At 43.6% G+C, this 144179-nt stretch overlaps 2 protein-coding genes and 1 pseudogene across 8 annotated transcripts in view; 2 read left to right on the forward strand and 1 right to left on the reverse strand.

The window, feature by feature from the left end:
- Positions 1 to 16643: 16643 nt before the first annotated feature.
- Gm10044 (predicted gene 10044) lies at positions 16644 to 58906 on the reverse strand. Of its 5 annotated transcripts, XR_003951007.1 has the most exons (10): positions 56669 to 57013; positions 55279 to 55393; positions 53742 to 53915; positions 51268 to 51374; positions 41772 to 42073; positions 39119 to 39657; positions 36402 to 36563; positions 31476 to 31509; positions 30043 to 30115; positions 26330 to 26548 (listed from the first exon to the last, which is right to left on the reverse strand). XR_003951007.1 is itself a non-coding variant. In XM_017316349.2 (9 exons), the coding sequence occupies exons 1-9, from the start codon at positions 56911 to 56913 to the stop codon at positions 22012 to 22014; spliced, it is 1434 nt and encodes a 477-aa protein (XP_017171838.1). In that variant the 5' UTR covers positions 56914 to 58906; the 3' UTR covers positions 20586 to 22011. The 5 variants fall into 5 exon arrangements, 3 of the variants coding, with proteins under 3 accessions (XP_017171838.1, XP_017171839.1, XP_017171837.1); XR_003951008.1 differs by lacking the exons at positions 26330 to 26548; positions 39119 to 39657; positions 41772 to 42073; positions 51268 to 51374 and adding exons at positions 16644 to 16844; positions 21930 to 22023; positions 22287 to 22366 and having other exon boundaries at positions 56669 to 56807; XM_017316349.2 differs by lacking the exons at positions 26330 to 26548; positions 41772 to 42073; positions 51268 to 51374 and adding exons at positions 20586 to 22023; positions 22287 to 22366 and having other exon boundaries at positions 56669 to 58906.
- A 7545-nt stretch (positions 58907 to 66451) lies between these two features.
- Gm8396 lies at positions 66452 to 67288 on the forward strand (annotated as a pseudogene).
- Positions 67289 to 83181: 15893 nt separating this feature from the next.
- Flnb (filamin, beta) overlaps positions 83182 to 144179 on the forward strand; it is a 133668-nt gene continuing 72670 nt past the window's right edge. For 2 of the 3 annotated variants that reach the window (NM_001081427.1, NM_134080.1), the window contains exons 1-4: positions 83218 to 83704; positions 132798 to 133046; positions 135041 to 135138; positions 138606 to 138753. In NM_001081427.1, coding sequence (NP_001074896.1) covers positions 83413 to 83704; positions 132798 to 133046; positions 135041 to 135138; positions 138606 to 138753 — 787 coding nt within the window. In that variant the 5' untranslated portion in view covers positions 83218 to 83412. Of the gene's footprint in view, positions 83705 to 132797; positions 133047 to 135040; positions 135139 to 138605; positions 138754 to 144179 lie in introns of all 3 variants that reach the window. The other variant, XM_006518050.2, reaches the window with a different exon arrangement.

Raw genomic sequence — 144179 nt, forward strand, 5'->3', positions numbered from 1 at the left:
TGGCACAACTGGTGGTTAGCATGTAGAAGAATGCAAATTGATCTATTCTTATCTCTTTGTACAAAGCTCAAGTCCAAATGGATCAAGGACCTCCACATAAAACCAGAGACACTGAAACTTATAGAGGAGAAATTGGGGGAAAGCCTTGAAGATATGGGAACAGGGGGAAATTCCTGAACAGAACACCAATGGCGTGTGCTGTAAGATCAAGAATCAACAAATGTGACCTCATAAAATTGCAAAGCTTCTGTAAAGCAAAGGACACTGCCAATAAGACAAAAAGGCCACCAACAAATTGGGAAAACTCTACATCTGATAGAGGGCTAATATCTAATATATACAAAGAACTCAAGAAGTTAGACTTCAGACAATCAAATAACCTTATTAAAAATAACCTTATTTTTAAAATGGGACACAGAATTCTGTAGTAGGATCTGATGATTTTCTGGATTTCCTCAGATTCTGTTGTTATGTATCCCTTTTTTCATATCTTATTTTGTTAATTAGGATACTGTCAAGGAAGACCAAAGTGTGGATACTTTGGTCCTTCTTAGAAGAGGGAAAAAAACACCCACGGAAGAAGATACAGAGACAAAGTGTGAAGCAAAGACTGAAGGAATGACCATCCAGAGACAGCCCCACCTGGGGATCCATCCCATAAACAACCACAAAAACCAGACACTTTTGTGAATGCCAACAAGATCTTGCTGACCGGAGCCTGCTGTCTCCTGAGAGGTTCTGCCATTGCCTGACAAATACAGAAGGGGCTGCTCACAGCCATCCATTGGACAGAGCACAGGGTCCCAATAAAGGAGCTAGAGAAAGGACCCAAGGAGCTGAAGGGGCTTGCAGCCCCGTAGGAGGAACAACAATATGAACTAACCAGTAACCCCAGAGCTCCCTGGAACTAAATCACCAATCAAAGAAAACACATGGTGGGACTCATGCCTCCAGCTGCATATGTAGCAGAGGATGGCCTAGTTGGTCATGAATGGGAGGAGAGGCCCTTGGTCCTGTGAAGGCTCTATGCCCCAGTATAGGGAAGTCCCAGGGCTGGGAAGCAGGAGTGGGTAGGTTGGTGAGCAGGGGAAATGGGAGGGGATAGGGGATTTTCGGACAGGAAACTGGGAAAGGGGAGTAACATATGAAATGTAAATAAAGAAAATATCTAATAAAAAAAGATAACAAAAAAATGTGGTACAGAGCTAAAGAAAGAATTCTCAACTGAGGAAACTCGAATGGACAAGAAGCACCTAAAGAAATGTTCAACATCCTTAGTCATAAGGGAAATGCAAATCAAAACAACCCTGTGATTCCACCTCACACCAGTCAGAATGGCTAAGATCAAGAACTCAGGTGACAGCAGACGCTGGGGAGGATGTGGAGAAAGAGGAACACTCCTCTATGGATGGTTGGGATTGCAAGCTTGTACAACCACTATGGACATCAGTTTGGTGGTTCCTCAGAAAACTGGACATAGTATTACCTGAGGACCCAGCTATACCACTCCTGGGCATATACCCAGAAGATGCTCCAACATATAACAAGAACATATGCTCTACTATGTTCATAACAGCCTTATTTTTAATAGCCAGAAGCTGGAAAGAACCTAGATGCCCCTCAATAGAGGAATGGATACAGAAAATGTGGTACATTTACACAATGGAATACTACCCAGCTATTAAAAACAATAAATTCATGAAATTCTTAGACAAATGGATAGAACTAGAAAATATCATGCTGCGTGAGGTAACTCAGACACAAAAGAACACACTTGGTATGTACTCACTGATAAGTGTATGTTAGCCCAAAACCTCTGAATACTCAAGACACAATTCACAGACCACATGAAGCTCAAGAAGAAGGAAAACCAAAGTGTGGGTGCTTCAGGTCTTCTTAGAAGGGATAACAAAATATTCACTGGAGCAAATATGGAGATAAAGTGTGGAGCAGAGACTGAAAGAAAGGCCATCCAGAGACTGCCCCACCTAGGGATTCATCCCATGTACAGCCACCAAATGCAGACACTATTTTGGATGCCAAGAAGTGCATGCTGATAGAAACCTGACAAAGCTGTCTCCTGAGAGGATCTGCCAGAGCCTGAGATAGAGAGGCAGATGTTTGCAGCCAACTACTGAACTGATGACAGGGTTTCCAATTGAAGAGATAGAGAAAGGACTGAAGGAGCTGAAGGGGTTTGCAACCCCATAGGAAGAACAACAATATCAACCAGCCATTGCACCTTTTTTAGGCTTCCTAGAAGCCTAGAAGCCTAGAAGCCTTTCTAGATAAAGCATAAAAACGTCAGAAGCCACAAGAATACTCTAAAGAGTTCTTCCCCAGACTTGGGCTCCTTATTTCTCTCCGAACCATCCATTATTTGACCCCCAAGTAACTCAACAGCTGTCAGGCCATCACTCTCATCCATCTGAAAATACTTCCCCTAAGATGTCCCTTGAGCTTCAACAAGGCTGTCCCCAACTTGTGCCTTTTGCTTTTTCAAGCTTTAGATCTATGCCACAGCACTGTAGACTTAAGCCATTTCCAGATAATGTCCTTCTTGGTATCCCTACCAAACCCCCTCTTTGAGGAAACTCTCTTCCTCTTTAGATCTTGCCAGGAACCTGCTCATGGTACATACCCATTGGCACCGTCCTGCTCCCTCCCTACCCCTACCCCAGCTTGCTTAATCACCTAACATTTCCTAGGAACTTGTCTACAGATGAAGCTGATAAGATTAGCAGAGCTTTAGTCTACTGAAATATTTCTAAGTTCAAACACTTGAAACCTTGCCGTATATTTGGAAACTGCTTGTTGTCACTGACTATGATGTTTTAGAACATTCCCTGTTTCAGCTTCTCTTACTCGTCACCATAAGTGTCACCATCTTACATAGTGGACAGAAGCCTGTATGTTTCAAGCTGGGGGGGATGATTTCTTTGCCACAAAGCTCTGACCATGTCACCTCTACTTTGTCCTTTTCCTTTTTACACACGTCTGTATTTCCCTCATTGTTACTCTAACTACTCTAACTACTCTAACTATTCTAACTATTCTAACTATCCCGAGTGAGAAACCTCTTAAAAGATCATGCAAGCATTAAATAAACAAAGGAATTCTAGTCACTTGTGTTACATTTTGTCCCCACATTTCCCAGTACATCCTTTAGATTGGACTGTCACCATAGTGTCACCAAGAGTCACTGCAAGTCTCTCACTCTACCCTGCCAAGTCTATTTCCTCCATGAAGCTGAGACCTATGCCATGATGGCTCCTCCAGCTTACTTAGTACCTGACTGAAACTTTCCAAATGCCTCTGTCAAATGCATCCGTTCTCAAGAAGTTGAGAGGAAGCTAATCCTTTACCTTGTCTCTAGAACTTCCCCTTTGAGGTTTTTCTTTTTCCTCAGATGACACTCAGCTTTGAATGTGTGGTCCATACATCCATATCAGAAAATCCCTCCTTATCTGTAAGCCAGAGAGCTAGAGACAGCACTTTTTGCATATATATACAAAGAAAACTAAATGGTCTGCTGGAAATGGTTCTTCAATGGCAGTACCTATGCAATGCTACAAGAAGAATGTTGTTTCTATGGCAACTAACCAAGTTCATAAAGTATCAAAAAGCTTTAGTAAAAGAATAAGGCTAAACAATCTACAAAACTATTAAAAAAAAAAAAAACTGGTACTCAGACTGGTCCAAACAGAACTCAGACACTTGGACTTGCTTTTTCTTGGCTATCTCCTTCCATAGATTCTGTTGTTTTGTTCCCTATCCCACCTCTGAGTCCTTCCTCCTCCACTACCTTTTACCCTTGGAAAGTCAAAGCATTCAAAATCACCTAAGAGTCCCTAACAGTAGACAGTAGACAGCCAACTCCAGCACTTGGGTACAACACCAACACCTCCTTCACCCAGACATTCTGGGACAGCTTTGTGCTGCTTGTCATAGGGTTGGGGACCTATAGAGAAAACTGGTTGTGCTTTTTTTCCTTTATTTTACAGCTAAAATGGGTTTTCAAGTAAACAGGAAGAGTTAAAAAGACAAAGTTTATATGGCCTTGTGATGACTATGTTAGAGAAGCTCAGGGCAAGTTCTGTAGAAAAGGGGTCACTCGTCAACTGTGTGCTATTGTGTTGCTGACAGTGCTTCAGAGAGTTAGATTTGCGGTATATAGCTTATAAGGACTAAACTAATGTGAGGTCACTTTCATTGTTCATTTGAGGCATGTGTCAGTTTAAAGCTATAAAAGCTGTATTTTTCTCCATTAAAGGAGCTTATCACATTTAAAAAAAAAAAAGGAAAGAAAAGAAAAGAATATCAAACAAAAACTCACTGTTACCTCAAAAAGACCCTGTCTTTCTCTGAGTCTCAGAAAAGTAGAAATATCCTGTGTTCATCCTCTGATAGGAGCCTCTGAGCCAGGTAAGGAACAAACAATGGAAATGCAATCTCTCTATGGATGACCCGAAACGGGCCCAGCAATTATCCTGCAGATCGCTCCTAGAACCCATCCAACAAAACCCAACAACTAAGTAATTTTGAAAAGACAAGTTCTAGTGACTCATTAAATCTGCAAAATACATTTTAAAAAAAGATTATTATAATTTTTACTTAACATGCATCAGCCTATAAAACAATTCAACATTTCATCAAATTAAAAACAAGTATTATTTTAGAAACTGAAAATTCCCAAAGGAACAAGAAAACTTTACTAACCCTGGACAGGTCCTTCCCCATGCTCTCAAAAACAGGCTGAGGCTCAGAGGCAGGAAGAAATGAGGCATCTCTTGGAGGAAACCTTGGGTTGTGCCCCACAGCAGGATTGAACTTGGCAGTATGAGGGCACTGTTGAACAGGCAGGGAACTCAGAATAGTTTCCAAGGTCGTCTTCTGCTGATTCAGCCTCATAAGCTTTGTTTTAGACACCGCTAGCTTTTCCATTGTCCTATGAAGATTGCAACAAGGTCAAATTTAGCATCTCATTTTTCTCCTTAATAACTCTTACAGGACTTGGTTTGTTTAAAAAAAAACAAAAAAGGCAATAGGAATAATCAGAATGCTCCATTACGTACTCTCTGAGCTGAAAAAGTATCAGAGCACACCTATCGCACACAATTACAGGTTTAAAATTGTTGTGAACGAAGACCATCTACTCCCAAAGGAACTCCTCACTACTAATATAAAAGAATCCTGAGAGTAAGAACGGGTCATCAGGGAGTGGCGACTTCACAGGTAGCAATGCTACCTGCTTCCTGAAGATGATCTTACAAGATCCCTGAAGATAACAGCAGAAATATTTGCAACCTAAGAGTAAACTATGTGAAACTGTTGGTATGTTAATTTGCTTAGCAATAACAGTGAGTTCCCTATATGTGAATGTGTGTCAATATATCATGTTGTGCTCCTTAAACGTATACAATTAATGAGAACTAAACAAGAGTCAGAAGTCCTTGTGGTTAGTAAACCAGTGTGTGTGTGTGTCCCTTGAAATCATTTGTCTTCTATGTTCACCATCTGTGAACTCTGTCCATAACCTATTTGGTAGTTTAAAAATACTTGGTCCATAGGAAGTGGCACTATTAGAAGCTGAGGCCTTCTTGAAGGAAGTATGTCACTGTAGGGGTGGGCTTTGAGATCTCGTTGCTCAAGTACTACCAAGTGTGGAAGACAGCCTCCTCCTGAATGCATTCAGAAACCAGGCTCTTCTACATCTTCACGATCCTCCAACACCATGTCTGCCTGACACTGCCATGATCCCTGTCATGATGATAATGGATTGAACCTCTGAAACTGTAAGCCAAATGTTTGCCATCTTAAGAGTTGCCTTGGTCATGGTGTCTCTGCACAGCAGTGGAAACCCTAAGACAATCAATGCATAAATTAAGATAGACTTATCCCAAAGAGATAACTCAAAGCCAAATCTTTAGGGGAAGTAGAAATAGCCCTGTTGTGATAAAAAAAATTAAAAAAGAAAAAAGAAAAATGAATGCTCTTGCAATAGTCACAGACTAGCCAATAAAACCCCCAGTGCCAAGCCTGGGAAACCCCCCTTTAAGTTTCACTAGAGGATCCAAGAGGTTTCCAAAACAGTATAGGCTATTGCCATTACTCTCCCTTACCTCAAAAAACATGACAAAAGATCACACACATTGTCTTAGTCAGGGTTTCTCTTCCTGCACAGACATCATGACCAAGAGGGAAATTGGGGAGGAAAGGGTTTATTCAGCTTACACTTCCATACAGCTGTTCATCACCAAGGATGTCAGGACTGGAACTCAAGCAGGTCAGGAAGCTGGAGCTGATGCAGAGGCCATGGAGGGATGTTCTTTACTGACTTACTTCCCCTGGCTTGCTCAGCCTGCTCTCTTATAGAACCCAAGACTACCAGCCCAGGGATGGCCCCACGCACAAGGGACCTTTCCCCCTTGATGACTAATTGAGAAAATGCCCCACAGCTGTATCTCATGGAGGCACTTCCCCAACGGAAGCTCCTTTCTCAGTGATAATTCCAGCCTGTGTCAAGTTGACACACAAAACTAGCCAGTACACACATTTAATTTTTCCCCTTTTTTCTTAGATATTTTCTTCATTTACATTTCAAATGTTGTCCCAAAAGTCCCCTATACACTTCGCCCACCCTGCTCCCCAACCCACACACTCCTGCCTCCTGGCCCTAGCATTCCCTTGTACTGTGGCATATAATCTTCACAAGACCAGGGGCCTCTCCTCCCAATGATGGCCGACTGGGCCATCTTCTGCTACATATACCACTAGAGACAAGAGTTCTGTGGGGTACTGGTTAATTCATATTGTTGCTCCTCCTATAGGGTTGCAGACCCCTTCAGATCCTTGGGTACTTTCTCTAGCTCCTCCATTGGGGGCTCTTTGTTCCATTCAATAGATGACTGTGAGCATCCACTTCTGTATTTGCCAGGCACTGGCATAGCCTCACAAGAGATAGCTATATCAGGTCCTGTCAGCAAAATCTTGCTGGCATATGCAATAGTGTCTGAGTTTGGTGGCTGATTATGGGATGGATCCCTGGATGGGGCAGTCTATGGATGGTCCTTCCTTCCATCTCAGCTCCAAATTTTGTCTCTGTAACACCTTCCATGGGAATTTTGTTCCCAATTCTAAGAAGGGGCAAAGTGTCCACACTTTGGTCTTCCTTCTTCTTGAGTTTCATGTGTTTTGCAAATTGTATCTTGGGGATTCTAAGTTTGGGCTAATATCCACTTGTCAGTGAGTGTATATCATGTGTGTTCTTTTGTGATTGGGTTACCTCACCCAGGATGATATCCCCCAGATCCATCCATTTGCCTAAGAATTTCATGAATTCATTGTTTTAATAGCTGAGTAGTACTCCATTGTGTAAATGTACCACGTTTTCTGAATCCATTCCTCTGTTGAGGGACATCTGGGTTCTTTCCAGCTTCTGGCTGTTATAAATAAGGCTGCTATGAACATAGTGGAGCATGTGTCCTTATTACAAGTTGGAACATCTTCTGGGTATATGCCCAGGAGAGGTATTGCAGGATCCTCCGGTAGTACTATGTCCAATTTTCTGAGGAACCACCAGAGTGTTTGTACCAGCTTGCAATCCCACCAACAATGAAGGAGTGTTCCTCTTTCACCACATCCTCACCAGCATCTGCTGTCACCTGAATTTTTGATCTTAGCCATTCTGACTGGTATGAGGTGGAATCCCAGGGTTGTTTTGATTTGCATTTCCCTGATGACAAAGGATGTTGAACATTTCTTTAGGTGCTTCTCAACCATTCAAGTTTCCGCAATTGAGAATTCTTTGTTTAGCTCTGTATCCCATTTTTAATAGGGTTATTTAATTCTCTGCAGTCTAACTTCTTGAGTTCTTTGCATATATTGAATATTAGGCCCCTAGCTGGTACAACCACTCTGGAAATCAGTCTAGTGCTTCCTCAGAAAATTGGACATAGTACTACCTGAGGACCCAGCTATACCACTCCTGGGCATTCACCCAAAAGATTCTCCAACATATAACAAGAACACATGTTCCACTATGTCCATAATATTCCTATTTATAATAGCCAGAAGCTGGAAAGAACCCAGATGTCCTTCAACAGAGGAATGGATACAGAAAATGTGGTACATTTACACAATGAAATTCTACCCAGCTGTTAAAAACAATGAATTAATGAAATTCAAAAGCAAACTGATGGAACTAGAAAATATCATCCTGAGTGAGGTAACCCGAATACAAAAGAACACACCTGGTATGCACTCACTGTTAAGTGAATATTAGCCCAAAAGTTAGGAATACCCAAGATACAATTCACAGACCACATGAAGCTCAAGAAAAAGGAAGACCCAAGTGTGAGTGCTTTGGTCCTTCTTAGAAAGGGGAACAAAATACTCATGGGAGCAAATACGAAGACAAATGTGGAGCAGAGATTGAAGGAAAGGCCATCCAGAGACTGCCCTACCCATATAAATGATTCATCCCATATACAGTCACCAAATACAGACACTATTGTGAATGCCAACAAGTGCTTGCTGACAGGAGCCTGATATAGCTGTCTCCGGAGAGGCTCTGCCAGAGCCTGACAAATACAGAGGAGGATGCTCACAGTCAACCATTGGACTGAGAATAGGATCCCCAATGAAGGAGTTAGAGAAGGGACTGAAGGAGCTGAAAGGGTTTGCAACCCACAGGAAGAACAATATTAACCAACCAGACACCCCCCCCCCAGAGCTCCCAGAGACTAACGGAGGGACCCATGGCTTCATCCACATATGTAGCAGAGGATGACCTTGTTGGGCATCAATAGGAGGAGAGGTCCTTGATCCTGTGAAGGCTTGATACCCCAGTGTAGGAGAATCTGAGGTTGAGGAGGCGGGACTTGGGGGGGGGGGGAACCCTCATAGAAGCAGGGGGAGAGGGGATGGGATAAGGGAGTTTCCGAGGGAAAACTGGGAAAGGGGGTTAACATTTGAAATGTAAATCAAGAAAAAATCCAACAAAAATGTACATATATTTTATGGTTAAGATAATAAGCACACTTAAATAAACATTTTAACTTTAAAAAAATTGTTTTACTAGACCAATAAGTGAGCTGAAATATTTTCCACTATTGTTCCAACTTACTTGTTTAGTGTATGAGAAAGTGATTTTCTGCCTTTATTTTCTTCTACATAGAGTTGTTTATGTTTTTCCACTTCTCTTCTGGTAGAATCCACTTGACTTTTTATCTCAGGGAGTCTTGATTCTAAACCTTTGACTCTGAGAAACACTTGACTCATCCTTGACTCATTTCTCTCTCTTACTTTCTCTAATTTTTTTCCCTCTTCTGCTTGTGTCTAAAACAAATTAAAAGTAAATATTTTTAAAATAACTATACCCAAAGTGAGTATGGCGTATGTATTTCCATAACTCATGAATCACACATTGATTTTATAGCTACGATATAACATACTGGACTTGATAATATTTATCTTCAGTTCTACAGAAATACATTACATCTGAGTCAGGAAATACAACTGACTCTTCATTTTGTTTTCTTTGGTGCTGATGGAAATCTAATTGGGAGCCTTGCGTACCCTGCCACTGGGTTATGGCCTCAGCTGAGAGCCACTCTCGTCTTAGTACTCCTGTTTCCAGATAACTCTAATTGATGGAATCATTCAAAAATTGGAAATTCTTTGATTCTCTGGATTTTAACTTAAAACTTGAACAAATCCACGAGACAATGCATCTTCTCCCAATAGCCTTTTTATATACAAAGTAGCTTTAAAAGGCAAATGATTCAAAACAATGAATCATTACAATATAATGATGGAAACTGGATTTTTTTAAAGGGAGGAACTTAGATCATGTGCCTTTCAGAAAAATATGAATCAAATTGCTATAAGAAAAGTGGAGGAAACACACAACAGAATTATCCAAAAGGTAATTCTCAGTGAACTGAAGCTAAGCATGTTACAAGCAATCTGACTAACGTTCCATGCCTCCACCAAAATGCCTTCCTCCTGCCTGGGTCTCCTTTAGCACTGTCGATCTGAGCCTGACTTACCACACTCTCCTGAGCCAGCCCTTTGAGGGTTTGCACCTCCTTTTCCACATTTCCTTGAGTCTTGTGAAGGTGTTCATAATTCTCATGTTCTGTTTTTATTTTTAACAATTCTTGCTCAGTCAACTGGATGTTTATATCTTGATGTAGATACTTGCAATGCATAGATTCCCATGAATCTTTAAGGTAATTTATCTACATGAAGAAAAAACAGTTGTAATGATGGGTTTAGGCTGTGAATAGTCTAATACAAAAACCAATCTATAATTCTGACAAATGCATTTGTAACTTATTAACATCTATAGTAGAACCTTATGGAGTAGCCTCTTGAAATTCTCGGAAGCCACCAGGAATCACAGAACTATATACTCTTTACATCGATCATCTTTGTCATGAAAATGGCACTCGATCTTAGAATCTGATTTGCAAGTCTAAGTTCGACACTTTATTGGCATCTGAACTACTTGAAGAACTTGTTAGAAAGGCAGACTCCCAAGGCTTCTGGATTTTCTGTCCCTTGGTGGTGAAAACACAGTCCAGTTGGGAAGGTGGGGAATGAATTCCACCGAAGACAAAAAAGATGGGGGAAAGGAACCTGAAGGCAGTCTAGAAAACATGGATAAAGCGTGCAGAAAGAGGAAAGAAAAAAAAAAAAGAAAATAGCAAGTATCGCTGTAGTGGGGCCTGCTGACTGTCTCAGCAAGACAGTAGTATGTGGGCAAAGGATTCATAAGCCCTGTTTCTCTAATGATCACCAAGATAGCCAAACAGCACTTTACTCAGTTCCAGGATGTTAAGCTAGGCAAATGGAGCAATATAAAAGAAAGTGTGTCAGGAGGTAGGCTAAATGTGGCTAAGCAGCACCCTATGGGTATAGCAGCTCTGAGATTAATTTCCCTTATGATGACATAGACTGGTCCTGGCACATCTACACTAGAGGTGAGCTTATTGGGCAGTATTGTTGTTGTGGTGGTGGTGGTGGTGGTGGTGGTGGTGGTGGTGATGGTGGTGATGGCGGTGGTGGTGGTGGTGGTAGTGATGGCAGTGGTGGTGGTGGTGGTAGCGGTGGTGGTGGTGGTGGTGGTGGTGATGGCAGTGGTGGTGGTGGTGGTGGTGGTGGTGGTGGTGGTGGTGGTGATGGCAGTGGTGGTGGTGATGGCGGTGGCGGTGGTAATGATGATGATTAAACCCTGCCTTTAACTTAGTCAGTGCACGATCTGTCTCTTCTCAGTCTCCTCCTGGATAGGCTATCTGAGGGCCTCTTGCATAAGTAGACACAGAACTGTGCATTACACCCTCTCACCAGCCCATGGCCATCCTGATATACAACAGCTGGTGTCACCTATAAAGGCATCTACTTGCAAGCCTGACAACATCAGGGCAATCCCAGGACCCACACAGATGTGGAAGGAGAGAACTGACTCAACAGAGTTGTCTTCTGAGCTCCACAGAGCATGCGCACACACACACACAACACCATCTACACACACAATAATATTTTTATAGTCACAAATTTAATAGACAAAGAACTTGGAGTTTTATGTTTCCCCAAATTAAAATAGTTTCGGTCTTCAAACTGATTTAAAACTACCTCATGTTGTAGCATTTCAAATGTTCTCGTTTTCATATCTTCATAGAAATACAATTCTCTATTTTCACATTCATCTAACTTCTTTCCTGTCATTTTTAAGACTTCCATAAATCTATAAGAACAAAGAATTAGCATATAAAATTTTAAATGTAAGCACTCAAATAATATTTAAACAGTAAAGAAATTAGTTTATAAAGTATAAAGCTGTCTCACTTGTACCAATCTAAAATTACTTGAAAGTTTTATAATGACAATTCATGGGCTGAAAAGATGGCTAAGAGCACTGACTGCTGTTAAGAAGGTCCTGAGTTCAATTCCCAGCAACCACATGGTGGCTCACAACCATCTGTAATGGGATCCAATGCCCTCTTATGCTACATCTGAAGACATTGACAGTGTATTCACATATATAAAATAAAAATAAAAAATAAGGCCTTCCTGTTTCCCTCTGCGTCTGGAACTGATCCTGTGTCATAGTACTCCATACCCAAATACAGCCAGGAGAGAGCTGGTCTCCCAGGAACACTGACACACCTGTGAGCACAGCTAAGACCACCACTTCTGTTCTAACTCCTGGCATAAGAGAGACCCTCTCAGAGCCATCGAGGAACCAAGGAAGAGCTGGGGACAGGACCCTTATGGTTTCTATCTGCACCCCAGAGCTAAACCAGTGCCACAGCCCTGCATACCCAAATTCCTCCCACAGAGAAGGGGTCACCCAAGAGTGACTGATACACAGGCTTACAGGAGGGACAAGCCACAGTCAGAGACAGCAAGACCAGCTAACACCAGAGATAACTGGATGGCAAGAGGCAAAAGTAACAACATAAAAAACAGAAACCAAGGCTACTGCACATCATCAGAACCTACTTCTCACACCACAGGGAGCCCCTGGATACCCCAACACATCAGAAAACCAAGACTCTGAGCTAAAAGCATATCTCATGATGATAATAGAGAACTTTAAGAAGGACATAAATAACTGCCAAAGAAATACAGGAGAACACAGGTAAACAGGTAGAAGACCTTAAAGAGGAAACACAAACATCTCTTAAAGAATTACAAGAAAACACAACCAAACAGGTGAAGGAGCTGAACAAAACCATCCAGTATCTAAAAAGGAACTAGAAACAATAAAGAAATCACAAATGGAGACAACCCTGGAGATAGAAAATCCAGGAAAGAGATAAGGAGTCACAGATGCAAGCATCACCAACAGAAATACAAGAAATAGAAGAGAGAATCTCAGAGGCAGAAGATACCATAGAAAACATTGACACAACAGTCAAAGAAAATGAAAAATAAAAAAAAAAAAGCTCCTAACCCAAAACATCCAGGAAATTCAGGACACAATGAGAAGACCAAACCTAAGGAGAATAGGTATAGAAGAGAGTGAAGATTTCCAACTTAAAAGGCCAGTAAATATCTTCAACAAAATTATGGTTTTGCTTGCATGTATGTATGTATACCACATGTGTGCCTAGTGCCTACAGAGACCAAAAAAGGGTATTGGGGGCTGGTGAGATGGCTCAGCGGGTAAGAGCACTGACTGCTCTTCCAAAGGTCCTGAGTTCAAAAAGTTCAAATCCCAGCAACCACATGGTGGCTCACAACCATCCGTAATGAGATCTGACTCCCTCTTCTGGGGTGTCTGAAGACAGCTACAGTGTACTTACATATAATAAAAATAATTTTTTAAAAAAATCTTTTAAAAAAAGGGCATTGGATCTCCTGAGCCTGGAATTTAAGATAGTTGTGAGCTGCCACGTGGCTTCTAGAAATCAAACCCTGGTCTTCTGGAAGCTTAGCAAGTGCCCTTAGCATTAAGCCATCTCTCCAACCACATAATTGTGTCCCCAAACACTCCACCCCACAACTCCCCCCAGAGCCATCCCTCCCTGCACTTTATTTATTTATTTATTTATTTATTTATTTATTTAGGAAGAAACTGCCTTGCAGCAGATGTCCTGGTCCCTGGTCTTTACAACCTTTCCTCTCCTCTTCCACAATGCTCCCTGAGTCTGAAGTGCAGAGATTAGGTTTAAATGCAATAGCTGAGGACAGGTACCCCAAGATCACTTTATCTCTGCACTTTGACTAGCTATGGCTTATAAGGAGAATTTTTAAGATTAATTTGGCAGATACGTCTGTAACCACATGCAGAACGCTTTGAGAAACCCACGTCCCTTTTCAGCTCTGTAATGGTGGCTGTTGTGCTATGACAAAGTATCTGACCAAAGCAACATGAGGGAGGTTTACTTGGGTTCGTGGACTGAAGGTGTGGTCTACCATAATGGGGAAACCATGGTGGTCACATCTGCTCTCATACTATGGACTGTTTGAAGGTGTGGCTCACCATAATGGGCAAGGCAGGATCACAGCTGCTCTCACTGTGAGAAACCAAATCTTTTGGGTTCAGACTCCATCTTAGAGAACCTGACCTAAGGTTGAATTGAAGTGAATCAGCAGGCCAGAACCTAGCACCGGTTTCCAGGTTACCCCCAACAAGACCTGTGTCTAGCACCGGTTTCCAGGTTATTCCCCACAAATCTGCACCTCCAGGTTTCAAGTCTGCCCTAACACTTCACTTCCTAATAACCATCGATCAGGAGGAAAACAGGTTTGGCTCCCAGAACCAACCAACAATGTTAAAAGCCATAATGGGCCCCCAATCACATGTGTATCAGGCTAGATACCCCTTTCTTGCCTCTATAAATGCTTGCCTAAAACTAGGCTCAAGGCTCCACCTTCCTGCTATGTCAGAGTTGGCAGGGAGCCCAAGCTTGAGCTTGAATAAAGAGACACTAATGTGATTGCATCGGAATCGGCTCCTTGGTGGTCTTTCGGAGTTCACAAATGTTTCCTAAAACAACACTTTAGTGCACTGGCCAGGACTCCAAAGCCTCCAGGACCTGACCTGAAAGATCTCAATACCAGGAATGTCCGTCTGAGTGTGTGAGTCTGTCCATGTGTTTATATATGGTTCCTTCCTGTCTGTCTGTCCTGTCTGTCTGTGTCAGTTTCTAAACCCTTGAGTGGTGCTACATTCGTAATTCTGTTCTGAAAAAAAAAAAAAAAAAAAAAAGGCCTTAAATCTGTATCTGTGTCCGTACACAGTTATAGGAGATTTGCACCAGAAGTCATTCTGAGTCCAGGTCTGGGGTGGGAGTGGGCTCAGGAAGCCAAGGGCACCCACAACCCCCAATCTGGTTACTTTTGTTCCGTTTCTTTTCTTGTGTATGAGCGCCACCTTCTGGTTGTCTCTCGTTCCTGCCTAATAGAGAGGAAAAGACAAATTCTTCTGTTTTGTCTTTGTTGTCTATGCTATGGGGTGACCTTCTATCATACATTTAACAATGGGACAGACGCCTTCAGCTCCACTATGTTGAAACTAGGAAACAGAATCTTTCAATCACCACTAGGAAAACTTTTTCTCCCCAAACAACAGGCAGCCCCACCTTATTCAACTCCTTGGGAGAAAAGACAGCTCTGCCCCGGGCAGCCCCATTGCAGGTGGGGGAGGGGAGACCTGCTGCAGGAACACAAAGGCTTTCCCTTAAACCCACCCAGATTGGGACTTCAACGCTGCTAAAGGTAAGGAGAGAATCTAAGTCTTACCGACAGTCTCTGTTGGCAGATCTCAAAGCAGCTGTGAGACAGCGCACCCAAAGATAAATATTAGTCAGAGAAGGAGTTCCACAGCTTTCTTTTAAAACATGTCATGGAGACATTCCAAAGTGAAAGCTGCAGTAGCTCTAGCATTTATCAATTAGGCAGCAGCAGATATTAAGAAAAAGCTCAGGGCCTGGAGAGATGGCTCAGCGATTAAGAGCACTGACTGCTCCTCTGAAAGTCCAGAGTTCAAATCCCAGCAACTACATGGTGGCTCACGACCACCCTTAATGAGATCTGACGCCCTCTTCTGGTGTGTCTGAAGACAGACAGCTATAGTGTACTTACATATAATAATAAATAAATTTTTAAAAAAGAAAGAAAAAGAAAAAGTTCCAGAGGGTTGAGAGGTTAAGAAAAAGAAGTCTGAGAGAGTTAATGTTAATGGCAGAGAAAATGTTTAAAAAAAATAAAAAAGTGCAGGAGATATGTGAGAGAGTGAAGGCAACAGGGGCATCCTGGGAATCATCCTGTTGACAGCCACAGCCAACCAGAGAACTGGAAGAGAAGTCTGAAACAAATGGCTTCTAGAAGCCAATGTGCTTCCTCAGGCCCTGACACAGGGCCAGTGGCCTACCTGTGCAGGAGACATCTAAAACAAGTCGCTTTTAGAAAAGGAGGCAAGGAGGTCCTAAAGATCATAAATGCCCCCACTTGAAAAAGAAAAGGATGTTCAGGGCAACTCTAAAAATAGAAGGGAAACCCATAGCTTCCTTATAATTAATGGAGCTCAACATTGTCTCTTACTAAAACCTGAAGATGAAGCCTCTTTACCAGTTTATAAATAACCTCCTGGCGACGGCAGAAACCACACACGAATGCCTAGAGGAGGCCCAGGACTTGGTGGAAACCCTGGGAAAATTGGACTATCAAGACTCCACTAAGAAGGCTCTACTCTGCCAACTACAGGTGACCTCTCTAGAGTCAGGGGACACATATTAAGAGGTCAGAGGTGGCTCAAAGGCCAGAAAGAAATGTCTACACCAGCTTTGGGGTTCCCAGAAGTGACTAAACCTTTCCATCTCTTTATAGACAAGCTGTGGAACTTAAAAAAAAAAGGCATACATACGCACACATGCATACATGTACACAGACACACACACGCACACACGTGCACACCCACAATGTTTCAGAAATACACAGTGCAAGATAGAAGACAAAGGGTACAATGACAGTTACACCAAAGGCATTGGTATTACTGCCACCAAAGCTGAAAGAGTGATTTCTTTTTTTTTTTTTTTTTTTTTTTTTGGTACTCAAAAAATGTTCCACATTGTCCTTAGTTTCTGAAGTACATTTAAAACATACTAACTTTGGGTTATGAAATGGCAGATACGTGATTTTCATTCGGGTAGTCATTAAGTTAAAGTTCAGTCAATAGCTGCATAGCTGGGAAGATCTCAAACGTCCGAGTCTTACCCACAGAGTTCCTTTTTTAATTCTTCACTTTTCTCCATCTCCTGCTCCAAAGCACGTGCCAGAGATTGTGTTGACTGGGTCACTTCGCTTCGTTCTCTCTTTTTGTCTCCAGTCTTTGACAAAATATTTATAAGTAGACTTTTTTAAATACACAGAGACTTATCCTTATGTCTTAAAATAGCATTTCTCATGAATTTATGACCAAAATGCATTAGAAATGGTTTATAAAATGCCAACTAGGAAAATTCAAATAATGACTTTTGTTAAAACACAATACATTGAGTTACACCTTTATCATAGAAGTTAAACTACTGGATATATTTGCTAAAACACAGGTTTTTAATACTTGGAAGCTGAAAGGTGGACAAGCAGGAGAGAACAGAATTATTTTTTATTATATATTTTCTACATTTACATTTCAAATGTTATCCCGAAAGTCCCCTATACCCTCCCTCCACCCTGCTCCCCAACCCACCCACTCCCACTTCCTGGCCCTGGCATTCCCCTGTATTGGGGTATATGTTCTTCCCAAGACCAAGGACCTCTCCTCCCACTGATGGCCACTAGGCCATCCTCTGCTACTTATGCAACTAGAGACACAGTTCTGGGGGTACTGGTTAGTTCAAATTGTTGATCCCCCTATAGGGTTGCCAATCCTTTTAGCTCCTTGGGTACTTTCTCTAGCTCCTTCTTTAGGGGCCCTGTGGAGAACAGAATTATTTACTCATAAAACTCAGAAGGCCCTGTGCCGGGCGTGGTGGCGCACGCCATTAATCCCAGCACTCAAGAGGCAGAGGCAGGTGGATTTCTGAGTCCAAGGCCAACCTGGTCTACAAAGTGAATTCCAGGACAGCCAGGGCTACACAGAGAAACCCTGTCTTGAAAAAAAACAAAAGCAAAAGCTCAGAAGGCCCAAGAGTATCATTTACAGATACTTGACCTGACAGTCATAACGTCCTCTGCTAGGGCTGGGTGTTCACTTATCTTCCACACACAGACATTAGATGGGGTAATAACCAATGCAGACCTGCAGGCTACAAAAAAGACTGCAGGTTTCTAGTTTGGGGTTTGGCTGTAGACAGGCTGTCAGCCCAAGCTGGCTTATAGTAAGTATCCAGTATAGCCAAGGGTGACCTGCTGTCTCCACCTTGAAGGAGCTGAGGTTATAGGTGTGCCACTTATGGTTTGATGAGATTGACCCCTCTAGCCATGCTTGGTCAGAAGCTGATAAGCTGTTGGAAGGATTAGGAGGTGTGGCCTTGTTGGAGATGTGTCACCAAAGGTAGACTCTGAGGTTTCAAAAGCTCACTCCAAGCCAGGTGTGTCTCTCGCCTGCTGCCTGCTGCCTGCTGCCTGCTGCCTGCTGCCTGCTGCCTGCTGCCTGCTGCCTGCTGCCTGCTGCCTGCTGCCTGCTGCCTGCTGCCTGCTGCTGCCTTTTGTTTTGTCTTTGTTTTGTTTTGTTTTAATCAATCTGTTTCCCTCCTTCCACTGGACTCGAATATTCTTGGATAAAGGCTCTCATCTGCAAGTCTATTTTTAAATTATTCAGCATCCCACACTAAAGTCTCCTCTCTCTCTCTCTCTCTCTCTCTCTCTCTCTCTCTCTCTCTCTCTCTCTCTCTCTCTCTCTCTCTCTCTCTCGCTAGCCTTCGCTGTCCTGGAACCTACTCTATAGACCAGGCTGGCCTTGAACTAACAGAAATCCACACAGCTCTGCCTCTTGAGTGCTAAGATTAAAGGTATACATCAGCACCACCTGACCTAAAATCTGATTTTCAATCCAACAACTCCAATAAAATGTTGACAGTCATCAAAACCTCTTTTTTTTTTTTGGAATGAAAACCTTTTAATAAGACCTTTTATTTATCAGCCAGCCAGTTGTAACACGTGCCTTTAATCTCAGTACTCAGGCAACAAAGGCAGGCAGATCTCTGTAAGTTCTTGTACTCTACAGAACAAGTTCCAGGACAGCCAGTTACACAGAGAAACCCTGTCTCAAAAAAACAAAAACAAAAACAAAAACAAAAAAACAAAAAAATCAAATCAAATCAAACAAACAAACAAAAACTACAAACGTACATAAAATAGTAAAAATAAAAGCCTTTACCCTGGGCCTGAACAAATGGCTCCATAAGAGCACTTGATGCTCTTGCAGAAGACCTGGGTTGAATTCCCAAGCAACTACATCATGTGGATCACCACCTCCTGAAACTCAGTATCAATGCTATCTTCTGACCTTTGCTGGGATAGCACACATGTGGTACATACACAAATAATCACACACACACGTGAGTACACACATACACATGAAAAAAGTGTACAAAATATATCTGCAAGGGAGAAAATGAGCATTTCATGTTCAATAACTCCAGGAAACAATCAGGAGGCCAAAACTATGAATCTACATATAGAAGGCTAATCTAAGATAAACACAGAGAAGGCAAAAGGAATCTATTCAGTGAAATTATGGAAGAATTACCCCAAATGTAGGGATATGGACATTCAAACTCTAGAAATATGTAGAAGCCCAAGTAAATATAATAACACAAGAAACTTCCCACAATATATTATAGTCAAGATGCAAAAATGGAAGTGAAGAAACAATATTAAATAGTATCAATTAAGTTAATAATTATTAAAGGTAAAAGAAATGTCACCTTCCCTAGAAAGGCAGAAATACCAGAAAAACACTACACCTCGCACCAGGGACCATCAAACCAAGGAAAGTGTGGGATGGTGTATTTCAATCCCCAAAGTTATCTTTTTAAGTTAATGGAAAAATAAGGGCATTTCAAGAACAGCACAAGCTAAGGAAGTTCATGATGACCAAGCCAGCACTTCAGAAATTACCTACAGGAATTCCATAGAGAGAACAAAGATAGTCTGAATCATGAGAACACAGGAAAGACTAAGTTCCAAGAGAGGGATGTCAGAACCCGGATCAGTAGGAAGAAATCTGTCTCTATACCAACTGTATGTCAGGCACTACCCTTCGCTCCTGCTTCACAGTTTCCTCTGTGATCCACAATCCATTGCCACAGTCCTTGTTTTAGAAACTGATTCTAGAGAGAGTTTGTGCTTCTAAGCTATCAGCCACCACAAGTTAGAGCCTTAGAATGTGAGAACACGCACAGCCCTCATCTACCTCGTGGAATCAAGTGCACAAAACAGCTCTAATTTTCACCCACCCTTTACTAAATAAGCTAAAACGCCCTGTCACCCAGGGGCAAGGCTTCTCTCCTAGGATGTAGTAGCAGCCTGATTTTAATTTAAGATAACTCTTGTCAGAGTTTGTCAAGTCGCTTTCAATGAATTCATTCAGTTTAATATTTCAAAAAACACTAGCCCTGTTTGCAGTGTGGCGTCTATTACTTGAGATTGCATGGCTCAAGCACTGGCCGAAGGCTAAGACAGCTGCACCATCTGAAATGCTCAGGAGGACTACCCAGCTGCAGGGCAAGGACCAGATGCCCACACAAACCAGAACGTAACTGCACTCAGGTAATAAACTTTGCCACCAATATATTTCTAAGTAGGGGAAGTTTAACCCTCCACCCCACCCGGCAGTCCCTCACTTCCACTGGAGAAGAAGTGGCTATGGTTACTCTCTCCTCTGTTTGGGATTCCAGGACCTCTTAATCTGCCAGTCTTTGGTGTAACCTATCCTCTTAACTCATGCTCTTTTCATCAAAATGTCAAAAGTTTGTTCTGCCCTATTCCAGCTTGTCTGGCTTCATTTTATTCTTCTTCTTAGATACCAGGGTTTTTTTTTCCCCCTAAGGAAAAAAGAAAGAGTGTGGATTCAAATGAGGTGGGGGGGGGGGCAGTTCAGGAAGGAAAACACATATTCAGAATATGTTGCTTGAAAAAAGTCTATTTTCAAAAGAAGAAAACAATTCCCAAAGCAAGACCTTCAAGTAACACAACTCCAGTGAATGCCAGCCACCAATTAGGGGATGGGAAAGAAGTGCCATGCCTTGACCTTTGCTAATAACAGAGCAACTACCATTTTATCTGCTTCATGTACTGTGATATCTTGTGTGAGTCCATGAAAAAAAATCTGCCTGAGCCCACCAGCCTCCTGCCCCATATTAGACATCTTTATGGCCCGGAAAGACCCCATAACCAACTGAGCCTTTTTGTGCGGTACTGTATGTTAGACCCAGGACCTTCTGCATGTGAGGTTCGTGTTCTACAACTGTGGTATAGCCCCAGCTGCAGTTACTCTTTTAGAGTGCTAGAGTTTTCTATGAGCACCAGAGTATCAACCACCTCGTTTCTTTTCTTTTGAATAATCTATTTTTTTCTAAACAGACATGATGATAAGGGGAGCCTTCTCACATGGCATTCAACCATATTGGATGGAAGCCTGTGTGAGATAGAGATCTCATCTTCCCTGTCTAGACTCTTCACCTCAGAATGTATATATTATCTACTCTCTACTGAAGGAACCTATGATCTCAGAACATTCTATAAGAGTTGAGTAGACTAGAAATGGCTAATAATTCATTTAATTGCATATTTCTAATTCATTCCTTTGGACATCTATAGAAAATCCCTCATTACAGTTGAATAAGTTTAAGAGGCTTGGGGTACTAAAATAAAAGTTTCAATTTTTGATATCCTAATATATTTCTCTATGATACTATGTGAAGAATGTCTATTAGAACTCTATTGACAGAATTTTCCTTATTGATGTGTTGTCATATTCTAGATGCAGGAAAAGCATAGTAATGAGTAGACTGATTAATAAGAATAATAAAAACCTTTTTCAATGCCCCTTCAGTTATGAGAATATCAGTCATACAAAGAGACAAGTCAATAGAAACGAATACATCCCTGCACCAGCTTAGTACTCACAGTACAATCTTATGATCCCAACTTCTTTGTCTAAAATATTTTTAATTATGTGTTTACAACTGTCTGTGTTTGGTAACGTGCACATGTAAAGGTCTTTCTAGACAAGATTTTGACAGTTGAAACCCAACATTCATGAAATGCTGCACAAATCATTAATTCTATGATTTCAATCAAATTCTTCTGTTAAGAGGACTTGCACTCTTACACAAATTATCACTATGAACACCGAAATTTTTGTCAATTAACTCTTTCCTGTTTCCTAACTTTCCCATAAAGTAGCACTGAGGACGGGAACTTTTCTCTTTATGGTGGCAGGAGTGAATAGGAGAGTAATTTACCAAATCTTCTCGTAACAGTTGATTCTCAATCTCTTCAATTTCTTCTGCTTGGTTCTTTACTGAGTCTTCTAACTTGAGACACTCAACTTCCAGCCTATAAGGCATTTTACAGAATAACTAATTATTCTCAATTCTTAATGATTCCATTCTTAAGAAACTAAAGAGAAAGATGGTGGCATACAGGGTTGTGACCATGGAAATTACGTAACATAGCACTGTTAGGCATTGCACATAACATAAAGTCTCTAGGGCTTAACCAGGGTGTGCTTATTGCCACAGCCAACATAATCACCACACTATATTGCTGATCAGATTTACAAATATTTAAGGTCTTTTGCATTTGGCTTTAAGCCATACTTCCATAGCAGATGTTCCATTCTTGCAGAACTCAGGACACCTTCCCTCTGTGGATCTTCTTGCAACTGTGCTTCCTGCAACTAAAACAAAGAAAACAAAGAGGCCTATGGTTGTCATCTAGAACATGTCTGCCCATCGCCTACTTTCATTCTAGAATCTACTCAGAACAGCTGCATCCAGTCGCCTCTCAGCTTTGGTGAGCTTCTGTGCTGCACAGGCTGAGAGCAAGTTGATAAACAAGCACTGTATCCCCGTGAAGCCTACAACCATACGGTCCACTCCTATATAAAAGTCACTGACCTCTGCTCTAGTATGGAAGCACATGATTCTTGTTTTCAAACTTTATTTTATCAGCTACTCAAGCGGAGAAAACTGATAAAGTGAGGAAAACCCAGAAATTCCCTGTGTGAAGAATTTGCTTATATTTCAAAACTATCTCCAAGAATGGTTGAAAGTATCATGTCAATGAGTGTTCAAAGGATAGCAATGATAATAAAAACCAAGATGATACTCTGGGTGGCAAGTGGATGTTTCATGAAATTGAGTGGTGGTGGAAGTACAGATAGGTCTATATCCTGGCTCCACTGAACCGGAATGAATTAGCTTTCTCTACCTCAGGGACTCTGCCTCTAAAAATGAAGAGATTCATTTGTCTACAACAGTGACCTCTTAGAATAAGAGTAATTGATTAGCTGTGTATGGTATTTGCATTCAGCACTAGTACTTTGTGGTTTAAGCCATGGCAAAAGCTGGTATCATAGGTACTTGGCATGCCAGTAGAGGTTTTCTATGCAAGGGGCACTATATCATCCCTGCACTGCTGAAAGCAGCAGCCAATAGAGAGCACAAAGCCCATAATTTGTCCCCAATAATTCATAAAGGTCAAACTGCACTAGCAACCAGTACTTCTTGTTCCAGGATATTGGATCAGACTGTGAACTCTAAGGTTGTATTAATTATTGGGAAAACCTGAGTTTTGAGTTATGGTGTGGCTCAGCCTTAGCACATACCTGTAATCCAAGAGCTTTCTGCTCGAATATCATAAACAGGATTATGATATTAATTTAACCTTATGTCAAGAGGCAGAACAAGCAATCAGTTGACAGGAAGAGAATATAAGATTATTAAGGAAAACAGAGAGTAAGGAGGAGTCAGGGGGACAGATAGAGAGGAGCACAGGAAGTAGAAGAGAGAGACATTCGTTTTGAAGGAGGTTTTTTGAGATGGTGTGAGAGAGGGGATGGCTCTGGAACAGTGGCTGAGGAGGAAAGTCAGCCAGACGCTTTCTCTGACCCTCAGAGCTAACAGGCTTGCACCCTAGCATCCGGCTCCCAAGTCTTCATTAGTAAAATCAAACAATTGGGACTTTATTTTTTAAAAAACAGCAACTAATATCCACTTATATTAATTCATATTTAACTTTTTCTCAGTACTTAATTTTCAGTATAATGATCATACAGTAAAATGCAAACATAGCCTTCTACACTAAGCAGCGTGTAACTGATAAAGACCAGCATATTACTGGGCTCTGTTTTGAGATCAAAGATCTTGAATCAATGTGTTTCTAGTGAGTATTCATGCTGAGCTGCCTCATCCAGAACCCTGAATAGTAGATGAAGGGTATGTGGAATGCATACCAGGAAAGCAGTAGCCAGAGTAAAACACTGCAAATCTTCCTTCTCATTTGGCTGCATAACAAGGAACCCAAATCTCATTTGTCTCCATAGTTAGAAAAACATATTTTGGTCTTTGAAAAAATAATTATCTTCTATTAGAATAAGTGCTTTCAATTTTCATACTTAATGGCTTACCCACATTTAATGAAGGACTTGATTTTATCCTAACAGATTGTTAAGCAAAAATGTGTTCAGTTTAAATAAAAGTTACATGTTTATCAAATATCATTTCTCCTTCAATAAATTTATATTTATACAGATTATCTCTTAAACAAATGAACAACAATGCAAAAACTGAAAGAGCAGTGTGAAATTATAGGCTAACAATGATTGACAATAGTAAGATCAATAATTTTAGCTGTATTATAATCTCATCATAGGATGAGAATTTAGTTAACACCTAATTATACAACAATACACTGGTCACACAGCAGCAGCATGGTCAGCAACTGTTGCACACATGTGGTGTCCCACACATGATACTGCCCAGAGTTACAACAGATGTGTTACACTTGTGTAAGTAGAACCTTTGGAGTTTACAAATAATGAAATTGTCAACAAACATGTTTTCAAATAGTATCCCTTTAGTGACACACAAATACATACACACATACACACATACATGAATACATACATACACACGTACGTACATACATACATAGGTAGATAGATAGATAGATAGATAGATAGATAGATAGATAGATAGATAGATAGATAGAAGTAGATATTATATACGCAATATACAAATTGATATAAATAATGTTAATCAGATATGAAATTTGCAGTAATAATTAATTTACCTGTGCCACACTGTTGTGTAAAGCTTTTAAGTTCATATTTAGATTCTCTAGGAACAGTTCATGTTGACTGACTTCAAATTCTTCATTATAGCATTGATGGTATAATGGTGACCATAGCTGCCTTCCAAATTCTTCATAATATTGCCTTTCCCTACCTCTTAACTCAGTTTTCACTATTTCATCAGAACAATCATCATGTATTATTTTCTTATTTTGTTTTAAGGAAGACCTACAATTAAACATGCTCATATTAATATTCATTGTGGTGTTTGAATGAAGATGCCCCCCATAGGCTTTAAATATTTAAATGCTTGATCCCCAGTTAGTAGAACTGTCCGGGAAGGATTATGAAGTGTGGCCTTGTGGGAGGAAGTGTGTCCCTGGGCATGGAATTTGAAATTTAAAAATCCCACACTCCTCCCAGCTAGTTCACTCTCTGGCTCTGCCTCATGCTGCAGCTCAGGATGTAAGCTCTGAACTACTGCTCTAGCACCATGCCTGCCTCCCTGACGCTATGCCCCTTTCTAAAATGGACTCTATCCTTTGGAACCATGAGCCCCAAAACTTAACACCTCCTATATATTGCCTTGGTCGTGGTATTTTGCCCATAGAAAACTGAGACATTCACTCATTAGAAAGAAGATGTTAATATTTGTAACTGAAATTTTCATCACAGTAATAAGTCAATACCTATTGGCATAATAAAACTGCTATGTTCCCATTATATTTCCCATTTAGTTCATGTTTTTGTCTTGTATTTCAGTCTCTTTGAAAGATCATGTATACTCAAAAGATAATAGTGAAAGAATATTTTTTTGATTGGTAAGTTTGCTTAAAATTAACTCTGGTAAAGAATATTTTAAAAAAAAGTCATTTTGAAATTATTCAGCTATGGTGCAAACTGAAAACTATCTTTTCTATACTATCACAGTTATTTGTCAACTAAAACAAATAATCTGAACTTAACCATTTTTTAAAGTTACTGCTTATTAACAAGTTTCTAAAATAACTAGAAATTAAATTTTACCTTTCTAAAATATGCAAGTAGCTGGGCATGGTGATGCATGTGTTTAATCCCAGAACTCAGGAGGCAGGTGGCTCTCTGAGTTCCAGAATAACCTGGTCTACAAAAAAAGTTCCAGGACAGCCAGGGCTACACAGAGGAACTGTTTCAAAAAATAAATAAATAAATAAAATATTACAAGTAACCCCAAAATGATTTTGCAGTGCTGATAGCACCTTGAGATGCCACTACACAGCAGCTGCCTGCACACTGCCATCATCTGACTAGAACTCTTCAACCCCTATTTATAATAATAATAATAATTTTTTTAAAAACCCTTTTAAGTTGGGGTCTCATTTGTATCTCTAGCTACCTTTAGAACTGGCTTCATAGACTGAGCTGGGGTTTAAGGTATGCACTACAGTATTAAACTAGTCCAAGAATTTTATAATCCACAAGACTACGAAATTTTCTTCCATGTAAGACTCCAAAAGACAAGTCAATAATTACAAAATATTCCTTACAATTCTAGAGCATCAAGTCTATTTTCAACTTATCTGTTGTACCCCAGATTGCAGCGTTCTTCCCAGGCTGTTGCTCGTTGCTCTTGCTGCGATAACACTTTTGTAATTTTGGAGAGCTCTTTGTGTATTCCACCATGCTTAGTTTCCATTTTTTTAATTTCTCTTCTAAGTACATCACCACAACTATTTTTAATTTCTAGCAGTCTTTTACATAAATAGAATTCATCCCAGAGTCCCAATAGGCAACCAGAATCTCTATCTAGGAGAAAACAATATAGAAACAAAATATCTGTGCATTTTTTTAATGCAGGGTGGACTACATTTTGACACCCTCTAGTTTGTTTATTGAGCTAACAGCTCCTTGAGTGTGGACAATGGGAAACATTGTATCTGACTTTTTAGATTCTATAGGTGAGACCTGCTCATGTTCACCTGACTCTTACAAAACCAAATAGATGCTGTAAGAAAAGAGGGGACTGCCTTCATTGGGCCCAGGAGAGACATGGCTACTCTAAGAGATCAGTGACCAACAGGATTCAGGCAGGTGAAGACCATCTAGCCAATCTGCAGCATTTTCTTTTTCTTTTTTTTTTTTTTTTTTTTTTTTTTTTTTTTTTTTTTTTGAGACAGGGTTTCTCTGTGTAGCCCTGGCTGTCCTGGAACTCACTTTGTAGACCAGGCTGGCCTCGAACTCAGAGATCCACCTGCCTCTGCCTCCCGAGTGCTGGGATTAAAGGCGTGCGCCACCACGCCCGGCTAATCTGCAGCATTTTCTGCGACTCCACTGCAATCTGCTTTCATCCAGGATGGAGTGAGAGGGATAGACTTAGAATTTTACCTCAGACTACTGAGGCCAAATAGGTAAGATTATTTTGTCAACAATATTTAAGAAAAGGTATTATCAGCAATGATCGTGATCCCAAATCTTGCAAAAGGAAGGGACTGACCTGGAACCAGAGAGGTTGTCTGGTTCCTCTGTAGAGAGGTTTCTACTAAGACCCTCTCTAAAACTAAAAAGTGAGGTTTTACCTCAGTCTCTGGTTAGCATTTATAAGGCCTAAGGCTTAATCCCTGGAACTTAAAGAAACAGAAAAGAAAATGTTTTTCAGATAGTGACAAAAGTGATAAACATCTAACTAGCCTCTGTGAAAATTCCCGTCTTACAGATGTAGAGTGGGTGATAGTGGTTATAAGATCTCAGAGGAAAATGAAAGAGAGTTCTCAGAAAGAGTCCAGTGCAGTAGGAGGAATCACTCCCAATATTCCATAGCATATAGAACAATAAGATCACTGAACAACTGCCTCTGATTTCGGAATAGTGGAGTACACTGATGAGGCTACCATGACAACCGCCCTCATAGCGTCACTCCATCATAATCACCCATGCTGTATATGTGCATGGAGATGTTGGACACATGTACACACAACCACATCATTTAAACAGATGTCAGACATGTGTACATACAACCCATTCACTTAAAAATATCCTTTATCGGAATATCATCAATTCAGAAAATGTGATAAGCAGATAAAGATCTATACACTAAAAACTACAACTATTGCTGAGAAATATAAATGAATCATCTGTCAATAATCATATACTTTGCTAGAGCCAGATTATTATTTAAATGTTAATTCTCTACTAATTCCCTGGAAGCCACAAGGCTTTTAAAAATCTTTCTTGTTTGCATTTATTTATATAATGTGTGTGTGTGTGTGTGTGTGTGTGTGTACGTATGTGTGTGTGTGTGTGTACGTATGTGTGTGTGTGTGTGTGTGTGTGTGTGTACGTATGTGTCATGGGGCATGTGTGAATGTCAGAGAACAAACTGTAGAAATCTGATTTCTCCTTCTCCCTCTGAGTTTTTGGGCTCAAGCTCAGGACACCAGGTTTGGTGTGGCTGCCATTGCCTGATGTCCTAGTTCCTTTTCTATTACTGTAAAGAGACACAGTGACAGAGGCAACTTATAAACGAGACCATGTGATTCACGGCTATGGTTCCATAGCCCTCATCACGGTGAGCACGACAGCAGGCAGGCCAGGCGCTTCTGCAGTAACTGAAAACTTACACTTTGGTTCACAAGCAGGAAGCAGTGAGATCTCACTGAAAATGACATGAGCTTTAGACACCTCAAAGTCCACACCCAAAGACACACCTTGTACAAAAAGGCCAGACCGCCTGCCCTTCCCAAACAGCTACACCAACGAAGGACCAAGGACTGGGATATATGAGACCATGTGGGCCATTCTCATCCAAACCACAATGCTGCAAAGCCTAAGACAAAAGATTGCTTTAATTAAATATATGTTTATAAAACTCCTTGGACAGGAGGTCTAGGAATACAGTTTAGTGGGAGAGCAGTTACCTAACTTGCACAAAGCCTGGGTCTAACCCTCACTGCTGAAAAAAAAAAAAAAAGAAGAAGGAAGGAAGGAAAGGACAGACAGCACATCTACAGTAGCCAAAAGAGTCTCCAGACCCCAAGCACAGCAGTAACAGGGGAGTCAGGACTGTTTCACTACTACAGAACTAGAAAAGTCAGAAGCGACATTAGTATAAAGTCTTACAAGGGCACTACAGTTTAAAAGACAGAATAGGCCAACACAAAAACAGCCAGCTTCTTTTTGATAAAAATACAATCGGGGCTGGCAAGAAGGCTCAGCGGGTAAGAGCACTGACTGCTCTTCCATAGGTCCTGAGTTCAAATCCCAGCAACCACATGGTGGCTCACAACCATCTGTAATGAGATCTGATGCCCTCTTCTGGAGTGTCTGAAGTCAGCTACAGTGTACTTATGTATAATAAATAAATCTTTAAAAAGAAAAAAAAAGATAAAAAAAAAAAATACAATGAAAGTGCAAGAGGACATTTCAGCATCTTACTCACGTGCAGGAAAATGTCCAAAGGAAACCAACGACTCTATGTGAGTACTATGCACTGATGAGTAGGATACGTGGGGAGATTAGGTGTGGCTTAATGGGACTGCAACAGTGCTACCAAGTGAGCAGACACCCTAGGAGGGACCACAAGCCAGATAGGATCAAATTCAAGCCTGAAACAAGGAGAAAGTCATTGTGTGTGTGTGTGTGTGTGTGTGTGTGTGTGTGTGTGTGTGTGTGTGTGTGTGTGATAATGAATGTATCCTGAATATACACTGAAGTTTTGAAAAGCAACAATAAAAACAACTTAATTTCTTTAAAAGTGAAAAGTCTATTTGCTAAAGAAAATAAGCTAATAGGAAAAAATCACATTTAATATTGTAAGTTTGTATGAAGGACATGGTAGAATGAATGGTTATATCCTGTTGTGTTTTGCTTTGTTTGAGGCAGAGTCTCTCTGTGTAGGTATGAATTCTTGAAAAACATTTAATATTTGCAGAGGAGATCGTGGTTCAGGAGGTAGGGATAGCAGGAACAGCTCTATCATCACTACAGTATTCCAGGTTGAGACCATGGCCAACCTGACCTAATCATGGTGAAGGGACAGGATAAATAGTCAAGAAAAGATGTCATACACTATGAGAAAAGTGCAATGGGGTGACCACAGTGACACTCTATTTTAATACCAAGTGCATGTGTAAAATGAGCAGAAACTGTAACAGCTCACTGTTCTGTGTGGCGTGCAGCTCAGTCTGTTCTTGTTAGTACAAGTCACACACAAAGGCCTCCCATTTGCACACTGATATCACACTCCATGCCAGCTCGTGTGTTTAGCAACAAAGCGTGTTCATCATTAGGACGCAGCGACTCACAGTCATCTGAGGCTGCTTCACACGGCAGAGTCCCATCTTCCAGGCCTTCCACACCGTTGATTTGCTTCTTGGCCTGTAAAATAAACACCACCAAGTAGTCCCAAAATGTTTACACCATATATGACTAGTGTGGATGTGATAATATTTTATCTTAAAAGATACTGGGCTGGAGAGATGGCTCAGTAGTTAAGAGCCCTGGCTGCTCTTGCAGAGGAGCCAGGATTGAATCCCATGCACCTACAAACTAGTTCACAACCATCTGTCACTCCAGTGCCAGGGGACCTGATGTCCTCTTCAAACCTCTGCAGGGCCCAACATGCGTGGGGAATATATACATACATCAGGCAAAACACTCACACATTAGATAGATAGATAGATAGATAGATAGATAGATAGATAGATAGATAGATGTGTGTGTGTGTGTGTGTGTGTGTGTGTGTAGAAGTACAGGTACTTCTGAAATGGAATTTTGTCAGAAGGTGCCTTTTAGATAGTTACTGTCCTATCATTCTTTTTCAAAAACAAATCTTTATATAACAAAAGATTCTTTTTTTTCTCTTGACATTTTATCATGTATTTTAATTTATGTTTTTATAGCAGATTACATTATCTTTTAATTTTTTTCTTGTTGTTTGAGACAGGGTCTCTCTATGTAGGAACTCAAACAAGGCAGGAACTTGTTTGCAAGAGCTAAGGCAGAGGCCATGGAAGGGTGCTTCCTCCTGCCTTGCTCTCTATAACTTGTTCAACCTGCTTTCTTATAGGACCCGGGACCACAACTCCTACAGGCATTTTCTCAACTGAGTTTGCCATCTCTCAGATGACTCTTGCTGTGCAAAGCTGTTATGAAAGTAGCCAGCACAACAAGAGTTACTGTGTGTGATTTCTTGAGTTGGAACAGCCTCCACACCCCTTTTCCCTCCACCAACAACAGGCTCCATAGTTGCTCCATCTCCTGAAGGGCAAAGCAAACCTGGTTCCTCTTATCAGCAGTCAGGCATACTAGTGTGCCATTCTTCTTGTGGAAACCTTAAACTTTCCTTACACTGCAACATCTGATTGCACAACTCCCTATATGACCTTCCTGTCTTGCTGGCAAGCAGTAGCTTCGGAAACCATCCAGCCCTCTAGTCCCTCCAGGATCCACATAGTGGCAGGCCTAGAGTGAGCAGCACTTAGCCCATGGGGTGTTACAAGGTTGTTAAGTCTCTGCACCACTGCTCAGAACTAGAGGTGCAGGTAGGAGGCTCAGCAGCTCCCCCGTGTGGTCACAGATAGGAGCCTCAGCAGCTCCCCCACCCCATCCCCACCCCCGTGTGGTCGCAGATGGGAGGCTCAGCAGCTCCCCCGTGTGGTCACATAGCTGCTCAAGGATCTTTGTGGTTTGCTCTGCTCCCGCCACCAAACCGTTTTTTCATGATTCCTTTACGTACCTCGTGCTTTTCTTTAGATGTGCTCTTTGCAGGGCTTAAAAAGTAAAGAAACACAAATTTATTTCAGGTGACTAGGAAATATTTTGAATGCAAATTATATTGTCCTTACATATAACAATCTGAAGTTGTAAACTTACCCTGTTCGTGACTGTTATAGGATACTTAAAATACAATTATTTCTACAAGAGGGCTTGAAAATAAACTTAAGGAACATATGATACCATTATTATCATGACCAACAGTTAACTTTAGTCAAAACTTTCTGATTGCCAAAAGAAAAAGGGAAACACGACATTACTTTTACTATTTGATAGAAATATACCATTTTTTTTTTTGCTCTGTTAATTAAAAATACATCAGGCCTGGGCATACTGGTACATGCCTTTACTCCAAACAATCGGGAGGAAAGGAAAAGGCGGGTCTCTGTGAGTTTGAGGCTAACCTGGTCTATATAGTGAGTTCTGCGCCCACCATAGCTACAAGTAAACCTGTCTCAAAATAAAACAAAACTAAACGAAACAAATCAGGGGCTGGAAAGACAGCTGAGAGGTTAAGAGCATTTGTTGCTCTTGCAGAGGGCAACAATGAGTTCAATTTCAAGTGTCTACATGGTGATTCGCAGCCATTGTAACTATAAATCCAGAGACCGTGATGCCCTCTTCCAGCCCCCACAGTTGACAAACACAGATGTGGTACACATACATACATACATACATACATACATACATACATACAGGCAGAACAAGAATAAGAGTTATAAATCCAATTCTAATTTTTTAAATCAATAATAAAAAACACAACAGCAAATTTTCATGAGCACTAAAACTCATTTAGAAAATATTGTTTAATCCCTTAGGAAACCCTTTTCAAAAACAACACTAGGAGTTAGCTTTCTCTTGACCTTATATGAAATTGCTAAAAGAAGAGGAGGAGAAGGAAGAGAAAGAGGAGGAGGAGGGGGAGGAGGAAGAGGAAGAGGACAACAACAAGAATGATCATAGCTGGGCATGGTGGAGCATACCTTTGTGCTCCTAGCACTTGAGAAACAGGGCAGGTGGATGTCTTGTGAGTTCACAACCAGCCAGGCCTATGTAGTGTGTTCCAAGACAGCCAGAGCTACATGGAAAGATCTTGTCTCAAAAAAAAAAAGCCCTCCATAATTTTGAGGCAGGGAACATAGCAGATGTTTTACAAAGGAAGGACCTGGGCACAGACATATAGACGGTTGGTGGTTGTCTTAGTCAGGGTTTCTATTCCTGCACAAATATCATGACCAAGAAGCAGTTTGGGGAGGAAAGGGTTTATTCGACTTACACTTCCATACTGCTGTTCATCACCAAAGGAAGTCAGGACTGGAACTCAAGCAGGTCAGGAAGCAGGAGCTGATGCAGAGGCCATGGAGGGATGTTCTTTACTGGCTTGCTTAGCCTTCTCTCTTATAGAACCCAAGACTACCAGCCCAGAGATGGTCCCACCCACAAGGGGCCTTTCCCCCTTGATCACTAATTGAGAAAATGCCTTACAGTTGGATCTCATGGAGGCATTTCCTCAACTGAAGCTCCTTTCTCTATGGTAACTCCAGCTGTGTCAAGTTAACACAAAACTAACCAGTACAGTGGTCAACCCAGAATCCAGTCCCATGAACTTTGGCATCACAGAAGTATTAGTAAGTGATATAATAGCAGGTTAATCTAATTATCATTTATTTTCTTTTTTTTTTTTTTTGGCTTTTTTTTTTTTTCGAGACAGGGTTTCTCTGTGTAGCCCTGGCTGTCCTGGAACTCACTCTGTAGACCAGGCTGGCCTCAAACTCAGAAATCCGCCTGCCTCATCATTTATTTTCTATTCATAAATAGTTACTTCTGAATTTTGCACAATTTTTGAAATTTTTCAAAGCTCTATACTTGGGAGATTTGAAACCCAACTTTCAGAAAGCTAAAAATTTTCTTTCTAAAAAAATTCTCAACATGAAGTATTAATCAAGTCGGTGGTTTGTTTAAATTTTCAAGAAGTGTTTGTTCAGCAGCATGCAGCAGATGTCGAGGACACTAATGAACACTCTCTACTTTAGAATATTGTAATCCCAAAATACTCCCTTCTGCTTGCTTGTCAAGTTTACTTTTGAACAGTCATTAAATCCTTGCCTGGACCCAAACCCCACTGAACTATAAAGCTAAGATGACTTGCATTTCAATCAGTTATGAAAAGATCAGAAACGACAGGATGGTTACCCAGTGTGCTCGCTAGCTGAAGGTCTTTTACTGCGTCACTAAAGAACTCCATGCCTAATAGTTTAATGTGAGGCTATCATTTGTATGTCAATCATATGTAAGTATCATTAAAGAAAATGTCTTAGTTGTGTTTTATTGCTGTGAAGAGTCACCATGACCAAGCCAGTGTATAAAAGGAAGCATTTCAGCTGGGGGCTTGCTTACAGTTTCAGACAGTCAGTCCATGACCATCATTTCAGGGAGCATGGCATTAGGCAGGTAGGCATGGGCTAGAGCAGCGGCTAAGGGCTTACATTTGATCTACAGGCACCAGAAAAAGAGACCAGGTCTAATGTGGACTTTGAAACTACAAAGCCAGCCCCAGTGGTCCACTTCCTAATCCTTCCCAAACAGTCCACCAACAAGAAACCAGCCATTCAAATACATGAACCTATGGGAGCTATTCTCATTCAAACCACCAGCTACCAACAACTACCCACCCCCACCTTTCTAAACAGAAGCTCGAAGGACAAGAAACTGACTCTAAATATCCGACATACTTTACCAAGAGCTCTAACACTTGGAAATGTTAACAAGATTGATAGAGTCCTGTGTACTCAAAAGAAAGGTCAGAGCCTGGAGAACTAACACAGGTGACAGATTTCTTGTGTTGTTGTTGTTGTTGTTGTTGTTGTTGTTGTTGTTGTTGTTGTTGTTTCTTCAAGACAGGGTTTCTCTGTGTAGCCCTGGCTGTCCTAGAACTCACTCTGTAGACCAGGCTGGCCTCAAACTCAGAAATCTGCCTGCTTCTGCCTCCCAAGTGCTAGGATTAAAGGCATGCGCCACCACTGCCCAGCTGGGTGACAGATTTCTTTTGTTTGTTTTTTTAGATTTATTTATTATGTGTAAGTACACTGTAGCTGTCTTCAGACACACCAGAAGAGGGTGCCAGCCAACCATTGGACTGAGCACAGGGTCCCCAATGGAGAAGCTAGAGAAAGGACCCAAGAAGCTAAAGAGGTTTGCAGCCCCATAGGAGGAACAACAATATGAACTAACCAGTACCTCCAGAGCTCCCAGGGACTAAACCACCAACCAGAGAGTACACATGGTGGGACTCATGGCTCCAGCTGCATATGTAACAGCAGAGGGTGGCCTTGCTGGTCATCAATGGAAGGAGAAGCCCTTGGTCCTGTGAGGAAGGCTCAATGCCCCAGTGTAGGGGAGTGCCAGCGCCAGGAAGCAGGAGGAGTGGGTTGGTGAGCAGGGGGAGGGGATAAGGAGGTTTTCAGAAGGTAAACCAGTAAAGGGGATAACATTTGAAATGTAAATAAAGAAAATAACATATATATATATATATATATATATATATATATATATATATATATTTATATTTATATTTATATTTATATTTATATGTAAGTACATTGTAGCTGTCTTCAGACACACCAGAAGAAGGCATCAGATCTCATTACGGATAGTTGTGAGCCACCATGTGGTTGCTGGGATTTGAACTTTTTGAACTCAGGACCTTTGGAAGAGCAGCCAGTGCTCTTACCCGCTGAGCCATCTCTCCAGCCCAAAGATTTGTTTTATTTTTTAAGATTTATTTATTTTATTTACATGAGTACACTGTAGCTGTCTTCAGACACACCAGAGGAGGGCATCAGATCCCATCACAGATAGTTGTGAGCCACCATGTGGTTGCTGGAAATTGAACTCAGGACCTTTGGAAGAGCAGTCAGTGCTCTTAACCATTGAGCCATCTCTCCAGCCCCTGGGTGACAGATTTCTACACACACATATCATAGTATCCTTTGTGTGCTGAGCACCTAACTAATATAGTGCGGACAAACATAACAAAATAATTGATTTTCAGTTATATTTTTAAATCGTGTTTAAAATTAACTGGCAGGCCGGGTGTGGTGGCGCATGCCTTTAATCCTAGCACTTGGGAGGCAGAGGCAGGTGGATTTCTGAGTTCGAGGCCAGCCTGGTCTACAGAGTGAGTTCCAGGACAGCCAGGGCTACATAGAGAGACCCTGTCTCAAAAAAAAAAACAAAACAAAAACAAAAACAAAAAAACAAAATAAAAATTAACTGGCAGAATCAGATAAACAATCCTCATCATTTGGTCACACAGTCTATGACTAGATTATTATATGTCTTTTAAATGTGACTTCTGTAAAACAGCCCACAGTGAACTTCTGTAATTACTGTTACCTTGAAAAATTGCGTATCCTTTTCTTTCCAACGGCCACAATGGTCTTGTATCTTGTTGGGCATTCAGACACAGTTTACTGCCCAAAGTGTTTTTTTTTTCTTTATTTAAGATGACTTTTTTTTTTCATTTCTGCTTTCCTGCCTGTGTACTCCAATGTTAAACAAGTAAAGTTTGACATCTCCCCATGCTCATCTCCCTCTCCTTTCCTAGAGCATGCAAATCGCATACTCCACAGCATTCATTTTAATAAGAAAAACCTAAATCTTACATCCTTCCACAGTTACCATCTCCTCTACTACTTCTCTGAGTAAACACTCTCTGAGCTGTTGGGCTTCCATGAAGAGTACTTGTGAGTCAGTCCCAATCTCTCTCAGCCTTCCAGCAGTGTAGGTACAGCTGAGTGTCCCTCTGCTTTGAGTGACTACTCTAGTCAGCTGTTTTATTTCCATAAAAAGTACTCACTGTACAGGGAACAAAGCATCTCCCTGTTACCTTTGTCCGTCCTGATGGAGTTGGCGAGCACAGCTCTGCTTCACTGGTGGCTCAGCACTTGTGTCTGCAGCACACTTCTCAAACGTTGCCATGGAATCTCCCGGAAAATAGCCTTTATTTTCACTTCTGTTCATTTTCATCAAATGTGTGGCAGGTTCTCTCCTTTAAGAGAATCATAAAAGTCAGTGTTGGGGGTTTGGTTTTGGTTTTTGGTTTGTTTTTAGTAATTCTACTAACCAAGGTTAAAAAACAATTGGATGAAGTCCTATTTTCCACATTTTAATTCATTTATTCACTTAAAAAAAGATTAAAATGTCCCAGCTAAAGGCAATCAAAGATGTGTTTTTTAACTATAAGAACAGGTAGCATAGAGAGGAGTTGATGGGCGAACGTGCAGCTAGGCATGAGGAAGGCTTTACAGAAGAGTAAAGTATTTAAAAAGGAGCTCAGCGGGACAAGCAGGACAGCAAACTCTTCTACTTAGACAACAGAATGTAGGCACAAAGCCTACGAGCATAGCATCCTAACATCTTAAGAGGAAAAACGGAAAACCCACAAGTACTCCGAGATGGATGTCATGCTGCCTGTAAACACGATGCAGATGGTTAGAAGTCACGGTCTGCAAGCTGTGAAAGGGTGGAGAGCAGAGGCCAACACTGAGTGTCTTCCTCCATCTTATCTGTTAAGACAACAATGCTCACTGAGCACAAAGCTCTCTGATTGGCAGCACCACTGGCCAGTATTCCCCCTAGACGTGTGGAAGCATCCTACCGCGCCTGGCTTTTCTTGGGTGCTGGGGATCTGAGCTCAGGTCCTCTTGCTTGCACAGCAAGCATTTTACTGCCTTTTACATTTAAAAGAGCACAGGCTATATAATATGACAGCCAATGAAAATGTCTTCAGAGCAAAGCCTTCCTTTTAAAACATGACAGTGTAGTACAGAGCAGCATAGAAAATGTTGATGAGTATAACTCTGAACATGAGCTGCAGGGATCGCTCTGCTCACTTTTAAACTCTATGCCTCCCAAAAATCAACCTGCTTAACTGGTTGGAACTGGTTGGCACGTCTATTAGTATCACTATTCCCAGAACACTTAACAAATTAAGCAGGATTCAATGTTAGACCTGTGGCTTGACCAATACAGCTCCCCCTTATCACAGACACCCATAACTTCAAGTATGTCTTGTGGGAGAAACTGAAGTCTCTTTGATGATGTATCTTGAATTGTTGCCACAGCGTTGCTTAACATAACAACAGGGACCTCCTGGACAGTTTTCCCACTCCCACAATGGCTGTTACTACATTTACTCTTTATAGTTTACATTGTTAATACATAAAGTGACTTTTGTTATCCCTTTGATTATTTGCCACAGATAAAACTATCATAAATACAGGCAGAAAAGTAAGTGAGAATAAGTAACCACAGGGCTGGAACTTTCTGTCTATATGGGAAATTATTACTGTGGTGACTATAAAAGGTCACCAGAAATTTTTTTTTTGTTTTTTTGGGGGGGGGGGTTTTCGAGACAGGGTTTCTCTGTGTAGCCCTGGCTGTCCTGGAACTCACTCTGTAGACCAGGCTGGCCTCGAACTCAGAAATCCGCCTGCCTCTACCTCGAGTGCTGGGATTAAAGGCATGCGCCACCATGCCCAGCTTCAGAAATTTTTTAACAATGATAATAAATGAAAGTCCTGAGAACTGATGCACATCAAACTTTTTAAAAGTGAAATTTACTTTAATGTTTAAAACAACACTCAGGGTAAACTTCATTTGCTCATACAACAAATATACATTGAGTAGCTTCTTACTGTATGCTAGCCCACTATCTAACCAATGAGGTTACAGTGGTAAGCAGAGAAAAGACTACTCTGATACTGAAGTACACATGGAATAACAATAAATGAGACAGAAAGACAGACATATAGTATGTTGGAGGAGGAAAACAAACTTTTATGTACTGTTAAGGATGCCGTGGAAGGAGCACGGTCCCGCAGGACCAAGTGGCTATGTGGAGAGTATGGCTTGTAAGCAAGAACTAAGAAGACAATAGAACATGGCAGGCAACTGTGACATAGAAACCTTGCAAGTTCAGAGAGATGCCTGAGTGTTCAGTGTGGCCGGGATAGAGTGACAAGGACAGAAAAATCCTAGTTCAAGTCAGAGATAAAGCAGGAGGCTAATCTGTGTGTCTCATGAGGTACTGTGGCCGATACTCTGAGTAGAAATGGAGTGAGGCCGGGCGGTGGTGGCACATGCCTTTAATCCCAGCAACTGGGGAGGCAGAGGCAGGCAAATTTCTGAGCTCGAGGCCAGCCTGGTCTACAAAGTGAGTTCCAGGACAAAGCCTGTCTGGAAAAATAAAAAAAAAAAAATAACAAAAAAAAAAAAAAAAAAAGGAAGAAAGAAAGAAATGGAGTGAGTGGGTTTGGGTTCTAGATCAGGAATAACTGTCTGACTTTTGTGTCATTGAATTCATTAACCACAAACAAGGCTTCCCTAGTGTTTGCCAGCTACAATGGTTATGTTTATATAACATTGTTTTCAATATAACTAGAAAATAGGATCAAACTATTAAACGTTTCTGAGAGTGGGTAATGTCTGTCTATTGCTATACAAAGGACAGAGCAATGTGATCATCATGAATGTTAGCCAAAATGAGAGTCTGTTTTGTCAGTCAAAATTGATTATCTATTTATACTAATGTCATGGTCTTACTTATCATGTTCTTCTTTTGCCTTAAGTGCGAAATCCTTGTCATTAGTAGCCCCACTGTGCCTTTGAGGAGTTGGTTCACTGCCTTTGATGTCAGCAGTAGCAGTAACCGCTGCGAAAGCAGCAGTGACAGCAGCAGCCACCACAGCATTAACAGTAGCGTTGGAGGAGGCCACAGCAGAAGCAGCTGCCGCAGCAGCAGCAGCAGCGGAGGCGTCAGAGGCGGAAGCGGAAGCAGCTGCCGCAGCCGCCGAAGCATCAGAAGCAGAAGCAGAAGCAGAGGCGGAAGCAGCGGAAGTGGAAGCTGCAGACGCAGAAGCAAACGCAACAGATGCGGAAGTGGAAGCTGCCGAAGCAGAAGCAAAAGCAGCAGAAGCAATATTGGAAGCAGCAGAAGCAGAAGTGGAAGCAGATTCCGCATAAGTAGAAGCTGAAACCGCAGCAGCAGCAGCAGCAGAGGCAACAGCACAAGCTGTTCTGTCGTCAGAGTTCTCCACTGCTACATTCGGCTCCTGGAGTCCGTACTTCCTCTCTTCTTCAACCTTTAAGAAATTCAGGCTGTGTTATTGTTCATTAAAAGGGAGTTTTATAGATTCGTTTGTTTTATTACTAGTCAGTGCCATGGTCCACAAATATTTGTGTTTTATCAGTACAGACCACTGACATTTTGTAAGCTCTGCTTCACTTCTGTTTGAGTAAGAGACCCAGAATTTTCAGAAATCTTAAGGGGACATGCTCTGTCTGGCTTTTAAAATTTTGCCCTTTGCTGCTAAGCAGTGGTGGACACACCTTTAATTCAAGCACTCGGAAAGCAGAGGTAGACTGATCTGTGTGAGTCCCATAACAGCCAGGGCTACACAGAGAAACCTTGTCTCAAAACTAAACTAAACTAAACTAAACTAAACTAAACTAAACTAAACTAAACTAAACTGCCCTGGTTTTTTTTATTGTTTGTCTGTTTGTTTTGCTACCTAACACATTCACTTCCTTAGTGATGTGAAGAAATAATAAGGACAGAGTATATCCTCTCCAGTCTAGATTTTACATTAATAGTCAGATTTAGAGACTGCGACATTAAAGAGATTGTGGAATAAAAGGAACCTCACCCTTCTGCTCTACATCAGTCTTTCCTCGTGGTCTTTCACAATTGCTCACTGGGATCCTGGGATAGTAAATCAGTGAAGGTGGCCTTTGAAATGCATGAACAACGCGTGCCACTACCCATAGTGGAGGGGAGCGGATGAGCTGCAAGTATGGACTCTGGAGATCCCTTCCAACCTCTCACTCCTTAACCACGACTGTTACACCTGAGGGACAGCAGGTAATGGCTTGCTTCAGCACCATCACCTACATACAGCAGGAGTTATGTGAACAAAGCCTGGAGGAGCATTCTAAGTGATGGGTTGGTGTTATCCACTCAGACAGGTTGCCCAGAAAACCCACTGAACCAGCTAAACTTAAGAACTGTGAGTTTGAGGCTTGGAGAGATGGCTCAGCAGCTAAGAGTACTTGGATTTGGTTCCAAGCACCCACGCAGGGGCTCACATCTGTCTGAAACTCCACTTCCAGGGGATCCAATCCCTTCTGACCTCAGTGGGAGCACCAGGCATACATATGGTGCACAGGCATACATTCATACCCAAGCATACAGAAAAGTAAAAAAAAAAAAAAAAAGTGTGAGTGGCACAGCTAACTTCATGCTGCTTGGCTGATGAGAAGCACTCCCCCACCCCACCACCCTGTCATGAAGACATACAACACTCAGTGCTCTGTTGGAGAGTAGAGAAAGAGAACTGACTGTGTCCGTTAGGACCCTGCTTTCACAAGAGCACTGCCTTTACCATGTAACAGCCTCTACTCCCAGGTTTGTACTAGTTTGGTTTAGATTAGCTGAATTCAAAAATATGCCATCTTTTATTTCAGGCTCATGATACATTATGAAGTGTAACCAGTCTTTTTGGCTTTCTAGGCTTATACTTATATCTAATATCTAATTTTCAGTTAGTGATATTTTGGTTTGTAGATTTATCATTTATATATCAAACATGTCGGTTCCTTTCATTTCAACTAAAAGTACCCTAGAAATCATCATCGTCGCCGTCATCATCATCGTCATCATCATCGTCGTCGTCATCGTCATCACTTTCTGCATTGTTATAGCATTGCCTTCATTTGTGACTGGAGACGTGGCTCAGCAGTTAAGAGCACTGGCTGCTCTTCCAGAGGACCCCTGTTTGAGTCGCAGCACCCACATAGCAGCTCAAAACCACCTGCAACTTTAGTTGCAGGGAATCCAGTGCCCTCATCTGACCTTTGTGGGCACTGCATACACATGGTGCACAGACATATAAGTAGGCAAAACACTCATACACATAAAATAATACCGTTTTTAAATGTTTAAAGTGTGTTCTCATTCTAGGTTGTTGTTCTCATAGTCTAATCTGTTGTTCCTTAAGCCTTAGAAGGCTAAGTGACAAGTGACCTGGGACTGGGGACAAGAAGGAGATGCCAGGGTATTTTCAAGACTGAGGGTTGTTGGTTTTTTTATAATATCTGCAATACAATGGGGACAATCTCTCCAGATGCATCTTTTCCCTGACAGACAGACAGACAGACAGACAGACAGACACATTATTTTTAGATTAGGGGGAACTACCTTCAAGTGGGCATTTGCTTTAGAGATGCTAGGTGGTAGCTCTTTCTCAAAGGGTTCAGGAAATGCCCTTGATTTGTTTCTGAGGACTTTGTTAAGCTGTTCCCCTTGCTGGGCTTCCTCTGCTGTTTTCGTAGGAGCACATCCTGAATGTGCAGGTCTATGTCCTGCATCACATTTCTTTTTCTCCTTTTGATCTTGAGATGTCTTTTGAAGATGGTTGGATGGTAGGTTTGTTTTCCTGGCTTTAGATGCTTTTTGTCTTGGAGTACTGGTTTTTAAAACAACTTCCTCCTTACCAGTCACTGAGGGGAGTGGACACAGAACAAACAGAAATGAATTCATATCACAGTTATTTTCTTCATATTGGCTTAGCCACTCATAACCCACTGGCTCATCATTAAGAAATAAACAGGGCTGCAGATATGGCTCTGAAGTGCAGCCCTTGTGAGGCCCTACGTTCAATTTCTAGCACTAGAAAATAATTTTTAAAAAAAACAAGTAAAAATAATTTACCCCAGCCTAGACTAGAAGGAGACCATGAGGTAACAAAACTTAATTCTGCTAATGTTATTTAAAATAGATATGCCGCTATGTGCTAAACTTAAAGAAGTAAATTATTTCTTTCTTTGTTTTTAACAAGAGTTTCATTATACAGCCTTGGCTAGCCTGGAACTCACAGACATCTGTCTACCTTTGCCTTCCAATGGCTGGGATTAAAACTGTGGTCCATTACACTCAACTAAATTAGATAATCTTTTAATATTACAAAAGAAGCGACTAGTCTCCATGTTGAGTTCCAAGACAGCCAAAGCTAGCTGTGTGTGTGTGTGTGTGTGTGTGTGTGTGTGTGTGTGGCATTGGCTGTCACACAGTCTCCTGGGAACTAGAGAGAGCCACATCACTGCAGTCCCCTTCTCTCAGACATGGCCTTCCCCTTGAGGAAGATGTTACCCAAAGGTGGAAACTGTCATATATATATATATGATGGAGTTCTCATCTAAAAATAGTTGTAGCTCACCTTATGTTGATCATAGTGAGCCCTGACTGTGCATACTAATCCTTTTCCCTAAGATCACTAAATAATCATTAGGCAAGCTTCGGATGAGTAAGAGCCAAAATTAATAAATACAAATCAAAAAAGAAACCAATTCTTAGATTTTACTTTAAGCTACATATTATTAGAGGTGTGATGCATCTTTACTCGCTGTCTGTGTTAAGTTCAACTCTCATACATTCTAATTTCCACTAAAGACAATGCATAAAACCTTTCATGCTGTTTACTGATAGGCTATGCTAAGATAAAGTAAGACAGGAGTTATTTTTGTATGCTCTACCCCACAGGTTCTCTTTCGGTAGGACGAGTCTATTAAGGCGGACCGGGTAGATTTTGTAAAACTCTGTTCTCTGCCTCAGTATTCTGCCCTCAGGACAATTAAAGACCATGAAACAGAACTAATTCTATAAATTGGCATGAGTGAGTGATAATAGAAAAGTACAAATTCAAGCCCCTGGGAATGAGCCCCTTGCCTCCAACCCAGTGGCTGTCACTGTTACATTGCTCACAACTCCAAGCACTTAATAGAAGAACTCAACTTAAGTCATGCCTTAATCACATAAACAAGAGCATGGGAACTGCACAGATGGGCCGGAGAGCTGGCTCAGTGGGGAAGAGTACTGGCTGCTCTCCCAAAGGACCTGAGTTTGATTCCCACCACTCAAATAGTAGCTCACAGCCACCTGAAACTCCAGCTCCAGGGTCATTTAATGCCCTCTCCTCACCTCCAAAGGCACCAGGCACAACCATGATGTACAGCTATACATGTAGGTGAAATATCCATACACATAAAATAAAAATAAATCTTTTTGAAAACTACACAAGAAAAGATACTTTAATTATAAAGATATTTTAAGAATAGTTTATATTTTATTTAATGTTTCTATATTCAAAATGTTTTAGTCAAATATATAAATTGAAAAAAAGAGCACTTTCAGAGGTTCTGAGTTCAGTTCTCAGCAGCCACATGGTGGCTCACAACCATCTATACTGAGATCTGATGTCCTCTTCTGGTATGTCTGAATATATGAAATAAATAAATATATCGGAAGAAGGAAAGAAAGGAAGAAAGAAAGAAAGAAAGAAAGAAAGAAAGAAAGAAAGAAAGAGGAGGGGGAGAGAGAGGAAGGAAGGAAGGAAGGAAGGAAGGAAGGAAGGAAGGAAGGAAGGAAGGAAGACCGAAACCTGAAGTCCTATCACGGTGAGACGGGGACTCGCTGGACCAAGCTGGATAGTCTGGTCACAGACATTTGCCTGCCTTTGCCTCCCAAGTGCTTAAATCGGCTGGCTGAAGGGAATATCTTGATATAGCCATATCCAGGTCCATTTAAATTTGATCAGCCTCCTCAGAACACTGGACTTGCACTCTCAGATTCTCTCAGGGTGCTGACTGTCACACAGTCTCCTGGGATCTAGAGAGAGCCACATCACTGCTGTCTCCTTCTCTCAGACATGGCCTTTCCCTCCTGCTCTTGAGGAAGATGTTACCCAAAGGAAAAAACTATCACTAGCTGACAAGTCCCTGTAACTTTCTTCGGTAGCGACAGCTCTGGGAACAATAACTTCAAAATGCACCTTCATTAAAAATATCTCCCACGTCCCAACATGGCCTTGTAGAACGGAGACCAGATTTTAATCTTTTATGTGAAAGGCCATTACTTCGAGAAAACAATAAAATGTCAATGAGGCATTTGTTCACTGTCACTCACTGTGACCTGGTCACTCCCCAGCTTATTTCCTCAAAAGTCCCATCACATTTTTTTTCTAAGACATTTTACAAATCAGTAAATTTTTTTCCAAACTAAGGGTTTCATGTCCTAAATTGACCAAGTACCTTCTCTATACAAATGAATGAGAAAGCAGGGAGTGGTGGCCTTTGATCCCAACACTGGGGAGCCACAGTCAGGTGGGCCTCTGTGTGTGTCTACATAGTGAGTTCCAAACCAGTCAGAACTACACAGTGAAACCATGACTCAATAAATAAATAAGTTAACTAATAATTTTCAACTATTATGCTGAGTTTTCATCACATCATAAGAAATTTAACTTATTTTGAATGGAAGATGCAGAGCTGGCTCAGTGGTTAAAAGCTCTTGCTACGTTTCCAGAGGACCCAGGTTGGGTTCCCAGCACGATATGGTCAGGCTTACAGCCGTCTGTAATTCCAGTTCCTGCTTCTCATCCGGGCACACCTGCTTCTCATCCGGGCACACCTGCTTCTCATCCAGGCACACTCACTATAAATGTTTAAATTTCCACAAGTTTTTCAGTGTTAGCTTAATACAAAAGAAAGGCTAGAAATAGGGGCACTCTCTTAAAACCTGTATTCTAGTAAGATAAGGGTGTCGAGGAAGACACAACTGTGCTCTTCTGTGAAGCGGAAGGCACTAGAGGGATTCCAAGCCAATAACTGCCTATCCGATTGGAACTTACTTAGTTACATGGGAGTATTAGCAAAAACATATTAGCTACTTTACAGATCATTTTACATAAAGCTCAGTAGATACAGCACTTACCATGAACTACAAAGATTGGGGTTTAGATCCCAGCACCCACAGGAAAGCTAGGCAGAAATAGTGGCCCACCTGTAAACCCTATCCTCTGGAGGATCCAGAGCCGGCTGCCTAGTCAAACCAGCCAAAAACAGTGTGAGCTCCAAGTACAATGAGAGATGATACTGTGTCAAAAACTGAAGTTTAATGGTATGGAGGAAGGCACCCAAGATCAGCCTTGAGCCTCTACATCCATGTGCATGCATGCATACCCACATCACATACACATGTGTGTGCACACACATACACACCACACTCAAACACATAAAAAAAGAAACACTCAACTGTAGATTTACCCAAATAATTCTTGATTAAATATCAAACATGCTTTATGTGGGAAGAACTATTTCTAACGTAAATGTCCAGTCACTGGGTATGTTCCAACCCATTCTGGTTGTTGTTGTTGTTTGTTAGTTTAATTGTTTGTTTGTTTGTTTGTTTGTTTTGAGACAAAGTCTATGTCGCCCTGGCTGTCCTGGAACTCTCTATATAGACAAGACTGGCCTAGAACTCACAGAGATCTGCCTGCCTCTACCTGTGAGTGCTGACATTAGAGACATGTACCACCCATTCTTTTATTTTTTATGTGTATAAGTATTTTTTCCTACATGTAAGTGCTCCATGTATATGCCAGGTGCCCAAAAAGGCCTAAAGAAGTCTTAAGATCTCCAGCAACTGGAGTAGCAGATGGTTGTGAGCCACCATGTGGGTGCTGGAAACAATCCTGGTCTTCTCCAAGAGCAGCCAGTGTTCTTAACCACCGAGCTGTTTAGTCATCTCAATCTATTCTCTTATTTGTCCACCACTCCCTCAAAAGCATTTTACAGGGGCTGGAGAGATGGCCCAGCAGTTAAGAGCACTGACTGCTATTACAGAGGTCCTGAGTTCAATTCCTAGCAACCACGTGGTGGCTCATAACCATCTGCAATGGGATCCAATGCCCTCTTCTGGTGTGTCTGAGGACAGAGATGGTGTACTCACATACATAACATAATTTTTTTTAAAAAGTATCTTACTAGTCATTTGGAATTTATGAAAGTAAATATATGCATGTCACAACTACAAACATTTTCCCCCAAATCAACTCTCCACATGAAACATTGATAGGAAGGCAACTGTGAGTTTTAGAAAACACTACAAAAGCAGAGTGTAGAGCAAGAAAACTAATCTTACAAGAATATTACCTTAGTATCAATATTACTATCATCTGGTTTTCGACTGGGGCCATCAGGTCCAAATCTGCATGAGGACCTCCACAGTAAAGACATACAATAATGAGTAAGTTGAATATTTTAACAAAATCTGGGGAAAGGCTAGTTTACATGTTAAATGTTATTTCCTGATTTATTTAATTGGAAGTTAACCTTTAATTTTTAATGAGCACGTTCTGTATTCAATTACCACAATCTGTAACACATGATTAAATGAAAACTGACTCATAAATCCATGCAAAAGAGCAAAAGCCAATATTGACAAAGCCTGAAATAATTTACCTGCACAAATTACATGACCTGAAGACTAAACTGAAATATCCATTGTCATGGTGTGTATATGCTTGACCCATGGGAAGTGGCACTGCACTCTTAAGAGATGGAGCCTTATTGGAATAGGTGTAGCTTGCTTGAAGGAAGTGTGTCACTGTGTAACAAGCTTTGAGGGCTCCTCCTATGCTCGGGCTCTACACAGGGTGAAAGAGCCTCCTCCTCCTGGTGCCTGTAGAGGACAGTCTCTTCCTGGCTGCCTTCAAATCAAGATATAGAACTCTCAGCTACTCCTCCACCACCACATCTGCCTGCAGGCTGCCATGAATAATTAGTACAAAATACATTATAATGGCATAGATCATCTGTAGATCTGCTGTGATGACTACATGATATAGCAGGCATTACGTATATGATATAGTATCTATACCAGACTACACTACACAAGTATTAATGTCTTATCTGTGCATTCTCCAATTACTTAATATATTTCCAAATATGTGAATTCCTACCTGAGTAAAGAGCTATGTTCAGTACTGTCATCTGTTTCAAAGGAGAAAGGCAAAATATCTTTTGTAACGACAATAGAAAAATATAACATCACACTTACAAGACTGGTACTTGGTTATAATGTGTTCCTTTGAGAAACTGTCTAAAGTGAATATTAACTAGACTGTTGATAGGCAATTAATATAAAAGTTCTTACTTCCAATATTGTACATTTCAAATATTATAAGACAGTTATCAAGACTGAATGACTAATGATAGACTGCTTCATACAATGACTATAATCCTAAATGTACACTATCAAACTAATTGAAAATGATATCATTACCAGAATCAGATTGACAGTGTCAAGAAAACTATCATGTTCTTTTTTCCAGGACTAATGACACTAACAACAATTCTAAGAGAATATACTTAGAACAAAGATTTTCTCCGCAGTTTCAGCTGAAGTTGTTAAGAATTTAAAAGTCCTGGCTGCAGGAAACCAGATCTATGGGAACTGTTCTCTGCAGCATGGCAGGCCTCAGCCCATCCTCATCACCACAAAGAAAGATCCAATCCTATTATGCTGAGGTAGTATGGAAGAAAGCCACTGGTGTTGCTGCCGTAGAACTGACTCGCCTCACCTCAGCTCCGGTAGATTCATCTACACTCTTCACACCCTGAAAGGTGTGCTTCCCGAAAGCAAGGCAAGTAGCAAAGATGCCACTGCAATGACAGTCGCTGAAAGAGCAAACTCTGCAGTGTCCCTCCCACTGTTAGACTCTTAGCCAGACTCAACTCTGAAATACTGAACGCTGTCATTTCCTCAACTCTTCTCTTCAGCTGGCAAACTGCTGTGGACATCTTGCTTCATGGCATGTAAACCATGCATCATCATCTCCTATGCTGATTAAGAATAACATCAAGGAAACCAGTATGGGAGGTAGACCTAATGAGGATTCATGTACAAAGTTCACTGATGCCTGTGTTCGATCCTGAGCATGCCACAAGAGGGAGGGGTTACACTGTTAAAACTGTCCAGTGAGCCGATTATAAGTTATGGCAGAACACAGTCACCTGCATGAGAACTGATTAAGATAAGAGTCAGACAATATGCAGATGCTGCTCCAAACTGGGACGTTTAGAGAGCAAAAAGCAGACAACTCAAATGGCATTGGGAGACACTAATGAAAATGCGTGTATCTGTATCTCATTACACAATGGCACTTGGGTTTTGTTGCTGATGATGTATTTTCTTTTGAGACAGGGTCTTACTGAGTAGCTCTGGATGTACTAGAACTTACTATGTAGATCAGGCTGGTCTTGAACTCACAGAGATCCACTTCATGTGCTGGGATTAAAGGCATTATATTGCATAGTGACATTAGTGTCACTGAACTTCATAGGGGCAAAATATATTACATTATCATAAAAATTAAATGAAAAATTTATTTTTATGACAAGTCCAACTTATGATAATGTAACTATAATGTACTAGGTTAAAAACATTTTTCCTATTTATATAAAGACATTAGGCGTCAAAACTAAAAAAGCCAATATTATCAGGCATATTAATTTCATTTCATTTTTTTAGAAATAATTTCTTATATTCTGAATTCCAGAATGTTAGGAAACAAATAATAAACAATTCAACCAAAATTTCACCTTCACTCTTTTTCAGATCCAAAATTTTTATTCTTTTTTTTTATTTATTTATTTTTTGGTAGGCTAAGACCACCTTGAGTAACTTGGTATCAAAAATCTTACCTGCACTGCTCTGCATGGATTTTTTACATATTTGGTTTTGCTGTTTCTTGGGTATTGCTCCACTGTGGCATACAAAAAAATGATACTTATTTTATTATTTATATGAAAGTATTTACCAAGTACTCTAATTCTTTTTTGAATTCATAATGTACCTTGCATTAGAAATGTATCAACAACTTTTAATGTGTTCTTCAACAGTTAACTGCCATGGTCCTCACTTTTCTTCTCATGTAGAAGTGTGAACAATTCAGCCCTTGGTTAAAATAACAACAAAGCCACCCACACACCACACACACACCACACACACACCACACACACACCACACATACATACACCACACATACACCACACACACACCACACACACACACACACACACACACACACACCACACACACCACACATACACCACACATACATACACCACACACACACCACACACACACCACACACACACCACACACCACACACACACCACACATACACACACCACACACACACCACACATACATACACACCACAAACACACACACCACCAACACACACAAAACACACAGGAGTTCTGTTCTTCCCTATGTTCTGCTCTGGTGGCTATAGTAACTGTTGCCTTTGTATTTGTGTGCCTCTGGAGTTAGTGCTCCTCTTTCACTCATCTGCCCATGTCCATCAGGTACCACAGCTCTATCCCTGACATGACCTTTGGAGGCACTTCATTGAGTGTGATACGGTCTACAAAGAGGCTGGTTCTGTAAATCGTGAACTCACATGCTTGGTGCCTTCAAACAGTATGTTAACTGCAACATCTCTTCATATTCCATTCATGAGTGAGTGGTGAGTCCACTACCTGGCTGTTTCTATGCCTCACAAGCATTTCCGTGTAATGCTGAGTCCTCACAGTGTGTGCCAAAACTCACAGGACAGCACAGTCCTTCCGCGACAGCTAAGAGCTGCACATTTCAGGGTTTGCTGTCGGTCTTGGTTTCCTAGACGCCACACTGGGCTTCACCACTGTTGTTGAGAAGGCTGTGAACGTGTTCTAAGAACCACATCCAAAGGCCACTGCTAAAGGTATCTGCAGCAAAGCCTGAAAAGTCCTTGAAGAGCGCTACATTTTTTTCTTAAAGTCTTCTTGAAATTTAAATCACCCAAAACACATGAGTTCTATGCCTTATAAAATGTTAATATGTGTGTACAGCTGACCTGTCTATTAAAGAGGCGAGGCCTAGCTGTGGAAGTAGGCCCCTGTGGATGCGCCTGTAAAGGGTGTGTTGCCCTTTCTCTGTCCTCCGTCTTTTTCTGCTTTCTTGCTGGTTCCATTTCCAGCACTCATACAGTTGCTCACAGCCACCCATTCCAAAAGTTCCAGAGGATCCAAGGACCTTTTCTGACCTCCCTGGACCCCAAGTACAGTCGTGGTGCCCACACATACATTCAGGGAAAACACTCTTACACATAAAAATAAAATAAATAGATCTTTTAAAAAAATGTTTTTTCAATAAAATCTTGCTAGTGTATGCAATGGTGTCAGCGTTTGGATGCTGATTATGGGGTGGATCCCTGGCTATGGCAGTCTCTACATGGTCCATCCTTTCATCTCAGCTCCAAACTCCGTCTCTGTAACTCCTTCCATGGGTGTTTTGTTCCCAAATCTAAGGTCTCTTGTGAGACTATGCCGGGGCCCAGCAAACACAGAAGTGGATGCTCACAGTCAGCTAATGGATGGATCATAGGGCTCCCAATGGAGGAGCTAGAGAAAGTAGCCAAGGAGCTAAAGGGATCTGCAACCCTATAGGTGGAACAACATTATGAGCTAACCAGTACCCCGGAGCTCTTGACTCTAGCTGCATATATATCAAAAGATGGCCTAGTCGGCCATCACTGGAAAGAGAGGCCCATTGGACTTGCAAACTTTATATGCCCCAGTACAGGGGAATACCAGGGCCAAAAAGGGGGAGTGGGTGGGCAGGGGAGTGGGGGTGGGTGGATATGGGGGACTTTTGGTATAGCATTGGAAATGTAAATGAGTTAAATACCTAATAAAAAATGGAAAAAAAATGTTTTTTAAAATATCACTAAGACTGAAGTCACTTGAGTAGTGTGATTATAAGTAAGGAATTTAAGAAAGTACTAAAAATGTTGAAAAGCAAACCGAACCTGTCTGGGTGGAACACTGTGTGTATATTTGCACCCTTCTGCATTAAAAGTTCCCCAATCAGGTCTTTGTTTTGCCGTAGAGCCAGTGAAAGTGGTGTGAAGCCCTCCTGAGAAACAAACAAAAACAATTTACAGCATGTGAAAGGATGTATTTCTCAACTGAATGAAAAATTATTTTAAAATAGCACAGGCCAACTTCCTCCGCTCCCAGCTGCAGTCCCCACAGGCTGCTCCTCCTTCCAAACTCCAGTCTTCACTAACCCACCAAACCTGCCAACGCCCCGCCACGCCCCGCCACGCCCCCTCCTGCCGGGTTCCTCTCCCTGGGGCCGAGAATCTTCACTTCACTGTGCTTGTGTGGTTTTTCCCAAGTAAATCGAGAGCTTCTTGAGAACAGGGGTGCAATCTTTTATCTTTTATCATCGCCATCGCCCTAATCCTAAAACACGGTAGCAAAGGTTTTACTTCTGTTGGATGGATGAGCTAAACTGTCTTCTCCGGAGCAGACTTTCTTTAGTTTGTATTTCAAAAAATATGAAGCCGGGCGTGGTGGCGCACGCCTTTAATCCCACCACTCGGGAGGCAGAGGCAGGCGGATTTCTGAGTTCGAGGCCAGCCTGGTCTACAGAGTGAGTTCCAGGACAGCCAGGGCTATACAGAGAAACCCTGTCTCGAAAAACCAAAAAAAAAAAAAAAAATATGTAGTTTTCCAGGAGCACCACAGAGACTGAACATTCCCTTAAAACAGAACTATGATTATAGGTCCAATATTAAAGAAATCCCCTTGACTTAAACCCACACTTGACAGCTCTTTAGTGGGGAGTATCGATATTTGAGGACGGGCTCCAGGGATACAGTGCTCAGAGTTTTCCAGTATATTTGCACTAGGTTAGGGAAGAAGGTCATTTGAGCCTCTTCAATTTTAGTTGGCAGGAACCAGATACCATTGTCAGGTGATCTGGCTCCAAATGTGCCTCTCAGGAAATTGCTCTCAATTAAAAGACAGTTTAATTAAGTTTTATTGCTTATTACTGTAAGTGGCAAGGTTGTGTCTTAGCAGTTAAAACCCCAGTATAAAGTCTTATTCTCACATATAACAATAATCCATAAAAATATAAAAATCTACATTTTAGTAACTAAAGTTATTTTATTCTAGGTAAATTATAAGGCAGAAATAAATAAATGCCAGTTAATCAATAAAACTATTAATACTGACCTCTGAGTAGTCAGGTTAGCTGCAAGAGAGCAACAAGCCGCTTAAGAAGGTACTAGGGGCCACTGTTCCCATGTAGGGTTTTCTTTTATGGAGTTCAATGGAAGGAGCAGCTTGGTTACAAAGGATGTAGTAAGAGTGGTTCTCTGTGATCCATCCCATAATCAGCTTCCAAACGCTGACACCATTGCATATACTAACAAGATTTTGCTGAAAGGACCCAGATATAGCTGTCTCTTGTGAGACTATGCCGGGGCCTAGCAAACACAGAAGTGGATGCTCACAGTCAGCTATTGGATGGATCACAGGGCCCCCAATGGAGGAGCTAGAGAAAGTACCCAAGGAACTAAAGAGATCTGCAACCCTATAGGTGGAACAACATTATGAACTAACCAGTACCCCGGAGCTCTTGACTCTAGCTGCATATGTATCAAAAGATGGCCTAGTCGGCCATCACTGGAAAGAGAGGCCCATTGGACTTGCAAACTTTATATGCCCCAGTACAGGGGAATGCCAGGGCCAAAAAGTGGGAGTGGGTGGGTAGGGGAGTGGGGGGGAGGGTATGGGGGACTTTTGGGATAGCATTGGAAATGTAAATGAGGAAAATACATAATTTAAAAAAAAAGAGTGGTTCTCTGTTCTCATTAATAAGCTAGGGCATCTTTAGGCTCTTTTGTAATTCAGTATTGGTTTGGTTTTGTTTTGTTTTGTTTTGTTTTGTTTACCAAACTAAGAGTTCTGTCTCCCCATTAAAGAGCATTTTCATCTGCTCATATAAACTTGGGAAAATTAAACGGTCTCTTTGCATTTCCCTTCCATATCGGGTTTGCACCTTTGCCTGCAGGCCTCTGATTACCATCCTCATTTTCCCTGACTCGGCCTCATCTCTGAGACACAATTTCCATTTACTATAAAGTCCTCTTTTGCAGTCATAAAGCCCAATTATAAGAAACTTTTTCCTTGTGTGGTTTTACACTAATTACCAAAAAAAGAAAAAAATTTAGTGAAGAGATATGCAAAATATTTTTACCTTTAACAAATTTAGTGTTCCTGCAACTATTTGCTATGAATACATTGAAGAAACCTGTAGCCTCTGAAAAGCCTTTGAAAGGATCCATACCTTTGGCGATTAATTCCTTCAGAGCCCTTTCATTCAGTGAATGCCTGAGCTTCTGTGGTAGAAACTGGAGCCATGTGTGCTGATATTTTATGAACGCAATATATCAGGAGAGGGCTGGAAATCACAGTGAGTGGCTTTTACCTTTGTTTTGGCTTCAATGTTGGCGCTGTGTTCAAGGAGCTGGGAAGCTATGAACGTGTTTTCACTGTGTACTGCATAGTGGAGGGCAGTGTTTCCAAGAGCATCCACAGCATTGGGATCTGCACCGTGTTGTAGCAAGGCAGCCACACAGTCCCCATGCTGATGCTGTGAGGCCTGTGGGTTTTACATAAATAAACAGTCATCAACTTAACTGAAAATATGCACTCCACAGGTCTCGTCAATTACTTCTCATTACATGAGATACATTTTTTTTTTCATTCTAAAAATGAAATAGGGTCACCTTGTATTTGAGACAGGGTCACCTATGTGGCTCAGCCTTGCCTGAGTTCAATACCTTTCTGCCTCAGCCTTCCAAGTAGTAGGATTACAGGTGTGTGTAAACATGTCTAAATAGTATAAATGGTTTTAAAATATTTTTTCTTTGAGAATGTCATACAATGTATATGAATCATGTTCACCCTCACCTCCTCTACCTAACTCCTCCCAGATCCACTCCCACCTCCTTGTACTCCCCAACTTCATGTCTTGTTTGTTTGTTTGTTTGTTTGTTTAATAACCCATTGCTTGCCCTCTGTGCCACCCATATACTGCTGGTGTATCATCATCTACCGGGCTGTGGTCGACCCTTAGAGAAAACTGACTCCCCCTCCCCAGAAGCTATCAATTGCCCTTAGCTCCTGAGTTAAAGATGGGGCTCATAAACCCCTTCCCCACTCCATGCTCTCAATGGCTTGATCTTGTTCAGGCCTTGGGCAGGGGATCCCAGCTGCTGTGGGCTCCTGAGTGCATGAGTCCCATCATGGCCAGAAGACACTGCTTTACTCTGGTCCTCCCTGACCTCTGGCTTTCACAACCTTTCAGTGTAAGGAGCCAGACCTACCAAGACTTCCTCAGAGATTCTGATGAAAAGACAAAAGGAAATAAGGGACCTTTTGTTCTGTGTCCTTGTCCAGGCGTGGACTTGGCAGGACAGTCCAGGACTGGAGCCAGTGCGGAGCAGCTGCGGCTTCTGGGGACCCAAGTCTTCCTCCTGGACTTTGGTTATCAGTCCTTAGGCATCTGTGTCTGAAGTATCCCATGTTCTCTTTGCCAACATTGACTTAGTTCTTGCTGACCTGGGCTGTTTAGTGCCACCCCCCCACTCCCACCCCCAAAAATAGCATATGTAAGGCTGTACTTCTCAATAAACTTGCTTGGCATAAGTCATCAACTTATGCAAGATCGCCTGTGGTCCCAGCTATGCTTTTGCCTCCCTAGTTTCTCATCCCTGGTCCTCCCACTCAACACTTCTGCACTAGGGAACCTGTTCCTATTGGTTTGAGACATTTCAGCCTTCTGTCTCATGACGTCCCCTGAGCCTTCTGGGAAGGGGTGTGATGCAGATGTCCCGTTTGTGGCTGAGCCGTTATTCTCTGCATTCTGATGAGTTATGAGTTTCTGTGTTAACCATTATACACTGCAGAAGTTCAAGCATTTGTGTCTTGTACATCTCATACTGAACTCATTGTCTTTCTACCTTAATGAGAGGCGTGCAGTTGTCGTCATCGCAGGCATTAATGTTGCAGTTCCTCTCTATGAGAAGAGTTACCACCCCCAGGTGGCCATGCGCACAAGCATAGTGCAGTGCAGTTCTGTGAAAGAAGAGCAAGGTTTTCAGAAATAATGGAGACCTGTGTCAAAGCACATTTATCCATATAATTTTAAAACTTAGATTCAACATAGCTAATTTTCTTCTAAAGAGAAATTTCTTTTCTCTTTAGATCATTTCTTCTCTTCTTTCTTCCTTTCTCCCAGGACATAAGACAAGGCCTGCCCCATTCAGGACTATCATGGCTACATCCATGCTTGGTGTAGCCTGTCTAAGTAAAAGGAGAAAGCCCAGTAGATTTAATTCAGCTTGGATTTGAATCCTACTCTAATCTGTTACCTATTATTTCTTGGACTGCCTATGAGCTCCATAACTCAATTTCCTCATGCATCTGATGGGAATTAAACACACTATCTCTTTTCCACAGCTAGTGTTGTGGTTCTAATTCAATTCAATTCCAACCTGCACAAAGCATGTGCAAGTGTTTCCAGCACCTGACAGCTCAGTGTGTGACCACTAACAAGTACAGCATTTCAATGAAGTGAAATAGTAAAAGTTTACCTACTCTGCAGACATAAAGATTATGGTATGTGGGGCCTGGAGAGATGGCTCACTGGTTAAGAGTGCTGACTGTTCTTCCAGAGGTCCTGAATTCAATTCCCAGCAACCACATGGTGGCTCACAACCATCTGTAATGGGATCTGATGCCCTCTTCTGGTGTGTCTCAAGAGAGTGACAATGTACTCACATATATGAATAAAAGAAAGAAAGAAAGAAAGAAAGAAAGAAAGAAAGAAAGAAAGAAAGAAAGAAAGGAAGGAAGAAAGGAAGGAAGAAAGAAAGAGGAAAATAGAAGAAAAGAAAAGGAAAGGAAAAGAAAGGAAAAGAAAAGAAAAGAAAAGAAAAGAAAAGAAAAGAAAAGAAAAGAAAAGAAAAGAAAAGAAAAAAGTTGTGGTATGTGGGCGTGGGGAAGCTGTTCCTGGGTGTGCGCGCATGCTCAGGCTACTGGGTGTATGGAAGTCAGAGGACAACTTGTGGAAGTTAATTCTCATCTACCATACGGGTCCCAGGCATGGGGTTTGTGGGCATTGATGAGTTTATGTGGGATTCTGTTTCTTGGCCCTTGGCTTTAGCTTGGGGTCAAGTCAGGGTCAAGGTGTTTTTTCTTTGCCCTTTTATTCTACCCGTTAGACAGTAACTACTACTTCCTGCCTTCCTCTCACAACAAAACTTTGGGAGTTGATCATTTAGAGCGAGCCCCGCCTGTCGCCAAGAGCCCCTTCACTTCCTGCTCTTACCTACTCCTAGATTCTATTACCTGTTCTTCTTGTCTGGGTCGTTGACACCGTTTACCCGGAACGTGAGGAAACGCTCCACTGTAGCTACAGCGCCGACACTCGCAGCCCGGTGGAGCTGTCCCACCGCGCAGTATCCAGCGAGGTATCTGGGCACTGCCTGGCTTTCACCTCCGGCACACCCAAAGCCCAGGCAGGATGCCCACGGGCTGGTGGAGAAGTGGCCCGGCCGAGGGCGCCTCCTCCTGGACCAAAAGATCCTCTTCATAGGGACGCCCAGAGGCCAGCCAGTCCTCCCTGCCCCGCGGCCCCGCCCGCCTCCTTAGAGAGCTTTGAAATAAAGCCAGCCCGTCTCTCCACCCCGCCACAGGGGTCAACGGTTCTGTGTCTGGCCAACCGCCCCCTGTGTCGCCAAGCAACGCGGCTCAGCCCGGCACCTGGGTGCACAAGGAGCTTTCCAACCAGGAAGGGTGGCAGTTCTGCATCTGCCAATTGTGGATTTCATCTCCTACCCGCCGAACTCAAGTGCACTCTCTCAAGTGCGCGTGTGCACACCTCAAGGACAGTTACTGCAAGGAAGGGTTGGCTTCTGCCTACCTCCTTTTTTCCGTCGCCTAGCAACGCCACTAAACTTCGTGAGCACCGACCTTGGACTCTAGTGACGGGAGCTTAGCCAACCCTGCAACCTGAGTAGGTGAAAAGCTTTGTCTACGCGTCTCACCAGCAGACCTGCTTCTCCTCCAAAGGCCAGACACTGAAGAGAGTTGGGTGATGGTTCAGGTCCTTTGCAGCACTGCAGTTGGCTGTCGCCTGCTCCAAACTCCAAGTGATTCCAAGTTCCCGCAGGTGCAGCCCCATGGTTCAAAATGGCATTTGTTATTTACTGTTCCAGAATAAACCAACTCTTGGAAGATCAGGAGTTCAAGCTTCTCCTTCGCTACATAGGAGTTTGAGGCCAGTCTGGGATACATGATATCTTCTCAAAACAAAAGAAACAAAATCTTAGGATAAAATAATGTAGGGAAAAGAAATACTGATTGGCTGGAGTAAAACCCTTCCCCTCGAGACACAAGAAAATAGAGAAGCAAAAAGAGACATTTTAAGTCAATAAATGTATACGTTGTGTACTTGTATTTTACGAATTATGATATTTCAATAGATTCAAACTGATTTTTTTAGCATTCCATTTTTCTGTAGGGCACACATGGGGTGCTTTGCAGAAGTTAAATGACAAACCAATGTGCTTATTTATTCCCCTCTTTAACATAGACATTTAGAAAGATGGAGGACTTTTTTCTGCTTTTTTTTGTTGTTGTTGGGGTTTTGCTTTTGCTTTGGGTTTTGTTTTGGGGTTTTGTTTGTTTCTTTGGTTTTCTGTTTTTGTTTTTTCTTAAAACATTTAATTCAATATAGCCCAAGCTGGCCTGGAATGCCTGGCAGTCCTCCTGCCTCAGCCTCCCACAGCACCATGCCTGCCTTTTTCAGCACCCTAAGTATGCTTATTAAGATTTTGATGGAGGTCAGGGGATGCCACAAACCTTTCAAGCACTAAAGCAGGAAATGTCAACTGCTGATGAGTACATTCAGCAAAGTAGCATGACACAAAATGAAAAATTAAAAATAGCCTTCCTGCCAGACATGTGGTACAGGCCTTTGATTCCAGCACTCAGGAGGCAGAGGCAGGCAGCCTGACCTCCATAGTGAGTTCCAGGACAACCGGGGCTACACTGGGGGAAAAAAAAAATCTTTTTGACGAAGATCTTTTCTTTCTCAGCTAACTTTAAGTAAATTATGCTAAAATCTGTAATCTTAGCACTGAAGAGGCAGAGATAAGACTAATGCAAGTTTGAAGTCAGCCTGGTTTCTGTAGCTTATCCCCAGTGTCTCACAAAAATTAAAACAAAATTCATTCAAAATATTGTTGTGCTTAGGAATTTGTGGTTTGCTTGTTTGGTTTGGTTTGGTTTGGTTTGGTTTGGTTTGGTTTGGTTTGGTTTGGTTTGGTTTGAGACAGCTGGCCTCGAACTTGGAGATCTACCTGCCTCTGCCTCCCAAGTAGGAATCTGTATTAATGGGCTGGTTACTCCTAACTATTGCCTCTTTTTTACCTGTCTTTGAATGTGTCAGTGACAGAGACAGTCAGCGGCCATTCATTTTCATCTCAAATATCCATGTTTTGGGGTTGATGACCAGAAAGACAAATTTGTAGCCCACCTAAAAATAGATTTAGTTTGATATAAAATAAACTTTTTGGCTATGATCTAAATCCATTTTATGTTGCCCGTAAGCTTTGATGTTTTTCATTTCTCACTTCCATCCTGATGTGCCTGTGTGCATGTACGTGGGTATGTATGTGTGGGTAGAAGCCAAAGGAAAACTTTACATGCTGAGTTAGGGTTCCATTGCATATGGAGATATGATGACCAAGGCAACTCTTATAAAGGACAACATTTAACTAGAATTGGCTTACCTGTTCAGAGGTTCAGTCCATTATCATCACCACAAGAAGCACAGCAGTATCCAAGCAGGCATGGTGCAGGAGGAGCTGAGAGTTCTACATCTTCATCCAAAGAACCCAGGAGCAGACTGTCCTCAGGCAGCTAGGAGGAGGGCCTCTCCAGCAGCCACACACACACACACACACACACACACACACACACAGTGACACACTTACTCCAACAAGGCCACAACTACACCAACAAGGGCACACTTCCTAATAGTGCTACTCTCTGGACCAAGCACTCACATATTATCCTCAGAATTGTCACCTCCTTTGAGAAAGGGTCTCTCACTGACCTGGAGTTTAGGAGCAATTAGGCTAGACTGTCAACCAATGAGCCAGGGATTCCTTCTCCCCAGTGCTGGGGTTACAAATGTACATCACCTGCATTTTTATATGGATCCTAGGTGCTGTGCTCAGGTCCCTGTTTGCAAAGCATTGACTGAGCTGCCCCTGCCAGCCCCACACCTATGTTTTTGTTGATGTTAAGGATGTTGACCACTGTGTATTTATTTGACAACAATTTAAGTCGTCTTCTGCATTATAAGTGCCAAAGTAATTCCTCCTTTTTCTGTGGGCAATTTATGAGTAAGTCCTTAAATATTAAAATGTAAGAAATACAAAACATGTTCATCAAACCATCCAACATCCCTTCCAGAATTTTCTCAGTCACGTGACTTTTTAGTTCTTCATGACAACCAGGTAGAAAATAATCTCAAGAAGGAGCTGATTTCTTTTTAATTTCTTGTGGTTTGTAGTGATTTCTAGTCCAGCTAGACGTATAAACCTAGAATCCCCAGGAAATCTGACTAAAACTCTCAAGACTTAGGCTGGGTAAACTCAAGCACCTGATAAGACATGTATCCAAACGTATTCTAGACTCAAGATAATACCCAAGAAAGCAGAGAAAGAAGTGCACTGGGCACCCCTTTCTGTCTCGGAATTCCTATCCAGCCAACAGCTAGGTGTGAGGCTCACTCAAGTATTATCTGAATGGCCACTAACTGCCAGCTGGTCCTGAGATTCAGTTGAGAGTAACAGACAAGGTCACTGCTTACAGGAAGTTTCTATTGTAGTGGTATAATTTGGCTTAACAAACACACAAGTTAGTGATGAGAAAAAGGCCAGAGACAGTGAGTGCAATGAACAGCATACATGAGAGCTCAAATAAAGAAAAGCTAGTAGGGGCAGTTGTAGGCAGCCTGGTCCAGGATGACTTCTGGGAAATATCATGTATTGAAAAGCAAGAAGTAGCTGGGTGTGGTGGTGCATGCCTTTAATCCCAGCACTCGGGAGGCAGAGGCAGGCAGATTTCTGAGTTCGAGGCCAGCCTGGTCTACAGAGTGAGTTCCAAGACAACCAGGTCTACAGAGAGAAGCCCTGTCTTGAAAAACCAAAAGAAGAAGAAGAAGAAGAAGAAGGAGAAGAAGAAGAAGAAGAAGAAGAAGAAGAAGAAGAAGAAGAAGAAGAAGAAGAAGAAGAAGAAGAAGAAGAAGAAGAAGAAGAAGAAGAAGAAGAAGAAGAAGAAGAAAAGCAAGAAGTAGCTCCAAGCAAGGAAAGGCATTCCAAACAAATGCAGCAGGAATGGCCTGAGGGGAAACTGAATTTGGTGCTTGTGCTCTGTTTTGATGACTTTTGTGTTTGTTTTGTTTTAATTTGGTTGTTGTTACTATTTTTCATGAGGCAGGACTCATGTAGCCCAGGACAACCCACCTATGCCTATAAAGGTAACTTTGTTTGCCTTTTAAGGAAGGGGGCATGGGAGTCACAGAGGATAGAGTATAGAACAGGAGGAATCGTGGTACTAGGTTATAGTGCTGGCAGGGAGACAGTGGAAAATATCACAGAATCCTGTAACTGCGATCTACAGCAGTTATTTGATCTCTGACACATTTCACACTGTAACTATGTACACTGTATTTACATGGCAAATATCACATAAAGCACCTACAATAGTTTGTTGGTATTATATACTTAAGGCACATTAAGATATACAGAGTCCAGAGCACAAGCACACAGGAAAGAGAATCTCATGCTATTATTTATAGTCATGGTGATAAAACTGTGTAAAGGAAGATTCTTCAGGGGACTGAAGTGACCTCCTACTTGGAATGTCTCTAGAAGTCAGCAAGACAGGTAGATTTCATATAGAAGGAAGAGGTGAAATTCCAGAAAATGACCCTGGGGTGTGGCTATACCCAGGAATAAGCACAGTACATTTGCCCAGTGTGAAGGCACCTGCCAAACTATGGATTAAGAGGCAGGGAAATGGGCAAGATCAAAGGTTAGGCCCATGAGTCACTGAGATGGCGATCACTGCAGCCACCGAGGAGTGTTCCACAGAGGAGGTAGCTGCTCGGGCTGCAAGGCTCTTGGTAGTTTTAATGTTTTATTTAGTCTTCAAAATTGTAATACAATGTGCATTGATCATATTCATTCCCCTTTCCCAGATCCTCCACCACCCACTGACCCAACGTCATATTCTCTGTCTCTGTCTCTCTATCTCTCTCTGTATTTCTGTCTCTGTGTCTCTGTGTCTGTCTCCATCCATCAAGTCCACCCTACTTCTGGGTGTAGGGCTCTGCTGTACATTGAAACATTCAATATACCCTAAGCAACCAAATGCTAAAAGTTTGTCAACTAACTGTGGGACTTCTGTTCTCTGACTTGGGATTTGTGTCTGGCTCAAACTTGTGTACATCTTATACATGCTGTCTTAATGAGTTCATATGTGTATCTGACCTGTGGTATCTGGAAAACATTAGCATTATTTCCTTGGAGTCATCTACAACCCCCTCTTGCAGCACCTCTTACAACCCCTCTTACAACCCTTCTTGCAAACCCTCTTATAACCCTTCTTGCAGACCCCTCTTACAACCCCTCTTACAACCCCTTTGCAACCCCTCTTACAACCCCTTTTGCAACCCCCCTTACAACCTTTCTTGCAAACCCTCTTATAACCCTTCATATAACCCCTCTTACAACCCCTCTTACAAACCCTCCCACCCCTTTTCATATAGATCCCATCTGTCCTGCACTTGTGACCTCATGCACCCATGCAGGGCATGTTCTTAGGTTGAAGTCCTTGATCCATTTGGACTTGAGTTTTGTGTAGGGTGAGAGATACAAGTCTAGTTTCATTCTACAATTTGACCAGCATTGATATTGAAGATGATGCCATTGGGACTACAAAGATAGCTCAGTGGTTAAAAGCACTACTTGCTTTGCAGAGGACCCAGATTCAACTCTCAGCACTCACATGATGCTTCACAACTACTCATTAACTCCAGTTCCTGGGGATTTGATGACCTCTTCTGATCTCTGCAGGCACCAGGCACACATATGGTATACATACACATGTAAGCAAACACTCATACATTTAAACACATACAATAAATTTTTAAAATATTTCTTTAATTAAACATGTTTTTAATTCCTGTGAAGAATTTTGTTGGAATTTTGATAGGATTGGGTTGAATTTTTTTAATTATTTGAATTTGTTGAATTTGAATTTGTAGACTGCTTTTGGTAGAATGACCATTTTCACCATGTTAATCCTGCCAACCGTTGAGCATAGAAAGTATTTTTGTCCTCTGATGTCTAATTAGTTTCCTTCTTTAAATGTCTTAATGTTTTTATTATACAAGTCTTTCACTGCCTTAGATTATTCCAAAATATTTTGTTTTGAGGCTATTGTGAATGGTATTGTTTTATTATTTGTCTTGTTCCTGTCTCAGTCAGTGTGTTATATTAGATCTGCTGCGTGGCGTGATCTCTTAGTGGCCCCCTTGACCCTGGACCCGCTGAATGTGCCTTTAGCTGCTTTTTCCTAATACTATGTCTACTGTAATCTCTTCCCTATCAACTCTAATTTTACTAATTTAGATCATCTCTCTTTCCTCTCATTAATTTGGATAAAGATTTGTAAATCTTGTTCATCTTTTCAGAGAACCAGCTCTGCTTCACTGATTCTTTGTTTTTTTGTTTTTTTTTCCACTTGAAATTTCACTAATTTCATCCCTGATTTTGATTATGGCTCCTTGTCCACCACTTTTTGGATGTTGATTATTCTATGGCCCTCAGGTGCATCATTCAGTTATTCATTTGAGATCTCTTCTCGCATAGTAAATATAGTATTTATAAGCTGGTGAAACAGAGTGCTAGTGTTAGGTGCTAGACTCAACAGACTCTGACATTGTCCTTTATGCAGAGTTTATTAAAGCTTCTTGTAATTTAATGAACAGTGTCAATCAGTGAGCTATGTATACTCACAAGGAAATCATGTTGATGCTTGATGAAAGATATATCACAAACTTCATTCAGTAGTACAAGAACAAAACACAGGGGCTGGAGAGGTGTTTAAGCAGTTAAGAGCACTGGCAGCTATTCCAAAGGACCTGGGTTCAACTCACAGCACCCACATGGTGGCTTACAACTTACAACCCCATGGGTTTCATGGACACTACATGTTTGTGATATACAGATATATATGCAGACAAAATACCCAAAAATGTGAAAATAATAAGTAAATAAATAAATAGAAATTTTACTTAAAAAGAATAAAAGACATTCACAGGTGCCTTAACACCTTGCTTTTCAAAGACACTACAAAGCTATGTCACATAGTAACCATAGTGTCTATATGGATTAAAGAATATGTACCTATAAAATAGAATGTATTATCAGATGTGGTGGTACATGCACTTGGGTGTCATGAATACAGGTAAATCTCTATGAGCTTGAGACCATCCTGGTCTACATAGTGAGTTCAAGGATAGCTAGGGCTACAAGAGAGATCCTGAGAGAGAAAGAAAGAAAGAAAGAAAGAAAGAAAGAAAGAAAGAAAGAAAGAAAGAGAAAGAAAGAGAGAAAGACGGGAAGGAAGAAAGAGCGAGAGAGAGAGAGAGAGAAAGAGAGGAAGAAAGAAAGAAAGAAAGAAAGAAAGAAAGAAAGAAAGAAAGAAAGAAAGAAAGAGAGAGAGAGAAAGAGAAAGACAGGAAGAAAGAAAGAAAGAAAGAAAGAAAGAAAGAAAGAAAGAAAGAAAGAAAGAAAGAGAGAGAGAGAGAGAGAGAGAGAGAATCAGTTGATGTTGGAAGTCTTCCTTACACAAAGACCAAATCTCAGCTGAGTGGTGGTAGTGCATGTCTTTACTCCCAGCACTTGGGAGGCAGAGGCAGGTGGACCTCTGAGTTTGAGGCCACCTGGTCTACAGAGTGAGTTCCAGGTCAGCCAAGGCTACAAAGAGAAACCCTGTCTCAAAAAACTAAAACAACAACAGCAACAATGACAACAAGACCAAGTCTCTTTTCCCATAGTGAATATCAAATAAAACTGAAAAGTAGTGTCCTTCAATGTAAGATTCATCCAGAACTAAGTTCTCTCAAGGAATGCAAGAAATGCAGCTCTTCAGAATACCTTGGATTTTGTGAATACAGTATGAATACGGTGTTTAAAGCACATGTGATGCTGGAAGTAAGATGGTAAGATGCATCACATATTAACTCCTTTCACTAAGTGCACACAGAGCACACAGCCTCGAAGTCTGTAGCCCTAGCTGTCCTGATTCATTAGGTGTGACTATGTGCTCATAAGTACTAAGAATATATGCTTTTAAAACAGAAGTTGTTGATGTTGAGAGTAAGATCCATTACCCATGAATGACTCTCTTAAGTGCGAGAAGAAAGCAATAGTATTGAGCGTCTGTGAGTATTTCTTGTTGCAAGGCTAAAGCCTCTGTGCACACTGAGGTACTGAGAGGAATGTGTGCATATAAAACAGAAAATGTTAAGTTCAAAGAGTATATAAAGAAAACCCATTGTAAGACCTCTGAACACTCACAGTTGTTGGAGATGTATTCTAATGCTTTGATTCAGTTGGAAATCTGCGTGTCCAGATGCTGAAGGTCCTTATCCCCAATTGGTTTTTGATTGATCAATAAAGATGCCAATGGCCAATGGCTGGGCTTGTGGTGGAACACTTGGAGTTGTGTATGTAGGACGCAGAGAGGAATGGGAGAATCGGCATGATTCAGGGAAGAAGGCTGAGACACGAAGGAGCAGCAGAAGATAAAGCCAACCAGCCATGTGAGATTTCAGGTGAGTGGCCACTGGCGCTTCCCCATTGGGCCTGGAGTTACAGGGGAAGGTTTAGGACTGCCCAGCCTTTCAGTTAGCTAAGGGGTTTTAAAAATAAGCTAGTGTGTGTGTGTGTGTGTGTGTGTGTGTGTGTGTGTGTGTGTGTGTGCCTTTCATTTTTGGATCCAAAGATAGCTCCTAAGCAGGTACACATGTGCAATCCACCAGGAGCACAAAGTGGTGGAGCACGGGGCGTATGCTCAAGTATATGCCTCTATGAATTCTTTTAAAACTGAAAGTACAATAAAATAGAATGAGTCATTAGTACATTTGTGTAGTGCATAGTAGCAAAGATGTGACTTTCTCCCTGCCTGAGTAAATTTACAAACTTCATGTTTGATATTTCTCCTCTTCACCAGCGTGTTTTTTGATCAAAATCCACTCTATTATTTTTTATCAATTCATGACATTTTAAAGTCTTGTAAAAACTAGATTTCAAGGTTTAACTAATGTACTGTTTACTTGTGTTTCTTTTCATTGAAATGCATACCACCAGGACCTTCAAATCTAAATTCAGAAAGGAAAGAAAAGGAAATGTAATGGGTATGCGGTGCTATTTTTTTCCAACTACAGGGAACAGTGTTCTTATTTGAAAGAAAACTGAAACAACTGTAGATAATAATAGTAAGAAATTTTTTTTAAAAAGTTTGTGTTTTCTCTTATTTGTAGTTGCTATTTTTTTAAATCTATGTATTTGTGTGTGAATACATGTCTTGCCTTTGTGTATGTGTGTGCATCTTGTGTGTGCAATGCCTGCAGAGGCCAGAAGAGGGCTTTGGGTCCACTGGACTTAGAATTACAGGTGACTGGGAGCTACAATGCAGAGGCTGGGAGTTAAGCCTGTGTCTTCTGGCTAATCCCTGTTGCTAACCCCTGAGCCATCTCTCCAGCCTGTGGTTCTAGATTTTATAAGATACACAAAGGTCACATATATCTATAGGCATGAAAGCAGAAGAGAAATTGGCCAGGAATGTGGGGCAGGAACTAGCAGGAGAAGGGAAGACTGCAGAAGGGGATTTGCTCGCCAGACAATTATGCCATAGAACGTCTCCTCACGAAGCAAAGCACTGTGCGTAATAAATGTACACAAGGAAGCATAAAATTTAATTTTTAAAACAAGCACCGGACCTTGTCAGTGCTGTTGCTGAGTGAAGTGCTTGCCGCGGAGCTGCCCTTCAGACCTTTGCCGCCATGGCCTGCAGACCTAGAAGCCCACCTGGTTATGGGAGTCGCCGCGACGGTGGTGTGAGCCCGCGGTCCCCTGCGAGATGGAGTCTCGGATGGAAGCGCAGAGCAGACAGAGGGGACCAGAAGCCCGAGGACTCCGAGGAAGGCGAGCTCCAGACTTCGGACCACGGACCTGAAAGCTTTACAACTCCTGAAGGTCATAAGCCCCGTTCTAGATGTTCTGACTGGGCCAGTGCAATTGAAGAAGATGAAATGAGGGCCAGAGTTAACAAAGAGATTGCAAGGTACGAAAGAAAACTACTCATAAATGACTTTGGAAGAGATAGAAAATCATCATCGGGAAGTTCTGATTCAAAGGAGTCTATGTGTTCAGTGCCTGCTGATGTGGAGACGGATGAGAGTGTCTTGATGAGAAAGCAGAAGCAGATCAACTATGGGAAGAACACTATTGCCTATGATCGATACATTAAAGAGGTCCCCAGACACCTGCGACAACCTGGAATCCATCCCAGGTCCCCCAACAAATTTAAGAAGTACAGCCGGCGGTCATGGGACCAACAGATTAAACTCTGGAAGGTGGCTTTGCATTTTGGGGATCCTCCTGCTGAAGAACGATGTGATTTGCAAGAAATACAACCTGTAGATCTTGGGGAAATGGAGACAGAATTCACAGAAAGCAGCTCTGAGTCTCAGACAAGTTCACAGGATAACTTTGGTGGCTGGCACACCCACCAAAGTCAGACACGTGGACTGCCAAGTGGAGGGTGAGTTTGATTTGAAAGCTTGTTTAACTGAACCTTTGAAAGACTTCTCTGCCATGAGTTAACCGCCACCTGGTGGTTACTCGGAGAAATCCGTGGCTCTGCCTGGCCACCTGGAAGGCCTGAGTGGCTGTGCATTTGTATTTGTTGTCTCTGTTAAGAGTTTATTTTCTCATGATAAATTGTTTTTCTTGCCTTATTTTTATGTATGGTAAATGTGTTAGGTATGTTTTAAATTGTAAATGAAGCTAAATGCAGTGGAGACTTAACCCTATTATCTTTCTGCCCCCCAAGTTAGACAACAGGAAACTGGAGCCTTCAGTTGCCACTTTTCAGATGTGTTGGCAGTGGATTTTAACCATGTGTCTATGGGACCAATTTAGAATCAGCTGCCTTTCAGGTAACTGATAAAGAATTCTCAGTCAGGCAGCTGCAATGACTCTGTATAAACTTATTTTCTGGTCTTTTATCAATGTGAATGTAGTTTTCCCTCATACAGAGCTCTGGACAAAGGATGCTAAGCTATTATATTAATGGGCTGCATGTAAGTTATATAGTTTTAATTTGGAACTTGAAATAGCATTAGTGTGAGGTAAGTATCTTAGCACATGCTCTGTGAGAGCTGAGGCAGAAGAGAGGGAGTTAGAAAGAACTTTGTTTTTTTAATGATCAGTTAATTTACCAGGTAATATTGCTGTAAATGATAATGTGTACAGATACTCTGTTCATGTATTCAGTTGTAAACTTGTCAATATTTGCACTTCTATTGCTTTTGTATGGAATGATAATTGCAAAAATAAAGACCCTTTAACTGAAAAACAAACAAACAAACAGAAAAAACAAGCACCAAGACTTTTGTACTTACTGAATTAGAAATGCTCATGCAAGATGTAAGATTCATCACAAACGTCTCCAAAAGAGCGCAAAAAGAAAATACATGCAAGCGGCTGAATGCCGTGCATTTTCAAAGCCTCCTGTGGTGTCATGAACAGTGCACTTGTAAGCACTAGGAAATATGTCCTTATAAAATAAAGTAAGTTAATCTTGGAAGGGAAAGCTCATCAGACGACAGTTTTTCTCATGAAATAGAAGGTATGTAAGCATAAGCTCCTGGCAAGTCCTCCTAGGTCAGAGCCTGAAGCAGCCTCTTTTCATGCCGTGAATATTGAGTCAGACACTAATGAATAGGTGCTTATTTTAATCACTGGGCTAAAGAGTAAACCATGAGCTTAGGCTTCTGAGCTCTTCCTTAGATAACCCCGAAAGCACTACTCTTTTCTCATAGTATGGACAGAGAAGTAAGGGAGAGAACGAAGAGTTTGTGAGGACTGAGGGATGTGTGCACGGAAACCCATGTCTTCATGCTGGAAGTGCGATTACCACCAAGCTTCTCTCTTTGGGTGCAAGCTGAAAACAGTCTTAAGCTGCTGACAGTACTAATTTGTTAAGGCTTAAAACAGTTATCTTTTTACATAGTGAATATTTACACATAGACTTTGGAAACAGAAGGAATACATGTACATACCTGTACATGCATGTACACACATGTGCATGTACACACACACACACACACACACACACACACACACCAGAAAGAGTTGAAGGAAGATGTAAGATTCATCACAAACTAAGCTCTCCCAAGGAATTCAAGGAGGAAACACCTTCCCAGCCTTCTGAAGACTTTTTCAAAGGTTCTAACCTGCTTCCTTTATGTAGTGGCTACAGTGTTTATAAGCACTAAGTTTCACATGCTTGGAAAACATAATGCACTTGTATTCGTGCTCTCAAAGACCACAAGAAGAAAGTCCTCTCAGACTTCTGAACGCCTTTTCTTTCTTTTTTGTTTATTCACTTTACATCCCAATCACTGCCCCGCCCCCCTCTTGTCCTCCCTCCCATTGCCCCTCCCCCATCCTCTTCTCCTCTAAGAGAGTGGAGTTCCCCCCTGGGTGCCCCCCCACCCCCACATCAAGTCTCTGAGGGGCTAGGTCTATCCTCTCCCACTGAGGCCAGACAAGACAGCTAGGGCAATGCATTCCAGACAGGCAACAGCTCTAGGGACAGCCCCTACTCCTTGTTGGGTGACCCACATGAGGGCTAAGCTGCACATCTGCTACATATGTGTGGGGGCCTAGGTATAGCCCATGTATAGTCTTTAGTCACACCTTGTCCTTCTAAAGGCTCCAACACACTTCTCACACACTGAATCCACTGTATGTAAGCACTAAAGAATGTGTAAAACAGAAGGTGTTCAAGCTGTGTGCTTGGAAACAGAACATGTTCCTGCTGGGAGTAATTTTCATAGCATATGATCCTCTCTCAGTAATGCCCAAGATTGGTCTTGATTCACTGTGGGTGAGTTTTGAGATCTCCTAGTGCTCAGGCTCCACCCAGTGTGAGAGGAGTCGGTCTTCTCAGGCTCCACCCAGTGTGAGAGGAGTCGGTCTTCTCAGGCTGCCTTTGCATCAGGATGTAGAACTCTCACTTCCTTCTCCTGGAGTCTTCCTGTGATGATAATGGACGGAACCTCTGAAACAGTAAGCCAACCCCAATTAAATGTCCGTTATGAGAGTTGCTTTGGTCACTATGCCTCTTCACAGCAATCAAGCCCTAACTAAGACAGACAGACCAACAGACAAAAAACAAAAACAAAAACAAAAACAAAAAACCAAGTAGGTGGAGAGATGGTTCAGTGGTTGCAAGCACTTCCTCCTCTTGCAGAGGATCCAAGTTTCTTTTCCAGCACTCTCACCATGTGACTCACAACCACCTGAAACTCCAACTCCAAGGGATCCAGCTGCCTCTCCCAGCACCTACGTATGTGGCACATACATTCACATAAGCACACATACATAACATATAAATAAATAAAAATAGGTCATCTACAGGGCTGGAGAACTGGTTCAATGGTTAGGACCACTGACTGCTCTTACGGAGGTCCTAAGTTCAATTCCCAGCAAACACATGGTGGCTCACAACCATCTGTAATGGGATTTGATGCCCTCTTCTGGTGTGTCTGAAAACAGCTACAGTGTACTCATGTAAATAAAATAAATAAATCTTTTTAAAAAAACTTTTAAAAAGTCATCCCAAAATTATTTTATGTGTATGAGTATTTTGTGTGCATACATATCTGTCCACCACATTCAGAGGCCAGAGAGGGCATAGAGTGCCCAGAAAACTGGGTGTGAACTGTCCTTCAGGTGCTGAGAACAGGGCCTGGGTCTTCTGAAACAGCGAGTACTCTTAAGCACTGAGCCAGCCCTCCAAATGACATCTTATAAGCAACAAACACTGAACTTCAGTGGTGCAAGGCTTCAATCCTGGCAGTCCAAGACACAAGCAAGCAGATCTCTGTAAGTTTGAGATCTGCAAGGGCTGCATAGCAAACGAACAAACAAACAAGCAAAAAGACTAAAGCAAATAAGAATCAAACAAACAAAAAGGAGAAGGAGCTAACTTGAAAGCTGCCACGGCCCTGTTGAGACTCAGGAAGACTCCTAACCTTTCTGGGGCTCACTCCATCTCTGGCATCCGCATACTGTCTGCACGAACGATGGTTGTGTTGGAGCTGTGCTTTGTGTGCCTGCCTTCAAAGGTGTTAGGGTTCCATGGGAGCTCTTCCTTTTCAGTTTAATGCAAGGAATTTTTAGCCTCCTGCCCCAAGGAGCTCACACAGCCGACATAATCTGGAAAATCTGGGCCAGGCTGGCTTCGTTCCTTCCCAGACCTGGCCTTTTCCTTTAATCCACACCAGGAAAGTAGCTAAGAGGCTGCTCTAGAGATAACTCCCACAGCCGAAGGGAGGCATCAAGCACAAACAAGACATTTATACACCTGTGGAGGACTTGTTCTCCCTATAGACTGACAGAAGCAGACACACACACACACACACACACACACACACACACACACACTCGCGCACACAAACACACACAGAGAGACTGAGACAGAGAACATGTCCCAGGCAGCACAGCTGGTACCTGGCAAGCCTCTTAGGAGTTCCTCTAGAAGCTTGTCAGAAGAGGCTTGCCTCCCTTGCTTACTTGGGAGCTCCTTGCTGTCTTTCACTCCATCAGTCTAATCAGAACACACAGGCAACCTCCTCTAGGAAGTCCCCCGTCATAGAATCAAACCTGATGGTCCACACCAGTCATCATAGCACTTGGGAGGTAGAGGCAGAAAGGTGAGTAGCTCAAGGTTTTGGCTACATACTAAGTTCGAGGACAGCCTGGTCTACACAAGATCTTGTCTCAAATAAAAGAAAACAGTCGGGCAGTGGTGGTGCACTCCTTTAATCGCAGCACTTGGGAGGCAGAGGCAGGCAAATTTCTGAGTTTCTAGCCAGCTTGGTCTTCCAGGACAGCCAGGGCTACACAGAGAAACCTTGTCTCGAAAAAACCATAAATAAATAAACAAACAAACAAATAAAAGGGAACCCAGCAGCAGAGATCCTGAGGCATACGCAGCATATGGGAGAAAGGACAGAGGACTTGGGAGTCAGAAGAAACACGGTGCTGCAAGTCTGAATCGTCCTCTCCTGCTCAGATTCATAGTGGAATCCTAATGCTAGAGGTGACAGAAAGGAGGGTGCCATGGTAAGTAGGCCATGATAATGTAGCTCTCACAGTGGGATTTCTGCCTGTTCTGTTTTGTTTCTCCCATTGTATCCCAGGGTTGTCAGAACACTTCACCTTCCTGCCTCAGCCTCCTAGGTGTGGAGATTACAGGTGTGTACTACCACACTGGACCCTGAAGACCCAGTTATCCCTTTCCATGTTGAAACAGAGAGATGAGGCACTGTCTTTAAGGACACAGCACTCTGCCTGTGTCTTGATCTCGACTTTCTCTACCCTCCAGCACTGTGAGACGTAAAATGTAAGTTTGTGAACAACAGTGTTTATAGGTTTTGATACAGCAGCCTGAAAGACACCCCTAAACACACACACACACACACACACACACACACACGCACACACACACGCGCACACACACACACACGCACACACACACACACACACGCACACACACACGCGCACACACACGCACACGCACGCGCACACACACGCGCACACGCACGCGCACACACACGCGCACACGCACGCGCACACACACGCGCACACACACACGCACACGCACGCACACACACGCGCGCACACACACACGCACACACACACACACACACACACACGCACACACACACACGCACACACACACTGGCAATGGAGAGCCATAGCAAGCCTGCACAGAGGTGGGCTAAGAAGATGCCTTTGGTGCCTGCTTGCTTCCTTCCTTCCCTTTTTAAAAGTAAGCATGGAGATGCGGAGGTGGAGCTCAGTTGGTAGAGTCTTGCCAGGAATGCACGGGGGTCTGAAGTCAATTCCCAGAAATCAAAAAGTTGGGCATTATTGAACGAACATGCCTGTGATCCTACCACAAGAGAGGTAAAGGCGAGAGGAAGAGGAATTTAAGTCATCCTCACCTACATACCCCCAGAGTTCAAGGCAGTTCAGGGAACAGGAAACACTGTAGCAAAAGGAAGAAAGGGAGGAAGGGAGGGAGGGAAGAAAGACAAGAGGAAAATAAAAAATAAGAGCAGCAAAATGGCTCATTGGGTAAGGTACCCACCAAGTCTTCCAGTCCCAGGGACTCGCTTGTAATCCCAGCACTCAGGAAGCAGGGGCAGAAAGGTCTGAATTTGAAGCCACCTAGTCTACATAATAAGATGTGCCTTAAAAGGGGGAGAAGGAGGGAGGAGAGAAGATGGCTCCAGGTGCTGGGTGAGTGTAGACAGGAGTTTTGGGTCAGGTTAAAGACACGTTGGGCGTCTGGTGGACCTAGAGGAGGGTGCAGGCCAACCTTCTTCAAGACAGCGCTCCAGTAGGAAGCAAGGCACCAGCCACCTTTCACCCTTTACCCCTGGGCCCTGTTTCCTCACAGACCTCACCTCTGCTCCACTCCCAGGGCAGCTTGGCTGATAAAGTCCAGGGAGAGGCCACTTCACTTCCGGGCTCAATGGGAAAAAAAAGAGAGAGAGAGAGAGAGACATGACTGTGCCTAGGTATGGTGGAGGGGAGAGTGCACTGTAGATAAAAGGGAGAGCACAGCCAGAGGCAGGAACATCTGGGAGAGTCCAGAGTGAACATGACCCTGAGCCATGTGAGGAGAAGGGTGAGGAGAGAGGGGGGAAGAGGTGAAAGGAGGAGAGGTGGAGGGGAGAGGGTGAGAGGTGGAGGAGAGAGGGGGTGAGGGGAGAGGTGGAGGGAAGAGGGGAAGAGGGAGGGGAAGAGGGAGGGGAGAGGGGAAGAGGGGAGAGCCAGACAAGAGAGTAAAGGATAGACCAGAAAGAGCTAGGTAATCAAAATATCTGGAATATATAGGGAAGGGCAGCCCAGCTGAAGAAATTTAGGGAAGGGGGTGGGGTATGCCAGCCACACCCTGTAACTGGGAACTTGGCAACTAGGTCTGCTTTGTTAAAGAACACCTAAGCCATTTTTAGTGACAGTAGTGTAGTGAGACCTGACTCTGGGCTGCTGTAACTCCCAAGGCGTTTGAGCTGATTTCTTCCTTAGGTGGCGCTGAAAGGCTGAGTGGTAAGAATCAGGGCATTTGACCCAGAACAGCTGCAGAAGGGTTAGATCTGGGCTCCTGCTTGTGCTCAGAGCAGTCCCCGGGCAGGGACAAATCCTAGAAAGGCTACTCCCAGCTGACTCAGACCGACCCTACTGCTCTTCTTATCAGACCTGGGCAACAACTAGGTCCTGATCTGGAGATTCTAGACCTTTCTTTGCCAGGAAGTGAACTGTGGGCTTCGGTTTACTTTAGTTTAAGGAATGGGGCTGACTCACAGGAATGAAGGGCTGGGGCATGCGGGGTGGTGGCGAGTTGTGATCATCCAGCACCCCTGGGAGTGTGTCCAGCCTCCACACCCACGGCCTGATGGCGGATCACGCAATTCTGCCTCCTAGTTTAGATGGGAGGGAAAGCCTGAAGAGTTGCTCTTTACGTCTCTAACAGAAAAATATTTTCAGGGGCCTGTAAGAGCTCAGTAGGTAGAAGCGCTTGGTGCCAAGACTGGTGATGTGAGTTAGACCCCGGGACCCACAGGGTAGAAGAAGAGAACTGACTCTAGAGAGTTGTACGCACACACTCCACACACACACACACACACACACACACACACACACACACACACACTCGCGCACATGATGTAATTTTTAAAATTAAAAACAACACATTTTCAGACTAGTCTTACTATTTCCTAAATGTTGGCTGCTTGCCAAGTTCTTCATCCCTGCAGTTTCATTTAATGACTTGGGTGACAATCTCCCTTGGGGATCTAGAGATAACTAGACAATAGAGACAATAGTTTCTAGAAGAAACTGAGGCTTTGAGAAAGCAAATGGCTCAGATTCACCCTGTAGATTCAAGACTTTGATCCAAATTAAAATGCACAGGCCGCTCCCTTGAATATCTAAACCGGACTGACCTCCGGGCAGGGTGGGCTGGAATTCTGGAATTCTGTAAATTGCTCTAGAGCCTTCCAGAGAAAAGCAACTGTCCCACCCCAAGCATTCCTCCAACTTGGGATGGCTCCCTCCCAGCTGCAGTTCTGCAATTGAGAGACGAGTGAGGGGACCAACGTGTCCTCTGCCTGCCAGGTATCCGTGAGCAACATGAGGTCATAGCTGGGCAGTTACAATCTGTCTGTCAGCTCCTACCCAGGATCTGAAGGGGAAGAGGGTGTGGTGCTTAAAGATGAGATAAAAGACCAGGAAATTCCTAGTCCTGTGGGAGAGACCAGGCCCTATTAGTCAAGACTGAGAAACAATTCCAAAAAAGGGAAGGTCCTTACTCATCCCTCTGAGTACTGTTGTCAGGACTCTGCCCTGTTCCCTATATGGCAGCCAAGCTGTCCGCTGGATGCCCCAGGTCCTAGTGTAAAGAGTGTCTGGCTGAGAATTCTCTGAAAAAACACACATACGCACACACAAATTCTGATTGGCTTGAATCACATTCCAACCCAAACCAACCACCATGGATTGCAGAAGGGGTTTTCTTTTCTTCATCTTTAAAATAAAAATTAAATATAAATTTCTAATTTCATATATGTGTAACTGTATTTACATCACCCCTCCCTTCCCTCCCCCATGTCGTTCCCCCTCAAATTCCTATTCTCTTCTTAATTATCAAAGTTATATATATATATATATATATATATATATATATATATATGTATGTATATAGATCTGAATATATGTGTGAATATATACACATATGTACATATGAGCAAACATATGAATACAACTTGCTCGGTGTTGCGCATATATATAGGTATATATACATATATGTGTGTATATGTGTATGTATATATATATATATTTTTTAAAGGAGATCACTTGGTATTGCATAGCCAATTAGGGGCCTCATCTATGGGGGAGATTAATTTTCTCTATCTCACTAGTCATTAACTGCCCACAGCACCTCAGGCCAGGAACTCAAAACAGGACAGGAACCTAAAGGCAAGAACTGATAGAGAGGCTCCTCACTGGCGTGCTCCTTATGCCTCAGCCTGCTTTCTTATAGAATCCAGGACTTAGCAGGGTGCTGTTGTACATCTCTTAAGTCCCAGCACTCTGGAGGCAAAGGCAGGTAGATCTCTGAGTTTAAGGCTAGTCTGGTCTGCATAGTAAGTTCCAGGACAGTCAGAGCTAGGTAGAGAGACTGTCTCAAAACAACAACCCCCAAACCCAGGACCTGCAGCCCAGGCCTGGCACCAACCACAATGGGCTGGACCCTTCCTCATCAATCACTAACTAAGAAGATGTACTACACAGGTGGATCTTACACAGGAATGTTTTCCATTGAGGGTCCCTCTTTTCAGATGACTATAGTTTGTGTCAAGTAGACATAAAACTAGCCAGCGCATTTGGGTTGTTTGTTTATTGTTTTTGCTTTGTTGTTGTTTAGAATTTCATATATGAGTTTTGAGTTACATCACTGCCCTGCTACCCACCCCCTAACTCCTCCTGGTGACCCCACCTCCAACTCCTCCTCTGACACCACCCCACCCCAACTCCTCAAATTATGGCCTTTTTAAGAAGGGGTTTTTCTAATTGGCCAAGCCAGTCTTCATGCTAGTCCTTGTTCTGGATCTCATTGTGAGGTAGAGTTAGCCGCCAAACTACTTGTACTAAGTAGAAGGTAGAAGAGGCAAAGGTAGAAGCTGTCCTCCTCGCTTGGGACCTACCCCATGCTTGTAGTGCTTCTCCATAGCCAGGCTTTGCCGGGACATTCCACCTACATGGTTTATAACCAGCACTCCGATTTTTTTTTTAAAGATTTATTTATTTATTATTATATGTAAGTACACTGTAGCTGTCTTCAGACACCCCAGAAGAGGGCATCAGATCTCATTATGGATGGTTGTGAGCCATCATGTGGTTGCTGGGATTTGAACTCGGGACCTGTGGAAGAGCAGTCAATGCTCTTAACCACTGAGCCATCTCTCCAGCCCCAGCACTCCAATTTTTAACCTTAGTATTCTTGCCACAAGATCGCTCTTGTCGTGAGGGAACTGTTTCATGCTGTGTGTGTTTGGCAGCATTCTGGGCCAGTAATTGGGAGGACTATCTCCTCTCTTCCATGGTTACAATGTCACCAGAGACAAGATTACCCCTGTTTGATGTAGTTCAGGCTGTCCCAGAAACAGATTTCGAGGTGAGGGTTACACAAGACATGAATGGTGGAGAAGAAAGTAAGGCCACCAGTGTTGTTAACTAGCTAGTCAGACATTAGCAGGCTGGAGGTGTGGTTGCTAAGCATAGACGCCCTTCCTCTGTCACCAGCTTTGGACCTCTGTATAACAAATGCCTTTCCTTAAGATTTAAAAGAACGAAGCCAGACTACGGGGGTGCACACATTTGATCCCAGCACTTGGGAGGTGGAGGCAGGCAGAGTTTGAGGCCAGTGTTGTCTATAGAAGGAGTTCCAAGGCAGTCAGGACCACACAGAGAAACCTGTCAAAAATGAAAGCAAACCAAAACAAAAAATTAAAAGATCATATGAGGGGCTGAATCTTATTCTGTAGAGTGATTGTCTGGCATTCATGAAGCCATGGCTTCTATAGCCACCACTATATAGCCTGTACATTTCTATAATCTGCTCAAGGTACAGAGATGGGGGTTGGGAGGTAATCAGAAGTTTGAGGTCATGTTGGGGATGCAACTCTGTAGTCAGAGTGCCAGCCCAGACACCAGAAGACCCAGATTGGGCTCCCCAGCAACTCCTAAACCAGGATGGTGTGACCAAGAAGTTCAATGTCTTCCTGGGGCTTAAACTCTGCTAAGTAGTGGCCTACATCCTCGGGCCTTGCTTTCGAATGTTCCTTAGGAAATAGGCCTTCTCCTACTTTATAGATAGGATAACGGAATGAGATTCACAAACTCTGCACCTGGGCTGCAGCTTGCTCACCAGAAGTAGATGCAGCTCCCAAGCTCTGATTTCAAGACCTACTGACTCTGCCGTCCTTCCCCCTCCCAAAGAAAGGAGCCTGCAGGCATCTTCAGAGAGGGACTCAGAGCACCAGAAAGGTTAGCCTGGGGTCTGATGAGTCAGGGAAGGCTGGGGACATGTCCACAGCAGTTCTGCTGACACAGGTCTGATGTTGGCCTGGCCTTTGTCTGGGTCTGGGTGGGACTGTTTCAATATGAGAAATAAAACAAGTTGGCCCTGCCAGTTTAACAGGAAGCAAGGAGAGAAAACAATATTGGGGGGAGGGTTAGGAAGAGGCAAGAGCTCTGCAGCAAATCTAACAGGCCTCAGTCTAGAAGGATTTAGTCTGAGGCTACAAGAAATCAGGAAGAGCAGACTTTGCTGGTAGCCACATGTGTTGGTAATGAAAGACTCAGAAAGGAGCCCCTCGCTCAGGCCTCAGGACAATAGCGGACACCCAAGAACTCACGATAGACCGAGCTTGTTGCAAACCACATGAGGCTTTATTGGGGAAAGCCAGAGCTCTGGGGACGACTCATATCCCACGCAGGGGTAGAGGAGTCAACCTCGAGGGGAAAGAGGTTCCAGTTTTTATAGGCCCTCAGGGGGGAAAGGAGAAGGGGGAGAGTAGGGGATTTCCAGATCTAAACAATGTCTATTCTCATGAAATGGGTATGGGAGGGGTACAAGGAAAGAGTCTAATGAAGGTGCAGCAATGGGCACACACCTGGTCAGAACATTGGCAGACACACAGGTTCGAGGAGTGGCCAGAGCATTGTGCACCTCTATTTTTCTAAATCAGTGAAGCTAGTTCTGCTAACACTGACATCTATCTTGCCAATTTCAGGGCTTCTGTGTCCTTTTACATTCTGTCAGGATCTTTCAGTAACACCCTCGAAGGGACATGGGAGCAGCTTGCAGGCTTATCAAGGGACTATAAAAAGGAGTCTGCTTAACTCTAACTTCTTGGTTTCCTCTAATGAGGCCACATTGTTATGAAATAAAATATTCATCCACAAGCAAAGCCTGTACCTTAGTAACTGGAATGTTAATAATCGTGCAGTAATAATTGATCAATCCCCATGTACCAGCTATATAGCAGCACAAAGACTGATGTAGAGGCCAAGAGAGATCCCTTGCAAGTGACACCCACTGCCACTACAACCACAGACCAGTGACGAGAAAGGAAGCCAAAAATTCTATTCAAGAGGGCTCATCTGGGTGTGGCATGGTGGCACGCGCCTATAATCCCAGCTCTTGAGAGACAGAGGCAGGAGAACCAGAAGTTTAAGATAATGCCATTGTAGTCTACATAGACTGTTTAAAAAAGCAAACTGAAAGAGAACTGCAGGGGAGGTAGCCCATGTGAAGGGCTAGGTTCAACCCCCAGCACCATATGGTGTATGGTGGTATCTACGACTGCAAGGCTAGCACGTGGGAAGGAGGAGCAGGAGCTCATTTTCATGCTCAGCTATATAGTTAGTTCAGGGTCAGCCTGAAATACCCAAGACCATACCCCATACCGCAAAGCGAAAACAAACAGAGCCTGTGAGTGGTTCAGCAGTTTAAAGCACTTGCCACAAAGCCTGACAATTTGAGTTTGATTCCCCCTGAAATCACATAGTAGAAAGAAAAAGAAAAAAACCAGACTCTCATAAGATGTCCTCTCTCATCTACACACCAACTATGGCACTGCATGCAGACACACACACAGGCACACAAACAAACATCTATAACACTTACCCCAAATCATAGCAAGCTATTTCTTTGATTTACTCCTCACTTAAACATGTGTGTGTGTGTGTGTGTGTGTGTGTGTGTGTCTGTGTGTCTGTCTGTGTCTGTGTTTCTATGTGTGTGTGTCTGTATGTGTTCTCCTTTTCCTAAGCATGGGTACAAGCTTGCATGTTGTACACATAGATCACCAAGAGATCAACTTTGGGTTTTGTTTATAAGAAGCCATCACCTTTTTTGTGTTTTGTTTGTTTGTCTTTGTACTGGCTAGTTTTGTGTCAACTTGACACAGCTGGAGTTATCACAGAGAAAGGAGCTTCAGTTGAGGAAATGCCTTCATGAGATCCAACTGTAAGGCATTTTCTCAATTAGTGATCAAGGGGGAAAGGCCCCTTGTGAGTGAGACCATCTCTGGGCTGGTAGTCTTGGGTTCTATAAGAGAGCAGGCTGAGCAAGTCAGGTGAGGCAAGCCAGTAAAGAACATCCCTCCATGGCCTCTGCATCAGCTCCTGCTTTCTGACCTGCTTGAGTTCCAGTCCTGACTTCCTTTGGTGATGAACAGCAGTATGGAAGTGTAAGCCGAATAAACCCTTTCCTCCCCAACTTGCTTCTTGGTCATGATGTTTGTGCAGGAATAGAAACCCTGACTAAGACAGTCTTGTTTTTGATTAGAGTCTCTCACTGGCTGGAACTCACCAAATAGGTTAGTTAGACTGGCTAGCCAGCAAGCCTCAGGGATCTATCTTCCACTTCCCAAGCCCTGGGGGTACCATACCTTGCCTTTTTCTATGGTTGTAGCAATCTTTATTCTTATGCAGAAAGTACTTTACCAACTTAGCTACCTACCTAGCCCCAGGTGTGAGTGAATGTGTGTGCGTGTGCGTGTTTGTGTGTGTGTGTGTGTGTGTGTGTGTGTGTGTGTGTGTGTGTGTGTAGGATAATATTGTTACTGTTTTAGAGACAGAGTCTTGCTAAGGCTAGCCAATGCTGATCTCAAACTCTCAATCCTCTCCCTCTTTGAAATTCAAGGCAGACAGAGGTCTCTAGTAAGTGTTTTAAAGAACAACCCAAAGATGAAGTGCCCCTGTCACCATATCCTGTGGAGGGGAGGTCTGTGGCATCCCGTTGTTCCCCATTCACAGGTGAGGCTGACTTTGACCACAGAGTAAGGGGGATGCTTGCCAGCTTCTTCCACCAACAAGCAACACTGTGCTTGTTACACAGGACCTCAGTCACTGAGTTCACCTCCAACTTGAAATCTGAATTTTACAAATATTAATTTAATTGACTTTAAAAAATTCTAAGGCCACTGTGATATACATGCTGGCAATCTTAGCACATAGGAGGTGGAAACAGGAGGATCAAAAGTTCAAAGGCCATCTTGGCTACATGAGGAGTTTGAGGCTCACATGAACTATATGAGACCCTGTTTGGGGGAGGGGAGCTGCACACGACTGAGCACACTGCAGAAAAGAAAATACCTCTCCCAGGCTGGCGGGATGGCTCTGCGGGTAAGAGCACTGACTGCTCTTCCAGAGGTCCTGAGTTCAATTCCCAGCAGCCACATGGTGGCTCACAACCATCTCTAATGGGATCTGATGCCCTCTTCTGGTGTGTCTGAAGACAGCTAGTGTACTCATAGACATTAAATAAATAAATATACATACAATAAATAAATCTTGAGAAAAGAAAGAAAATGGGTGTATAAGGACTCTGTCTCGCCAACGTAATGTTGGCTATGAATTTGGTTACTGTTTGCTTATGAATCATCCCAGAGGTATTTTATGCACCGACAGGTAATTATATACACATATACAACCTGTATTTATATAGGACCAGAAGCTTTGCCCTATTGTTCTGTACTCGACTGTACGGTTGCATGGTCTAGTGACACCCTGTAGATAGCTGACGTTTCCCTCCAGGAGGAAGGGGTAAGTGAGCCAAGTTCTGTGTGGCAAAGGTCCCCCCACACCCACTCTCAGGAGTTCAATCTGGAGAGATAATTAGATCTGATGTTATGGACAAGGAAAATGGCAAGCAAACGAAAATGAAGTTAAGGATCCAGGTTCGCTCCCTGGGTGTATAAGGACTCAGAAAGCTAAGTCACTAAGATAAACTGTGAGGTGTTCTCCTAGTATTATTACTGTTTCTTCCATACCAAAGGAAAGTATAAAAGCTGGAATGAGAGCAGACACTGGGAGCCTGAACCAGCAGAGGTCAGTGACAAGAGCTTCCTTATAAGGCAGGAAGGACTGTTGGGCTTTCTAGTATCAATCTCCTTGGATTGATATGTTTGCAGTTAATTGCTTTGTGGAAATGAGTAGAGCAAACACCCCACCCAGGGCAGGGACAGGATGTAGATTCTTCAGGCCTGAAATGTCAGGCTGTAGGTCTCACACGATGGGTGTCCCACACCCCAGTTGATTCTGCATGCAGGATGAAGGCTGCCCCCCTCAGTCTGCAAGCACACATCCATCCATTCACCCACTCACTCATCTGTCGTCTACATCTCATATGGCAATTCTACACCAGGTACTCAGCTGTAGTTGAGATCACTCTAGACCTCTTGCTGGGGTATGCAGACCAGCATGGAACAGATATCATTCATGTCAGACACGTATCTTCAGTTTCTTCGAGACCTTAGATCTCCATCTGCTCCTCGACACTGGGGGGCCAGGGGGGAGACAGCCAAGCTGAGCTGAGGGCTACCAGGCTTGGGATGTGGAGAGAAAGGAACTGAATTCTCAGGCAAAGGGAAGAGAAGAGGGACACCGGTCAGTAGGTGCCATGACCCATTTATCCGGCCCTTTCTTGGCCATCATAGTTAAAAAAAATAAAACATAACAAGATCTTCTGGACTAATCAATTTGCCTAATACAGTCAACAGGGTCTTCAAGAGAGTTCTAGGAAGACCTGACTATGGAGAACTGAGGAGATGACAGGGTGAAAAAGGTATCTGTGCCTTGTTTTACCGGCTTTGAAGACAAGAAAGGCATCGTAAGCCAACACATGCACCTAGCGTCTAGAATCTGGCACGGCAAAGGAGCAGATTATTTCCCAGAAGCTCCAGCAAGAAATGCCTTGGGCCAATGAACCCCAGACGGGACATCTAACTTACTGACATGCAAGACAGGAAATCTGTGTTACACCAGCAAAAAACTTCTAATAGCCATAGAAAACAGTTCGTTTTCACTACTGCTACTCAGATGGACGTGGTATTGGACTTTAAGGCTGAGTTCCTTTTCTTTCTTTCTTTTTTGTTTTGTTTTGTTTTGTTTTTGTTTTTTCGAGACAGGGTTTCTCTGTGTAGCCCTGGCTGTTCTGGAACTCACTCTGGAGACCAGATTGGCCTCGAACTCAGAAATCCGCCTGCCTCGGCCTCCCAAGTGCTGGGATTAAAGGCATGCGCCACCACGCCCAGCTCTGAGTTCCTTTTCATTTAGAAATCAACGTGTCTAATTTACGTGCAGACTCTGAGAAAAACACTTTCCTCTCACTGAACCTATAGATGGGTGGCATATTCCCTCTTGACGCAACCATTCCTTCTAGGCTAGTCCCCCGCCTCCTCGTGTGCCCTTATTCTAGGCCTTTCCCAAGTTACTTTCTCCTTGCTGGGCAGTACATCAGGTTGGGGATACTTAGGAAGCACCACCCCACCCTACCCTCCGGCGTAATGCAGGCTTTGGACCGTAGAGGGCGAGCGCAGCTAAGGAGTTCGCTTCTATAGGGTAGAAACGGGGCGGAGCCTCGGGGGCGGGGCGGCGTAGCGCGCAGGCGCCAGGCCAGGCTACTTCGCGCCCGGGGACGGACGAAGGCAGTCCTGATCCTGTTGCGGCTAGTATAGCAGCGCTTTCTAACCCTCTCCCCACTTGCCTCAGTTCCCCTTCCCCGGGCCCTTGGGGCTTTTCATCTCAGTCCCTGCAGCTCGTTGTTTCCGCGTACTCTCTGCCTCCAGGATGCCGGTGACGGAGAAAGACCTGGCGGAGGACGCGCCGTGGAAGAAGATTCAGCAGAACACGTTCACGCGCTGGTGCAACGAGCACCTCAAGTGTGTGAATAAACGCATCGGGAACCTGCAGACCGACCTGAGCGACGGGCTACGGCTCATCGCGCTGCTCGAGGTGCTCAGCCAGAAGCGCATGCACCACAAGTACCATCAGCGGCCCACCTTCAGACAGATGAAGCTGGAGAATGTGTCTGTGGCTCTGGAGTTCCTAGACCACGAAAGCATTAAGCTCGTGTCCATTGGTGAGTGTTGTGGCCAGGCCCTAAATTTGCAGTAATCGGGGGGTATCCGGCAGCGCGCCCCACTGCGCATCGCTTCCCGGGTGTGAGGGAGGGGGAGATGGTCCTGGGATGAGGACCTAGGAACATAGGCCTTTCCGCGGTGCCATCTGTGGGCTGGGACCTGGCGTGATTGCTCGACACGGTGCTCCTGGCGGTGCCGCTGCAGTGTTGGGGTGGGTTAAGCACTCAGACCTTCCAGTCACACCTGGAATTTAATTTGCGGGAACTCCTGGGATTGCTGGGGAAATCGTCTGCTGACCCTAATGACAACGCCGTGGACTCAAGTACCAAATCCCTACTTTACGCTAGCCAGGTGCGCCTAGAGCTGAGTGACCCGCCCGGCTGAAAGGGCGTTGGCTTCGAGTCTGGGCGTGGAGACCTAGGACGCGACCGCGACCGCTCTCTTGCTTAGGATCTCACCACCTAGGTGGAGACGAGGACCTGAGACCCTCCCCTTCTTAGACCGGAATGGGTGTGGGCTCTGAGGTTGGAAGGGGCGTCACAGGGGAATGTCCTCACTTCCTAGCTCTGGCTCAGCGCTGGCCGGTTCCTTCAGGTTGAGATAATTTAGTGGTTGATAATAATTAATGTGTGTAGAAAAGGGCTTGACTGGCGCTGGCTGTGTGGCTCTCTGAGTTATTGACGTCCGGTGGCCTGAGATGTTCTTAGGCCCATTTTACAGAAGAGGGGACGTTTACCGGGCTAATTGACGTTCCCAGGGCCACCTCCAATGTGGTCCAACTTAGAAGTAAAGCAGTCCCCACCCCCTTTTCCTGGGTCTTCCTGAGAGAGTTTGAGTCCTGCTTTTTTCCTCCCGCCTTGGGTGAGAGAATTAAGACCTCGAGTACTTTAGGCTTCTAAAGAGAAAACAGGGCTCTTGAGAATGTGTTTTGTGATGGACAAGGGAGGTGTGTATTATGCCCGGGCTCACTTGTTTGCCCCCGTAGGCATTCGTGTGTGCACATATAGCATCTATTTATGAAAGTTTTTTTTTTCCGTACACAGTGGGTGTGCAAAGTATTATGTAGAGGATGTGTGCACTTCGTGAAAGGGATTCTTAGGGCTGAGGTTTCTTCCTGAGGAAGCAAGGCCATTCTAGTGACTCCAGTGACAGAAAGGAAGGAAGGTGGGTGTGGCTTCTGGGACTTTCTCTAGTGGAAAGGGGTTCCCTCTGGACTGAGCCTCCTCCTGGCCTCGCCCTGGACTTTCCCCACACCTGTGCTGGCAGGTAGATGCGCTTGCTACTTCCTGGGGCCAGGCCGCTAGCTACCAGCCTGCCTCCCAGCAAGCTCTCCCTCCCAGGGGTGGGTTCTCAGTGGAGGAAGCTGCCAGGGGTGCATCACATGGGGGGTGGGCATCTCTTTTATTGAGGAGGGAGGACCTCAGAATTCTACAGGAACTCTACTTTCCTATGAAGAGTGATTTTCAAAGCCTGCCTGGCTGAGCTGGACTTGCCTTCATCCATTGTTTTAAATGCTATATGTATTTCATTAACTCAACAAAGAAAATTAAATTAAACCAGGAGTTAAACCTGACAGAACTGCTTTTAGAAGAAGAAGAAGGAGAAGGAGGAGGAAGAGGAGGAGGAGGAGGAGGAGGAGGAGGAAGAGGAAGAGGAGGAGGAGAAGGAGAAGGAGAAAAGAAAGAAAAGAAATCACAGCCCCAGAAAATCAAGGACTTCCTAATTGACTAGCTGTTTACTCGTGGGCTGCTGCTCCCAGCCATGCTCCTCCAAGCTTGTGGGTCTCATTCTGGCCTTGCCTGGTGGTCCCTCACAGTTTTCTAATTGGTCCTCATGATTTCCACTCGAACCTGCTGAGGCCTGAGCCCCCCATTGCCTAACATCTCACAGTTATCTTCCATTCATCTGTTACCCATGGCCAGCTGTGTCAGTAGTCCTTCACAAGTTGTACTGTTTGATTTGTCTCTTTAAAATACTTCTTGGATCATATTCCCCAGAGTAGTATTCCTAGGTTAGAGGGTGTGACCACATACAACTCCTCCCTAGCCTCCCTATTGCTTTCCAGAAAGATCTCTCAGCAAACAGGTTTTCCAGCCTCTGGAGACCTATCCATCTTGCCAGGGGCCCAGACTGCTGCAGGAAGAAATGGAGCCTAGGCCTAGGGATAGATGTCATAGGTAATGACCAGCCCAAAAAAAATGTCATCTGGCTTGGACCTTGGTTCGCGTGTGTTGTCTTGTGCTTGCCATGACAGTTTTTACTAGGGCCACCCACTGTATGTTCTGTTGACTGTTCCCATTGAATAGCCAGGATAATCAATCAATTGATATCAATTAATGTCCTTCTGATAATGATCTTCTCTAACAGTCCCCTAGAGGGTCAGGCAGGGGTTGAGTTCTGTCCTAGGCTGCCACATGTTACTTAGAAAGCAGTTGCTGTTGTTAATGATGCTGTTGTTAGTATTAGTGTTTCCTACTTAAAAAGACAGGAAACAGAAATGAACCAAATTCTAGAGGCAACAGGGCTAGGAAGCCCACGGAGCCCAGAATGCATGATTGCCAAGCTATTGAATTTGAACTTCGAGTGGATTTCTTTCTAGTGTCAGAGAGCCAATACAGCCTCCCTTCCTCTTCCCTGCATAGAAGGGTTGGTAGAGCTTACTTACACTTTGCAGTTCCAGGGTGTTGAAGCTGGATATCCACAGTCTGAACCTTAGCCTCAGACGCAGTAGGTAGGGATCATGGGGGTCTTTGATGAGAGAGAGGCAAGATTAATCCTCTGAGCTGTGATGACATCTCCTGGAATTAAATGTTGTAACTGTCAGGAGGTGTTTTGTCTTGCGGTTGGTTGACTGTTGAGGAATAGCTGCTGTCTCCATTGGTGGCGTTTTATTGAGCATTCTTGTTCTCCGGGGGCTCATGTTTACTCCATAACGGGGGATGCTTATTGGATGAATTCAGAGCATCGCTGTACACCGTGGCTAACGCCCAACAGTTTACACTGTGAGAACCTTTAGAATCATGTCCGTAAACCCAGCTGTGAGACATGAGATGGTCAGCAGCTGCCAGAGGCCAGTGACATATCTGCCAATAACTTCTGAAAGACAGCCATGGCTATTTGTTTGCTCACATTTGTGGTTTATCAGAAGTTGGTCCCACCCTAGGCGCTATCCCAACATTGAGAGTTTTGTTTAGTTTCCTATGTCTTGAGCAGTTCGCAGAGAGGCTCAGCCTGCCTGGTTACAGGGTTTTTGTCAGGAGTTGGCAGTATTATTTACTTGTTTTCTCCACAAATCTTTCTGACTTTTGGGCAGCCCAGCTTACTTTGGAAAGAAAAGAAGTCTCCAGGCCCAAGAATGACAATTGAGGCTGCTAGAAATTTGGGTAATCTATTATGGTTTGGTCCTCTGAAAAAGGATTTTCTTCTTCCCCGTTTACAAGATGCAGCTGACGCTGATGCACAGGGTCAACCTAGGCACTGTTAGTGTGAGTTCCTAAGCCTTTGGGTCCCTGGCTGGGTCACCATGCCACTAGCATCTCCTTCTTTTTGTCTCCTCATCACTAATCTGATGCAGTTCCCATTTGTGATTCCTTATGAACGAGCAAGCAAAAGCCACTGTGTTCTTTTGGACCATGAAATCTAAGAGCCACAGAGAGTACTTATGTAGCAAAATCTCAATTTGTTAGAATTGACAAATTCAGGGCCATTTGCAACAAGACAGAAGCACATTACTGTGAGGTATATTAAGGGCAAAGGGGGTCGGTCAATTCTCTCTTGCCACAAAGTAACTATTAAAAATTTTCTACACCTCTATTGTCTAATTGCTGAAAGAGAAATAATAAATAACACCTTAGAAAAGTTGTTGCAAGGATAATTTTACATATCTTTTGCTTGCAATAAAAGTTAATATTCCTAAAAGTGGCTGAAACAGGGACTGGAGAGTTGGCTTAGTAGCTAAGAACTCTTGCTGTTCTTGCAGAGGATCCGAGTTCAATTCTCAGCACACATACGATGTCTCACAACTATCTGTAAATCCAGTCCCAGGGAATAGTGTGCCTCTTTTGAACTCCATAGGCACTAGGCACACACACATGTATGCAAGCAAAGCACTCAAACAATCAACAAACAAAACAAAACTATTGTTTGAAGTGGCTGGAGTAGTGCAGGGTACATAGCGAGTGCTCTGTGAGTGCTTGTTAACTAGACAGGCTACTATGAGATTATCTCGGGTTGGGCTGGAAGGGTGTGCGCATTGGACTGAAGCTGCAAGCCGCGCTCTCGGAGGCCAGTTCAGCTGGCTAATGTTGATCCTACTTGCTAAAATAGAGTGTGGAGCTGCTTAGAGGATGTCTACTCTTGGAAGGGGGTGACCCTGCTGTGCTCTGGCTGCCCCCAGGATCCATTCACACCAGCTTTGTTTCTGAGCTGGACAGGAGCTCCAGGCGCCTGTCATTCCAACCTCCCACCCCGTTCAGGAATCTCTGGGCCAAATCACTTCCAGATGGTGGCTGCTGGGCCTCTGCTAAGCTTTAACAATGGTGGAGCCAGCATGCCAGTGAGTGGCTGCCTTCATTCTTGGAGGGTCTGTGGGAAGAAGGACTTTTATATGGAGCCAAGTATGTCTTTAGGCACTCCCTGACCCACGGGTCCAGGTTCTGCCCTGTGAGCAGGCAACACAAAGTGGGCTGCTGACGGTGTTCAAACCCAAAGCTTTTTGACCATGGCAAGGGATTCTAGACATCTTACTTTTTATATACATAGAATCAGCAGGTTCTAGGCCTGTTGACCAGGCATGGACTCAAGAGCTAGACTGCTTGGATTGTAATGCTCTCACTCTGCTCCATAACAGCTCTAGTGTGTTGCTTTAATTTTTCTAAACCGTGGCTTTTCTATCTGTAAAATGAAGGAAAGTAATAAGTAGTCCCTATAGAGTAGTGGCAGGGAGTGGAAATCCGACCAGCCTGGATCTAGAGCTCAATTGGAAGAATTCTTGCCTAGGATATGCAGAGCCCAGAATTTGAACCCCAGAACTGAGTGAACCTGTCATGGTGGCACTCACCTGTAATTCCAGGACTTGGTAAAGTAGAGGCAAGATGGTCAAAAGTTTGAGATCATCTTCAACTACATGGCAGATCTAAACTTACTCTGGGCTACATGAGACCCTGCCATTCACACACACACACACACACACACAGATGTTAATATGTTCATTGTTAAATTTTTTTGTTTGTTAAGAGTCTCGGGCTGGTGAGATGGCTCAGTGGGTAAGAGCACCTGACTGCTCTTCCGAAGGTCCAGAGTTCAAATCCCAGCAACCACATGGTGGCTCACAACCATCCGTAACAAGATCTGACTCCCTCTTCTGGTGTGTCTGAAGACAGATACAGTGTACTTACATATAATAATAAATAAAAAATCTTTAAAAAAAAAAAAAAGAGTCTCATGTAGCCTAGGCTAGCCTTGGAATTGCAGATAATGTCGCCTCTTCTTTCCAATTTGAAATCTATACAGAGCCTTTTGTATGCCAGACAACCTCTCTACTAACATGTTATACCCTTAGTGTCTTGGCTTTTCTCTCTTACTTCGTCTATTTTATTATCTTATGTTTAACTTTACTCTTTTTTTATTCTAAGAAGCTGGATCTGAATTATAACCCCGCCTTAAGCCTGATGGAATGAGCCATTTCAACCTAAATGGGTACCATTCCTACTTTAATAATGATTACAGTTGCCGTGCATGATATTCTACTAGAAATCAGCTCTTATATCATTCATGTAACTAGTTACTGAGTGTGCCAATGAGCAGAGTAGACTCGGCTTCATCATATAATGAGCAATGGCATTTCTTCAGAGGCCTTGCGGTGGGACTCATGCTTTACACGGGACACTGAGTCCATGACCTAGGGAGAGCATTTCCTGGGAAAGATGATTAACACACCAGGTGGTTCTCTGTAGGCTATGGTGCCGAAATGGCAAGTGAGGGTGGGTATTGGAGGTAAAGACGGGGGTGCTGGTTATTTTAGTTGTGTTGCTTGGCGTGACAATTGGAGCTGGGAAAACCCGAGCTCTATATAAGACTCCACATCTTCAGTATGTTTTGTTAGATTGTTATTGAGACAACAGCTCAGGCTGGCTTTGGCCTTCAAATCACTGAAATTGTAGACACTACCTGCTAGCGTTTGCCTTTAGTGCTTTTCTTTGATAAATGATAATTGTTATATCACTTCTACAGACTGTTATAAAGTAATTGGATAAGACTTTTGCTTTGCCTGTATTCAGTGGCAAAGGTCACCCCAGAACCGCTGCTGCCACTCACCCTCCTCCTGCCGGTCCCCATGCTCTAGAACGTCCTTGGCCAGATTCTTCTGTACCGTAAGCAGGAACATAGTTTGGCCCTTGACCCTGGTGACGAAGCTGCACTGTACTCGCAGTGGCTGACCGATTCTCCTCCCCCACCCCCAGAACCTGATTTTTCTGAGTAGTTCAGGTAGAAACCTTGGCAGGGACAGTGGTGTGGTTCTGTTTATTTTTCTGTTCTTGGAACCAGCTCTGCCTCCTTCCTGCTTCTGCTGTGCTCAATGTTGAGCTGTGCCCCCACGGCCTCTCCTATAACACCAAGTGTTTTCATGCCTTCTGTCTGCTAGGCATTGCTCTGTGCAATTCTTATCTCTTCTGCCTTATTGCAAACCCTCTAATGCTTTATTATTTTTGAGATAGGCTCTCACTTTACAGTGCAGATTGTTCTCAAACTTGTGACCCTCCTGTTTCCACCTTCTGAGTGTTGTATCTTTGCATTTTATGGATGAGAAAGCTCAGGCTGAAACCCACCTCCCTTTATAAGTCAGGTGTGGTGCAGACTGCAATTTATGTCTCACCAGAAGTCACTTGTCCCCCAGGGTGGCTATGAATGTGACCCATGCAAAACTGTAAACTGACTTAAGACATTATGTATGAATTGTGTTCCTTTCTTCTTTTTATTGGGGCGGGGGCCGTAATTCAAGTGTGCGGTCTTGTCCTATGAACTTTGTGGATGACTCCTGTCGCAGGGTCAAGAGCTTACTTAGCCTGATCTGTGAGAGTCAAGTGTTTTCATGTCAGACTGTGCACGGCCAGGTAAATGGGTCTATTGTAGAAAGGGGTTATGGGAGAGACTTTCTCCTTGATTGGTTGGTGGTGGTGTTTGCTTTATTTCTTGTTTTGTTTTGCTTCAGCCTTTACTGGTTTGTGCTTGATTAATGCAACACTAACGTTTTCTGCTACAAGCTGAGCTTCATGACCCCGCTTCAGCTGCTCAGGAGGCTGAGCATCACAGATTCAAGGCCAGCTTGTACAGCTTAGTGGGATCCTGTCTCAGCATGAAGTGGAAAAAGAATAGGTTTGTGGGGTGTGGACGAGGATAGCGATCAGTGCTAGAATACGTGAGACCTAGGTTCAATCCCTAGTTACGGGAGGTAGGGAGAGAATGACATTTCCTGACCCACCTTTGTGCACATTTGCCTTACCGGCCACCACACCAGGGAGCAGTGATTGCGTGTGCAGCGTGCTTTCCACAGTGTCTTTAGATATTTCTGTGAATCCTTTGCCTTTGGTTTGCAGTGGGGAACAGCAAAAACTTGTTTGCTTTGAGGCAGCTGTTTGGGGCTTTGTGTTGTGAGGCCTAGAAGCCAGAGGTGGGGAAGGAGGTTTCCCAGGAATCTCTTATGGCTCCTGTCCTGCCATAAAGCAAGTGTGGACCGAGGTGGGGGATGTGTCGAGCTGGCTGTGTCAGCAGAGCACTGGTGGACATTGGCCCAGCTGTGCTATGTTGGAAATGACCTCGCCTACATCCCTTTTTTTCTGCTACCTTTAAACATTAACCAGGGGAAGGTGTTTTCTGGGGGGTGCAGTGTTCCTCTCCGCACAGGTCTGGCAGTGGTCTTTTCTTTGTGTGGCTCTGGCCTGCCGTTCCACCAAGTGGCTTTCTGTTCATTGTTCAGCTGGCCTCAGGCAGGCCACCAGCAGGAAGGAAGCTGTGTGCTTGAAGCTCAGCTTGTGTTGCCCGTGGCCTTCTCCACCCCCAGAGAAGCTGGTCTGAAGGCCCATTCAGGGCTCAGCCTTCTGAGTAGTTCAGGGCTGGCTTGTTGAAAGGTCTGGGTTTTTACACCGCACTCCTGTTCTCTGTCTCTGAAGGCCCTTTATGCTGGCATGAATTCCCTTTCTCATGGAGATTGGAAGCTCTTTTGACTAAATGGGCCGGTCACCTTACTGGGTATTTTCATAAGGATTTCGCCATGCCAGCCAACTTTTCTGGAATTTCCTCTCTGATAGAAAGGCAACCAATGAGGTTGGAATTATTTGGAACTTTGCTTGGAATGTTGGCACCCTCACTATATAGGGAAACGGGTGGGGATTTGTGGCAAGGAGTATGTAAATTTGCTGTGACACATAAATTGAGATTTTTAAGATGGAAAAAAAAAAAAAAAAACCCTCAAGCAGTTGGCTTTCCTTCCACAAAGAAGAAATGGTGTTTGTTTCCACCTTGTGCTGAGTGTGACTGGGACAGTCAGGCCTCCCTTGCAAGTGGAGGTAGGAAAGGTTCTGAGTGGCTAAAATCATGTTCCTCTCTGCCCGCCCTCTGCAAGCCATCCCCAACAGTTTGGTTTTTGTCATGTTGGTACCACAGTTCTTGTGTGAATCATTCCGAGTTCTTTGCATGTTCCTGGAGGGACTTAACAGGCTCAAAGGAATCAAGAATGATTCGGCATCCCACAGCCTGTCAAGCATTTTTGGAGAATAAATGGAAGAGTTACTATTGGTAATAAGGCAGCAAGAAATGGGGTCAGACATTTTTTGAGACAGGGTATCCCAGGCTGGCCTTATACTTGGTGTGTAACTAAAGATGACCTTGACCTTATGATGTACCACACACCTTGTTTCTATGCAGGTCTCTGTGACTTGGTAGTTCCCTGGCTTAGAAGGGAAAACTCCTTCAGAAAGAGGCAGAGCACAGTGGAAAGATCAGGGATGCTTCAGGTCATCTGGAAGCAGGACCCAGAAGTGTCAGGAATACAGAAGCTAGGTAGATCCAGGCTTAGAAGCATGCGTGGGTGGCTTGTCATGGTCCTCCTAGCAGCTGAAGGGGGGTAACTGACACCTGGGGATGGGATGACTCTGGGGCAGGGGGATTGTTACTGGAAGGGCCTAGCATTCTACTTCCGGCAATGCCTCTCTTACTACAATCCTCTGTGTGCGTCTTTATGTGTTTTCTCCGATATTCCAGGGTTGTTACTTCAGTAGATAGAGAGTCCGTTCCCTGTCCTTAGGACCCGTATCCCTCTCTAACATCTGACTTGGTCTCTTCTGCTGTTGTAATTGTTCCAGGGATATATCTTACCTCTGAGCTTAGCACTTAAGAAATAACTTGCCGAATAAATAAACAGTCTCTAGCACAATGGGTTGAGTAATAAGCCCAGTGCTTTGATTTGCTTGTAATATGTTTGTTTGTTTGTTTGTTTGTTTGTTTGTTGCATCTTGTTGCTAAAGCGGGAACAATTGTATAGTGTGACCTGTGGGTGTCCCAGACAAACTCCCAACTTTTGGATCTGTGATGTTGAACTTGATTCAGTCCTTCATACTCATCCTCTCGTCACTGACAGTTGACGGTCACCTGTTAGAAAGCAAGGTTTCTCAAGTGAAGCTCAGACAATGAACTTAATAGTGAGCCACTGAGGCTCAGAGCCCAGTAGTCATAGCAACCGCTTCATAAGAAGTAGAGTGTGTATATTGAGTATCTGCAAAGAACCAGGCCTTGTTATAAAGACTTTCCAACAATAGCTAAAGGAAGCCCCATGGCAACTTTTTTTGTTTTGTTTTTGTTTTTTGAGACATGGTTTCTCTGTGTAGCCCTGGCTGTCCTGGAACACACTTTGTAGACCAGGCTGGCCTCAAACTCAGAAATCTGCCTGCCTCTGCCTCCCAAGTGCTGGGATTAAAGGCATGTGCCACCACTGCCCAGCATTCATGGCAACTTTGAAAGACAATTATTGTTAAAATGTCCTTATAGAGGTAAGGAAACTGAGGCACACCCAGCTGGCTAGTAGGGGTGTGTTGCATGTTTGTCTATGTGTAGACATCAGATCGCCTGAAACTGGAGTTACAGACAGTTGTGAGCTACCACGGGGGTGCTGGGAATTGAACCTGGGTCTTCTGGAAAAGCAGTCAGTATTCTTAACTATTGAACCGTCTCTTTAGCCTCAAGCATGTTTTTGAAAGAAAGGTAATTTTTGTAGGCTGGTGAGGTGGCTTAGGGGGTTAAAATGCTTGGGGTTCAGTTCCTGGGACCCACATGTTAGAAGGATCAAGAACTCCTGTAAATTGTCCTCTGTCTTCTCCCACATATCCAACATGATGCATGTACATACACACATGTGCACGCACACACACACACACACACACACACACACACACACACACACACACACACAAATGGTTACATACAGGGGCTGGTGAGATGGCTCAGTGGGTAAGAGCACCCGACTGCTCTTCCGAAGGTCTGAAGTTCAAATCCCAGCAACCACATGGTGGCTCACAACCATCTGTAACAAGATCTGACGCCCTCTTCTGGAGTGTCTGAAGACAGCTACAGTGTACTTACATATAATAAATAAATAAATCTTTAAAAATAAAATAAAATAAAATAAAATGGTTACATACATAAATATAATTTTTAAATTTACATTTGTAATTATTTATTTTGAAAAAAAAAATTAAGTACAGAGAAAAGCATGGCTCTTCCCTGTGAAGAACTTGGGTGAATTATTTTGCTTCCTTTCAGGGAGTTTGGCATACAGTCTCTTTTTGCTTGTAAGTGAGGAGAGAGAGGTGCTTTTTCTCAGGAATGAGACTGTGGACTGGAACGCTCTTGTGCACTCATTGCTCACACTGGTGTTTGTAACCAGATTCACCTTTGAGCTTTAACTGTGCTTGGACCAGCGTTAACATTGAATGGCTTACTTGCCCCTCATTATGGTTTGGAAGTCTCTTGGTTCAGGAATATGTTTTGGTCAACCATGGAGCAGGGGTGTTCCAGCTACTTCCTGTGTTTTAAAAGCTTTAAGGACCAACTTTTATTGGGACTGCCAGGGTCTGTTAATAACAGTTATTATGTTTGGTAACTGTTGCAATTTTTGTCTCATGTTTAGCTGCCCAGTAGAGATATTCAGTTTAGTTTTTAGTTACTCGGCTACACCCACAGTTTAAACTGTGTTTCAGAAGTCCCCTGGCAGGACAGAGTTGGACAGCCTAGTTGGTTTCCCTTGCCCTCTTAGGGACTTGTAGAGATTGTCCCATACTGGCCGGAAGGCTTCATGCTCTTATGGAGGAACTTTTCCCCGTCGCACACCAGACCCACAGAATATCCCATTTCTATTTCCAGTGAGGCAAAGGAGATGGAATGATAGCTACTTCTGACATAGTCACGTTCCAAGTGCTTAAGACAATAGGGTCAGAATGACCCTGCCACTTCCTTGGGAGTCTTGGGGCAGGGTTTCTGGAGTGTTCTGATTGGAAGTACTTTGTTTGCCCTGTCACAGCACTCTGAAATAGCACTCCAGTCCTGGAGGACCATAAATGTCACATAAATCACACCCATCCCCCATCTTCTCGTACCCTTCCTTCATTGGTGAGGGTCACCTCGGGCTAGAGGAAGAAGGAATCTCATTATCAAGGAAGGTTTACCCTGGCTAGGAATTGGTCAAATCTGGGAGACTGAGACTGTTATCAAGAGAAGAGGTCACCTGGGTTTTTGATTATCTGTTGGTTAGCTACCATTTGCCTTAGTGGCATTTTCTGGCCTTCTGGGCAATCTTGCCTTAAAGATAGAAAGAATGATGGCACTTTTACTTGTTGTTGTTTTGTTCTTTGTTTGTTTGTTTTTGTTTTTTGGAGACAGATCTAACTATGTAGCTCTGGCTGTCCTGTAGACCACGCTGCCCTTGAACTCAGAGATCTGCCTGCCTCTGCCTTCCAAGTTCTGAGATTAAAAGCTAATGCCTTTTTAAAAAATAAAAAATAAAAAAGACAGCATCTCACACTGTAGCCTAGGCAGGTCCAAAACTTGGGGCAAGCCTCCTAAGGCATAGATAAAAGGCAGAAGCCACCACTCCTGGCAATGCCAAGTACTCTTGACAGATTCTTCTACTTTTCTTATCAGTTTGTATTTTAGTTGCTTTCTCATTGATGAGACACCATGACCAAGGTAATTTATAGAAGGTTGGAGTCTGGTGAGGAGCATGGCAGCAGGCAAGCAGGCATGGTGCTGGGACAGTAGAGGAAAGTTAATATCTTATCTGTATGTAGGAGGTCAAGAGAGCTGCGAATGGTATAGCTTTTAAAAGCTCAAAGCCCATCCCAGGCCACACCTCCTAATCCTTCCCAAACACTTCTACTAAGTGGGGACCAAGCATTCAGATATACGAGGTTTTGGTGGGCATTTTCATCCAAACCACCACAGTTTGGACAATCATTTTCCTTTTTTAATTTTTTTTCCCTACTGGCTCCTTTGCTCTTCACCTTTTCTTTCATTAATCCATTCTTTTTGTCTCTTACAATATCCCCCCCCCATTTTTTTTCAAATTTAAAGCATGTGTGTGTGTACGTGTGTGAGAGTGTGTACCTGTGCACATGTGTATATGTGTATGTGAGTCACACCCCATGTGTAAAGGTCAGAGGATAGTTCTGGGGGGGTAGTTCTGTTTTTTTCCACCGTGTATGTTGTAGAGATGGAATCTGAGTCATCTTCAGGCTTGGCAGTGGGCATCTTTACTTGCTCGGGCATCTTGCCAACCTTCTTTGTTTTTTGTTTGTTTGTTTGTTGTTTTGTTTTTTAAAGGATGTATTTGTTGTTATTGCATGTGCGAGTGAGTACTTGATTGGCCAGGGCAGGCATGCATTGTCACATCACATCACTTCAGGAGATGCTGGAGGACAACTTGTGGGAATTGGTTCTCTCCTACAGTTTGGTCTTAGAGATTGAATTTGGGTTGCCAGGTTTGCAGGGCAAACACCTTTGTCTGCTAAGCTATCTCACAACCTTCTTTTAAAGGTTTTATTTATTTCTTTTGATGCTGTGTGTATGTGCTTATGTGGGGGGGGGCAGGTAGGACGGCTTTTTATATGAGTGCTGGGGATTGAACTCTGACCTCCATATTTTAGAGGCAAGCACTTTTCTTGACTGGGCCATTTCCCCCTCTCTTTTCTTGCATGTTTGCTTTTGCCTTGTCTGTATAAGAGATGGCCTTTGAAAGAATTGTAATATGCTGATCACCTTTTTGTTGGCTCTGACTGGCCACAGGAAGATGTTTCTCTCCTGCTCTCCAGACAGGCAAGGTGATCTGTAATCCCAGGTGCTTCTCAGGTTTAGAGGCTCATTTGAGCATGAGTGTTTGAAACCAGCCTGGGCAACATAGACTCTACCAGAAGGGGGAGGGGAGGGAGGTAACATTTGAGAGTCTGAGGCAGGTGAATTCAAAGCCAGTCTGGGCTCCAAAGGAAGTGAGGGACAACCCTCCCCCCACAACATTCTCCCTCATGTAGTTGTGGGGTAGAAAAAGACACTCTGGTGTGTCTAGCTCCTAGCAAGCACCCAGGAAATGATAGCTGATTCTGTCCATAGCACTGGTTCCACTTTATCTTGCAAAAACAAGTGCATTCTGCTAATGTCCTGGGTGCAGCTCCTGCTGTCTTGTCAGGATTTAGTGGAAATTAGGAGCAGTAGGGAGCTAGAAAGACAAGAAGGTCTTTCCAGTATCAATCTCTGCAACCACAAGGCCATGCTGACTGCCTTGCATGCTTTCATGTGGATCAAAGTAGCAAAGTGAGCCATCTGTTTCCACCCAGCACCCGGATAGAAGACTAGCAGTCCAGGACTTGGCCCTGGGTATCAATTTCTCTCACTTTAATCCAGGCTCTTATGTCTGGGACATTGTAGGGCAGCCTGTGCCACCTGGCACCAGCACTTTCACTGTCCTAGGTATGCCCTTAACCCTAGCACAGTCCAACCTTGTGCTATGAAGCTTATGGTAGTACTTTAACAGTAATGCTCGGGAACTACCCTGAAGATCCCTGAAGGTTGCTGGATCGGGATGGGCGTAGGAGGCTGCCATAGTGAATTCTGTGGATTCTAATGTAGGAGTGGATCTGGGAAGTGACTGCAGTGTCCTCAGTTCTCCCCGCTACCAGGCTGAAGGGATGTGTTTGCGTCTTGCTTCCTCCATTTGCCTGCTGATTCCATGGGTAGGTTAGACTCCTGACTGATAGGACAACATAATAATCATCATTTTCTTTTCTGTGCCCAGGGAACATCCAGCCCTTTTCCCAAAGGTAGAGTTGGTAAAGGTTCTTGAGTGAGGAAGGCAGATCTGTTTAAGCACAGGAAGGAATGAGTCAGTCAACGGGGCACAATGGCTTTTGTTTCTCCAGCTCGGGCAGGTCAATGTATCAATAGCATCAGCAGCTGTTTAGCCAAGGCTCAGGCTAGCTATTCTTTCTTTTCTTTGGTTTTGTTGTTGTTGTTGTTGTTTTTGTTTGTTTGTTTGTTTTTGGCAGGGGTGGGGTGGGTTTGGTTGTTTTGTTTTGTTTTGTTTTGTTTTGTTTTGTTTTGTTTTCCGAGACAGGTTTCTCTGTGTAGCCCTGGCTGTCCTGGAACTCACTTTGTAGACCAGGCTGGCCTCGAACTCAGAAGTCCGCCTGCCTCTGCCTTCCAAGTGCTGGGATTAAAGACGTGGGCCACCACTGCCTGGCTCCATGCTAGCTATTCCTATTCCCAGGTCTATCGCTAAATTCATTAGGACCCCCTTCTCTGACCTTACTTTTGTGTCTGTAAAAAAACAAGAACGGAATGAGGCCAGCCTCTCCTGGACTCACTCTGGACAGTAAAGGAGCCACCTCCCCTCTCCTACTTTTACATTCTATGGCGGTGTCCATTTCATCCTCACTTAATTTTATTTCCGCCTGCAGTTGACTCACTTTTACAACAGATGTAATTGAAAAGGAGACTTTGTGTCACTATCATAATGGAAAAGCAACATCACTGAGTAAATGGAAGGTAACCATAAATAAACCCAAAACAGTGTTATAAAGTAGCAGCCAGCTTGCCTCTGCTCAGCAGGAGGCCTCTCTGCTTGTAGTAAAAGGGGGAAATGAGCAGCTGAGCTTGTGGAAAGTAACCATGAGCGCACTAATGCTAAGCCCTTCTCCTGGCCTGCTCAGACCTGATGGAGGACTGGACCTGCGGGGAGAACCACATCTCTGATGCATCATGACTGGTAGCCACGCAGCTCTGATTACATTAGTAATTTACAGTGGTTTCCCCCTTTATCTGTGGTTGGAGACCATGGAGATAAACAATGAGTAAGTTTTAAGTTGTACCCCGAGCTGGAGGTGGTGTCTCACCCCTTTAATCCCAACACTTGGAAGGCAGAGGTAGGTGAATTGCTGAGGTCGAGGCCAGCCTGGTCTATAGAGAGAGTTTCAGGACAGCCAGGGCTACACAGAGAAACCCTGTCTCAAAAAACAAGCAAACAAAAACCAAAACAAACAACAAACAAAATTATACCCTATTCTGAGTATAGATTCTTACACCACCCACGTCATCCTTCCGGGACAGATCCATTCAATTGTCAGGAGGGTCTACGTCCCATTTATTTATTCTAAGTCTGCTTTGTAAAACATGATGTAGGTCCAAGAAGCAAACTGAAAGATTATTTGCTGCGATACTGTTTGTGTTAAGTTTTATTTGCATGTGTATGCAAAACCAATACATATATATATATGTTCATGGGAATGACCGCTAACAAATTGTGTGGTTGCCAGGCTGTATGTGTGCCGTAACTGGGGCATACAGTCCAGGTACACAGCTGGTTGTGGTAGTGCATTTGTTAAATCCCAGCCCTGGGGGTTGGGGTGGGGGGAGGATCTCTGAGAGTTTGAGGTCAGCCTGGTCTGTGTAGAGAGTTCTAGGCCAGCCAGGGCTACATAGTGAGATCCTGTCTCAATAACAAAAGTGGGAGGGGGTATGCAGAGGGTTTTGATTCTTCATGTATTTAATTCTTCTGTTGAATGGTAATTGTGTCATATTATAATTTCCCTGTTCGGTGTGTTTGTATAGACGATTTCCCTTATAAAAAGGCTGAGAATGTAGCTCAGTGGTAGAGTAGCCTGGCACGTACAAAGTCCTGGAAGAAAGAAAAGCATAACTGACTAGAAATGGTGGCACAAAGCTGTAGTTCTCGCTTATCAGGAGGTTTGGAGGAGTTTGATTCAACCTAACAAGACAAATATATGGATTGATAGAGCCCATTTCTCTATTTGACCATGGAAAAGAGAAACATGCCTTGCGTCTATTATTCTGTTTGGATGTCTTGCATACAAGTTTGAGCCCAGTTTGTAACAAAGAACATAGATCATCCTCAAGATGTTGGGATATGATAGTAAGACAAAAGCCATTCATGCTGAGTAGGAGTCCTCCCCACAGCTGTGTTGAAAGACCTGAGCTAATTACCTTAGGAGTATAAGGCCCTCCTGTTGCTAGTGAACATGATAAGCTTGGGGTTCCCAAAGACACAGAGCCCCAGAAGTTTGCCTCCAGGAACCTGCCGTCAATAGCCTTTTGTCTGAGAGAAGATGTTTTTCAGAGTATTCCAAGGTACTACTGAGATATTTGCATTCTCTAAAAGTAGGTAGAAGTCCAGAGTAGGGGATAATCTGACCAGGAATGAATGGCAGGGAGGGTCGCACTCTGACCTAAACTTTGCACTGGCCAAATTAATTCTGTTGGTCCTCAACAAGTAGAGTGTGTTCTGGTCTCTAAATTTAAAATTTTAAACAAACAAACAAAAAACATTTTTTTTATTACAACTCAGATATAGTAAAGGGTACTTTATCATACTTGCAGGCAGATACCCTTTCACCCTTAGATATACATTCCTTCACATAGAAGGGTACCACTACCAATATGAAGACAGAGCATACCTGTGGACCTATGCAACAGCCTTCAAAGTTCCTTTGAACTTTGACCTGGACTTTGATATCTCTCCATTTCAGGTTTCCAAGTGCTGGGATTACAGATGTGTGCCTTCATGCCCAGCTTGGTTTTTGTTTGGGTTTTAAAAATACTCTTCTTTTAAAGATGGTTGGTATAAGTGACAGTCATTTTAGTTACTTTTACAAAACTTTTAAGTTTTCATGTAAATAGTTCTTGTAACTAATAGGCAAAGGTCCCCATACTCCCACCACATGGGTTAACTAGTAGCATTGGTAGAGGCTTCTTAAAAAAGCAGAATAAAACCTTTCCAACCATCATTCCACAGCTAGCCCATAAGCTACACCTACTATGAGCCAAGTTGGTACCAAATAGTCACATCTCCCACTTATTCATCTCCGTGTTATAGGTAGGGGAACTGACACACCAAACGTGTGACTTGCCACACAGACAAAAAGCAATAGAGGCAGACTTTGGATAGAATGTGGTAGGATGCAGTCGCTCTAACAGTTTCAGGCCCTACTGCCCTACGTCATATGGCTTGAGGAAGAAGGTTGGCCCCCTGCTCCCAGCAGTCCCAGGAAAGTCTCAGGATTCAGTGGGATTTATCCAGTCTGTGTTCCCTGCCCTGGAGTACTGACTGGTCATGTAACTGTTGTATTTCCCCAATTAGAAATTAGGAACATTGAAGGTATGGGAAATGTCTGGTTTTTCCCAGCTAGGGCACTGTGACACTAGTTTGTCAGTTTTTCTTTAGAACACTCTTCATTTTATAAAAACATAGTATCACTGTGTGTTTCTTACCTAGTCACTTTTAGGTTAGCCTCTTGTCCACACCTGTGAAGAGAGATTATCTGGTCACATCACAGACATGAGCAGGGGACACACACTCACACGCGTGCACACATACTCACACGCGTGCACGCGCGCACACACACACACACACATACACGCACATACTTTACGTTTCTTTTTAAAAAGTAGGTTCAATTATTTTTAAAAGTTTCATATGTGTATTTGCTTGCCTGCATATATGACTGTGCATGTGCGTGTTAGTGCCAAGGAGGCCAGAAGAGAGGGTATTAGATCCTCTGGAACTGGAGTTCCAGATGGCTGTGAGCTGCCATGTATGCACTGGGGCGAACCCAGGTCCTTGGCAAGAGCAGCCTGTGGTCTTAACTGCTGAGCCATCTCTCCAGCTCTCAATGTACATTCCTTAAAAGATGTTACTTAGATATGGATAAGAAATAAAATTCAGTTTAACTGAAAGGGACATAACATCCACGCCTTCTGGAATACCAAGTAACTTCACAGACCTGCAGACGTACAGAATTGTATTCCATCTGAAGAGGCCACCAAATTTGGGTCCATGAAAAGCATCAAGCACCCCACCCCAACTTAAGAAGGAAGAATTCAAAGAACAAGTGAATGTTTGGGGATTGGGTTGGTGTCCAGAATTTGTTAAAGGAAACAAAAAGCAAAAACAGAACAATATAAGTGAGCAAACAAACAAACAAAATACAGCTCAAACCAGCAGCCTGGCATTTTGAATGTGTTTCCAGATTGGAAGAGTACTCAGATAAAGCTCGGAGCTTTGAACCTTTGAAGGCTTTGCATGACACCACAACTCACACACCCAGGCTAAAGGATGCCCACTTGTTGACTAGGCAGGAGGGCTGGCTGCATCCTCAGCCCTGGCAGTGTGGGCACGATTTTTATTAGGACCAAGTTTCCGTAGAGAGGCACATGAAATCTTCCCACTGCCACTGGTGAGCTCACCAGGGCTGGATCCACAAAGGCCGATTGTTTCGGACCCACTGCCTGTAAGCTTCTTAATTAATGGGCAGATTGACTTTTCTTACTGTTACAAAAAAAGATGAGGCACTAATATGCTAATTTTTTCTTTAATAATATATTTTATTGTGGGAGGGGCATGTGGGAGCAGGTGCAGGACATCCATGAGGAGGCTCCAGGAGAACTTGGGGTAGAGTCAGTCCTTTGTTTTTAATATTGGGTCCCAGGGATGAAAGTAAAGTCGTCAGGCTTGGTGCCAAATGCCGCTGCCCACCGAGCCAGCTCACTGGTCTACCCTACCCACCCAGCCAGCTCACTGGTCTGCCCTACCCACCGAGCCAGCTCACTGGTCTGCCCTACCCACCGAGCCAGCTCACTGGTCTGCCCTACCCACCGAGCCAGCTCACTGGTCTGTACCAAACTAAGATTGACTTTCTCAGCAGAATATGATTTTCCCCCTGTCCAGGGCTGGGGACTAAACCCAGGCCCTATGTATTCTGGGGAAGCTCTTATCACTTGCCTAAATGTCCAACCTTGAACAATTATTCTTAATGGATGGATGGGTTTTTAAGTTCTGTCTTTTCTTGCCTTTCATTATTTGCTTTGTGCTTTGCCCTTTGGAAAGGCCATGGTAACTCACAGTGGGACTCAGCACCTGGCATAGAGAAGTTTTTGTAGCTGGCTAACAGTGTGGTCCTTCAATACCAACTGACAGTGGAGTCAGCAACCATGCAGTCGCCGAGAGAAGAGAATCGTAAGTTTGAGGCTACATAATCAGACCTTGCCTCAAAAACAAGGATTATTTGTTTTTATCACTAAACAAGGATTATCAAAGTGGTTAAGTGGATGGTTATATATGGGGGTGGTTGGCTCTGGCTGGTTCTCAATTTTTGCTTTCCTTGATCAAGATATGATTGGTGAAAAAATAAATCATAGAACAGCCGTTTCATTCTCAATTTGTTTGCGACAGGGTATCTGGAGTTAGTCTTGATCTCACCCTGTCTGGAGGCGGACAGTGAACAGGATCCTGACCTTCTTGCTGTGCCCCCCTCCCTCCAAGTGCTAGGATCTCAGGCAAGCACCATAGCACACCCAATACAATGCCACTGGAACAGAGAAAAGAAAAAAGAAAAAACAAAACCTGTTTCTTTTGCTACTTGAGACTGAGCCCCAGGGCTCTCGTGCTCTAAGCAAGCTACCCCTGAGCTACATGCTCTGCCCAGTTTCATTTTTATTTTGAGTCAGGGGCTCAATAAATTGCCCAAACAACTTTTGAACTTGACAAGTTGCCTGGGCCTGAACTTGGTAAGGTCTTGAATTGGGAATCTTCCAGCCTCATCTTCTAAGTATGCAGGCGCCACAACACCTGGATCAGCAAATGCTACAGAAAAGTGGTGTCTTGGGTTTTCTTTTTTGTTTTGTTTTGGTTTTGGTTTTGTTTGCACCCCCCACCCCCTGTAGCTTGCATGTAGGGAAGGCCTGTTTCTAAAGGTGGGAAGTGATACCCAGTGTTATTATTAGTATTTCAGCATTAATCTGGGGGTAAACCAAGGCTCTCACTGTACACCTGACTTGCAGTCAGCCTGCTGGGGAACTGAAAATGCAGCGTGTGCTGCTTGCTTTCTTCCTGATGAATCCGGACGTGCTCTGCAGCACTCTGGGGAGGACATCTGTTGCTTTGTTGCCCTCTCTCCTTTCTATTTGCCAAGGATGGTATTATTATTGGTGGGTAGGTGCAAGTTTTATTCTTAATTGTTCAAGGCAAGTACCTGCTTCTGGTAAGGAGCTGTATTCTCGTAACCTGAAGAGGATCACAGAAGCAAGCCAGATCCCTGTGGTGGTGCAGAGACAATCCTGCCTCCTTCCCAACACACACAGACACAGACACACACACACACACACACACTCACACACACACAGGCACACATGCACACACACACACACACAGACAGGGAGAGGGAGAGACCACGTTCTTAGGCTCTTTTATAAGGTTAGCATCTTATGCACCCTGGTTCAAGCAGCAAAAGCAAACTGCCAGAAACTGGTACTCAGGAGGAGTGTACATAAATAGTTATCTTTCACTCCCACTGAGCCCGCCTCTGCCTAGCAAAGGATAGTTGTTTGCATTTTTCTCTCTGAACTTCTGGGCCCTTTTATTAAGTGTGTTGGGTGGGAGACTTCTAGACTATACCTGTAAGTCCTGATAGGAGCCAGTATCTTATCAGAACCTGATTGGTAGGGACTAAATGAGTTCTTTACAGAATGCTGCTGTTGTGTATGGGGGCACACCTGTAATCCCACTCTTTAGGAGGCTGAGGCGGGAGGGTTGTGAGTGCAAACCCAATCTGTGGAATGATGTTAGTCCTAACTTCACAAACGAGGAAACTGACTGAGGTGCCTCAGTTAAACGTGAGGCCGAGCCTTGCCCGGCAGCAGAGGTGGGAAGATAGCTTGAGTTCCAGACCCAGAACTTAAGCGTCTTGATGGACAGAAAACTTTTTTGCTTTCTGTATACTTTATGTGATTATAGCCAGCTCTCTGTTCTCATGTGTGAAGAGAAGGGATTTGCAGCAGTCAGTCACCAGGTGTATGCATCTGTTGCAGCCATCAAACCTGGTGTGCCAGGTTAGTCTGTATCCAACGGATATTAAGCAGGGCCCTCAGGCCATCTGATGTCGCAGGTCCTGGACCCAGATGGCTCCTTGCTCTAGTGAAGGACTTGATTTTCCTAAAGATCTGATTGTTCCGCCACTACCAGCAATGGGGTCTAAATTCCAAACTCAGTTTCCAAATAATAGGTAACATATCTACTCCTGTTGCATTGGTATCTTGGATACTTATCAGGTAAGGGCAGTTCACATAACTTGCCTTGGAGCGAAGTCACCCTGAGTGCAGCCTTGCAATCACCAGTAAACAATTACACAGATAGCTCTAGGTCATCCAGATATGCTTTTGAAATTCCGCAGGCTTACTTCACGTGTCTTCCCTGCCCTCCTTCTTGATTTTTCTTTGTGGACTTCCCTCTGGCGGCTTCCATCCTGTCTTCACTGTGGCCACCTGGGTGGTCCCAACCCCACCATATCAAATAGCCCCGGAAAGGTTCCCGGCCTTTTACACTCACTTGCAGGCTTCTGCCTCTGTCTGTTGTAGAGTTCTTGGGATTTTAGCATTCTTGAGATTCTTTCTGTGGGTGATTTGGGAAAACATTTCATTTCTTCAGTGTCCCACACGACCCTGTTCTACCCCTTGTCCTCACAGGAGCCTTAGATGACTGCCACTTTTCCCATGTCACTCAGCTGTGCCATTTGTGCTGTGTGGATTTCCTGTGCTCTAGAATGAAAAGGCCTTCTAGAAACCTGAGCACTGGAGCATCGCGGCCTGCTTTCCCAGGCTGCCCTGGAGACTTGGCCAAGCGATAACTCCGGTTATGGATTCTTATTAGGAGATGCTTTAACAGTCACTTTTAGGGACCTTGGCGTCTGTAGGTTCTTACCCTATTCTTGAGAGCCTATTCTGGAGAGGAGAGAGGAGAGGGAGAGAGAGAGAGAGAGAGAGAGAGAGAGAGAGAGAGAGAGAGAGAGAGAGAGAGAGGATTAAACCTTTTGCCTCAGGCATGCTGTGCTGCAAGCAATTCTACCATCAAACTCTTCTCTCCATTCCTCATCTTAACTCCCCCCCACCCCTCTGTCTCGCTCCGGCCTATTTATTGATTATATGTAAGTACACTGTAGCTATCTTCAGTCACCCCAGAAGAGGGCTGTGGTTCCTGGGATTGGAACTCATGACCTCTGGAAAAGCAGTCAGTGCTCTTAACTGCTAAGCCATCCCTCCAGCCCTCATCTTGACTTTTTGAAAGATAGATTCTCTATCATCCTCCTGGCTATCCTGGAACTTACTATGTAGACCGGCTGACTTCAAACTTAGAGAGCTACCTGCCTCTGCCTCCCAGGGGCTGGGCAGGTGCCACCACGCCCAGCTTCATCTTGCTATTTATTTTGAGGTAAGATTTCAACGTTGCCCAGGCTGACTTTGAGTTGTTAATTTATTGCTCTATAGCTCAGACAACCCTTCAGTAGCAACCCTTTTGCCTCAGCCTCCCAAATCGCTGGGATTTCAGGCCTGCACTAACAGGCCTGGCCATGCCCTGCTAATGGCTTTTATTCTGGGAAACCTGGCAGGGAGCAGGAAGCTGGGAGGAAGTTAACCATGGAGGCGCAAGTGTGAGTTGACAGTCATCCACCTGTCTAGACTTCAGGTCTTCAAGTACACCAGGAAGCAGTTGGAGAGTTTCACAGACCTTTGGGGGTGGGGGTGGGGCAGAGAGTGCTGCTTGTTTTGGGGTTTTTTGAGACAGAGTTTCTCTGTGTAGCCCTGGCTGCCCTGGAACTCCCTCTGGAGACCTGGCTGTCCCTGACTCCTGAGTGATGGGATAAAGGCATGCACCACCACTGCTTGGTCTTACTAAAGCATTGTTGGGTCATTCTAAGAAAACAAAAGCTTGCTGGAAGTGGCAGCGCATACCTTTGCTTTCAGCACTTGGGAGGCAGAGACAGTTGGATCTCTATGGGTTGAAGGCCAGCCTGGGCTACAAAATGAGTTCTAGGCCAGAGAGAGCTACGTAGTGGGACCCTGTTTCCAAAACAACAACAAAAAGAAAACCAAGCCTTAAACTAAAAATAAATAATAAAATTGGAAATTTAGTAGTTATCACTCTTTTGAACACAATTGAGAAAATCTTCTTAAAAATTTTTTGAGACTATTACTCTTGATACTTTGATATCATAGACTTAGTCCTCCCAAACCCAAGGCTCCCCCAACTCCAGCAGGGGCACATAAGCATTGCTGTGTATACTCCTGAGATAGACACCTTTCTCTAAACCAGTCCTTATGTGAAAGTGCTGTCACAAGTACCCACCTTTATGCTGGATATTAGATCCCTGTAAGGAACTTGGATTCACAAACCTGTACAGGGGCGGGGGGGCGGGGGGGTTAGGAGCACAAGATCAAAAGCAATTGAGGTTCCTGGTCCTGTCATTATCGTAGTGTCTGCCTCCCACCCCACCCCCACCCCCTTTCTCTCTGTGTGAATCTCTGTGGCATTGTATACACCCTGCCTTACCCACTCCTCTGGCTGTTCACATCTTGGTCCTACACTCATGCAGAAATCTCTAGGGAGAATCCAGTTCAGCTTATGTGAGGGAATCCACTCCAGTCAGCTGTGGACATGACACCACCATTAAACAAATTCGGGTTGGTGGAAAATCATCTTAAAGAAGTTGTCATGAAAATTAGATGGCTCCAGAGGGAAAGATGGGGTGATTTTTTTTTCTTTTCTTTCTTTTTTTTTGGTCTGGTTGAGGGCATTAAGTACTTTTTCAGTCCAAGATGTTAAAAATAAGCCATGTCCAGGGCCCGTCTCCAAGCTAGGAACATGTCACCCGAAGTTCCAATTGGCTTACGTGGCTGGCTCCTTCCTGCCTGGAAGCAGTGCCCAGATCAGCACCTTGGGAGCTCTTGGAGCTGCCTCTGCCCCAGTGTGGGGGCTCTTCCTTCCTGCAGTCTGCATCGCTGTCTGAGGCAGGATGGCTTCTCCTGGAAAACTGGATCGATGCATTTGCTCAAGGCCAAGGATCTCCCCAAACGCTAATCAGAGTAGATTACTTCCAGTGTGTTGCCTCTGGCTTTGCAGCAAGTTTGTCCAGCGTGGCTCCAGTGTCTAGCTTCGGCTGCTGCACATGATGCGAACGAGTTTGTGTGGATGAGCCAAGGAGAAGGGACGGTGTCCCTTGTGTGGATGAGCCAGGGAGAAGGGACGGTGTCCCTTAATCATCCTGGCCTCTGCTGGGCCTGACAGCCTCTGACTAACAACGTCATAGGTCAGTGACTAGCCTGCCTTCCACTTCCAGTGTTCACACATGGGGGTGGAGCCATCAGAGCATAAAATGTGTTAGGGAAAAGGTCCATAAAAATCATCACCGCCGTTAGTGTTAGGTGACCTTTTTGTGGTAGGTTTTGAACTGAGCTTCATGGCTGAGCAGAAGTGGAGACATGGGTCTGAAGTCCCAAGACCAAAGGGAAACAGCTCCGTGCTGTGGACTTGAAGCATGACCTTCAATAAACCCACTGAAGGTTTAATAGTTTTTCAAGTTTTCAGAAGTTTGGAAACTGAGCTGTTTAAAATAGAAGTCAAAGAATGAGACTTGGTTTTAATCGAAGGTCTTTGCAAACCTTGATGTGCTTTTTGATGCTGCCCCACCTTTACAGCGTCACTTAGCAGGACAACTCTGTTCCGTGTGGCGAGGATCTAGATCCCTGCTCTTAATCACTGGGCACTTAGCTTTTGCCTTAGTCCTACTTATAATCATAGTAAAAATCCTATAAGGAAGAAGACGGAGAATACACAGGATTTTCAAGCCTGCTTTACTGAGGTCCAATTCATATATGGAATGTGTAGGAGTAGTTAAATTTGAAATAAAGCTGGTGTGTGTGTGTATGTGTGTGTGTGTGTGTGTGTGTGTGTGTGTGTCACTCAATGATGGCATAAATAGCATATTTTCCTAACATGCGGGGACCTTGGTGTGACTTGTTGGCACTGCAGAAACAAGCCTATAAAGTTTTTGGATGCCTTTTTCCTCTGCCTGGTGAATATTTTCTTGGAATGCCAAGTGCCTGTGCATGGAGATGAAACCGGATTGCTTCCTTTCTGAAGCAGTGTTGCTTTCCTTAAGTGTTTGGACACCTGGGAGCAAAGTTGGCTCTTTGTCTTACTGCCAAGAAAATTAGTACATGTTAATTAACACAGTTGTTAAGCAGGTCGTTGGGAGGTCTTTCCTGGTATTTATTTTCTGCAGAGTTGACTTATTTTGAATTTTCCCCCTCCCTATAAAAAACAGAGTTGTAACAGACCCTTCTAAAACCTTCTATGATCCTCGGCTGCACTTGCTTGGTCACTGTAGGAGTCACACCCAGAGCCTGGTATATGCTATATTCCTAGCACCCCTGTGTACTTATTTTTTGAGTTATTTGGAAGTACCAAGCACTCATTCCTCTACACATGTCAGTGGCCTTCAAGAAGATTATCATAGTCATAATTTCCTGCATACCTGGGAGTTAGCTGTTACCCAGTAATGGAATGGTACTTTGTTCTCGCTCTCTCCCCCTCCCACTTCCCCATTCTCACTCCCACTCTGTGTGTGTGTGTGTGTTCCAGAAGGCAACTTTGGGGAGTCTTTTCTCTCTTTCTGCTACCGTGCAGGTCCCAGGATTGAACTTAGGATGTCAGGCCTGGCAGCAAGTGCCTTTACCCACCAAACCAGCTTAATAGCCCAGTAAGAGCATTTTGATAAAGGTTTCCCTAAGTACTTCAAAGTGCCTTTGTATCTTGTGTTTGTCCATGCACGTATGGGTGCACATACTTGTGTGCACATGCATATGGAGGCCAGAGGTCTTCCTCTGTTGCTTTCCACATTTTTTAAAGATATTACTTTTATTTTAAATTTTATTTTAAATTTCATGCATGCGTGTGTATGTGTGCATGCATGCTCAAGCACTCGCACACGTACACCACTCATAAAGAGGCCGGCGTGTTTGAGGAAGGCTCTCTTTTATTTCTACTGCAGTGTATTGCGGACCGCAGGCTCTCGGGCTTTCTGCACAGTTACAGTACTCACCACTACATCACGGCAGGCTTTTATGTGGGTTCCACACGGGGAGCTCTGGTGTCAGGCATGCAAGCGCCTTTATCTACTCAGACATCTCCCTGGTCCCAGTGGTGGGTGACTGACTCCTACTTAGTTTTGATTATGTTACAACCTAATTTTGTATGTACATAGTGTACAGCATGGTGTGTTTCAAAAAATAAATATGGAGATAGGAGACGGCTAAGTGGATAAAGGTGCTTGCTTCTTGCTGCGGAAGACTTGAGTTTGATCCCTGGATCAGAGTTGTCCTCTACAGAGGACATGCACATACACCTACACGATGCTAATAGATAAAAAAATGTAAATGTCTATGTATGTAAAGGAGATTTTTAAGTGTCTACAGGCTTTAGAGAAAAGCTCTTCCAAAGGGTACAGCTTATTCTCCTTAGCAGCTCTTTCTGATTGAAATAGAGTTGCATGACCAACAGCAGAATATTTAAGTATTAACTTCAAAAGAAAGATGTCTTAGGAAGTGCTCCTGGGAGCCAGCTGCCATGCCGGATGCTGTGAGGCCTTTCCTCGTGCTGGCCCTTTACCTGTAAGGCCAGGGAGCTTGGCAGAATTAATTACAAATGAGTTCAGAATGTGAAATAGCTTTTGGGCCTCACAGATTTAATCCCAACCTGACCTCCACCCTGCAGTGTGGATTTAGGCAAGGTTTTGAGTTTCCTCAGTGAAGAAGGGTCATAGTGGATTTTGGACTGGGCTTAATATAAGGCCTGGTTCATCGTGAATGCACAAGATTTGTTGATTGAATTAATTTCTAAATCTTTGTCCTCCTCCCACCCCGATGCTGGGGCTTTAAGCTCAGGCTTTCAGGCAGGCTGAGTATACACATTGTATATACTTACTCCAAGAACCACACCCCAAGCTCCCATTTCTAAGCTTGTTTATGTTTAACTTTAAATTTTTTTGTTTAAATCCATTGACTGTTTTATAATGATGGATGGATGGATGAATGGATGGATGGATGGATGGATGGATGGGTGGGTGGGTGGATGGATGGATGGATGGATGGATAGATGGATGGGTGAATGGGTGAATGGGTGGTTGATGGTGTGGGGAGCCCCAGGAGGTGAAAAGACACCTTTTCTCCTTCTACTAAGTGGGTGCCAGGGATCCAACTAAGGTTGTTGGGTTTGGTGGCAAGAGCCTTTACCCACCAAGTTGTCCCGACAACCTAGTTCTTGTATCTTTTCTTGAGACCAGATCTCCTGTAACCCAGACTGGCTTGGAACTCCTGTGTATAGTCCCATGGAGCCTTGAAACCCTATCCTCCAGTTTAACTAAAGGGTTGGGTTACAGATGTACCCACTATACTCAACTCCAGTTTGAGTGTTTCAGATGGATCTTAATCCTTTCTTATGTGAAACCTATAATTTTAATTATATAGTACATATCATTTGCCAGTTTCCTCAGCCACCCATACTACTGATTTATCACAGTTTACTCACCAAGTAAGTTCTTGCCCATATCATTATAGATTTTGTGTATTAGGCTTTCGTTTATTGAGCTAAATTAAGAATTCCTTTTTTTAAAAAAAGAAGTAAATTTCAAATCCATTGCATGCAAATGATTGTATCCTTTATATCCTTCAGCCAGGGGGTAGTAAATATAAAACATTCACAATAAAGCCCTTTGGCAACAGGGTTTGTTATTCTGCAAATAATCTTAATTGTCAACATTCATTCCCAGAATGTCACCTCAGCTTCTGCTCTGTGTCCTGACATTCCAGACCAGGGTGAGCTTCCTTGCCGACAGGATTGTTCCTTCTGGGTTTCCATGGAGGGCCAAGATGTTACTCTGACCATCAGTGCAGTGCCTGGTGGTTGTGGATCTTCTTTGCAAAATCATACTGATTTCTTGGCAACATCATAGCTTTGTTTTATGAGTCAGGATGGAGTAAGGATACTTGGAGGAGTGAGGAGAGTACAGAATCCTGGATTTTTGTGTCATCCTCGCTTCTCCCTCAGTGCCTCTAAATAAGGTCTCTATGAGGCTCTGGCTGATCCACAACTGTGTGGGCGCCACAGTCATGCCTTTGCCTCCCAAGTAATGACATTACACGTATAAGCTACCATGCTTGTCCCCTAATTTTCTTTCTAAAGGCAAGTGTGTGTGTGTGTGTGTGTGTGTGTGTGTGTGTGTGTGTGTTCCAACGTGTGTAAATGTGTGGTATACGTTTACTTCTTTTTGATCTACTGGAAGTCAGACTCAGGACCTCAAGCACACTAGACAGATACTCTACTTTCTCAGCTTTGGCCATCTGTCCCTCAGCCCCTCTCCCCTTCCTCCTTGCTCTTCCCCATCCCTCCTTCTTTTCCTATCATGGTTCCTGCCTCCACATTCCAAATGCACGGGTTACATAGTGCTGGGGAGTCCATCTCAAGGCTGCCCCCACACTAGACAAGCATATTACCAACAGAGTTTTGGCCCCAACCCTCTTGTGCCTCCCCTTTGTCCCTTCTTCCCCATCCCTGTCCCCCACACCCTGGCAGTTTTGGCAATCGAGTAAACCAAACAAAGGGATAAAAACTCACATGTGTTACCAGAGAAAAGTTACATTTGAATTTCAGATAAGCAATGTTGATCCTTCTAATGTAAGAGTGCCCCACATGTCGCAGCTCTTGCATGTTAGAAACTCTTGCACAGGGCATACTTATTAAATTCATATTTAACTTTACCGGACCTGTCTGTGTGTGTTTTGTTGTATTTTCAAACTCTGGCAACCCTGGGTCCTGTTGCAAGCTGCCTCTGTTTTGTCTGTTTAGAGGCTGGTATTTGCAGCTTCAGTAGGTCCTGGGGCAGGGGCTCACTGTTTAGGCATCACTTAGTGGCTTTGGGCTCTGGGGTAGGGGCCAGATTAGCAATTAGCTAAACATGACCTCATTCTGGAGGAATGTGCTCTTGCTAGGTATTAGCAAAGGTTTAAGCTCTAGGGAGCCATTGTCAGGCGCTCGCTCATCAATGATGTCATCAGCAGGAGCAGCCAGCTTCAGGCCTCAGGAGAAGCCCTGAAGCTAGGACTCCAGTTTTGGTAATAAATGGGAATGGAGTTTCACAGGTGGGGTGTGGAGGAATTTATTGGGCTATGAAGGCTGACAGAGCCTTCTGCTTTGGTGCAGCCCCAATCAGGCTTCTAGATTCTGATGAGCAACCAGAAGCTTCTAATGGGGTGATTACACGGTTGGCCAGAGGCCCTGGAAACATCGGCTCATTCTATGAACACTGCAGGAGCTGTGAAGAGGGTGTCAGGGCTGTTTTTGTAGCTCCGAGTGGGGGCCCTTAATCTGGGGAGTCAGGGAAGGTGCTTTAAGGGAGAGTCTCTGGGGCCACGCTGTTTCATTCAGCTTTGTGTGGGAGGGCTCTTTGTGTGGGAAGGGGTGGGTCCTCTAGATTTAGATGCATATAATGTCTTTTTTTTTAACCTTGGGAGAAAGTTAAACTAGAACAAGCTTAAGTCATTAACCCCACCCCACCTTTTTCCTTCTCACTCACCTGTATTTTCCTTTTAAAGCTGCTATGACTGGACACATCATTTCCATTCACAAGCCTTGCTGACCCAGCCGAAACTTAGAGTTTTGGTCTCAGTCCTTTACTTTGGATAACAAGCCATTTGGAAAACTGTACCCCTTCCCTTCTTTTATTTTTGTTTTGTGATGAGAGTCTTTGTGTAGCAGTGGCTGTCTTGAAACTATGTAGACCAGGCTAGCCTCAAACTCAGAGATGCAACTGCCTCTGCCTTCCAACACCTAGGATCACAGGGACATGCTCTGTAACACTAGCTGGTGAGTAACTCACTATATATACACCAGGTTAATTCACATATATGTTGACATGTGTGTCACAGCCACAGGATGATTTGTGGAGTCAGTTCTTTCCTTCTGTCTTTATGTGGATTCCAGGGATTGAGCTCGTGCCACCAGGCTTGAGCAGCAGGCACCCTCACGTACTGACCCATTCTATTGGCCCCCTTCCCTGGTTTTTAAACGAAAGTTTTGCCATGCCAGACTGAACTGTCGAGAGAGAGAGGATGTAATAGAAATTAAATGCTAAGTGTGATAACCACAGCCAATTAGTTTTATTTGATTGAAATTTCTCATAAAATATTACAAAATGTGATGACTATTCTTGGTTGTCAACTTGGCTACATCTGGAACTAACTAAAATTTAAGACCGGGGGCCATACCAGTAAGGGAATTTATGCTTAACTTAAATTAGGAAGGTCCCCTTCTAATCTGGATTCTGAGGAGGGAAGACACACACTTTTATCAGGCCTTAAGTGAGAAGACACCTATTTAATCTGGGCTACCCCTTCTGCCGGAAGCCTATATAAGGACATGCAAGAAGGCAGCTTTTGCTTTTTGTCTGTTTGCTCTCTCTTGCTAGCAAGTCCATTCCCTTACTGGCATATGAAACTAGTTAGTCCTTCATGATTCCAGTGACTGCTGAAGACCAGCTCAGGCATGCAAGCTTGTGGACAGAGCAAGCCAGTAAGCAGCACTCTTCCATGGCCTCTGCATCAGCTCCTGGCTCCAGCTTTCTGCCCTGCCTGAGTTCTTGTCCTGACTTACTTTGATGATGAACTGTGATGTGGAAGTGTGAGCAGGATAAACCCTTTCCTCTCCAAGCTGCTTTGGTCATGATGTTTCATATCAGTAACTCTAACTAAGACAGCGACGTAAGGAAGGAAGGAAGGAAGGATTTGATTTAGCTTACCGTTCAGGAATACAGTTCATCGTGGCAAGGAAGGTATGATGGCTGGAGCGAGGCCGAGCAGTGAATGTGAATGCTCAGCCCAGACCCTAGTCTGTGAGCTTTTGCTTGACAGTTAAAATTAACCATTACACGTCATGGTCTCTAGTTTCAAGCGTATACGTTTCTCTGGATTTCTTGAAGTGTTCATGTATGGAATTCTAGGCATTTCTATGCAGTTGATATGAGCACACTTTCACAGTGAGCTGTGTGTGCCTGTGCATCTGTGTCCTGGTTCTGAAGTTCTTATGTATGCTAGGCTCTACTGTTAGGCATCTAGGGAGGCATTAGACTGGCTTGGAGACACTGAAGATTGACCCCTCCACTCATGATTATAGTTGGACCTCACATCTTATTTCCTTGTGACTCATTAAGGGAAATTTTCTCTTGGTCAAGAGAATAGGAACTGAGTTCTTCAGACCATGGACAAAGACATGACAATCTAATAATCTACCACAAAGAATAGAGTATTGCATTCTGTTGTCCTCTCTCTTAAAGAGTAAATCCAACTGGGCTTGTCAGTCACCTAGCTAGGTGACATGCTCCTGACCTACCGTAAAGACTTGCTAAGGAGATGAAGAAATAATTATCCCTCAATGAGATAATGCGTTTCTTCACCACGGGGACTTGTCCCTTGCAGAAGTTGCTTGCAGATAGGAACACTGGCTGAAATCCTAAGCATGTGTGTATTGACGGACACTCGGGCCTTCCTACTGGCTTCTCTGAGCCTTCCCTTCTTCCCCTTTATTGCAGACCTTCTTTGTTTGACTCTAGCTCAGAAAACATGACCTTGTCTCTTGTTATCTCCCTTCTTCCAACTGGTAGGATTGATAGTTCACCTACCCTATGGTTTTATTCTCACACTCTAATAAAATGGTCTTCAAGCATCCCTGTGGGATGGCATAAGACTCTCTTCCTACAAAGAGAACTGGATTTCCTAAGTAATGTGTCTTGTCTTATTCAGTTCTTTGTTCAAGACCACAAAGAACCCCAAAATTTTATCACAGGCTACCCCAAAATTCCTTCTAGTAAAATGATACACATCCTAGCCAGTTGGGGTTTTGTTGTTGTTGTTGCTTAAAAATTTTTAAGTACTTATTTGAGCTTGGGTGTGAATGTCTGTGTGCCACAGAGATATGTGGAAGTCAGAGGACAGCATGTAAGTTCCTCCCCCACCCTCCATACACGTGAAAGCACTTCCTTCGAAGAGTTTTGTAGTTACAGAACAAAGAAAGTCATAAATCAGGATAATTTTGAAATAGGTTGATAAATACATCAGGTAGCAGATCACAGTGAGATGAGGAACTCTGTCCTGATAGGCGTCATATGCTGTATGGTGACATTGTTAGCTTTTGCGTTAGGAAGCAAATGGTCTGCTGAGGTAATAGATTCCAAAAGGTTTTTTATCTATTAGTCACAGGATGTTAGACACAGAAGTGGGCAAGGAAATGGCTATTTAGGGGGCTCAGACTAGCCCAAGATAAGATGATTAGGTCTGAATGTGTGACTTTCAGCCTCTCTCCCTCACTGAAGTTTGGTCATCCAGCCAGTCAGTCTTTGAAGATAGGGCTTCTTTCAGTAATTCTCATTAACAATTTGTTTACAGCTCAAGGCTTGCCCAGGCATTTTCCTCTAGTAAGATACCACCTCCCAGTGATCTACCACTTCCCTGGCACTGGGGAACAAAGTGTTCGGGTTCTGAGCCTTAGAGAACAGTCTCATTCAGACCCCACCAGAGGAGAGTTATTCAATGGGGTCACACTGGGAAGAGGAACAAAAACAGGACCAGGGATCCTGCACCTCACCTCACTCCATCTTCAGGCTTCTGACTGGGTTACATTTCAGTAGAGGCCCAGACATAAGCAGTCCTGGTCAGGGTGTGGCAGTCTCTCCTCCCGCCCCAGCTCCTAGCCTTGACTTAGCATTGTCTCAGCTCCAGTCTCTGCTCCCAGGTGTCAGATAAGCCCCTCCTCTTGGCCGACACCAGGCTTCAGCCTTTTCCTCTTGCCAGCATGAGATTCCTGGGGAAATTCCAATTCCTTGGGGACCTTTGTTTCAAAAGACCGATAGCCAAAGTGGAAGCACAAATAACCCCTGTAGAGTGCCTTGCCTGGACGGGTACAGGTGGAGTTTTCAATTTTCCCCCCTTTCACATGATTTGATAAGCCAGTCCTCGTCTGAGGGATTCCTCTTTGTACTGACTTCAACAATGGCCTGGATCCAGGAGACCCTCCCACTTCCTCCTTTAGGCACTGTGCAGTCTGTTGATTCTGACATCAGAAGTTCCAAAGCAAATCCAGGAAGGAGGAAGCTGCTTGGGGCTTGGATTCCAATCATTGCTTGCTGCTTAAGAATGACAGTTTGCAGGGGAGCATTGTGGAGCATACCTTTAATCACAGCCCTCAGGGGGTGGAGGCGAAAGCATAGTGACCTGACAGAGAGACACACTGACACCCCATCTCAAAAAAAAAAAAATAAATAAATAAATAAAAACAAAAAGAAAGAAAAAGAAAAGAAAAATGACAGCTTGCACCGAACAGTAAGTTGCTTCCCGAGTTGGTTATCAACAGAACCTATAAACACTAGTTGAGGGGGTGCAAAGGGGGTGTCTTTCTTTAGCAACCTTAATTAGGAAAATGGTTCAGAGAGCCTTTTTTTCTCTCTCTCTTTTATCTATAAAACTTCTAGATTCCCAGAGGCAGGGTTATACTTTCTTAATCCCAGCTACAGAACCATTGTAGATTGGAGAAAGATGCTATTCTTTGTTGCCTGGGCTCCCCTTTCGTCTCTGTTTCCTATCTCTCTTACCCTGGGCCTAACTGTTTATAAAATGCTCGTTTCCCAGATTCTGGGGGATGTTTGGAGGACCTGAAGAGTGGTTTAAAGTAGAATTCCCCAGAGTGAAGAGAATTAGCCTCCTTTGAGACAATTTTTATAGTGTTCTCCAGCTCAGTGATGGCTCAGTCGGTAAAGTACTTGATGAAAAAGCCATGAAGGTCCAATCTCAAACCCTATCACATTTAAAAAGCTGGGTGCATCTGTAATTCCAAAACTGGTATGGAAGGGTCAGGAGTGGGCAGACAGGTGACTTTCTGAGCCAGTGGTTTAGTTAAATCGGGGAACCCCAGGTTCAATAATAGACTCTGTCTCAAAAAATAAGATTGTGAGATGGAGAACAAATGAAGGAGACACATCCAATATCCTGTGCCCTCCACACTTACATGCAGCGCACACACAAACTGTTAAATGTCCCACAGACTTCAGAGTTGGTGTTAATTACCAGCAATCCTATACCTGGAGCTAAGCCAGACTGTCAACGTGAGACATGGTCAGTGGCACTGTCTTGAGGGCTTTGGGACTTAACACACGCGCACACTCCACGTACTCCCTAGTCCAGTAACGTCTGGAAATTGAATGGAATCCTAGTCATCTCTTGGAGATGGTCAGTATAAATTGTATGTTGAGGTGCCCTGTAGCAGCTTAATTTTTTCAGACATAATGGTTATGGTTTAAAACTAGCTTGGACTACATAGTGCACCATTTCTCATACTACATATTAAAAGGTTGAGAACCACTGATGTAGGGAGACCCTGTCCCAAAACAACAGTTGTTTAGTGTGTTACTAGTGTTGCTTTAGCCAAAACACTTCCCTACCCCACCACATGTTTGCTTGTTTGTGTGTGTGTGTGTGTGTGTGTGTGTGTGTGTGTGTGTGTGTGTGGTCTGAAGGAACTGGTAGTGAGCTGATGTGGTCTCTTTTAAGAAATATGCCACTCAAGATGATGAGGGTACATTTATACAACTAACCTTAATAGTCGGGACTAGTATTTTCATGAGTATTTAAAAAAATGTAACTAGTGTTTTAAACCTGTAGTTCCATGGGCATTATCGCTTAAGGTATGTGAGGCAGGGACGAATTGAATTAAGGAAAATACTGGTGAGTGCTCCAGGTAGTGGAAGGATGGGACCAGGGTTAAATGTGGCCTGGGAACAGTGGGCAGCTCTCCTGGAGGCAAGTGTAAGCAGGACAGTTCCAAGTGTTAGCTGCCAGGGCTTAGAGGCAGCTGCAGAGCCACACAGGCTGTGGATGAAGAACTGGCAATAAGGAGATTTGGCGCACACTGGCTCTTCCTTCAGTCCAGCAGCAGCCGGTGGCTGGGCTAACGCTGTGGAGATAGATTAATCGTGTGTCAGTCACACGCTCTGCACTCTGGACAGCATGCCTCAGGAATGTTAGATGGAGTTTCCCCCACTTAGCAGTGAGTCTGACCTGCTGTATTCAGTCTGTTTATCTTTTTGCCAAGACCGGTTGTCATGGGACAAAATTCAAGGGCGCGATGATAAATCTTTTACGAGAGTGACGTAACCCTCGGCATTTTCCTTTTTTTAATCCTTTTCAGTTTTTCAAGCATTTGTGCCAACTCTGTCCATATATTGAGCACATCCTTCGTGCGCCTGTTTGGTTCTCTAGGGAAGGATGACCAACAGCAGGCTTTGGGGTCAGTGACCTAAGTTCAAATCCCTGCTTCCCCTATGGAGCTATGTGGCTTTGGACTTAATTTACTCCTTATTAATTTTTTAATCTGGAAATTGGAGCTCACAGTGGCATCTCATAGTAGCTTTGAGAATTCAGGAATGTCATTGCACTAGGTCAGGTTGGCTTCTGAACCTTGCAAGAGTGCTCAGGAGATCAGGGAAAAGATCCAAAGAAGTTATTTTTTGTTGCTGTTGTCTGGAAAACGATGTCTTCTCGCTGTGTAATATAAGGCATGTCATCCCCTGCTCCCCTGAGCTGTTCAGAAAAGACGGAGGCCATCTCAGCGGCTTGGTGCCTGCAGCTCCTAGTGGGTGTGTGTGTGTGTCTGGTGAGTAATGCATTTTCGTTGTGAGAAAACTGAGTGAGGGAACATCTCAACAAAACAGTTAGCAGACCTGCAAAGTTTTCTCCTCCATCTTCTCTGCAGAGCAGCACTCAGCCAGCCAGAGTCCTAGGAACAGAGCAAAGGCCCCTGCTTCAGTGTCTTCAAGACTGAGCCTGTACGGATATGACCTCAGTCATACACAGCCCGTGGCTCCCCTTTCACACACAAGTCTACCAAAGGCACAGTTTCTATTGCTGGATAAAGCCTGTTGATTTTCCCCATATTCCTGGAATCCTACAGAACCCTGCAAGCAGCTTTATTGAAAAGTTTAATATGTGCATTATTGTATCTCTATCCTTTGGGTGGTATGTGTAAAAAAATTTGTTTTAAAAGGAATAACTATAATTCGCAACAACAACAAGCCAGGTGGTTGTAGCACACACCATTAATCTTTGTAATCAGAGGAGGCAGAGACAGGCAGATTTCTTGAGTTCCAGGCTAACCTGATTGCCAGGGTAAGTTTCAGAACAGTCCGGGCTACATAGAGAAACCCTGTCACGGAAAAAAACAAAAACAAAAAAATGAATGAGTGGAAGGAAGTTAAAATTGAAAAATACAAGCAGTACAGAAGCATATGTCAGCAACAGCACACAAAAGCTCTTTCTGTCATTGCTCCATCTCGCCAGAGGCAGAGGGGACAGGGTATGTGCTCAGTCCTTTGCTAGAATGTTCCCTCCCTTCCTTGATGTGCCAACGCTTACCTCTGTAGGAGGAGCAAACAAATGTTCCTCATTGTCTTCCAGCAGCCCGCTGCTCCTGTTTGTACAGTTTCTTTAACTGCTTGTGGAGTTGAAGAGTTTAAGTTGTATTGATGTATTAGGCTGTTTTAATGATTAACGGTCTTTTTAATACCACCTCCTTGCCCATGTCAAATTAGACAAAGAAATCTCTTTCAGAGACATTCTTGAATGCTTTGTGCTTCGAATTGAATTTAGGGAGCCTGATTTTAATTTTCTGTCAGCCATTCTGGAATCTGCTGGTAGGGTCGGGGTGGTGGCCCACAGAGCTTAGCAAACCAGCTCAGCAGCTCACCAAACATCTTGATTCTATCAGTCTTAAGCCAGGGTCCCTGATGGGTCCCATTCTTCTAGCTGTGAGCAGATGGAATGTTCTTCCACAGAGAAGGCGGAGTTCTGGGGGCAATCAGTGATGAGCACGCTTTAACCAGAATAGGATAGTCCTAACCCTCTCTCGCAGCACTGATGGCATACCATCCCTCCCCATACTTGTGTGTTGACATTTTTACAGTAGTGATAATAGTATTCACTGTAGCCCCGTTTGTGTGATGAGGCTGTCATTGGGTACCTGCTTTACCGAATGGTGTCACACTGACTTCATACGCTCAGTCCACGTGCAAGCAAGTAGCTCTTCTTGGCCGCACAGTTAGTAAGTCGATGCACTTTGGGTGTGATTGGAGCTTTCCTGACCCCAGGGCAGGGCATGTGAACTTCTAGCTATGTGTCACTAGCTGACCCAACCTCTTTCATCCCTAGGTTCCTTGGCTACCAGGTAGTTACTTCACTAAATGACCCCTTCTTTTTTTCTCTGAGTAGCCCCAGGTACCCTACCTCCATGCTTTTTACCCAGAGATTTTAGAGATAGGGCCTGTTAACCTGCAACAAGGCACCCAGTCTCTGGGTAGGGTATGCGTTCAGGGATCAAATAGTCTTAAACTGGGAGTACAATTTTTAGCTGTCAGTTAAGCTAAATCTTGCCACGGGATCCAGCGCCATCCACATGTGTCGCTGCTGGGAGCAGGAAAGGCATGCTGTCCTCGCTGCCCTGCAAATTCTTTCCCCCAACTTCATCCTCTTTCAGTTGGTGATGTTGAGAGCCAGCTGGTATAAATTATTTTGAATTTCCCTCAGCTTTGTTCCTATTCACCACTTTAAATTGGAAGTTTTGTTCTTTTTATTGCTTCACAATCTCTGGGCGCCCGCCATCTTCCTAATGGGCTCGCATGCCCTGTAACATGAGCTGGATTATGGAGGGAAGTGCAACCTTCATCTGACTCTGTAACCAGGTTCAACGTTTACATGTTTGTAATTGAACGAATACCCATCCTGTTCACCATTATTATTTCTGATTTATGTGCACATATGTATGCATGTGACGATATCAAGAGCCATAGCTTAGCATGGGGAATACAAAGCCAAAAATTCTCATTTTCCCCCTTTACTGGCTCTTCACTGTACTCTGTGTATACTTTACTCTTTTCATAGACTGTTTTAGAGCAAGTTTAATCTCTTTTCTTGTTTAAAATTTAATTGGTATCCAGCATGAGGTCTGATGCTTAGAAGACAGATGGGAAATTTTTGTTGGACATGGGAACAGAAGAGAAAGAACAAACAGGGCTTTCAAAAATATTAAGTAAGCCTAATTTGTATTTTCCAGAGGAAAGAAGCAGAGTAACAGGTTTGTATTGCCTTGGGCAGAACCATATCTTCTAAGGAGTTGGCTGTAGATGGTTTCTCTCTAAGAACCAATATGCAGGGACTTCCTGGAGAGAGAGAGAGAGAGAGAGAGAGAGAGAGAGAGAGAGAGAGAGAGAGAGAGCGCCTTGATTACTGGAATCCCAGATCTCAGAAGGCCTTGGTGGACAAACAGCCCTGACACATTATTGCACATCCTGTGTCCTCTTTTTGTTGTAGCCAGACTACATACATTCTGCCCACTGTGTTGTCTCCTAGAGCCTTGCAGGTCTGGACAGTGAAAATGGATGGAACCAGTTGAAGTTCATGTGCTCTGCCTGTGGGTTGGCAGCCTGGTTCCCATCCTGAGCAGCTATGACTTACCAGCCATAAGACCCCCTGCCTCCTCACCTGCAGAGTGAGAGTAAGGACTTAAATGTTGTAATATAAACAGACTCAGAGAATTAGAGCAATGGCTTTATCTCTATTATCTCATTTTTAAAATGGGATTTAACTATCAGAGCCAACCTTGAATGGTCTTTGTTACAGAGAAGGGCTTCAGGGTGCACAGGGCTTAGCCCTGGGAAGTTTCTAAATAGAAAAAAAAACAAAAAACAAAAAAACAAAACAAAAAAACCCCCCACCTGTCATGCTGTTGTTGACCACAGAAAGGGTGCTTAGGGGTCTTCTCAGGCCTGTTTCTCATGCCCCCCCCCCCTTTTGGTGGGTTGCACATTCAGGCAACCTAGAACTCATGTTGGGTCTAACTTCTAGCAAGTGAGCTGCATTTCAGGGGAGGTGGCCTCTCTACATGACAGCCTGAGATGGACTCTGTGACCTCCATTCACAGCCAACAGTTGTTATTTCAGCTGGAGATATATAGTCTCTGAGTGGTGGTGGCTGGAGGCTGTGAGCCCAGGACTGATGGCTTTCATGCTATGGTGGGCCTTATGTGCTAATGTTGGGTTTAACCCAAAGTTTCCAGTGGCTGTTTTCTGCTCTGTGACTCATGAGCATGCTCAGAATAGTCCTTGGGGCCTTGCCCTGTTAGTCAACCCGAAACTCTATGGTGGGTCAGCAGTGTGCGCTTACGCAAGGACTGATAAAAGTGTACATAATTCAGACCATTTTGGAGTGTCCTTTCTTTGCCCCCTTTTTCTTTAACTTTCCTAACAAGATTATAATCATCATCCTAACATTTGATAGTTTTTTGTTGAGACATGATTTTACTACATAGCTTGCAACACCATGTACGTGCCAGGCTAGCCTAGAATTCGAGATCCTTCTGTCTCCACCTCCTTCCCAGTGCTATTCCTGAACCTTAAATCTAACTTAAAGATTTCCCAATAAAAGAAAATGAAATGTTACTTACAGAAAATAAGGACTAGACCGCTGCAAGACAATTGAAAGGAAGGTTTTTATTGGACGTAGGATGGAGAGTACAGCCAGAGGCATCCGGGAGAGTCCAGAGCATGGAGAGGAAGTAGTGCACTGAACCTGACCAGCAGAGTGGGTGTGGCCAAGAGAGGCGATGGGAAGACAACTGAGAGAGCCCAGAGAGGGCAGGGGAGAAGGACTTAAGGTCAAATGGTCAAATGACCAGGTTAGACAGCAGTGAGAAGCTGGAGAGAGGGAAGAACTGAGAGGAGCCAGCTACTGAGCCTGGAACCCAGCATGTGCTTTGGTATGCTAATAGGAACCCTGGTTAGCTGTTTTTTCCCAAGTTTTTGGACCAGACAATTTATACCCTCTTCTCTGCTGTTTAGTATTTAATCATTTAGCCTAATATCAGCTTTATTATTGTATATAAACTTAATTTTTAAGTGAATTTTTTTTTTAAAAAAAAAGTATTGTTAGGGAGGGGTAAATAGCTACTAAATATTGAAAAATGTAGCTTACAACACAATACCAAAATAAAAGCCAGGTATTTCTGGAATCATTTGCTACAACTATTTCTATTTAAGGCTAAAAGTTCAACAAGTGTACAAGGGACAGAAAGAATAGTTTGCTGGGTAGGAATGTGTCATGGCTTTCAGTAGAAATTTTATTTTCTACGTGCCTGTTTTGGTTGTTGTTTTGAGACAAGGTGTCACTATGAAGCCTTTGCCAGCTGGAACTCACCATGTAGACCAGGCTGGCATTGAACTCATAGAGATCCACCTGCTTCTGCCTCCCTCCCAAGTACTGAGATGAAATGCATGTGCCACTATGCCAGGTTTGCAGTAGAAATCCCCAACATTTGAAAATATTTACTAGAGTCTGTAGCAGTGAAGCCCATACTGCCCCTCAGACAGTGCCAATCCTGATCCCCGCCATGATATTTCTGAGCCTTCACTTCCCATGCAGAGGCCTTGTTCATGGCAAGCTTTGGTAACCCATGTCAGAATCTTGTTGAGGCTAGAAGTGGCCTCAGAGTCCTCCTGAATACTCCAAAAAGACATTTACTTCTGGCCCCAGTGTCTTTTTTTGGGTGTCATTGAGACGGTTGATCTTGGTTGCCACGTTGATGAGATTGGGAATTCCCACAGGACCACCTATGAGGGACTTTCTAGATAGAATGGTCGAGATGTGCAGACCCACCTTAACTGTGGATGACATCATTCTGTGGGCTGGGGTCCCAGACAGGATACAAAGGAGAGAATGAGTTGAACACTCTCCATCTCTCACTGTTTCTCGACTACAGATGTAATCTGACCAACTGCCTTATGCCCTCTTACTGTAACCCCCCAACATGATGGACTATGTCCTCTCAAACTGTGAGCCGAAGTAGACCCTGCCTTCACTTGCTTTTCTCAGATACTTTTGCAAAAGTAACAGGACAGTTATGAATGAAATCATTTTCGAAAGCTCACCTATCAAGACCTTCTGAATGCACTCTTGAACAATCAAAACACAGTCGGTATAAAAATTACCTCAGAGCTCCCTGCCAATCTCTGAGCAGCTTGTGAGCAGGAGAGATAATCGGAAATTCAGCTGATCCCAGTTTCCCAGGCCAACCTTTATTGTGGTCTATATTGGTTTTTGTTTTGTTTTGGTTTGGTTTGGTTTGGTTTTTGGTTTTTTGGTTTTGTTTTTTTGAGAAAGGGTTTCTCTGTGTAGCCCTGGCTGTCCTGGAACTCACTCTGTAGACCAGGCTGGTCTCAAACTCAGAAATCTGCCTGCTTCTGCCTCCCAAGTGCTGGGATTAAAAGCATATGCCACCACTGCCCGGCTGTGGTCTATATTGAAATAGACCCATGTGACAATAGATCACGTTACTGCTGTCACAAAGAGGCTTGGCTGAGTGTGTAGCGATGGTGATGAACTGAGAGACAGGTGGACAACACCATCAGGAACACCACTGGAGAAGAATTAAAATGTGCTTTTCATTGTCATTTTTGATCTTTGGGAGCCCTTTGGTGGTGGTGGTGGTGGTGGTTGTTGTTCTCCCGGTCCATACCCCAGTTGGGTCACAGCTGAGGAAGGTGTAGGTTGCAGCAGTCTGGGAGCTAGCCACCCATCACCCAGGGCTGGAGTAATGGCATTCTTCACTTTTACCCGCTGCTCACTGACAACACCTAGACCTTTGAAGTCCAGAGAGGCTGGGAGAACCATCTTTCTGGAAGGAGAAAGATGATTTTAATGCCCTTTGCCATAGCTGCTCTCCAGTCTTCAGGGCCATGAGTCACCTGGCTCTACGTCACTGCCTTGTCTATTTATTGCTTTTTTTTTTTTTTTTTGGTCCGAGGCCCTGGGAAGACAGAGTACAGAGAGGAATGAAGCTGGCCCAGGCCTCTTACCCTTCCTGGGACCCCCTACACAGTCTGCTGTGTGATTAGAAGGACCAGCCATATATACCAGAGTTAGGACCCTGGTCTTAGGCAACTGGCCACAATGGATCTTCTTTAGCCAAGACTCAATGTGGCTAGGCTTCGTACCTTCCACATTTTCACTGAGGAACTGGAGCAATTGGTCAGTTGCCTCCTTTCAACTCCAGTTGCCCTGCCTTTTGGACACCTGAAGACTACAACTCAGGCATGGTTTGTGGGGCTTAACAAGTCAGCCTCACAATGCCAGTGAGCCCCAGGCACGTGAGCGCACGAGGGCTGTGCCGTTGAGGGTTCTGTGGGAGCAGCCCTGTCCAGGAACTGCTGCTACCAGCTCACCACAGGCTCTGTTTGAACAACATCATCCCAGTTTCCAGGTGAGGGAACGGAGGTGTAGAGAGAAGAGGTGATGGAGCCGAGGATACGCCCAGAACCTGTCCTTTCTGGGCTCTCCCTGCCTTTCCTTCTAGGCCTAGAAGAGGAGGAGATGGGGGGTGGGGGGGAGTTCCAGGCCAGGAACTTTGAGAACCACAGACAAGGCATCATGAGATCAGGACATCTAAACAGGGCTGAGCACATGACCCAGAAAATCTGCTCTGAGTACCATGGTCCTTCAGCCAGGTTCAGTCAGCTCCTGACTAGTCTCTGGGGAGCGCTGTGGGGGAGGGGCTCCTTGGGGCTGTGTGAGTTTTACTGCTCAGCTCACTGATGTCTTGCTTAGTGGAGAGCTCAATTCTGTATGCCCTGGGTTCACAGTAGTGTGGTGGTCAGGAGGGGAGGCCTTGGAGTGGCCTCCTAATGGCTCTCCTAATGAATGGCTTAGCTGGGAACTGACAAGCTGAACAGTTCAACTGCATTTAAGTCCACCAAGCACTTCTTTTCATCTCTGGTTAGAAATGACACTTGAACTATGCTTCCGGCTCTAGGGAGGAATATTTTACATACTATGAAAATTATAGGTGAATGAATGCAGGAGGAGAAAGAGACTTATTAAGCACCTACTGTGTGCCAGCCTTCACACTCAACTCTTGGCATTCTCTGGCCTTACCCTCACACCACTCTGTCAAATCATTGATTATAATTCCCATTTGTCAGATGAGGAAAATAAAGGTCAGAGAAGCACTGTGTTGTCCAAAGAGAAAAATGTAGTTGAGCTGCTGGTTCCATGGCCAGTTTTTGTTTTGTTTTGTTTTGTTTGTTTACTGCTGTTGTTGATGACTTTATAGCCCGTTTATACTTGTTGTACTGAACAATGAATTTTGACATTTTTGTTCACATATATCAGGTACTCTGACTATATTCATTCCCCATTACTTTTCTTATCCTCCTCTCTGCTAGTTCCTTTCATCCCATCTGGGGTGTGTTTGTTTGTGTGTGTGTATTCCCTAATTTCCATATAGGAAAGAAAATGCATTACTTTTCTTTTTCCAGAATATGATGATGTCCAGTTTAATCTATTTTCCTACAAATGGCACAGTTTGTTCTTTTTAGCTGTGTACATATTCTATATTCCATGCACACACACACACACACACACACACACACACACCATTTTCTTTTTCCATCGGTGGAGGCCTAAGCTGATTTTGTAACTCGGTTATTCTGAGTCATACAGCAGCAAACATGGATGGACAGGTATCTCTGTGGTATGCTGACATGGTTTCCTTTGCTGTAGACCCAGGAATGAATGGTACAGCTTAATCATTATAAGTCAGATTTTAGCTTTTTTTTTTTTTAAGATTTTTTTAAATTTTATTTTATGTATGTGAGTACACTGTAGCTGTCTTCAGACACACCAGAAGAGGGCATCAGATCTCATTACAGATGGTTGTGAGCTGGGAATTGACCTCACGATCTCTGGAAGAGCAGTCAGTGCTCTTAGTCACTGAGCCATCTCTCCAGCACCAATAGATTTTAGCTCTTAAATGAAGCTCTGAACTACCTTCTGTAGTGGCTGCTGTAGTCTTCATTCCTACCAACATTTTGTAAGGCGCCATCCTCCTTCCTTTACCTCCGCATTTGTTGTTTTTATATGTTTCTTTGCCTGTATGTATGCAAGTATATACTGTGTACACTTGGAGGTCAGAAGTTGTGTCAGATCCCAGAAACTAGAATTGGCGGCAACTATAAGGGTGCTAATATCCAAACCCCTGCCCTCTGCAAGAGCAGCAAGTGTCTTAACCACTGAGCCATCTCTCAGACCCTTGTTTCCTTGTTTTGCTTGTATTTAATTTCATTCTATGTTCATTGATGTTTTGACTGCACATATGTCTGTGTGAGGGTGTTGGATCCCCTGGAACAAGAGTTACAGACATGTGAGCCACCATGGTGGTGCTGGGAATTGACCCAAGTTCTCTGGAAGAGCAGGCAGTGCTCTTAACCACTGAGCCATCTCTCCAGGCCCTTGTATTGTCTTTAATGTTAGTCATTCTGATACTTTCATGGATTAGCCACCTGTCTTCCAGACTCCGTACCACACTGCCTCCTGACAGCGAACAGTTGCTGAGTGTGCAGAGAGCATGGAATATTGTTCCTGTAGCCCTAGTGACACTTTCCCTCTTAACTCCCGCATCACTTGTTGCCTGTTTATGGCCCTGTAGCCAACTGCCTCGTGGTCAGAGGATGGCATACTGTTCTCATTCTTTTGCTCGACTCCTGCTACCTTGGTTAATCATTGGCAGCCATATAGAAAGGTGCCTCAGGAACTCTTGTGATATGCCAGTTATAGCACTAGATGTAGATGTAGATGTAGATGTAGATGTAGGTAGGGGACATGGTTGTTTTGGTCTGGCCCTTGCTGGTGAGAGATGGGAGAGATGAAAGTCTACCATATCCCTGACTTTGGAGAACTGACCCTTCAAAGAAGCATTTCAAAGTTATTTCTGCAGAATGCTAAAAAATATCTGGTATTCACCTCATAATTGGCCCCATTCCACATAAAAATCCTCCTTAACAAGGACCAGAGGACTGATACAGAAGTAATATAAATAAATTCCATTGTACAATTTATAGTAGTTCAAATCAACTTTGTAGCTATTTAAAAAGGCAGCGCTGTCATTTATAAGTAACTGGATAATTGTAGTTAGTTTGAGAAAGTGTGTGTGGCTTGAGGGTTGGGGTTGCCAATCACCAGGGTAGTTATTTGGGAATTGTGACTGGTCGGATTTGGGAGGAGAAGCCCATGGCCGGGTTCCAATCCATGAAAACGCAAGCAGAGTATGAGAGGTTGGGCAGGCATGCTGGGCGTTGGCTTGCTTCGTCCCTGAAAGCAGAGGCCCTCCAGCCCCTTACTGTGAGAAGGCTTCCATTCCCTCTGGTCTCCTCCTCCGCTGTGTGTCAGAATGAGCTCTCCCCAGCACACCAGGTCCACAGCAATGGCCAGATGCACACACTGGGATACCCTTGTGGCATTTCCTTTCCAAGGCCTGGGGAGTCTCCTGTTTCCTGTGGATGGGAACAGGGGAGGTTTTTTGGGCAAGTCTCCATCTTTTTTATTGTTCTAAGAGCTGGGCTAAATGTTTGAACCTTTACCTGTCAAAAATCACTTTTGGAACGAAGCCCGTTTTCCCTCCAGCTTCTTAGACTAGCAGGATGAAGGTATCATATATCCCAGGAAGGCCATAAAGGGGGCTTTCCTGTTAGGACACCCACCTTGAACTCATTCGAAACAGAAGTCCAGGTCATTGCATATTTCATAAGACTGACTCTGACTTTGGCTTGGTCATGCTTTCCCAAATGTGCTTGAAAAGAGCTTTGCGTTCTTCTTTAGAGCAACATATGTAACCCAGATAAAAATAGAACCACCGGACTTCAGGTTATGAGATAAATATGCCCACACACTTACGCATGCATGAGTTTTGAGGCAGCGTCTTGCTACGTGGCCCAGGCTGGGTGTGAACTCACTGGCTTTGAACTTCCGAGGATCCTCCTGCGTTGGCCTCCCTAGTGCTGAAGTTACAAATGTGTGCTACCACACCCCGTTCAAATTTGTCCTTTTTTCTTGAAGTCCTAGAGATGGAACCCAGGCAGGCAGATCTCCTTTTGAAAAGCATTTCTTTTCCACACAGCTGGGAGAGTTTGAGTGTTACAGACTTGCACCAGTGGTGATGAGGCTTCTTAGCCCTGACAGTGAAAGAGAGTGATGTCACCAGTGTGCTGGGCTGCTATCAGCACCTTACTAGACACACTCATTATGTGCAGTTTGCTATGTGTTTAATGGTCAGGTGCCTCGTGGTTGATGCAACAACTGCAAGGTGAAGAAGACTCAGTTGCCGTCCTCCCCCCCCCCCCCCACACACACATTTATTTTTAATATGAATACTCTCATGGATTGGCAACCTGTCCTCCAAGCTCTGAGCCGCACTGCCTACTAAAAGTGGAAGGCAGAGGGACTGGTAGAAGGTCCTGCTGTTGAAGGAAACACATGTAGCACCACCAGCCTCCGCTGTGCCAGAGTGTATTCCAGAGGAAATAGGATGGATGAAGGTTCTTGCAGGCTTGGCTGCCATCTTGAAACAGGCCAACTTTGAACCTGGGTGTTAAGTATGTGGTTGGGTGAATGTGACAAGGATCAGTCCAACTGAATGGCATGTGTTTAGGTTCTGTGTGCTTACAGAGTTTGATTGGACAGGAGGTACCATCAATTAGTTTGGAAGAACAGAAACACTCAACTAGAAACATAGCATTGAGGTGTAAATAGCAGTTCACTCATCATGGCTCTCGGAGATACCAAGAGACAGAGAAGCTGCCTGTCTATGGGAAAGTGCAAAAGTTTGTCAAGAGATGTAATAGGAAGAGACAACACACTGTAGAAACTGTACCAGAGTCCTGAAGAGGATCCCAGGACAGCTACAATGTTTTCATCTTGGGGTCCGAGTAGAAAAGGGATGGTTCTTGATGGTGTTTGTGGAAGGAGGAGGGATAAAGAGCAAATCTAAAGGTAGTGTTTAAATGTTGGTGAGTACAGGCAGAAGGTGGAAAGACAGAGAGCCATGTAATGTGTTACCTGCCCATAACATAGCACTTGGAAGGCAGAGGCAGGAGGACCCTAAATCTAAGACCAGCTTACACTAGAGTACAAGAGTCTGTCTCAGAAAACAAATAAAAACGAGGGTAGAGCTGGCCAGTGTATTGGCAAGCGCTCTGAATCAGAGGTAGGATAAGAAAGGAACCCCTACTTAAGCTTCTCAACAGAGACTTTGCCTGATTGCAGGAGCTTAACCATCTTTTGGATGGACATGATTGATAGCTCATTGGTAAGATTAAAGGGGAAGCCTGCCTCTTAAACCTATGGGTAGGAATGTAAACAGAAACAAGTTTTGTAGGAAAAAGATGATTAGGACATAATTACTAGTGAAAAGAAACATTTAAAAGCTTGTACAGAAAAATATAAAAGCAGGACAGCAAACAGGAGTCAGTAGTGGACGCCATTCCGTTGTTATTTCCAGGACTGGATACCTTTTACTGTCTATACTTCTGAAATGATTTTTTTTTTAAATTAAACTATACATCAATTTAACATTTATAATATTTTTAAGTTATGTATCTGTGTGTGTGCATGTGAGTGCAGATACTCTTGTGGCCAAGGCGTCAGGTCTCCCTAAAGCTAGAGGTATAAATTGTTGTGAGCCACACATCTGTGGTAGGAACTCCTTAGGTCTTTACAAAAGCAGTATGTACTTTTAACTGCTGAGCCATTCCTTCAGCCTTGGAAACTGCAACTTTAATTGAAAGAAAACCAATCAGAAACTTAAGTACAATAGTAAGGTAGCCCAATCATAAGAAACAATGCCATGGTAATTATATTTACTGGAGGCTTGGAAAAGAATATAGATATCATTTTAGCTTAAGAAGTTGTAAGTTACTTGTGAATTAACTCATTTATAACTCATAATATAAATCTTCAGGTCATTTATAATTATATTTATGTACTCACTTATTTACTTGTGTGTGTGTGTATGTGTGTGTGTGTGTGTGTGTGTGTTCATGTGCTTGGAGAACAGAGGGCAGCCTCCTTGAATCATGTGGATTCCAGGGATTGAACTCTCAGGCTTGGCAGCAAAGTACCTTTACCTCTTAAACCCATCTGTGTAGTCCCTCAGACATTTCTTACTGTCGACATGTATACAGCCCTCTCTTGGAATATCTCCTACATTTAAGAAGGAAGTGTACAAAAGTCTTGAGTTTCCTGTATGGGATCAATTCTTTGTTTCAGCCAGTTTTCAGTTGGAGGGACAACTAGGTCACCCCTGACTGGGCAGAGAGCATTATGGCATTCCATTTTGTTGTGTCTCTTCATCCATGTCTCTAGTAGTTCTAAGGAGCATGTAATTTGCTCCAAAGCTTTTGATCATTTGAGATCTTCACATAAATTTGTTTATCTGAGCTGAGGTATGGGCTCATCTGTGGCATTGGTATGTTTGTTGCTGATCTATGTCATTTACCATGTTTCATGCAGAAATGTAGAGACAATAACATAATGCATCGCAATGATTCAGGGCAATCATTAATAAATACCTTAGATTGTTGTTGCAGTCATTTCGTTTCCAGAGACCCTGAAGCAGATCCTAGTGCTGCATTCTTTAACACCGAAGTGTCTCGGTACAGTTCCCTGAACTTTTTTACAAAGAATCTGACTCACACTTGTGTAACACAAAAGAATGACCAAGCCGATGTCTTGTCTTCCCAGACAGTAAAGCCATCGTGGATGGGAACCTGAAGCTCATCTTGGGCCTGGTATGGACTTTGATCCTTCACTACTCCATCTCCATGCCCGTATGGGAAGATGAAGGGGATGATGATGCCAAGAAGCAGACACCAAAGCAGAGGCTACTGGGATGGATTCAGAACAAGATTCCATACTTGCCCATCACTAACTTTAACCAGAACTGGCAAGATGGCAAAGCCTTAGGAGCCCTGGTAGACAGCTGTGCTCCAGGTAAGTGCCTGTAGTTGCCTAAGCCATCTCTGCCGAGTGGGAGTGCATAGATCCTAAATCAGGGTCCCTGTGAGAAGGGTTGCTTGTGCTAACTGGTATGGGAGTATTAGTCCATTGTCCATTAGTCCACAGAGGCTGAGCCACAGATGGTTCTGTGCCCTTCCACCGGCAGATGTTCTAGGTCTATCCATACATGTTTGTCTCTGAATCCAGTGTTATTCATATCACCAGAAACACTCCAGTGCCTGAACTTTGAGCAGGCTCTGGGGTTATAGTTCACCAGACTCCAGCCCTGTGTCTTCCCACATTGGTGCCTCATTTCCTGTCGGCTTAAAGAAAACATGTGGCTCTATTCAGTGGCTTGGCATGGGAGTCTAAAGCCTTCTGCTAATGGAAAGTGACCGTTTTCATTAACTACTAGCTTGACTATATACAGCTTTCTCTGCCCCTTTCTCTCTGTATGCTGTGGGATGGTGCTTGGTGAGGATCCAGTTAGAGCCTTTCCACCCTGGCTCTTCTCTGAGTGCTTGGTTGAGTGGACACCAAGATGTAATTATCCTCACTAGAGGCCTTAGACCGATGGGTAGAGTTTGCTGGCCCACACTCAGTAGAGAAATTAGAACCAGTGTTTATATGCCACCCCCAAATTATTTTATATAAAAACTCCTTACTTTAATAATTATATTTTCCATTTCCTGAATGTTCTATATGAACGAAGCACATTCTGAGTAAGGCTCAAAGCAGAACTCACTAATGTCAGGGAGAAAGGAGCTGTGTCAAAGCCTCGGTCCATCTTGAAACCCTATAAATCAGAATAGGCCAGAAATCAAATGTATAGTGTTAGGGTCACCAAGCTGGCTAAGGGCCCTTGTCATCAAGTTTCAGTGAGCTGAGTTTAATTCCTGGTATCCACATGATGGAAGAAGAAAACTGAGTCCTGTGTCCACTCAGTCACACATACACACATATAAATAAATGGAACTTTTTTTCCCTGTTTTTCAAGACAGGGTTTCTCTGTGTAGCCCTGGCTGTCCTGGAACTTACTCTGTAGCCAAGGCTGGCCTCGAACTTACAGAGATCCACCAGCCTCTGCCTCCTGAGTGTAGGGAAAGATGTGTGCCCCCACTGCCTGACTAAATGTAACTAACTTCTTTAAAAAAAAAGTATTAGCTAGTTTTGTAGTATCCTCTTTCTTCTACCAAAAGACACAATTGCCAGGCGTGGTGGCACATGCCTTTAATCCCAGGCAGAGGCATGCAGATTTCTGAGTTCGAGGCCAGCCTGGTCTACAGAGTGAGTTCCAGGACAGCCAGGGTTACACAGAGAAACCCTGTCTCGAAAAACCAAAAAAGAAAAAAGAAAGAAAAGACACAATTTATTCTCCCTCCTTCGTTTAAATCAGAGTTTTACCTAAGTTCTACACTACTTACACTCATTAGGGCCTTTTAAATAATTCTAGGATTGTGCCTTTGTGCCAGTGGAGTTTTGAGTCACATAAGATGCTAGCTTAATCTTTGTTAGATACGTCTAGGCACAGTGCTAAAAATACTTTTCCTGTATAAAGGCACCAAGCCTAAATGGTTTTATAGTCTTTCTTTGTTTTAGTAGCTCTTTTTTGTTTTGTTTTTTTCAAGGCAGGGTTTCTCAGTCTAGCCCTGGCTGTCCTAGAACTCACTTTGTAGACCAGGCTGGCCTCGAACTCAGAAATCCGCCTGCCTCTGCCTCCCAGGTGCTGCCCGGTGTTTCAGTAGCTCTTGAAGGAATGGCTGGCTCTGTCTTAAAACCAGAACCGAGTCCTAAAGCACAGCACGTCTCTGCTAGTGTAGAATGGGTCCCATTACCGTCAGACTTCCCGCCCCTCCGATGTACAATTGGTTAAGCTGTCGGTGGAAATTGTTGAGTTACAAGACTAAATGCTTTGGTTATCAGTACATGGCTTCTTTTAATCTCTTTTTCAGCTCATACTAAAAGCACTTTTCATGTATTGTGAACAGGTCTGTGCCCAGACTGGGAATCCTGGGACCCACGGAAGCCGGTGGATAATGCCCGAGAAGCCATGCAGCAGGCCGATGACTGGCTGGGCGTCCCACAGGTATACACACACACACACACACACACACACACACACACACACACACACACACACACACAGCAAGTCCCAGGAGACTGCTCCCACCCACTAACTTGTTGCTGGCAGTCTGGGTGCTTTTCTAGGTCAGACTGTGGCCTGACCTTGGTGTTCAGCCTTTGAAGAGTCTTGCCTCTGGCACTCCCCCTCCGTCTTAGTAATGATAGGTTCTTGTGGGTTTAGTAGCTTATAGATCATTCAGAAATCTTCACATCACAGACTGGCAATTTTTTCCCCTCCCATTCCCACCTTACTCATCTCTTCCTCTCACCTCCAACCTTCTAGCTTACTATTCAGTCTAGGCTGGCCTTGAACCCCTGATCTCCCATCTCAGCCCCTGGAGTGCTGGATTTTAGGCATGTATCACTGCAAATTTTGTATTCTTTTGGTTCTAAGTATTTTGAAGGTTATCATTAAACCCCAATCAGCAAGCATGGTCCTTAACTAAGGGGGGGGGGGGTCATAAGGAGCTACTAGTAGTTGACTTTTTAAAAACTTGTACAAAACGAAAGTGATTTTAATCTGATGTTTGGAACTTTTTTTTTAAAGTGTAAATCAGGTTAACGTCCATTAGTGGAAACTGCAGCAGAATCTGTCTCCCCATCATCTATCACATGAATCACAGAATCTGTCTCCCATCATCTATCACATGAATCACAGAATCTGTCTCCCCATCATCTATCACATGAATCACAGAATCTGTCTCCCCATCATCTATCACATGAATCACAGAATCTGTCTCCCCATCATCTATCACATGAATCACAGAATCTGTCTCCCCATCATCTATCACATGAATCACAGAATCTGTCTCCCCATCATCTATCACATGAATCACAGAATCTGTCTCCCCATCATCTATCACATGAATCACAGAATCTGTCTCCCATCATCTATCACATGAATCACAGAATCTGTCTCCCCATCATCTATCACATGAATCACAGAATCTGTCTCCCCATCATCTATCTATCACATGAATCACAGAATCTGTCTCCCCATCATCTATCACATGAATCACAGAATCTGTCTCCCCATCATCTATCACATGAATCACAGAATCTGTCTCCCCATCATCTATCACATGAATCACAGAATCTGTCTCCCCATCATCTATCACATGAATCACAGAATCTGTCTCCCCATCATCTATCACATGAATCACAGAATCTGTCTCCCCATCATCTATCACATGAATCACAGAATCTGTCTCCCCATCATCTATCACATGAATCACAGAATCTGTCTCCCCATCATCTATCACATGAATCACAGAATCTGTCTCCCCATCATCTATCACATGAATCACAGAATCTGTCTCCCCATCATCTATCACATGAATCACAGAATCTGTCTCCCCATCATCTATCACATGAATCACAGAATCTGTCTCCCCATCATCTATCACATGAATCACAGAATCTGTCTCCCCATCATCTATCACATGAATCACAGAATCTGTCTCCCCATCATCTATCACATGAATCACAGAATCTGTCTCCCCATCATCTATCACATGAATCACAGAATCTGTCTCCCCATCATCTATCACATGAATCACAGAATCTGTCTCCCCATCATCTATCACATGAATCACAGAATCTGTCTCCCCATCATCTATCACATGAATCACAGAATCTGTCTTCCCATCATCTATCACATGAATCACAGAATCTGTCTCCCCATCATCTATCACATGAATCACAGAATCTGTCTCCCATCATCTATCACATGAATCACAGAATCTGTCTTCCCATCATCTATCACATGAATCACAGAATCTGTCTTCCCATCATCTATCACATGAATCACAGGGGGGCTTGGACTTTTGATAAATCAGAGATAGCATCTAAATAGTTATGTGCGTTGCTTAACACCAATGTTTTCCTTGTAACACCTCCTTGAAAATACCATGGCTGCTCCCAGGAACAAATCCACGATCAAAGGGAAGTTGTAGAAAACCAGTCCCATGGATCAGAGGACCCCTCATTGTAGATCATTCTGAAGTCTTGACTTGGAGCTCATGAGTTGAGTTCAGTATATTCCACAGTAGGATTATTTGGGGGGTGGTGGTGGTTTGGGGTCCGGTCTGTTTCTTTGGTTTGGTTTTAGAGATTCTGCTCCATGACCATTCTCAGATCTGTCACCCTCAGGAAGTGCTGTATTACACCTCTCACTGCCTTTCAATCGGATACACCTCTTTGTGATACTCTGTAATGTTGGACACTATAAAATTATTATAGGAGTTTCTGGAGAGAGCTACCAGATCAATGCATAGTTTGCTTTTCTTTTTTTTTTTTTTTTTTTTTTTTTTTCATAGTTTGCTTTTCATGGGCTATTTTGTAGATCACTGTTCAAAATTTCAGTAGCTATTTTGCTGTTAGCCACTAAGCCCCTTAATGCTTCCTGTGTGGTCTCTCATCACTTCATTGCATTTGGTTGATATATGGCTGATGAGGTAGAGCCCTCTGCTGCTCTGAGAAGGTGTCGCTTCCCACTGAATCCTCACAGGGGACAGGGGAGACTAGCATGCTAGGGTTACATCAGGTAGGGAATCAAGGATGTTGCTAAAACTTTAGGACGGTTCCTTGTCCATCCGAGAGCTAATGTTGTGCCAAAGCTGATTGTCAAGAGAACACAGGAACACACTCCACTTCAGGTTTGGAGGGGAGGGTTTGCAGGGGAGGGGGTGCAGGTGTGTGTGTGTGTGTGTGTGTGTGTGTGTGTGTGCGTGCGCGCGCGCACGCGTAGTGGGGGTTGGGGGGGTGCTTTCAGAGGCCAGAGGCCTGTTGTGAGCTGCTGGGATCCAAAATCAGATCCTTTGCAAGAGTGGTATCCACTCTTCACAGCTGAGCCATCTTTCTAGTTCCTTTCCCAGTTTTAAAGGTTCCTAATATGTTAAGACCACATGTCTAGTCTGTTGTCTCCTATTGTCTTGCTTGTTTGTTTTTTTGAGCCAGGACCTCACTGTGAATCTCAGGCTAACCCCACACTTGCTATCTTCCTGCTCAGCCTCCTGAGCGCTGCAGCTATAGGCATATAGTCCCCTTCTCACTAGTTTTCTTTATTTCTTCTTCTTAGTACAGCGATGTGTACACAATAGATGAGCAAAAGAAGAGGCCAGCTTCTGTGCTCTAAGAACATCCCAATGCCTTATGCAATGCTTCCGTGCTCTCCCGTACGTTATCCCCTTTCTAGAATACGTGACCAGGGGAGTGAATTGGAAGCCTGGGGCATGGCTTGAATCTCTGGAAATCTTGGGAGGTCTTCCACCCTTGCAGAGGAGCCAGCACCACACTTACACCGGATCTTCCTATGGCTTTAGTGTGATTTCATTTGTTTCCATTTATTTGTAGCATTTGGCTTAAGGGAGATCTCGGTGGATACATAATGGCATGCTAGAGCACTCAGCCACCGTGTTGTTGTTCTAGGTCATCACTCCTGAGGAGATTATTCACCCGGACGTGGACGAGCACTCTGTGATGACCTACCTGTCTCAGTTCCCCAAAGCCAAGCTCAAGCCAGGTGCTCCTCTTAAACCCAAACTCAACCCAAAGAAAGCCCGAGCCTATGGCAGAGGTGAGTGCTGGTCTTGCTGGGTCTGAGGTATGTTTGCTGCCGTTAGCTCTGGGAGGAACGCTCTGCCATTATTAGCCCAGGGGGCTCAGGAGGTGGTGCAGTCAGTGAGGGCTTCTTGTACAGACAGGAAGAACCATAGCCTGGTCTACAGTGGCTGGGATGGGTCTTGCCTTAGGTCACTCACTGGTCAGGAATGGGGGTGGGGACAGAATCTCTGCCTTCTGGATGCTGATTCATTTTCTGTCTGGCAGAAAGCGCTTCAGGTTTCCAGATGGGCTGGGAGTTATTGTTAATCTCCAGCAACACTTCCTTGCTGAGACATCCTGTTTATGACTCTCACTGTAAGATGCCCAGCACCTTTTGGCTGGTCAGAGCCATTTCGGGCATCTGGTCAGTTGTGGTCAGCACCTGATTTAAAGCATACTAGTTTTTTAAAGAGAGGAGTTAACAGCTGGATGTGGTCGTATGTGTTCCCTTGTAAATCTCAATGCTTTGGGAGGCTGAAGCTGGGGAATCTCAAGTTTAAGGCTGACCAGAACAACAGTATGACCCTCTCTCAAAACAAACAAACAAACAAATAAAACAACAAATGCATGGCCAGGAGCTTGATTTCTGGCAAGAAGACATGAAGTATACTATATATCTTAGTTTTCGTAACTAAAATTGAAGCGACATTTGGGTGCATACCCATTTGTTAGTTAGTAAGGACTAGATGGAGGCCCTCATCCCATTGCCCATTGGCATCTCCAAATTGCTTTCTCTGAACCATTACCCAAGGTGATCAGTGCTAGGAGGAATAGCAAGGATAAAAGAAAATGTTTTCTTTTTTTTTTTTTAAAGATATATTTATTTATTATATGGAAGTACATTGTAGCTGTCTTCAGACACTCCAGAAGAGGGAGTCAGATCTCGTTACGGATGGTTGTGAGCCATCATGTGGTTGCTGGGATTTGAACTCTGGACCTTCAGAAGAGCAGTCGGGTGCTCTTACCCACTGAGCCATCTCACCAGCCCCCAGAAAATGTTTTCTTAATTAAAAAAGAGAAAGAAAAAGAGAAAAGCTATGACTCTTCATGTCACGATACTTGCCTTCAGCCAAGGCATAAAATGCTTGTTTGTAGTAGGAATCTTATCACTGGCTGTTCAGTTTCCTCTTTGTTAGTGTGAGATGGTTTCCTTCCATGGTGCAGTCTTCCAGAAAATGAATGCTCACTGCAGCTCAGGAATGTGGCCAGTCCTTGCCTGTTTCCTTCTTTGTAAGTGTTGTGAATGCTGTGGGCAAACAAGCTGTTTTCCTTTCATTTTGGGCGGGTAGCTCTGTCTCTACGCTTTCCCTTCATCATGATAAACGTTCAGAGTCTAATGTACAGTAAACCATGGTGCTCATTAAACCAGCTCTCTCTTCTCTTCTTTCTCAACCCCTTTCTCCTGGCACTCTCCATCATATGTATGTCGCTGTGTGGAAGCAGAAGATGCAGTATGTGACTTTCTGTCCAGCCTACCTTACTTGCATACATTCTCAGGATTTTATTATTATTTTTTACATTATAACATATATCACAATTTCCAACCCTTACTCCTCCTCCTCTTCCTTATCATCATCATCCTCATCCTCATCATCGTCCTCCTTCTCCTTGGAAACAGGGTTCCTCTGTGTAGCCCTGGCTATCTGGAACTCACTCTGTAGACCAGGCTGGCTTGAACTCAAAAGATCTGCCTGCCTCTACCTCTGAAGTGTTGGGATTAAAGGCTTACACCACTACCACTTGGCTCTTCCTTCCCTTTTTATAGGTGGCTGATAATCTAGTGTGTGTGCTGTATTTGGTTTCTTTAGGCAGGTATATGCAGTATTCCACCTATTAGTCGTTATGAACAATACTGCCCGAGAGCAGGGATGCACTGGGATCTTTTGGATGTAAACCTAGACATGAAGTGAAAGTCTGTGCTTCACTTTTCTCCTTTTCAAATCGGAAGGCAACATAGTCACTTTGGGTGATGGGGCCACAACACAAGGCCACATAAGTGGAGCTGTGAGATACACATTTCTTCCTTGGTGAGATGAAAGTCAGGCCAATTTTGGTATGATTCTGCTACTCAAGCTAGGGATAGAGAATAAAATTAATAATAATAATAATAATAATAATAATTTCTATAAGGGCTCAGAAACTTGGTTTATCCTTTAGATGTAGAATAGATTGCTGTTGAGGCCAGTTAGCGCTTGCGGATGCATCTGTTGAGCTTTGAGTGTCCTGTGTGAGTCGGGTGACAGGGTTTAGGGTCTTTGTGTAAGGCTTCCCTTTGGGATTAGTGTCATTGAACACTTTTGTCCACTAGCTAAGCAGAGCCCTTCTCCAAACCCTATTCTGTATAAAGCACTTAACAACAGAGACTTACAGAACCCCAAGTCTCAGTAATTAGAGGGACTGGTTCCACACGGTGCGTATAGCTCTACAGGAGTTTTATAGAGTATGGGGATGTGGCTCAGCTTCCTAACCAACCCTGGTTAGCTAGAGAATATTACACTGACTTAACTGAGCCATTGACAAGGTGCAGGTACTAGAGTCAGATGGAGTAGGTGCTTGCAAATGGTGTAGATGTGTATTTAAATCCTGTTAGTAACCTGATCATTATATAAGCAAAAGAATAGGACATAAAATATAAAAGTCCATTTTCTAATTGCTTTACCCTTTCTTTCCTTCAAGTGTGAGACCTTCATTTTAAATGGGATATGTGTGTGGCGGTAGGGGTGGGTCATACTGAGATATCCTTATGAAAGCGAAGACAACCTTGAGCCATATCCCTGCCGCCCCAAGGCAGAACACTCTTTCAAGACAGTGTGTGCTCTGTGTTCAGCCAAATATCGTAGGAAAGAACTATGCCCTTCCCATATATCCATCAGCAAAATAAGTGGCGAGCCAAGACTTTGACTAGTCTAGTGTTAAGGTAGTGATGATGTCAGCAGAGACTGGGTAAGGAGTAATGAGCTGCTCCTCTTCTGGATGCTAGAGGGGGAGCTAATACGCCCACCATAACTGTTAGAAATGGGAGCCACTCTAATTCAAACCTCAGGTACCAATGGAAGTGGGATGGGTATCCTGGACTTCCTCTCCTGCGGACAGAAAGTTGACCTAAGGTCCAGAGTCCCATAACATAAAACCCAAACTGCCCAAGTTTCAACTTTAAAAATCACTGTCACACCATGAGCCAATATCTCAAATTTAATGAAAATGATGGTTGATGCCAAGAGTGGGTTGATAGAAATGTACGAATTACCTGCCAGCCATTTTAAGTTTCTGTTATCGTTAATATTTTCAACTAGACGAGGACTGGAATCACTGAGTTGACCCAGTCTGTAAGACTTTCTAGGTTGGGTTAACTGAGGTGTAAAAACCTATCCCAGGCTCTTCTATGGCCGGAGAGCTTGGATGAACTGAATAAAAAGGAAGCGAGCTGAGCATCAGTATCCTCTCTTCTTCTTACAACCGTGATGTCATGTGGCCCACGGACCAGCCAGCTCCTGCCACTGACCGCAGATTCTCGAACTATAAACCAGTTAATGCTTTCTTGTTGCCAGGTATCTGTGATGGCAAAAATAACTACTACTGTGGCCATATTTTAAAAGATAACCTGGGTGAGCCTGTAAACATTCAGGAAATTTAATTTGTAAAATTGTAAGGACTCCTGTAAACCTCCAGGGGTGAGTGAGGTCACTGGGGAATTCTCCCAAACACTTAGAGAAGAAACAAAACAGATTTTTATTGTCTTAAATAAGGGATGAGAGCACTTGCTGTTCTATTTTGCTTTCTGCTGCTGTAGTGAAATGCACTGAAGCAGCTTGTGGGAAGGAGGGAGGGAGGGTTTACAGTCCATTCTGAGGGAAGCCTGAGCAGGAGCTCAAGCTAGAGCACCCCCCTCTAACCCCTCCCCCTCCCCCATCCCCACCCTGACACCACCACCACCACTCATCCACCCAGCCCTGCCCCACCCCCGAAGAAGCGAGGCCATAGAGGGCTGATGGTTACTGGCTTGCTCTTGTCCAGTCTGCTTTCTTCTACAGTGTTACCTGCCCAGGAGTGGGTAGGTTACACTAGGTTGTACCTACACCCACAGTAGGCTGGGTCCTCCCACGTCAGTCATTAATCAACATAATCCACAGACCTGCCCAGAGCCCAGGCTGAGGGAGGCAATTCCTCAATTGAGGTTCTCTCTTCCCAGTGACTCTAGCTTGTGTCAAGTTGACAAAAGCCGACCAGCTGAGGTAGCAACCTCACTTTATGAAACACCAGAGCCAATAACAAAACACAGAGACCAGTGGACTATAGATATAAAAACACATCATGAAACACACACACACACACACACACACACACACACACACACACACACACACACACACACACATATATGCATCATATACACACCCACAAAATGAATCAGTCACACTTTGTGTCTAAATGAGGTTTCTTTTAGCAGTGTAAGGCTGGTCCACTATTAAAAAACTTGTCAATAGATTATAGAAACCAACTAGATTATAGAAACAGGTTAGTGAATGAAAATAAAGAAACATGGTTGATCATAATGATGATTAAAAAGCAAGTGACAAAATTCAACCATCATCTATGATAAGACTCCAAAAAGGGGAAGGAGAAAGTTCCAGTGTAGAGTAACTGCCACAGAAGCTCTGCCTGACTTCTCAGAACACCCAGCCTTTCACTGATAAGATCTGGATCAGGGTGGTGCCTGCTGTTGCAACATACTAAGGGGGCTTGAATGGTGATGTTAGGTAGGACGTGGGGGGACAGCAGAAAAGTCAGAAACAAAACTGGCCACGATGTGGTGGTCCAAACTGACTTTCCAACAATTAAAAATGAGAAAAGCCAGGTGTGGTGACATATACCTTTAATTACAGGCAAAGGAGGTTTCTGAGGTTTCAGGACCAGCCAGACTACATGGTGAGACCCTCTCAAAATAAATTAAAAAAATAAATAAAATAAAAAGGTCAGTCCCAAAGGAGAATAAAGCTTTCTTAGGCACAAAAGTGACCCGCCAGAATCTATTCTAGTTATACATGGTATAATACACATGTGGATCCTGAAATTTAAAATGGCACACCATTTACTGTCACATAGAAAAGAAAATTGGTGTGAGTGTAATAAAACACACACATGATTTATAATCTAAGAACTAAATAAAAGGCCTGAGTAAGAAGAGAGACTGGAACAAAGTCATGGGTTCTCCTTGAACTGTCACAGTGCATTGCAATTGAAGTTTTGGCAATGAACTCAGCCTCAGTATACCTGCCTAGTACACACGAGGTCAGTTCCTAGCACCAAAAATCAAAATAAAAAGAAAAGAAAACAGAATTTTTTTTGTAGGTGTCAACAAAATTCCAAGTATATGTCAAAAGAAGAAAGGCAAGGGAGCTG

The sequence above is a fragment of the Mus musculus genome, chromosome 14, assembly GCF_000001635.26.
Source record: "Mus musculus strain C57BL/6J chromosome 14, GRCm38.p6 C57BL/6J".
Lineage (NCBI taxonomy): Eukaryota > Metazoa > Chordata > Mammalia > Rodentia > Muridae > Mus > Mus musculus.

Bases quoted from the DNA above. Each gene is read 5' to 3' on its own strand.
- Gm10044 (XM_017316348.2), bottom strand. From the start codon at position 56,913: ATGAAGAGGATCTTTTGGTCCAGGAGGAGGCGCCCTCGGCCGGGCCAC. The intron at 55,394-56,668 runs GTAATAGAATCT...CTTCTTTCACAG, and splicing joins GACCCAGACAAGAAGAACAG to AACTGCACTGCACTATGCTT. The intron at 39,658-53,741 runs GTAAAAGCCACT...AATTTCTTAAAG, and splicing joins ACATTGAAGCCAAAACAAAG to GTTGAAGAAGAGAGGAAGTA.